The sequence below is a fragment of the Sylvia atricapilla genome, chromosome 14 (genome assembly GCF_009819655.1).
Source record: "Sylvia atricapilla isolate bSylAtr1 chromosome 14, bSylAtr1.pri, whole genome shotgun sequence".
Lineage (NCBI taxonomy): Eukaryota > Metazoa > Chordata > Aves > Passeriformes > Sylviidae > Sylvia > Sylvia atricapilla.
In genome coordinates this window covers 17,397,195-17,536,780 of record NC_089153.1, presented here as the reverse complement: position 1 = coordinate 17,536,780, position 139,586 = coordinate 17,397,195, and the positions used below count along the sequence as shown (strand labels likewise).

Here is a 139,586-nt window from a genome sequence, read left to right as displayed (position 1 = left end):
TCCCTGGGGCAGTTCTGGATCCCTGGAGCAGTTCAGTCCCAGGAGCAGTTCTAGATCCCTGGAGCAGTTCAGTCCCTGGGGCAGTTCCAGATCCCTGGAGCAGTTCCAGGTCCCAGGAGCAGTTCAGTTCCTGGAGCAGTTCCAGGCTCACCCTGCTGACCACAGCCCGCCCTTTCAGGCAGCAGGAATTCCCTGCAGATCCCGGTGGAAGTGTCCATCCTTCCATGAGGATGCTCAGGACACTTGGGCAGAGCGAGTTAAATTCAGCTGGTTGAGGAAAAACCTTCTCCTCCCCAGTGCTCCATGCCCTCTCTGTACACCAGTAACTGGTTTATACTGGGCTGCACTCTCTGGTGAAGGGGTTTTCTGCTGAACTCTCCAAACACGATCCCAGGACTGATGTCAATCAGGATTGGAGCTAATTAGCTCGGGGCAAACACTAGTTCCCTTGACAAAGGGATTTATTGTTACAACCGCCAGACTAAAGCTCTCTCCGGCGGTTCCTAATCTCAGACATTAATTAGAGGTGGCGGAAATTGAAACAGGACGTTTGAAGTTGATTTATTTTTATTACAGGTACAAACGAGTGTTGCATAAGAATATCAAGGCTGAACTCCTTGTCAGAGGTGTGCTCATGGAGATGCTGCAATCCAGGGCTTTTCCTTGCCTCGGAAATGCCAGAACCGATTGGGAGCACAGCATCACAGGGATTTTGGAGGGTGGCACTCCCAGCCCCGAGCAAATCCAGGATCCCAAGGGGGATGCAGAGCCAGGTGTTGGGTCTCCAGCGGAGCCCCTGCCGTGGCTGTCACCACGGGAAGGAAGTCGTGTCCCTTGTGGTCACAACTGTGTCTTGATTGACTCCCCGGTGCTGGGGGAAGCTTTGGTGTGGATCGAAGGAAGTCCCCAAGGCCCGGGTTACGTCAGGAGCTCCCGTGGCACTCACTGGGGCTGGGGCTGGCTTCCAGCACTCCCAGCAATTCCTTTGACTGGCAAATGCCAGGTTTATCTCAGGGAGTTCACCCGTGGAGATAAGCAGGAACAGCCAGTCAAAGTCTAGAGGAAAGTGGAGTGATGAATTTGTGCCTCAAATAGCTTATAGGAGCTGTTTCAGCTATTTAAGCTATAACATAAAATGGGTTTTGAGCCCAAGGAATCTTTGTGCTCTGCAGCTCAGAGTTGAAAGCAAGTTTCATTAATTTCCCAGCCAGAAAGAAGAGTGAGGATTGTGTCCCCAGAGCCCTTCAGAGCAGAGTTAGGAGGTGACAGTCCACACTCGCCGTGTGACAGCTGCAGGGCTCATTTCTTTACCGAGCAGGAAAAGATCCTCTGCTCCCAGAAATCTGCAGGTTTCTGGTTTTGTCCCTTCACATCCTGCCCACACTGAGAGCAGAAGCCAGCAGAGATCTCCTCTCCTGGCACACGATCAAATGAGCTCCCAGATGTGCAAAAAGCAGTGATTTTTACCTGAATTGTGTTTCCATAGCCCTGTATACAGGATCATCCAAAAAAAGGCATCATGTTCCCTTTTTTCTGGCAAAAAACCAACTCAAAGTACAAATCTATGAGCAGTTTAAATGTGAAACACATCCTTTACTCCTTTACTTGTTTGGTTTTTCTCCCTATTTCCTCGAGCAAATCACAACATTCCCATTCCTGCTCAGCCACAGGAATTGACTGGCATGAGTCAATGATTCCACTCGGGTGAAGGACACTTTTCCTCCGGGGCTGTTGAGGTGTTTGATCAGGGTGATGTCACAGCACAGGGAGGAGCAAAGGAGCACAATTCCCAAAAGGAGCAACTCCAGGCACATCCTCATCCTCCCTGGGCCAAGCAGGAACAGCCGAGCTCACTCCAGGCTGCTGCTTTCCTCATTCCCCTGGGAAAGTCCTTGCTGGAAGTTCCCTCATGCAAAGCTTTCTCCTCACTCCCAGTTATTCACAGTGCTGGTGTCACTGAGCTGCAGGAACAGGGATGTGCCCCTGGAGCAGTGACCGTGGAGATTGTCACAATTCCTGAGGTGTTGCCACCAAAATCTGCCCTGTCCCAGGCAGGAAACTGAGTTGGAAGAGGATTTGCCATTCCACAATCCCCCTCTTCTGCTGTGGGTCCTGGAAACCCTCCCCTGTCAGAGCCCCTGAGTTTTAAATTTAAATTTAATTTTAATTTTCAGGGGTTGGTAACAGCCTTGTCTCATTTGTTACAACGTGACTGCACCAAAGGGGCTCCAGGAGCGAATGTCACTGCACAGAGCAACCCCTGGAGTCATCCCAAAATTTTCTTTGAAGTTCAGGGATGCTTCAGTGGTTCACTGGTGAAAAGTTTTTGCTTTCCAAATAGGTCTTGTATGACCTCATTCCCTCACAGTCATGGGAGGTGTCAGAGCTCTTACTACATAAGTTAAAGTTTCTTTTCCCCACCTTGAGGAACTTGGAATTTTCTGACAGATAAAAAATGATGTAACAAGATGCCTGGATCCTGTCTGGGCATTGAATCTCCCTGTGAACTCCTGGATCCCTTATTCTGGAATCCCCACTGTCAATTTGGGTCCCCAGGCTTCAGCATTAAACAAATATTTATACATTCATAGTTAATAGCAAAACAGGAGATGTCATGACTTCCTTTTTCTGCCAGGTATTATATCCCTGAGTGCTTTAATTACAGAATCATGGAATATCCTGGGCTGGAAGGGACCCTCAAAGATCATCAGTCCAACTCCTGGACACCCCAACAACCCCCCTCTGTCCCTGAGAGCATTATCCAAACCCTCCTGGGGCTTAGAATGGCCTGCCTTGGCTTTGTCTGAAAACTCCTGTTCTAGGAGCTGTCAGACGAAGAAAATGCTGCCTGAATTTCAGTCAATGAAATGAATTTGCTGGGCTTTTCCCTTGACTTTCAGTTTACAGTGTTATTTCCCCACCCCCAGCAGTGGAACACGGCCCAAGCTCCGCTGATGGTGGAGTTCAGAGTTACAACATCCCCAGAAATGAGTGCAGAGCCAGGGAAGAGCCCAACCTGCAGCTGGCTCCTCCAGCTGGGTGCTGGCAGGTTTATCTCACTGGCAGGTTTATATCATTGTCAGGTTTATATCAGTGTCAGGTTTATCTCAATGTCAGGTTTATCTCAATGTCAGATTGAGCTCAGTGTCAGGTTTATCTCACTGTCAGGTTCATATCAATGTCAGGTTTATCTCAATGCCAGGTTTATCTCAATATCAGGTTTATATCAATGTCGGATTTATATCAATATCAGGTTTCTCTCAATATCAGATTTATATGAATGTCACGTTTATATCAATGTCAGATTGATCAAAGATTGATCTCAGTGTCAGGTTTATATCAAGGTCAGGTTTATATCAATATCAGGTTTCTCTCAATGTCAGATTTATATGAATGTCAGGTTTATATCAATGTCAGACTGATCTCAGTGCCAGGTTTCTGTCAGTGTGAGGTTTCTGAGGGGAGCAATGGGTTGATCCCAACTTTGGAGCAGCACTGAACCATCTCCCTGTGCATGCCCTGGGAAGAACCTCCTCTGTTCTTGTGCCAGAGAGGATTGAGAACTCTAATTCTGCAATAAATCCATCACAAATACCAATTCCTTTTTGGATCCCAGCCCCACATTCACCGAGCACCTACAAAGATTTGCAGAAGCATCTCCTGGATTTAAGCACCATTGACTCTACAGAGTCATTGACTGTAGAAAATGAGATTTGGTTCTTAAACCCCTTTGGAAATGTCACACCTCGCTTTGCCTTTCTTTAAAAATCCTTCTGCAAGACCCTTCTGGCTCTTCCTGTTCTTTTTATTCCTCTGGGGTTGTCTCCAAGCCCAGGAGTTTGTGCAGAGATCCCCAAAGCTCTGGGAGTCACTCACTGAGGTGCTGGGGCAGAGGGCAGCAGCCCCAAGAGGTGAAATCCCCTTTTCCCCTTCTCTCAGGGGGCACCAGCTCCTGCCCCACGTCTGCCCCCAGCCCACATCCTGCAGCTCTGAGCTGGAATTTGAGGAATTTCATCAGCCTGAGCTTGATGAGGTCAGGCCTCAGTGATGCTGCTGCCCACCTTCCTGCCCTCTCCACCCAAGGATGGGGACATTCCAGCAGCTCCTCCTGGCCCAGCCGCTCCAGTGCCACCAAAATCAAATCCATCACTGGCCTGTCCAGCTGTCTGCTTTTTGGTAGAAGTGGGATACATTTTCTCCTTGTGGCATTTTGTATTTTTCTCGAGGCTGGAGCTTGGTTCAGTGATTCCATGGAGTGGCTTAATGGGATGTTTTTCTTGAAAATTCATTGGTACACCAATATTGCACGGTATTTCCTGGCGAATTCCTTTAAATGACTGAAGTATAGATTAAGAATTATAGAATAATATATAGGATTACAGATAAGGAGTGGTGTTCTCTTCTCAGTGCTACTGCATTAAAAATCCTGGGAATAAAAGTTGATCTTTGGCATTAATCTGCTAATGGACATCAATGGAAAACCAGCCAAGTGCTGAAGGGAATTCCATAGAAAGGAATCATACAGATGATACACTTTTTATAATTATTAATTTTCTCTAACTTATATGGGGGTTTTTGTTTTGTTTTGTTTTGTTTTGTTTTCCTGGATTGGGCTGATTTATTTGTCGTTTCACAAAACAAAAAAGATGTTCCTTCCTTCCTAAGAAAGGAAACCTGTTGTCAAATGGGCCTTTTCTGCCAAAAAGGAGTTTTTGCTCGGTGTTAAAGTAAAGCCAAGCCAGGCTTTGCACGTTCTCTGTCACTGTCATATGGGAAGCAGCACAAGAAGATGGGGAGAAGCTGCTCCCCTCCAAATTTCCCCTTCAGAATCAATGAGCTCATAGTGGAAAACCAGGCTGTCATCAAAAGAGCTTTTCACAATCTCTGTGTTTTAAGATTTAAAAATTCCTCTGATGGATCACAGCAAACCATCCCAGCGTGGAAGTTCCACGCAGAGGTGTCTGTGCTCCAGGACTGCTTTTTGGGATTCTTGGCATCAGGTTTGGGCACTCCACGTGTCCTGGGACAAGAGCTGAGCCGAGGGAATTAGGAAGGCTTGATGCAAACACACACCGAAAATGTGCATTTGTTTGTGTTAATAATAATTATTAGGAGTTTATTTGTATTAATTAGGAAGTGTTCGTGTTTCAGAAGTGAGCAGGCGCTTGAAGACCTTTGTTGAGCTCTGCATTAGTCACTGTGACTAAAGAGAAGTGCATCCCTGGGAGCAGAGAAGGGATGAGGAGCTGAGAAGGAGCAGGAAATGTGCAAATCAATCCCCTCCTGCCCTCATTTGTACCTGTGCCCGAACCCAGCTCCCACATCTCCTGTCCCTGCTGGTTTGCTGCTGTGGGTTATCCCAAAAGGGGGTTTTGGAGACTGCAAATTGTCCTAAATGGGAGCAGCTTTGTGCCGAAGCTGGGCTCAGGCTGGGCTCCTCCTGCCCTGTGCCCGGGGCTGAATTTCCAGCGGGAGGAGAGAGCTCACTGCCCCTGAGCCTCCTCCTGCTCCTCTGGCCAAACGGGCTCCTGGGCTGGGGACAGGGACGTGAGCTGGGAAATGGTGCCCGGGCTCCTCTGGGCTGCCCTCACAGGCAATCGGGGCAGGAGGGGACAGCTCTGTCCCATGGAACGCTTTGGATCCCTTTGGAAGAGCCCTTTGGAGCCCCACCTGCTCCATCCCACCCTGACCCACATCTCAGGTGAGCGGCTGTGTGTCAGGAGTGGAGCCACAGCCCCCTCGGAGCCAGGCTCAGCCCTGGGGATGGGACAGGAGCAGTGACAGGTTTCCCTGCCCGGAGCCAGATTTGGGATTAGGGATGTGACAGGAGCAGTTTTCCCTGCCCGGAGCCAGGTTCAGCCCTATGGATGTGACAGGAGCAGTGTCCCTGTGCCCGGAGCCCGGGGATGTGACAAGAGCAGTTTTCCCTTTGCCCGGAGCCCGGGGATGTGACAGGAACAGTGTCCCTTTGCCCGGAGCCAGGTTGGTGTGACAGGAGCAGTGTCCCTTTGCCCGGAGCCCGGGGATGTGACAGGAGCAGTGTCCCTGTGCCCGGAGCCCGGGGATGTGACAGGAGCAGTGTCCCCTGTGCCCGGAGCCCGGGGATGTGACAGGAGCAGTGTCCCTGTGCCCGGAGCCAGGTTGATGTGACAGGAGCAGTTTTCCCTTTGCCCGGAGTCCTGGGATGTGACAGGAGCAGTGTCCCTGTGCCCGGAGCCTCTCCCCAGCCCCATCCCTGTGCCCGCAGCCCCACCCGGGGCCGGCCGTGCCCGGAGCTCCGGCACAGGGAATTCCCGTGTTTGAGGAGCAGGTTGGGCACTCCGGGCTGGGCACCGAGTCACCGGGGCCAGCCGGGAATGCAGAGCCCGGGGCTGTGTCCTGTGCCGTGGGAAGGAGTCCCAGCCCAGCTGCCGGAGGGGAGCAGGATCCCATTTGAGCCGAGTTTTTGTCTGTCCCCAACCTGGAGGGACAGCACACAGGGAATGGTCCCACTGCAGAGGACAGGGATTCGGGCAGGAATTGTTCCCTGGCAGGGTGGGGACACCCTGACCTTGCTGCCAAAGTGCCCAGAGCTGCTGTGGCTGCCCCTGGATCCCTGGCAGTGCCCTGGATCCCTGGCAGTGTCCCTGGATCCCTGGCAGTGCCCTGGATCCCTGGCAGTGCCCCAGACCAGGCTGGACACTGGGGTTTGGAGGTGTCCCTGCCATGGCTGGGGTGGAATGAGATGATTTTTAAGGTCCCTTCCAACCCAAACCGTTCTGGGATTCTATAACAAAGGAACAGGCACCAACCCTCCATCCTTGGGCTCTGGCACTGTAATTGCTGCACTGTGGGAATGCTGCTCCTGGGATCGAGTTAATTCTCCATTAATTTCTGAACGGGTCAGGCTGAGTTGCAGTGTATCTTGGTTTGCCTGGCAAATCATGAGAATTGTATTCAATTACTTCACAAACAATAAAAAAAAAGAAATCTTTCCTCATTTTCAAAGGCCATGTGGAACACGAGGCTTTTCTTGTGCCTGAGGTCTAAAAGGAACATCAAGTTCAGATTATATTTTAAAAACTGCAGCATAATAATGTGCAAATATCAGGTATCTCTAAGATAGAACTAATTGTTTATTTTTGGTTGACTTAAGTCTCAATTCGTAGAACAAACACGACTCGAAACCAGCAATTAAAAATTAATATTCCCTTTCCTTCTGATTGATGTGGGAGCTGGGATTAGAGGTCATGTAATTATCTCTCTCGTGCTTATCAGGTAGAAAGAGTTTTAGTTTATTGAACTTTCTCTTTCTGTCTTCATTCTGTGATTCCCATCAGCCACTTTTGGAAGTTTATTTGGTCTCTCTTCACCCTTCCTCTGTGATGAAGAGACCAAAGGAGAGGCAGAAAACCAGCGAGGGAAAGGGAATGACTCTGGCAAACCATTAAAGGTCGTTTTACAATCTCAAAATTTCATTTCCTCCTCGAAGTTTACCTGGGACTCCCAAATATATTTTTTTTTTCTCTCGTTGTAGCTGTGGCCCAATGTCAAATGGGAACTGGGGCCACGTGTTGCAATCCTGTGGTTATGTGGTGGCAGGGAGCGTTTATAAGGCTCCCCTGTCCCCTGCAGACTTTGGGAACAGACCTTGGCTTCCTTCACAGCCCAGAGCCAACCTCCAGCTGCAGCCAGAGGCTCCCCAGGGAACGGTGAGAGCTCCTTTCTTCTTTACTCAGCTGTCAGGTAAAACGGATAAAAACTGAACATTATTTCTTCAGGGCTGGATTGAAAAAGTTCTTGGGACGTTTTCCTCAGGGCACCGTTTATATCCTCATAAAGTTTAGCACACTCTGTACACGTGTAAATACTGCTGGAGCTGGAACCTGTGTCACCAGGCAAGGATAACACTTTTATTGGACCAGGATTGATGTTTCTGGGCTGGGAGTGCTGCCAAACTCCTTTTTTTTTTCTTGTTTTTATGGCTGTTGTGTTCCACTGGCCTGGCTCTGCCTGGCAATGGGACTGCCTCTGGGGAGCTGCAGAGGTTCCTCCCTGCCAGGAATCGTTTGGAGATTCTCAGTGAAGGAACTGGGGCTCAGTCCCAGGGCAGTGGGGACATGGAGGGGACACCAAGGGACACTGCCCCTGTGCCCCTGCCCTCAGGTGAGACCTCACCTGCACAGCCCTGGGCTCTCCAACATCTGCAGCAGCTGCAGCCGCTGGAGAGAGTCCAGAGGAGCCACGGAGAGAGAGGAGCTCCCAGAGAGCCTCAGGTCCCAGGGATGCAGGCTGGAGAGCTGGGGGTGCTCACCTGGAGAGGACAAGCTCCAGGGAGAGCTCAGAGCCCTGCCAGGGGCTGAAGGGGCTCCAGGAGAGCTGCAGAGGGACTGGGGACAAGGAATAGAGGGACAGGAGCCAGGGAATGGCTTCTCACTGCCAGAGGGCAGGGCTGGATGGGATTTTGGGCAGGAATTGTTCCCTGGGAGGGTGGGGATGGGATTCCCAGAGCATGTGGCTGCCCCTGGAGCCCTGGCAGTGCCCAAGGCCAGGCTGGACATTGGGGTTTGGAGCAGCCTGGGACAGCGGGAGGTGTCCCTGCCATGGCTGGGGCGGCACTGGATGGGCTTTAAGGTCTTTTCAACCCAAATTGTTCCATGATTCTGTGATTCCCTGAACATTTGGAGCTGGAATATTCTCATTTCTGAAGTGCTCGGGCACTCACTGGTGTTGTTCAGAAATTGAGTTTATTTCTGATTAATTTCCCAATAAAATACTGACATGAGGGAATGGGTGCTCTCATTTCATCAAAAATTTCATCTCTTCTCATCAAAAATCTGAATCATGAAGCTTCTCCCTCAAAGCAGGAGAAATTTTCTGATTTGGAGGTTTTAATTGTGATGAATGGAGGAGAAGACACAAGTCCCACTGCTGTCCCCCAGCCTGAGCTGCTGTTTTGGTGTTTTGATGCTCAGTTTCAGGTTTATGAAGTGTGGTGATGAATTTCATGTTCCTGTGACAGAAACCAGCAGCTTTCAGAAAGTTGCCAAATGAATCTTTCTGTTGGAAATTCCAGCTAATCCTGCCTGAAAACCAAGAGTGTGATGAAGCAGTGCACTGCTAATAGGAGATTACATATTTTAGAGCTTTATTTTTTTTTCCAACCGAAATGATTCTGTAATTTCTGTTCAATAATAACTGGCTTTTCCCTGAGCCTCGTGCTCCTCTCTGAGCACAGCAGGAGCTGCTGCCTCTCCTGGACATTCTCCAGAGAGAATTTAGAATTTAGGAGCTACTTTATTGTAGAATTTAGAAGCTACTTTATCGTAGCTCCTGGTCCCACGAAGAGCTGGGTAAAAATCCAAAGGGCTTTGGATGATTTGTGACCAGGATTTAGGTGCTCAGAACAGCAGGAGCTGCACACTGATTTGCACACTCTGCCCTCAAGGAATCAGGAGATTTCCTCCCCCTTTCATTACAAAAAGAGTGGATTGGGAGGAGAAAACAACTCAAACCACTTAATTTTGTGTTTTTTCACCTGCATTCAGCTTCCCACTGCAGTTAGAATAGATATCCACCATCTCAATCTTGAAGAGATCCTATATCTGTTAATTTGGTTTAAAGAGGTCTGGAAGTGCATCTAAATAACTGCTATAAAAGTTTTTATGCAAGTTATGACAATATTTGGCAAAGGTGTTGGGTGTTTTATGGAGAATTCTGCTGGTATTTGGAACAAATTCAGGACAAATATCCATTGATGTGTCAGACTCGCAGCAGCAATGATCTGCACTCCCTGCAGGCAGAGCTGTGGCTCTGGATCCAGGGGGAATTTTGCCTGAAATGGTTCCCAGACTCAGCCTGTGAGAGCTCAGGGGACACCAGAAGTAGGAGTGGAACTGGAGCAGTCAGGGAAGTGCTGGCACCAGCTCTGCACTGGGAATTGGCCCTGCTGTCCCTGGGTCAGGCACGATGGATGCAAAACCCAGAGAAACCCTTCAGCGGCTCCTTGGGTTTATCCACAACCTTTTGCCTGTTTAAATGGAGCTGCTGAGGAGCTGAGCCCAACTCAGCCTTTGGATGGATGGAACTCGATGCCATTGACCCTTTAGGTCATGGGGAATGATGGAATCACTGAGGCTGGAAAGAGCTTTGGGATCACTGAGCCCCAGCTGTGCCAGCCCCAGCTCTGGGTGCCACCTCCAGGAATTCCTGGGACACCTCCAGACCTCCCTGCTCCTTCCAGCCAGAGCCTTTCCCATGGAATTGGCCTCACTGGACCAAGCAGCGCTTTTCCTGCAGAGGGAATATTTAACAAGGCACCAGCCCAGACCCACTCACACAATTCCCTCTGAGGGATTCCTCCTCTCATCTGCCTTGGCACGAGAATCCCACGTGGATCAAAAGCACAGCTCCAGCTCCAGCACAAACCTGAGATTTCATTTTTATGGGTCCCAGAGTTCTCAGAACGGGAAAATGTTCCTCAGCTCTCTGGGACTGAATTTGTGTCCTTGTCACCCTGCCCAGCCCCAGCCTGACTTTGGAGCACACTCAGCCAGCCTCAGTGAAGTTTAATTATGTTTTTTTTTTTTTTTTTTTTTTTCCCCTACAGATGTCTCACCTCCTCTGTGCCTTACTCTCCTTGCTTTCCTTTGCTGCCCTCCTGGAAAGTGCCCAGTGGAAACTGCAGGAAAATGGTGAGGAAGTCTCTACTTAGTCACACCTGAAACTTTGGAATTATAACTGTGGCCACTAGCACAGAATTTGTTAACTCCAGGATCCTAGGCCAAGGATATATGTTTATTTGTTTGACAATAATTAATTGGAGTTAATGGGAAAATATTTAAAAGTCCTGAAATGTCTTCCAACAGCAGGTTGGCAATATTTGTATTAGCAAATTGTTTTATTTCCTATTCCTTCTCCTCGTGTTCAAACTCTCAGTCACACAGCCTGAATGTAAAAACTGTGACTTAGGGAACAGCCCTGAAAATAAAACAAGGGAAGAATTAATTGTGAAAAAGAAAGTCTGTTTCTGAGTATAACCTAGAAATAGTTTATCAGCTTCTCTGGTAAAGAACTCAAATGTAAATCCATTCCTAAAAATACAGGGTAGGTGATAAACAATTCTTTTGAATAATTTATCAGAAAATTGGGTTAATTCAGATTGTCCTCTCATTCTTTCCCCCATATCTTTACATTAAAAGGAATATTTATCCTGGGGCTTCCCTGGGAGGGATTTGATGCTGAAAACAGCAAATCTGTCAGTGAACATTGAGAGTAAACTTTGACTTTGAAGATTCCCTTTGCCTCTGTCCAGAGGGACTTTGGGAAACTTCCAAACTTCCCAGAGCTGAGTATTTTCTGCCAGTTTAGATTCCATATTTTGGAGGTTTCCCAGTGCTTCTCCTTCTTGGAGCCCCCTGGGATTCACCCGGAGCTCAGTGGGGATGGAGCTGAAGGCAAAGGCTCAGTCCAAACTCCCCCTGGTCCCTGTGTCACAACAGGACACGGAGTAAAGCTGTTTGACTGCAGTCAGGGGGCAGCAGAAATCAGAAGGTTTATTTACAGTTCATTCAGCCCTTTTATAACCTGCTGCACTAAAAGGCACATTGTTGGTCCATAGGGCTGACACCTCTGCCATTGGCTCAGTGACAGAGATAGCAAACAGCTCCTGTTGTCATGGAATATTGTTTACACAAGGCTGTTTGGGGAAAATAAAAACTGTTAAAAAGTTTTCCTGGGGAAGAGCTCAGCAATTCTCAGGCTCAGAAAACATCACTCCTGATTCTCCCCTTGCCATTCCCAGTGTTTGTCATCGAATCCCAGTGGGACGCCAAGGCCCCTGCCAGCACCGTGGAGCTGACCTGTGACACCTCTGAGGAGGCAGTTTACTGGGAAAAGGGCTTGGATTGGAAGAGGGAAGGGAAAACTGTGACTGCTGCAGTGAAGGAGAGCCCAGACGCCGGCAACTACAGCTGCTGGAGCCAGGAGAGCAAAGAACTGCTCAGCTCCAAACTCCTCCTCATCACCAGACTCGACTCCCAGGGGAAGATGATGAGGTGGATCCTGAAAAGCTTTAAAGGTACGGCCCTAAAATGTTTGGATTGGCTCTGGGAGCACCTGGGAAATGTCCTTGCAAAGGGATTCTCTCCAAAAGCTCTGCTGACAGTGGCAGGAAAATCACCTCTGCTGTGGCTCTGGGCAGTGCAGCTGATGAGCAGCACAGGAATTGGCTGCCACGGGATTTATTTGGGATTCTCTAGGATAGGGTGGAGGGATGGGAGGAATTGGTTGGGAAAAACAGAGACAGGACCCAGGGCAGGGCTGGAGCTGTGCCAGGGCAGGTTCAGGTTGGATTTTGGGGAAGGTTCTTCCCCCAGAGGGTGCTGGCACTGCCCAGGCTCCCCAGGGAATGGGCATGAGGCTGCCAGAGCTCCAGGAGAGCTGGGACAGCGCCCCAGGGATGCCCAGGGTGGGATTTGGGGGTCTGGGCAGTTGGACTCCATCATCCTTGTGGGTGTCTCCCAGCTCAGGAGACTCCAGAAATCTGAGATTTGGCAGAACCAGGGCCTGACCCAGGTTTGAAGTGCTCTCATTTGGGCCTCACTCATCTGAGTCTCATATTTGAGTCGCTCATGGCACTGCCAGGGAACCTGTGAACTCCTGAATTGTTTCTCTCTGCCTTGGCCATCTGGTCAAAGAAGAGTAAATAACTCCTCCTTTTCTTTCTTTCTCTGTCCAGAACCCAAGGATACGTTTCTGAAGTGTGAGGCAAAGAATTACTCTGGAGTTTTCACATGTTCCTGGATGACAGAAAATAATAGTCCCGATGTGAAGTTCACCCTCAGAAGCCTGAACGAGTAAGAGCTTTTGTACTTCCCTCCAGAGCCCCAGAGAGCAGCCCTTGGGGTTACTCTGGGTAGGATTTTAGGCTGTTAGGGACATGCAGATGGGGGGAGATCCCTTTTTTCCGAGTCTGAACATCCCCAAAATGTTTTGAGTCATTTCTGGGCCAAAGTTAACTTCATAAGGGCACGGAAGTGGCTCAGAAATGAATAAAGCCTTGCAAAAGGAAAGAGTCCAAGAGGACTGGAGTAGCCACTGGGTAACTTAAGCAATAGCAAAACAGTTTGTGGAGGGCAGAGGGGAAGTGGAGCCAGGGCAGAAAGAACCACAGCTCCCAGTGCAGAGGGGAGTGGGAGGCTGCCCCAGTGCAGAGACCTGACCCTGACCAGGCTGTGCTGAGGAACCCTGCAGGAACCTGCAGGGAAATGGGTGCTGGGAACCCTGGGGGGATTTCCTGCCTCCCACTGCTCCTGGGGGGGTTCTCCAGAGCGGGGAGTGCTCCAGCAAAGGTCACTCCAGCCTGCTGAAGGAGAAACAGCTGCCGAGGGGTTCAGGGGGCTGAGAGCAGGAACTGAGGTTTCTGCAGTGATTTGGGAGCTTTTGGTGTTTGTTTCCCAAGGGAGACTCCTCAGCCCTTGTCTCTTCAGCAGGGTTGGGGAGAGGGCAAAGGGGCTGAGGAGGAAAGTGGAGCTGCCATGGGATGGTGGAAAGGAGAGATCCTGGTTTAGGTTTAACTATTAATCCCCTCTGCTGAGGCTGGGATTTGACACCAACACATCCCCCAGGGAATGGGACAGCTCCCACTGACCCTTTGCTGCAGCAGACAAACCAAAACCTTTCCTCCCCAAAGACACGACCTTGGCTGCTCCGGCAGCACATTCCCAGGGCCAGGCAGCATTCCCAGCGCTCTCCCTGCTCTGTTGCAGCCCCCAGGGAGACGTGTCCTGCAGCAGCCCCGTGGCTCTCCCCAAGGGGGCCCTGACCACCTTCACAGCCCAGTGCCACAAGCAGAACTTCTGTCCCTTTGCTGAGGAGCACCAGCCCATTGACATGGTCCTGGAGGTCATCGATGAGGTGGAATATGAGAACTGCACCAGCAGCTTCTTCCTCAGGGACATCAGTGAGTAGCCCAGGGCTGGGGGTTGATGCTGAGCTTGGGTTTGCTGCTGCCGGTGGAGGAATCCCTGGGAATCCCTGCCCTGGGAATCCCTGCCCTGTGCCCTGTAAATGTCCACCAGGGCCCACTTACAGGAACAGGGGATGCCAGGCCAGGGGAGGAGGAGGAAGTGAAGCAGCAGCACTTTCCTGGCGTGTGACCTCCAGTGCCCTGACACCCACAGCTCCCTGAATGTCCCCAAAGGATGGACGTGGTCGGGAGGGAAGGAATAACCCAGCTGGGAACTGGCTCAGGCTGTGGATGTGTCCCTCCTCCCCCATTCCTGGATGGGCAGCTTCACAGAAAGGGACTCAGAGGGCTCTGAGATGTGGCCACAGGGCTCAGGAAAATGAGGCAGCATCCTGAAGAAGCAGAGGTTTTCCTAAATGCATTCATGGTCAGCAGATGATGGAGACATCCCTGTGTGTCCAGCAGAGCCCTCCAGGCCAAAAAAAAAGAGGATCTTATCCAAATTGAGTCTGGGAATGTGCTTAAATTTCCATAAAAACACCCGAGGCAGTTTTTACACCTCAAGTCTACTCCTCTCTTACCCCGAGGCTCCCAAAGCTCATTGCCATAAACCCACCACCAGTGACACCCCAAGATCTGCCAGGAAGGTGTCAATATGAATTAATTCTCTGTTCTCTCTTGCAGTAAAGCCTGACCCCCCCCAGTGCCAGTACATGGCCAGCAATGGAACAGTGACCTGGACATACCCCAGGACCTGGAGCACCCCAAACTCCTACTTCCCTTTGACTTTCAAGGTCAAAGTTAAAAGCACAAAGAGATACAGAAAGGTAGAAACACAACCTTTGAGACACTTTTTTTTTTTTTAATTTTTTTTCTTGAGGAGTATAAGGTCCATGGGCAGGAAGATCCCTGAGGCAGCTGAGGACAGAAAATCCTGTCCAGCATTGCATCCTTGTGTTTACTAATCCATGAGGAGGCTGTGCAGGGAAAATCATGTGGGAAAATCCCAATTTCCAAACCCAGAAGCCCTGGATCTGTGACACCAATTTCCTCGTGTGTTATTCACACCTAAGTAGCTCAGACTTGGGAGGTGAATTGGAAATAAGAGATCAGGGACTCACCTGGAAACATTTCTAGGGAGACTCTGCTCTTTCCCCCTCGATTCCCAGTTAATTCATGGAATTAATTAACTGTGAGAGGGTTAAATCCCCAAATTGCTCCCGGACATACAAGAGCCTGGCTTGGGAAAGAACTGGGACCCTGCCCCAGTGCTGCCCTTCCTCGGCAGACAGCTGGAATTTTCTCCCACTTTTCCCGGGGATTGAATCCAAGCCCCGGGGAATGTTTCCTGCTGGGGACGGGATCCAGCCCGGGCCAGCAGATGGGGCTCAGTCCCTGAGTTTGGGGAGGCAATCTGTGGGGCTGGGGATGCTCCTTGTGCCACCACCAGCCCCCGGGGGGAGTTCACCCATCCTGAGCAGGAGCAGCTCCTGCTTTTGAGGGTCCCCGAGCTGGGAGAAGGAGGAAAAAGAGAAAAAAAAACCCCAGATAAACAAAAAACTCCTTTATTTAATGAGAGTTTAGGTTTGAAGTTTGGGGTTTGGATGATTTATAACACCAAACTCAGTGGGTTTGGGTAATTTACCCCTCAGGGGGTTTGGATCTCTTTGGGACATCCCTTCAGTGGGTTTGGGTCCATTAGAGCACCAAACTCAGTGGGTTTGGGTCACTTTGGGACACTGCTCTCAGTGGGGCTGGGGTCATTTAGAACACCAAGTTCAGTGGGTTTTGGATCATTTACACCCTCAGTGGGTTTGGGTGAATTTGGGTCACTTTGGGACATCCTTCAGTGGGTTTGGGTCCATTAGAACACCAAACTCAGTGGGTTTGGGTCACTTTGGGACATCCTTCAGTGGGTTTGGGTCACTGGGAACACCAAACTCAGTGGGTTTGGGTCCTTCAGAACACCAAACTCAGTGGGTTTGGGTCCTTTATATCCTCAGTGAGTTTGAGTCACTTTGGGACATCCTTCAGTAGGTTTGGGTCCTTTAGAACACCACACTCAGTGGGTTTAGGTCACTTTGGGACATCCCTAAAGTGGGTTTGGGTCACTTTGGGACATCCTTCAGTGGGTTTGGGTCACTGGGAACACCAAACTCCGTGGGTTTAGGTCACTTTGGGACATCCTTCAGTGGGTTTGGGTCACTGGGAACACCAAACTCAGTGGGTTTGGGTCCTTTAGAACACCAAACTCAGTGGGTTTGGGTCGTTTACACCCTCAGTGAGTTTGGGTCCCTTTGGGACATCCCCTCAGTGGGTTTGGGTTCTTTAGAACACCAAACTCAGTGGGTTTGGGTCCTTTAGAACACCAAACTCAGTGAGTTTGAGTCCTTTAGAACACCAAAGCCAGCGTCCCTGCGCTCCCCAGCTGTCCCTGCTGAGCTCCAGCCCTCCCAGGCCCCAGCCCCGTGGGTGCAGTTGGAGCCTCTGGGGCCGGGTGACCCTCGCTGCTGCTCTGGTGGGTGCCGCCCCTGTCACAGGCTGAAGGAGCTGTCCCTGTCCCCAGGTGTATGACACTGAGGAGCAGTCCGTGCAGCTGCCAGCCCCGGGGCCAGCAGAGGTGTGGGTGCAGGCCAGGGACTGCTGCTACCTGTCCTCCTGGAGCGAGTGGTCCTCCCCCTGCAGGTAAGGACACACCTGGGGGGCTGCAGCTCCTCTGGGGACAGCCACGGGACCCCTGAATGGACAGGTACATTGAATTTCTGCTGTTCACAGATAACCGGGGAGGGGGGCAGAGCTCTCCTAGAGAAAGCAAGGAATGGATGAGCACATGGACAGAAGCACAACCGGAAGGAAAGTTCCCATTTGAGATCATTAAGAAGCCATAATTTTTATCTTGTTGTACCTGGTGAATGTGATCCTGATTTTGGCAGCTCCCAAAAACCATCATGTTACATTAACATGATTTCCAAAAGTTGCTGGCAGCTATTTTCATATGTCCTCCATATTATTATTATTATTATTATTATTATTATTATTATTATTATTATTAAGCCTTTATTTATTCCATATTTATTTATTTCATATGTATTTATTTGTTATTTATTTAGCTATGTAATATTTATTTATTTATGATCTATTTATGATTCTATTTATTTATTCCTGTATTTATTTATTGACTTGCAAGGCCAGTGGGTGGCAGTTGCTCTTCAAACCCCTGCACGGGATGACTTAATTTGGAAAGTCACTTCCTGAAAGGACTATTTGAATATTCCATTATTTAATAGTCCCTTCCTTTGTTTATTTAATATTTATTTGTATTTATTTCTGTGGCACTGGCACAGCAAGCCTTGGCTGCCTGAGAGGCTGGGTGTGGAGTGTCCATCCTCATCCTCCAGGCTGCTGGAGGGAAGGAGGAATTGCAGCTGCAGGGCCCTGGGGACGTTTGCTGCTGCCCTGGGCCAGCTCCCTGTGCCCACTGGGAGCACTGGGAGCACTGGGAGCACTGGTGTGAAGGCAGCTCTGAGCCTCCTCTCAGCCCTCAGGAACATGAACTGGGAGCACAAGGTTTTTGTGACCCCTTTCCTCATGGTTTTCCATGACCCAGCTGTGCCCAGGGCACCTCCTGCAGGGGAATTGGGGATTTCACGGCAATGAGATGAATTCTGAATTCCACAGGAAGCCCCCAAGGGCCCCAGGGAATTGGGAATGTTCATGATCTCATGAAATCCCAGTTTTTGGGAATGTTCACGATCTCATGAAATCAGATGTTTGGAATAGAGATTTTTATAGCCCACGAGTGTGTTGACAGAAGCTCAGGGAAAACTCCTGCTCTGAGCTGTGACAGAGGGAGGGCCCAGCTCCGAGAGGGAGCAGAAGCACGAGTTAAAACCTTGATGTTTTTCATGGAATCCTGGAATTGTTTGGCTTGGGAGGACCTTAAAGCTCATTTGTTCCACCCCTCCCACTGTCCCAGGGAGCTCAGGGCTCCATCCAACCCGGCCCTGGCCACTTCCAGGGACGGATCCTTTGTCCAAACACCGAGCCCTGACTGCCAGGACTCAAAATACTCTGAAATATCCTCGAGGATTCAGGCCTTAAACCTCTGACACAGAATCACTGACATTAAAATCCTTCATTCCATGCTTCCTTTTTCCCAGCCTTACAATGGGTGGGGATTTAAGATATTAAACATGGAAAATGTGTGAAGTATCTGATATTTCAGAAAACTGCTGATAATGTATTTACAAGTCCTGTTAGTATTTATTAATATTAAGTTGACACGTCTTATTTTGGCTCTAAAGGCAACTTATGTGCTGGTTTACAAAGAAGCTAAGAATAAACACACTCAAAACAAGAAAATTTGGTTTCTTTGTGATCTTTTAAGAACGGTTTGTGTCACTCTTGACTTTTGTACCAGAGGATCAGACACTATTTCCATCTCAATGTCTGCAGGGCAGATTAATTATTCCTAATTAATAACACCAAATTCCCAGCCTGTAAAACTGCCCAGGATGAGCCAGGCAAGGGCCCAGGGTGTGACAGCAGGATCTGCTGAGCCCTGGCTGCAGGAGAGCAGAACTCTGGGCTCCTTTGTGCTCTCCAGCTTTGAACTGAGCCCACCCAGCCCAGACCTCGAGGGCCCTGAGGTTCCTGCCTGGTTTGAACCTTGGCACCCCTGAAACCAGCCCCTGGAACCTCTCCTGAGCTCAGCCAGGAATATTCAGCCAAATTTGGTATTCTCACTAAGCCCAAACTGATCTTTGCCTTCAGAATGTGGCTTTCTGTGCCACGAAATGAGAGAGGCTCCTGCAGGGAATTGGGGCATCCAGGGGCTGAGTTTATTCAGGAAAATAACGAAGCTCAGCTCAGAACTACCCCTTTCCCTGCAGGAACCAGCTCATTGTCAGCTGGCTGCTCTCTCAAGGTTGGCTGTGCTCCCCAGTTTTCCATTTCCAGGACATTCCATGGATCCAAGTGCCTGGGAAGGGCTCCTCTGGGAGTTGTCAGGCTCCCACCTTGGTCTAGATTGGATAAAAAGCAAAAAAAATTCACTGTGGTGGCTCCACACACAGGAGATAACTTCCTGACACACTCCATCCATCCAAGAACATCAGAATTGATGTGTCAGTCACTCCTTGGGCTTCTCCCCCTCCATTCCTCTCCTTGTTACACCATAAATAATCCGGAATCCTCTGGGTAATTGGCAAATGCACAGACTCAGCTACACAATGTACAAAAATTATCTCCACCCCCCCCAAAAAAAAACACCCACCTCAACCTTTAGATTGCAAAATCCAAGCTTCTGACATAAAATTTTAGCTCCGATTTATTCCTGAGAGAGGAGAGGTGTTGTCTGTATAAAAACAAGATTTTTTTCTGACATAAAATTTCAGATCCAATTTATTCCCGAGAGAGGAGAGTGGCTGACTGTATAAATCCCAGATTTTTCTGGAGCTTTTCCCAAGCCCCACCGTTTCCTGGGAAGGGGCAGCTCCTGCAGCTTTCTATTCACGCCCATCACTCAACCCCTGGTTTTGGCTGCCACACCTCCCTAAAGCTGCTCTGAGCAGAGCCTGACTAATTCCCCCCGGGGCTTTCTGTGGGTGCTGCTCAGCTCAAGGAATGCTCGACAGCTAAAGACTCGGTGCCCCTAATGAGACATTAATTGGTCGCTGTGGGGATTTGCTGTTCTCCAAGAGCTGGGCGAGTGGGCACTTGCTGGGAGCAGAAAAGGGAGGAAGGCTGCTGCTGAATGAGGGGTTCTAGGTGAGAACACAGATTTCGGGTCTGAGTGGTTCATATCCACCCCTTCTCCCTCCCACCCCTCTTCTTCGTGAGTTGTGGCTTCTCTTGTAGAAAGGTTTTATTCCTAATAAAGGGAAAACCAGCGCACGTCCTCCAGCCTTGTTGTGAGCCATGAAAGAACCTCGAGACCCTTCTCGAAATGTCAGTTTGATTGCCTTTGGTGGGACAGGAGATGGCAGAGTCACTCCAAAGCCCTGGGAGCTGCATCTTCAGGCGGGTTCAGACCCGTCCTGGCCAAAGCCCGTTCCGTGGAGGCGTTAAGGCATCAGTGTTGTGTTTTTGTGAGGAATCCACTCGGAGCCATCAGTGACACCGAGGGAGGATCCCCAAGAGATCCTGCAGGACGCCCCAAGAGATCAGGAGGCACAAAGGAGAACAAGGATCAGCTCCGGGCTCGGCTCAGCGCCTTGGCTTTGGTTTTCATTTCTGAAACGACACACGAGACCTTCGGCAGGGGTGGCTCAAGGCTCCTTTGATGTCCCTCAGGGATGTCACCTTCCCCGGGCAAACAGCCCAGGTTTGGCAGCCCTCGGCTCCCAAACCTGCCTTGAGCAAGACTTCAAAGGTGCTGTGATTGCACCTGGGTGGACAACCGTGAGCCAGCCAAGCCTAATGGGCTGGGGACAAATCTGGCTGGGAGGGGACATCCCACCGTGACCCTCCTGGTGACAACATGAGGCTTTTACCTCCTGGTGACAAAGTGGTTTGGGTGTTTTTTGACCTGTTCCACGTGCTCTTGGTGGATGCCCCGCTTGGGAGGTTCTCCACGGACGGGTGGGAGCAGGTTCCTCCTCTGGAATGCAGCCAGGGAACATCCTCCCATGCACTTGACTAATGACCTGCTGCAGCAGCATTTTTGGCATCCCAGCGGTGCTCCAACCAGGGCTCCAGGACTAAAAGCAGTTTAAACTTTTGGAATAAATAATAATTGGGAAAATGTTCTTACTCTCAGAAAAACGCACACTAATGTTTTATCACATATAACATCGTGAAATTGCTTTTTTGTCTTCAAAAGATCAACTTGGAGGGATAAAAATTTGGAAAAAAACCCAAGATATAATGGCAAATGTAGAAAATTCTGGGAGTTCCACAATTAACTTACAGGTATTCATGGCTTTGCTGATGGGGCCAAAATTGCACTCACAACTCTTCAGAATAAACAATTTATTTACCATATTTACCCTAAATTTCAGATCGAGCTCAGCAATTAGGCCTTACTGACCCAGCTTTGGGAAGTTCCTGCACACATCCAAACATTTGTTTTCCAATGAGTATTTTTTCCACAGGAGCTCACATCACTCCACTGTGGTGTTTTACTGCCCACATTTGCTCCATCAAAGGTTAGTTTATGAGGCCAGAAACACCCCGAGGTCCCTGAAAATGCCCGGAACATTTGGCATTCCGCAGTGGGAATGCAGAAGCAGTTCCATTGGAATGGGCTCCGGAGGTGACCTGCTGCCCACGCCCTCGGTGGCCCCTTTAGGTCAGCCCCATTTCAGTATCTCCAGTGATCTCTGTGGGTGAACTGTCTCCATGGTTGACTCCTCTCGTTGTGAAATTTGTTTTGCTCCCGTCTAATTGGGATTTCTCTCCCTGCAATTTGCTCTGTCGCCTCTTCCTTTCACTCTGTGAGCCCCAGGAGGGCTCTGGCTCCATTTTCCTGTCACCAACGAGGTTTTTCCTCCTTCTCCAAATGGAGCCAACCCCTTCTCCCAAGTTTTCCTCCTGTTTCACCCCCCTCAACACTTGGTGCTCCCTCAGGGGCTCTGACCCAGCGTTTCAGTGCCTTTCCCTGCCAGGGAGGCCGGAATTGTCCCAGAACAGCAGCTCTGTGACACCTGGGGAATGATGGACTGAAATTCAAGGGCAGAGCTGGAAAATCGTCTCACATGAACAGAGCAGGGTGCAGAGAGAGGTTTGTGTTCCCTGAGAGGGATGGGATCCATGGGATGGGTGAGGTGGGATGGGATCCATGGGGTGGGGTGGATGGGATGGGATCCATGGGGTGGGGTGGGATGGGATCCATGGGGTGGGTAGGATGGGATGGATGCTGGGGCTGCATCCCACAGGACACTGGGCTGAGCCCTTTCCTCATTCCGGGCTCAGGAGCTGGCTGGATCTGTCAGGCTGCAGTTTTACAGGACATCCCTGAGAGCTGCGTGTGCTCAAAACTCTTGAGACCAGGAGGAACTTCCTGATGGTTTGGGGTTTTGCTCCTCTTGCCTAATTGCTCATAATTGTCCATCAGCCAGGGACGTGTCCTGAATACTCCCTGTGAGTTCCTGCATGTGCCCTGGCAGGCTTTGCTCCAGAAAATCTCCCCAGAGCACAAAGTCACCGACAGCCCCGAGCAGGGGGATCCAGAGGGATCCACCCTGCCTTTTGTCCTCTCAGCCTCACAGGAACACACGTCCAAATTCAGGAAAAAGAAAAAAGAAATTAGAACTAAACTACTGAAGGGCATTCAAAAAATAAAGTTCCGGCCCTCCGGCTCCAACCAGATCTTTGCCCATCCTGGAATTTGGATTTGATGGCATTTATGTTTTTCATCCTGTTAAATAAAGGAGAAATGAAACCTTTATTAATTATCTATATTCTTTTAAGACAAGATTATTCCTTACCCCTCTTGGGCTGGGTTAGAGGGGCCCAAGGCTCACCTGACCTATTGAGATCTTTTCTGCAGGAGCTTTCAGACCCTTGTTTTACTGGGACAAACACCTCTGACCCCAATCCTGCACTGCACCCTGCAGTGAGGGAAGGTGATCACTGAAACACTGGGAATTGTGGGAATCCTGTGGGAATTGTGGTGGTGTGCAGGGATTTTTTCCTGCTGGGATTTTTTTCACATTTAGATGGCAAATCACTGAGAAGAGAAAGCAATTCTGGGAAGGGTGGTTTGAACCCAAACTCTCACCTCCAAACCCCACATTAGTTTGGATTTATGAAAATGAAGCCTCAGCCCTGAGTGTCCCCAGGGCTCTGTCACAAAGGACAGAAATTCCTGCCTTTTGGTTAAGTCACCACCAAAGGCAGGATTTGTTGAAGGAATCCCTCCTGTTGTGCTGGGCACAGGGAAGAGGGAGCAGAGGAATCTCCTCCTGTGTCCATGGCTGGGCAGAGCTCAGGGAATCCTCTCCTGTCCTGGCCAGGCACTGCCCTGGGGTGTCTTTGTGCTTCTCCCCCAAATCATTGGTCCTGATCCCAAACTGGGGACACTGGACAGGAAAAGGGACGCTGGGGGATGCTCTGGGCTGGCTTTGGAGGGCTCTGAGCAGAACACAGATTTCCCAGAGCAGCTGAAGGGCTCAGCACAGCCCCAGCCAGAGCTGGGACCAGCCCCCAAACGCCCAAAAGAATAAGAACGGAGCTTTTATGGGATGGAGATTTTGGCAAACACCCAGGCAGGATTATTCCTGCCTGGGAACTGCGTTCAGCTGGAGTCCCCACGGCAGGAACAGAGCCCCAGGCCTGAGTCAGAGCCTGCTGCTGGGGCTGGAACAGTTAATTGGGCTTTGGGCTGAGGTTGGGTTTGGGCACGGACCATCCCTGCTCCATCAACACCCAGCTCAGGACACATCCTATTGACTCTGGGCAACACCGCCCCTAATTACCTGCAGAGGGATTTCATCACCGGCTCCTGGCTATAAACGGCTCCCGGAGCTCCATGGGGACACCGGGGACACGGCAGGGACCCGAGGGTGGCACTGGCACAGCCCAGGCTGGCGTTTGCCATGAAGGTCACCGTGGTGCTCCTGGCGCTGGCAGCTCTGTGCTTGGCCCGTGAGTATCTCCCCTCTGCCCCTGGGAGGGTCTCAGTGTTCTCTGCGCCGGGTGGGAGGGAGAAAATCGGATTTTTTCTGTTGAAAATCGGAATTTTCTGTTGAAAATCGGAATTTTCTGTTTAAAATCTTGTTATTTGTCACCATAATAAATGTGTGTCCCCAGCTGGGGCTGGGCTGGGTGGAAGCTGCTCCTTGCTGGGTGGAGCTCAGAGCTGTGTTCTGGGACTCAAAAGAACTGTGACGCCTCAGAACCACCCGGTTTTAGTGATTTATCTTTTAAATTTTGAGCTGAGAAGGGAGCTGGGAGCTGCTGAGTTTCTCCCCCTGCCAAACTGACCAAGCAGGGGACAGCTGATGGTGTTCAGGTCGCATTAAACAGCTGAGAATCACATCTTTTTAACCTTATAATCGTATTTTTCCAGGCTGCAGAAAGATTTGAGGGACAGGTTGTTCTAAAAAAAAATAAGGATCTGGGAGGAATTTCTTCAGCCTTTATTTGGCAATTTCATTTTTACTAAAAACTTGCAGTAAAAATATATTTTTAGGGAAAAAATAAGTGCATCTAAAATAACTGAAAGGCTCCACAGCTCTGCAGGTAGTGCAGAGGCTTAAAAGCATTATGAACATTAAAGAAGCAAAATAATGAAAATGTTAAATGCAAGATTATGAAACAAAAGGATCTTTTGAGTAGCTCTGGAGAGGTTGCTTTGAAATTTACCTCAACCCCAAAATTCTTATGAAAAAACAGCAGTTTAAATGAAATGTGATGGAAATAATTCATTCAGTGTTTCATTAACTGCAGGCAAATAAAGAAATATTCTTTCCATTCGAATTCCAGGAAATCTCTTCCTTGAACTTTCTGGTTTATCTTGTCTGCTTGAAAACTTCATGAATCAACACTTTCTGAGCCACACCTTTTCTGCATTCACAGTGTGCAGAGTGGCTCCTGAAAGGTTACCAGAGGAAAAAAAAATAAATAACACCTAAATGTTTGGGGAGAAGAGGAATAAATCCAACCCAATTCCAGAATAATGAAATCTCAGTCAAACTCTCTGGTGACAGAGATGGAAACTTGACCTGCAGCTTCATTTCTGCTCATTTTCTTTACACTAAACTGTATTTGGTGTGAGGATGTAAACAGGTTTAGGAAAGGAAGGTTTTGTGGAAAGTTTAACCTTAGAAGATCCAAAAAACGCACCAAATTTTTTCCAAAAGATGATTGTTAGAGTTCTGCTCCAGAACGCATTTGGGAAGTTTAACTTTTAAAGATCAAAAAATCCCAAATTTAATAATAATAATAATAATAAAACCAAAAAAAGTGCTAGAGCTCTGCTACAGAACAAATTCCTGCTCCTTCTGCACAGAAATCTGTCCCTGGGAGCCCCAGGGTGATGACTGTGGGACAGCAGAGGGACAAACACATTCCTAAGGAAAGTCAGAAATGTGTCAGCGGCGTGGAGCCGCGCCAAGGAGCTGATTACTTTGTGGGAGGTGTAATTAGCAGTGTTTGGAAGGAGCTCCCTGAAGCCCCACCTGAGCACTGGGCTCTGCTCGAGAGGAATGTGGTCAAAATAGGAGCCAGCCAGCTTAAAATCCATATTGAAACAAGGGGAACGCTTCCTAAAGCGGGATTAGGAGCCGAGTTGTGTTATCGTTGTTATTTAATATGGTGATTTAATCCTCATTATTGACAGAAAACACCCCAAGGAAAGGGATGTGGTTTGCTCACAGCCACACACAGCTCTGGATAAACTCAGGAATTAAATCATGCTCAACCCCCAGTTAATTCTGGGCATTAAACACAAAATAAGATGATGAACATGAAATATAATATTGACTCGTGGGTTGTCAGCGGGTTTGTGGTGAACAATGGCTCCGTTCCCTCCTCCAGCAAAGGCTCTTCCAGCAGGTGACACAAGTTTCCGAGGTAAATAATGCCCCAAAATCCACTTGTTCAATAGGTTCTGACACTTTGGGCCTCATTAAACACCACAAAGCCCCAAATGTCAGCATTGACATTTCAGGAGGTGAAAGGTTCGGTGTTGCTCAGTGAAGTGATCCTGGTTTGCACCTGAGTGCTCATTAACTGTGGCTTTTCATTTTCTTGTCTGTGATCCAGTTTCCACTGCAGATGCTGCCCCACGGGATGAGGTGAGTGATTTCTTTTGTCCTGGATAAAAGTATATAACATGAGGTAAAAAAAAAAAAATATGATATAATAACATGAGGTCAGAAAAGAAGCATGTTAAATTAAACGCTGCAAATTTATTGAAATATTCATGATTTCTGTTATGCCTCACTAGCTGTGCTGCTCCAAGGCATGCCCCAAAATTCAATATATTCATGATTTCTCTGATGCCTCAAAAGCAGCAATGCTCCAAAGCATGCCCCAAAATTCGATATATTCATGATTTCTCTGATGCCTCAAAAGCAGCAATGCTCCAAAGCATGGCCCAAAATTTGATATATTCATGATTTCTCTGATGCCTCAAAAGCAGCAATGCTCCAAAGCATGGCCCAAAATTTGATATATTCATGATTTCTCTGGTGCCTCACTAGCTGTGCTGCTCCAAAGCACAGCCCAAAATTCAGTATATTCATGATTTCTCTGGTGCCTCAGTAGCTGTGCTGCTCCAAAGCACGGCCCAAAATTTGATATATTCATGATTTCTGTGACACCTCAAAAGCTGTGCTGCTCCAAAGCACGGCCCAAAATTTGATATATCCGTGATTTCTGTGACACCTGGCTGGCTGTGCTGCTCCAGTGGCCCAAAATTCAATATATTCATGATTTCTGTGATGCCTCAAAAGCTGCGCTGCTCCAAAGCATGGCCCAAAATTCGATATATCCATGATTTCTGTGACGCCTGGCTGGCTGTGCTGCTCCAGTGGCCCAAAACTCGATGTGTCCACGATTTCTGTGGGTGGAGGATGTGAGACTGGAGGCTGCCCTCGTTGCAGGTGGACTGCAGTGAGTACAGGAGGCTGGAGAGGGGCCGGCCCATCTACTGCGAGAGGCTCTACCAGCCCTTCTGCGGCTCCGACGGCAAAACCTACAACAACAAATGCTCCTTCTGCAAGGCTGTGCTGTGAGTACTGAGCTGCCCTGAGGGAGCCAGCCCTGGGGTGGGCTGATTAGCTGGCATTTTAGCTGGGATTTCCAACTCCATAAAAATGCTGGGCTTTTTTTTTTTTTTTTTTTTTGTTTTTTTTGGGTTGTTGTTTCTCTGCTCCTTTGCTTTAGCTTTACACGATAATTGTTCCTCCCACGGATAACGTCCCACTGATCTAAAAAAATAAATGATGGTGGTATTGGGGTGAGAACTCCCTGTTCTGGCAGGAAGTGTAAAACAGGGAACTAAAAAAATGACCTGGATATTCAGGTCTGAAATTCCTATTCTGGCAGGAATTGTGAAGTTGGACACTAAAAAAAAATTACTATTCTTCCTATTCTGGCAGGAATTATAAAATAGGGAGCTAAAAATGACCCAAATGTTTCTGTGAGGAAATCGCAGCAGTCACTGCAAAGTTGAACACTAAAAAGTTATTCCTATTTGTGTGAGGAACTTGCTGCAGGGACTGTAAGATTTAGGCACTAAAAATGACCCTGATATTCGTGTGAGCAGTTTCCTATTCCAGCAGAAACGGGAATTTTGGGCAGGGAAGAGTCCAATGAACAACACAGGCCTGACAAAATCCCTGCACCCACCTCGGGCCACATAGAAATTCACAAGTGGTCCTGGCAATGATAAAACACATAATTTTGCAAGGAAAGCTGTTTGCAGATCAGTGCCCTCAGGGAAAGTTTATGGTGTTTCCTCCATTGGCAAAGGGTTTTAGAGGATTTTGGTGCACCAGGTTGATGCCTTGAGAGGCTGCCTAGGACAGAAACTGGACAGAGTTAAAGGAAAAGGAGGAATTTATGAAAAGGCCTTCGAAGGACACACCTTGGGCAGTGCAAGAGCCTGGCCAAGGCTGCACCCGAGATGGACCCTGAGTCAGGAGTTTTCACACTTTGATAAGTTTTGGTCCATTCACACATTGGGGTTCATTGTCCCATTCCAGCTCCGGGTGATGCAGTCCCATCCTCCCAGATTTCTCCCCTTAACTCGATGTGGTTTATAAGTTTTTGGGCCTGAAGCTGCAGTGGTGCCCTTGGTTGTGGGGCTGGAAAAGGATTGTTTTGTGTCACTGAGCTGTGGGGAGAACTGGCTCACACTTTCTATGGAGTTATGCACCAACGCAGTGCAGAACCGGGAAAATACGATATTTAAACCTTAAGGCATCGCTCCCAAGGTGAAGCTTTCCGTGTGCCATGTCCATTTTTCCCTGGCAGGAGGAGCAGAGGAGCGCTGCACATGAAGCAGGCGGGAGCGTGCTGAGAGAGCTCCGCTGGCGGCGCTGAGAACTGCCCGCGCCGTGCCCGGGATTCCCGGGATTCCCTGAGCGCCGTGCCCGGGATTCCCGGGATTCCCTGCTCACCGTGCCCGGGATTCCCTGAGCGCTGTTCTCTGGATTCCCTGAGCGCCGTGCCCGGGATTCCCTGAGCGCCGTGCCCGGGATTCCCTGAGCGCCGTGCCCGGGATTCCCTGAGCTCAGTGCCCGGGATTCCCTGAGCGCCGTGCCCGGGATTCCCTGAGCGCCGTGCCCGGGATTCCCTGAGCGCCGTTCCCCTGGAAAACCTGAGCGCCGTGCCCGGGATTCCCTGAGCGCTGTTCTCCGGGATTCCCTGAGCGCTGTTCTTCGGGATTCCCTGAGCGCTGTTCTCCGGGATTCCCTGAGCGCTGTTCTCCTGGATAACCTGAGCGCAGTGCCCGGGATTCCCTGAGCGCTGTTCTCGGGATAACCCTGAGCTCTGTTCTCCTGGATTCCCTGCTCACTATATCCCGGGATTCCCTCCGTCCTGCCGTGCCAGTCGCAGCCCGAGCAGAATTCCCGGCTCTGCTCCCTCTCCCTGCTCCAGAGCTGACACTTGTGTCCTCGCAGCAGAACTGTTCCTGGGGGTTTACACCAGCCCTTCGCTATTTGACTGCATTTAACACTCCGAAGTGAAATCCTCTGACAATGCCCAAAGTCTCTCCCCTTTGCTTATCAAATGTTTTCTTTCCTTTACCCAGAAACTTCAGCAGATTTTTTTTTTCTCCACAAAGGGTTCAGCTTTCCCTTTGATTCTCCCAGTTTTGTAGCTGAATTTTATATGCTTCTTTTTCACCCCTCTCTGTAGAATTCTGGTTCTTGTACCTTGTTCAGTGACTCAGTGTGCTTGTTCATTAAAATAAACCTTCACTCTTGTTTTGTCCGTGGTGAACTTCCTAGAGAATTTATTGCATCCATTACAAACAACTATTTCCCAAATTACAGAAAACTGTGGTGGAGCAGGGGCTGACTCCGGAGGTAAAAATCCAAAGCCTGGGATACAAAAGCTGTATAAAAAAATAACCCACAAACAGTCTGCTGGGTGATGAACCAGCCTTGTTACCCAGTCCCTTGGGGTTTGCATCAAACATGACTATAAAATGCTGAGGAAATTGTCATTTCTGCTGGGACCCACCCAAACAAAGTGATTAAAACATGACTTCAGTACAGATCTGTGTAACACTGCAAATACACGTGGGACGAAACAGGCAGGACTTCTGGGGCCAGGCTGAACATTCCCCAGGAAAAATCACTTATAAAGCTCCCAGAGAGCATCCAAAGGAGGGACACAGGGATGGGGAAGGGTCTGGAGGGGCCACGGAGGAGCAGCTGAGGGATTGTGCAGCTGGAGGAGACTGAGGGGACACTTTTCAGGGTCTGCAGCTCCAATCTCTGCTCCTGTGACAGGGACAGGACCCAGGGCAGGGCTGGGGCTGTGCCAGGGCAGGTTCAGGTTGGATTTTGGGGAAGGTTCTTCCCCCAGAGGGTGCTGGCACTGCCCAGGCTCCCCAGGGAATGGGCATGAGGCTGCCAGAGCTCCAGGAGAGCTGGGACAGCGCCCCAGGGATGCCCAGGGTGGGATTTTGGGGTCTGGGCAGGGCCAGGAGCTGCACTGGATGATGACGGAATCATGGAATGGTTTGGGTTGGCAGCACTTTAAACCTCATCCCACAGCCGAGGCTGTTCATGCACGGTGACCCCCGTGTGTCGCTGAGGCTCGGTACATCTGTGACTGGAACTGCGCGCTGCCAGAACACTTGTACTGAATCCCACCCCTCTCGCTGTGTGCTGAGCGATCCCAGCCTACGAACGGCTGCACCGGGAGCCCTCAGAGCCCTCAGAGTGCCCTCAGAGCCCCCAGTGCCCTCAGAGTGCCCACAGAGCCCCCAGTGCCCTCAGCGCTGCCCGCGGCCGGGCGGCGCCACACTCAAGATGGCGGCGGGGCGGGGCCGGAAGCGGAAGTGGCCGCTCGGGGCCGGAAGCGGAAGCGGCGGCGTTGGCGGAAGGGGCCGCGCAGGAAGCGGGGCCGGGGCTCCCCCGCGGCCGAACCGGGGCGAGGGCGGCGAGGGGAGCGAGGGCAGGTGAGGGCAGCGAGGGCCAGGGGAGGGCACTGAGGGGACGGGGATGCGGACGCGGCTGGCTCCGCCCCGGGAGGGGCGGCGGGGCGGCGACCCGGAGGCTGCCGTCCCCTGTCGGCCCCGCGGGCTCGGGCCGGCCCCGCTGTCACAGGCCCGTCCGTGAGCGAACTGCGGTGGTGGGGCTGTGGGGAAAGCTGCGTGTCCTTCGCTTCTCTCGGCACGAATCACCGCGTCCTCACCTTTCCCCCTCCGCTTCGGGAGCGCCTCTCTGCAGCCGGCGCTTGCCAGGCCGTCCCTGGCTGCTGGCGCTGCGTTTTTCCTCATTTTTCGTTTCTGCGGAGTCTCCCCGTGGTTTTTGAAGCATTTTAAGGCCCGTGGGGTATTTACTCATCAAGAATAGAGCCTGTCGAGCTGTTGTTTCATGCGGCGTTCGTTGTCGGGAATTAATTGAGGTGGGGGCCGCAAAGTCCCATTTGTTTATTGACTATATAAAGCTCTTCTTGCTGTGGAGATTCGTCTTTTATTTTAAACGGGGTCAGCTCGCTAATGTGGAACGAGGTGTTAAAACTGTGCTCATTAGCTCGGAATAACCCCAGGAGGAGCTTTTATTGTGCAGAAAGTGCAGACTCATAGAGACAAATCCTTCTTTCCCCCCTTTCATGACAGGGGCGGGTTGTGCTCCTTGGAATTGTGTCTTACAGGATTTTTCCTGCTTTGGTTGTTGATATTCTTGTTTCTCTTGCCTTTTGTTCCAGTCCTTTTGCTGTTCTCTTTCCTGCTGGACTCTGCCCAGCTCTCCCAGTCTGGAAGTTTTTAGGTTGTGTCACATCTTCTATTCAAGCTGAGTTATCCCAGGCGATTGGGAATCGATGTTTTTCTTGGAATTCAGTCTGTAAATAGTTAAATTCGTGCTTAATGAGATTGATAACACCAAACGGAGCCTTTCCAGCCTGCCCCATAAAGAACACCAAGTGCAGGGTCCTCACTGCTGGCTGGAGAATTCCCCCAGTGCCGAGGAGCAGGGATCCATTTCCTGCTGGTCACAGGCACAAGGTGGGGATTTATTGTTTGAATTTCCCCCTCTGAGGTCAAATCATGGCAACGTGCAGTTAGTAACTTAAAATGCACCCCAAATGTTTGACATCACGTGTTTTGCTGTGATGAGATCCCAGTGAAGCTGTGAATATTCCAACTTTGGGCATCACGGGGAGGCTGCAATGGAGGCCTTGCTGGAAGCTTTTCCAAAATCTCCCCTTTTTTTTATCAGTTTTCCCTCAGTCCACTGAATTTTGGCATCCAACCTGTTAAACTCGAGTTTCACTGAGCTGGTGCTACTTTGCCCTCCTCATTCTTGTTTTTGTCTTAAGATAGAATAAATCTTTGCCAGGTGCAGTTCTCTCAGCATCTGTGGAAGGTGGTTTTCTGTTAGCATTGAGTTCACCTTTATTTTAGCTGCCTCTTTGTGGCTTCTGCTGGTGACTGTGGGTGTTTTCACGGGAGGCACTGGAGGAATCCCAGTGCCCGTGTGTGCTGCAGTGAGGATGGACACTCAGGAAGGAGCAGAGGATCCTCACGCTGCTTTCAGACAGTGACTCCCAGTCTTCCTGGGCCTTTGATCTTTAACTCAGCAGCCTGAATATTTTCCTTGGTGTTCTCACCTCGGAGAGGTTTGAGGGCTTTTAATGCGGCTTTTTTGGGGAGTATTCACCAGGAGCCTGTTGGGTTTTTTTTCAAAAAAGAAAAATCGTTTTTCTGCTGGGCAGACTTTGGACTTTCATTTTGTGCTGGAAGGTTGCAGTTGGTGCTGAGCTGGTGATCTCTGCACAGCTCTCCTGTGCCTGTCCTGATCTCAGGGCAGGATCTCTGAAGGGTTTTTTTAATCCATAAAAAGATTTTTTTTTTGTTCTGCTTCAACCTGAGGTGATTTTTTCTTCCTCAGCTGAGAGGATCTGTCCGGTTTGTCTGCCCATCCTCAGGTTTTGTCTGAACCCCTCTGTCTAATCAAACCACAACTTGTTGTGGTTTTTTTTTGCAGCTGAGCTGCTGTTCCCTCCTCTGCTCTGTCCCTTTTGTGTTCCAGTGGCCTGGATTTGATAACCTGTGCCTGTTTCCTCCCTCAGGACTCGGTGCAGAGATGGGGCCCCGGCGGAAAACTGTGAAAGCCAGTGCAGTGAGCAGGGAAGGGGCAGAGTCTACCAAAGCTGAGGAGCCAAAAGATTACATGAACCAACTCTCTCATGAAGTGCTTTGCCACATCTTTAGGTGAGCAGCCTGGCAGAAATCAATTTAGTGCTTATTGGGTTAGAGTTCTTTGTTTTCTCTCCGACTTCACCTGTTTGTGGCACAGTAAGCGGTGGATAAAGAGGGGTGACAAATGTTTTTCTCAGCCTCCAAAATTTGGGAACTGAAAATCAATTTGTGTGAGTGTCGTGAATGTTAGAATAAAGAAGAAATAAATGAGTGATTTGATTCTGTTAGAAATGCTGATTTTAGAGCAGAAATACATTTTGGGTAGAGCACAGTTGAGGTGATTGCAGAAGGGATCTGGGGTGAGGATGTGACCTCTCCTACAGCAAAGTCCTTCTCCCAGATGTTTACTCAGTCCTCTTACCCAAAACAAATGCCTCACCCACAAGTTCTTGGAGAACAGCAGCTCTACAAAACATTTGGAAGTTGACCTTGCAGTGTGTGCTAGGAAACAAAAGTAACTTCATTAAACCTCTTGAGGCAGATGGCTTGGTCAGCAGGGTCTGGCTTGGTTTAAATTAACCTTAAGGAAGGAATTGCTCCCTGTGAGGGTGGGCAGGCTCTCTGCTGTGCCCAGAGAAGCTGTGGCTGCCCCTGGATCCCTGGAAGTGCCCAAGGCCAGGCTGATATTGGGGCTTGGAGCAGCCTGGGACAGTGGAAGGTGCCCATGGCAGAGGGTGGAAGAGGTGAGTTTTAAAGATCTCTCCCAACCCAAACCATTCAGTGATTCTATGATTAACTAGAGAACCAAATCATAACGCATTTAACGTTCTGTTTGCATGACTCTTCCATATGCAGTGTCAGAAACTGCTGAGTCACTGAGCTCAGCAAAACTCCACACTCTAATTAGAGCGCTGACGGTTCCGTGCGTGAACCACCGCGCTGCCGTGCTAGAAATGCCCCCAGTGCTGCAGCCAGGCTCTGCTTGGAGCCAGCTGCAGGCTGCAGCAGTGCAGGGGGCTGCAGCAGTGCAGGGGGGCTGCAGCAGTGCTGTCTGTGCTCTCCCAGGTACCTGCCCTTGCAGGACATCATGTGCATGGAGTGCCTGTCACGGAAGCTGAAGGAGGCGGTGACGCTGTACCTGCGCGTGGTCAAGGTGGTGGATCTGTGTGCGGGGCGTTGGTGGGAGTACATGCCCACAGGTGAGCCCCCTGTGCCCTCAGCCAACCTGGGATTGCATTGCTGGGCTCTTCCCTCTCCTCTGCCTGGCTGCCTTGAGGAATGGCTCGCCAAGGTTCTGCCTGGCGTCGATACGAATTCGCCGTGTTGCTGTGTTAGGTTCTAGGTTGGGCTTGATGGTCTCAAACGTCTTTTCCAGCCCAGTTCACTCTCTGGTTCTGTGGCTGGGAGTGCTCTGTAGGCACCTGTCAGTGCAGTCTGTGGTTGTCTGATTGTTGGAAGGGAGTTTGGCCAGGGGTTGTGCCATGAAGAGGCATGCAGGCAGCAAAAAATACAGTGGAGTTGAGAGAGCAACTCATCTGCCAGCACTTAACAATGTAAGGATGAGTTTTGATGTCACAGCTCGAGTCGCCTGCAGATCAGCAGATAAATTTGTCAGTCTCATCCTGTGAGGACCAGGATGTCTGCTGGGTATCAATTACACTGCTGGGATTTTGGTGGGGGATACAGCTAAAATGAGGGAATTCTGAAAATGAGAGGAGTTACAAATTGAGATTGGCTATGGCTGGTATTTAGACCCAACCTAAAATTGGTGTAAATACAAGTAACTTATCCAATTAAAATCTTTTTAATGTGCTGTCTTTCACTAGAATAAAATAGATCTTTGCTTTAAGAAACCATCCTGTTTCTGTGAGAAATGTGAGCTGTGGTGAATAGTGAACTGAAATAAGGGATCCAGCTGGAATTTTTTGAGCCATGGAGTTGATAAATGGAATTCCAGGAAAAATAGACCCACAAAGCTTCATGTGAGGAGGGAGAGAACACAGTGAACCCTGCAGCCATGCAGCTCCTCTGAAGGAAACCTGTAGCAAACCTACAAAACTCAAGGCAGAGGAGTATTTAGGTCATGATTGCTAGAATGTGGAAGGAAAAGAAAAACCTATTGCTTCACCACATGCATCTTTCAACATCCCAGAACTTGTACTGCCCACATAAAGGGAGAGAAGTGTGTTTGGCTTTCCCTTCACAGCTGAGTGTCTGCTGCCACACCAATACCAAATGTGTTGTTGTTGTCTTAGGTTTCACTGATTCCAGCTTCCTAACGCTGCTGAGGAAGATGCCAGACATTGAACAACTTTATGGTCTTCATCCCAGGTATCTGGAAAGGCGCCGGGTCCGTGGCCACGAAGCTTTCAGCATCCCTGGAGTTTTAGAGGCTTTGCAGGCCTGTCCAAATCTGCTGGTGAGTGGCTGGACTTGGGAGAGAACCTCCTTCAGCGCTGTTAAAAACTGTGATGAGCAGCACTTGGTGCTTCCAGGGCTGTGGTTTAGGCCTGGCTGCACAGGGAGGAGTTAATTGTGACCCTGATTGTTAATGACAGCTATTTTTAGTTGCACCACCGGGAATCTCAGGTGCTCTTTAAGCCCAGCAAGGAATTAAAGCTCTGATCCCTCTGCTTTTAAAAAAGAGAACCAGTCTTGCTGGAAATGAAAAGTTGAAATAACGTTGCATTCTGTAGTTTACATGGTTAAGAGGATGATGTTGTTGTTGTTGAACTGGTGTTAGAGCATTTGCTTTGCTTCCTTTTATCCAGGGTGTTGAGACCTCTCATTTAGAGCTGGTGGAAGCTATTTGGACATACATGCCCCAAGTCCACATTTTAGGGAAGTTTCGTAATCGTAATGGTGCTTTTCCAATTCCTCCTGAGAACAAGCTGAAAATTCCTATAGGAGCTAAAATTCAGACTTTGCACTTAGTAGGTGAGTGTGGTCGTGGTGAAGTAGTTGGCTTCAACACAGGTGGATTTAAAGGCTTTGAAACTCTGCAGATTTGTAATGCTTTTGGAGGAGAGGGAGTTTGGGCTGTGGCATCTTGGAGGTCTTAGTTGGATATTTGATAGCAGGTGCAGAGGGCGAGTTCTAAAGACTTCTTGACAAACCAAGGTGAAGAACTGGTGTTTCAAGTGTTCCCAGCTTTTCTCACGTGCCACAGAGCACAGAAAAGCTTCCTTTTGAAAGCCAGGAATTTGTCATGCAGTTGGGTTAGTTTAAAGCTCGTTTAAAATGTTTGTTTGTTTTGTTTATGTATTATTAGGGGTGAATGTCCCTGAGATTCCTTGTATCCCAATGCTGAGGCACCTTTATTTGAAGTGGGTGAGACTCACCAAACCACAGCCTTTTAAAGATTTCCTTTGTATCAGCTTACGTGCTTTTGTCATGAGGAACTGTGCTGGTAAGAGGGATTCTTCCTGTCTGAAGGGGATGGTAGAGCATGGAGGCAATCTGGTTCTGTTAAAGTCTTGGAGCTGCACATTCTGAGAGCAGCCCTTGTTTGATTTGTGGTGTTGGACAGAAATCTCTCTCCCTGTCCTGTCCCTTAACTTGGTGCTGTGTGGTTCTGTTGACTTCCTGCTCTGGAGGGATTTGTGTGGATGTGTTGTAGTTCTTCCATGGGGTAACTGAGGGAGAAGTGAACAATCTGCTCTGTCTTTTTGGCCTTGTTGTGTGCAGGACCCACCAACTCCCTGAAGTACGTTCCCCTGGTGACAGGCCTGGCTTCTGCCAGGAATCTGGAGCACTTGGAACTGGTCCGTGTTCCATTTCTTGGAGGACTTATCCAGCACGTGGTAGAAGACAGCTGGAGATCAGGTGGGAAGCTCCATATCCTTCATACCTAAAGAAAAATAAATTAATTAAAGCTTTAGCAAATTCTGGAGTTTTGTTTTTTTTTTTTTTGTCTGTAGCATATCCTTTTTGAGTGTTTGGAACTGTGGTCGTGGTGCTAAATATGCTCTGTGTTGGGTATCATTTTGATATTCCAACTGCAATTAACTCCTAATGAGCTGCATTTGTTGATGAGCAGAACCAGGATTGAAGGAGTTGGGTGCAGATATTTGGGGTTTTTTTTTGATTTGCTAAAAAAGGTCAAGACAAGGCTGGTGAAAATGTGAAGGCTGTGCTGTGAGGCTGGAGTGTAAGAAGGGTGTTCTTTATTTGCCAGGTGGTTTTAGGAATTTGCACACTATAGTTCTGGGAGCTTGCAAGAATGCACTTGAAGTGGATCTTGGCTACCTCATCATAACTGCTGCACGAAGGTACCTCCCTCCAGATCTCTCTTTGCCTCTCCTTTTTCAAATACGTGTCAGAAATGACATCCAGGGGACAGAACGACCATCAAAGTTTAAGGAAAACACGTACAGACTTTGCATAACAAGAGTGTTCTGTGATTAAAATCACTGCAAATACCCTCAGAGTCCTGCCAGATTCTCTGTTTTGTTAGAACAGAGCAGCTTCTTGAGTGTTTTCTGTGTTTTGGCCCGAATTTTGATGGGAGCAATTCTGGATTCCCTGCAGGTTGCACGAAGTGCGGATCCAGCCTTCCTTGACCAAAGATGGTGTTTTTTCTGCTTTGAAGATGGCTGAACTGGAATTCCCACAGTTTGAAACTCTTCACCTAGGCTACGTTGATGAGTTTTTGCTACAGTGTATGACACTTTTTATGTCCATAAAAAAGCCCCATCAGGATTACAGAAATTGCTGTGTTTTCAATCATGTTCTCAGCGATTAATAAGAATATTAATGTTGCATGTATTGGGGCTGATCTCATGCAGCCAGATCTGGTTTTCCTCACTCCTTGAAAGTGGGAAAGCTGAGCTTTATTAAAGGAATGATCTGATCAATAAGGAGTTAGAAAATCCTGCTATAAAAGGCAAATTTACTGCTGTGTCTGCTCCTCTCTTTTGTAGGTAAAATGACGAGTACGGACTTGGTGAGGTACGGCTTGGCTGATGTGGTTGAAAACCCAGGAATTATTACAGATATTGGTATGAAAGCTGTAAATGAAGTTTTTTCTTTCATCAAGTATCTGGTCATTTACAACTGCCCACATCTACATAACCCAAATAATTGGATCACAGGTATTGCACACCTTTGAAATTTCAGAGCTATTCTATGAATTTCTGTGCTAAACCAGAATTTCTCTGCTCTAGTACTGCTTGTTCTGTTGTTAGTAAGTACAGTAGATGATGCTTGCTTTGGGGCCATGGTGATGCTGGGAGCAGGATGGAGATCCACAGGATGCTGCTCTCAGATCTGAAAAGGGGGTTAATAAACAAGGGGTGAGGTGGGAATCCCTGAGGAAAGGCCTCTCTTGTGTTCCCAGACCACTCGAGGTGGACCCGCCTGGTTGACCTGACCCTGGTGAGATGCCACGCCATCAAGCTGGACTCTTTCAGTCAGTTCATCGAGTTACTGCCCAGTTTGGAGTTTATTTCTCTGGACCAGATGTTCAGAGAGCCTCCAAAGGTAAATTGCAGAGAATGGTTTTGGCTTTTTCTCATTGCCAGGATTTTTACTTGTGTCCATTTCGTTGGCAATCCAGTGTGCTCCAGCTGCTTTGCTTGCTTCTCCAAGTCGTCATTAATTGAAGAGATTGGTAATTAATTACTTGGGTTTGCAGTTGCTTTTAGTATGATATGCTGGGGAGAATGGTGCTGCTTCTGCACATGGGAGCAGTGGCAAGGAATGAACATGTGACCAGAAAATAAAATTCGTTGATTCTGTCAGAAGTAAAACTCACTGATTCTCTCAAGGTGTCTGCTGATATTTCACCATGCTGCTGCTTTTTATATTGTTTTTTATCCTCTTAGGCCCCTCTTTCCAATACAAAGGGGTTTTTATGATTTTTTGCTGGGTGAAATGGGGGTGGTGTTTCCTTTTTGAAGTGCTTTCGAAGGTTGGGAATTTTATTTCTTCACGTTGTCCCCTCCCACCCTGGAACACAACTCCTTGGCAAGCTGCTGGCAGGCAGTGAGAGTGTAAAACCTGCTTCCTTTGGTCATCAATGGCACCTGTAGGCTGCTGTGTGCTGGGGAGACTCTGATCTGATTGTGTTCATGTCATGATCCCACAGCAAATTAATAGATTACCACAATTAATAGATTACAGTGAAGCACTTTGAGGACTTTCCCTTTCATTAGGAGGTCAACAGTGTAAGTTCTGGGTTCCCAGCCTGAAGAGGGACCTCTGCAGTCAGGAAATCTGAGGGACAGTTTCCCTGTTAGAACTGTGCTATCCCAGACAACTCCAGCACCTTTTTTTGGTTTTCCTGTTGCCTTTAGGGAATGTGGAGATGACGAGTCCCCGTTTCCAAACCTGAATTTCTGCTCTTTGTCCCCAGGGTTGTGCTCGTGTGGGCCTAAGTGCAGGCACAGGAATTGGGGTCTCCTCTGCCCTGGTGAGCAACCAGAACTCCAACAATGACAATGACAACAACAACAACCACCAGAACAACAACAACAACAACAACCCCAACATCCACCACAACAACCACCAGCACCCCAACGAGCAGAACGAGGAGAACGAGCTGCCCCAGGAGGGCCCTGCTGAGGAGCAGCAGATTGGGGCTGAGGGTAACCCTGGGGGAGCTTTTTTGGGGGGATTTGCAGCTGGCAGTAATCCTGGAGGAGCTTTTTTGGGGGGATTTTACCTGCATTCCCACTCACACAGGCTCCTGGTGAAGACAGAACAACAAAATTTCAGTGTATATTCCTTTCAGCTCCTGGGGTGGAGCTTTAATCTTTTCTGAGTGAACCAAACCCCAAAAGTTAGGCTGAGCTTTGGCTACAGAGTTGTGGAACAAATCTCGGAGAGACTTTGTGCAACCCAGAGGCTCCCCAAGGGAACCAAGGCAGTTGTTACTCATTTCTTGTGAGTGTTTTGAGGGCCCTGTTGATTCTCTTGCCCACTCCTGACCTCCTGTTCCCCTTGGCAGCCCTGAATGAGATGGAGGAGGTGGCCCAGGAGGAAGGGCAGGCTGCAGGGCAGGGCCAGGACGAGCTGCCAGCTCCCAGCCAGGCTGTTCCCATGGAGGTGGATGAGGAGCAAGCAGGTAACTGGGTTTGGGAAGAAATCACCTCTTGGGATCTCCCTCAGGGATTCATTTCCCACTGTAAGTCTGGTTTGGGGTGTTTTGGTTCAGCTGGGTTGCCTAATTTTGGATAATGATGTTAGCACAGCTTGGTGCTGTGAAGGAATTTATTCTGTGTTCCAGCCCAGAGCTGTCTTTGCATATGCAGGGAAATACCTTGACCTTAAAGCCTGATTTTTGTGCTCAGTGTAATAAAAGTCAGAAGGCCTGAATGAACTTGTCCTTTTGCTCTGTTCATGGCCTTAGTTCTTTCTGCAGCACTTGGGTTGGTTTTGCTTTTTCTCAAGCCAGGACAACTTGTTCCAGTGTTCATTTAATTTGTATTAATGACACAAGGCAGCCTTGATTTCTTTGATTGCCACTTTTTGCTGGACAATAGAATTTTCTACTGAATATCCCAACAACATGAAGTGACATTGTGACATTGTCACATTCCATTGTGACCCTCCTCCCCTTCCAAACCAGAATGCTTTAATGCTGAAATGCAGTATTTTGCTCTTCTCCCATTTGGATTTTAATGAGGGACCCACAGAATGGATGCCTAAATTAATTCCTTACCAGTTTTTCAAGCAGGGCTAAAAGTTTTTCAGTCTTTCAATCCGTGCTTGGTTAATTTTTTACATAAAATATTGATATTCTCCTTCTCAGGACCAAGTGGAATTCAACCTGTTGTAAAAGCAACTCCTATTACCATCCATGATTCAGACAGTGAGGATGAGGAGGAAAACATGAGCACTTCCAGAGCCTGCATCTCCAACAGCATTGCACAGAGTTACTCAGATGGGGAGGAGAAGAGCAGGGATCCAGTGGAAACCAGAGAACCTTCAGGTGTGCCACATTCCTTCTTAAGTTTCACTCTTTCCCTGTGGTTCAGGCTCATTTCCAGCTTAGTTTGGAATGTAGAATGAAGGTGCAAGGACATGTTTTGAGCTCCTGTCACAGGTTTTGGACAAAAACACAAATAGTGGTGCTGCACTGATCAGCAGCTCCTCTTTGGGGTTCCCAAGTGGACAGAATTTATCAGGCCTGTGAGCCCACAGTTCTAGTTTCAGCAGGGAAAGAATCTGTGTTAGTAGAGAATTTTCATCAACTTTTGTGCTGCCAGTATTTGGGATTTGGGGCTTGGGGTGGTGTAAAGAGCTGAGAGGATTGAGACAGACATTCAGGAGGAATTCTTGTGTGGAAAGGGCGCTCAGGCCTTGGCAGTGCCCAGGGAGGTTTGGATCCCCATCCCTGGAGGTGACACGTAGAACTCTGGGCTGGGGACAAGGTGGGATGGGGCACAGCTTGGACTCCATGGGCTGGGAGGGCTTTTCCAACCTCAGTGATCCTGGGATTAAGTTCTGTTATGATTTGTGTGGGTTTTTATTCACCTATGAGCTCAGACTGCTGCTACTGCTGGCAGCACTGCCCAGACCCAGGAGGGGGAGCTGAGGATTGCTGCTGAAACCTGAACTTCAGTCCTGTCTCTCTTCCTGTTTGATTCCTCAGATGTATCCCTCCTATTTAAGATAACAGAAGCCTGTCTAGATTAGATATTAGAAAATAAATCCCTCCCTGCGAGGAGGCCCTGGATCCCTGGCAGTGCCCAAGGCCAGGCTGGAGCAGCCTGGGACAGTAGAAAGTGTCCCTGCCCATGGCTGGGGTGGCACTGGGTGAGGTTTAAGGTCTTTTCAACCCAAACTGTTCTGTGTTCTTTGATTGTTTTCAGTGTGTCTTTCCTGTGGTGGTGCCTGTGTGAGCAGTGAGCCGCTCTGGGACAATTTGGTGTTTTCGTGTAGCAAACCCTCCAGCGCATCACTCCAAAAAATAGCTGCAAGATGTTACAAAGATGCAGCAACAGCTACAATCACCAATAATTCCCATTCCCGGGGAGATTGTGGCTGGCCTCTGGGCTGCCCTGTGTAACACTCAGGTTTGTTTGGAGTTTCTCATCCTTGTCCCTCCCTTCTCTCCTGCAGTGAGCGGCAAAGGCAAAACTCCCCTGCGGAAGAGATGCAGCAGCAGCCACGGAGGCCAGGCCAAGCAGTTCCCCGTGGAGGAAAGCAGCTGTGAGAAGGGCTGCCAGGTGACCAGCGAGCAGATCAAAGCTGACATGAAAGCAGCCAGCGACATGCCCGAGAGGAGCAAGAGCAAAGATTCCTACGGCGGCTGCGGCAGCGCCCCGGGATCCGCGGCGACGCCCAGCTCCTGCAGCGCTGCTTCTCCCGGTGCTGACTGTGCCCAGGCAGCCCACTGTGCTGGCAGCAGCCCTGCAGCAGCAGAGGGGTGCAGGCAGTGTGGCTGCTCTCCCTGCAGCAGGGATGCATCCAGCCAGAGGGAGGCCGAGGAGAGCTCCGTGTGCTCCCGCTGCTCCTCGCGGCGCAGGACGAGCGGGGGGATGGATGGGGAGAGCCCCTCCACCAGTGCAGCCTGCAGGGACGGGCCAGACTTTGCACTGAGGACTCTGCCACACTGCCCTGGGGCTGCAGCACAGCCTCCTCCTGGGCAGGACAGGACTAGTGGGAGTGCCTGTGGGGCTGGCAGGCAGGAGCAGAGCACGCAGCCCCCGGGCTGGCAGCTGGACTGCAAGGAGGAGTATCCACGGAGACCCCTGACCAGGGCCAGGAGCAGGCTGTCCCACGTGCCTCTGGTGTCAGAGCCAGGTAGGATTTACACCCAGAGTAACTCCTGAGTACCTGCAGTGCTGCCATCACACAGCTCTGAGCAGCTGCAGCTCCCCCAGGGAGCTCTGATGTGCAGCTTTTCAACCTGAGTGCTTTGAAAGGGTCAGAGCTTGATGGAGCAGAGGTGCCATCACCAGGTAAAATCAGGATTTTCTGAAAGTGCCACTGACATTTTCTTGCCTGCAGCTCTTTCTGGTTTTGTTCTCTGTACATCCTAACCGGTATTTGCTTTACCCTTTTGAAAAGCAAATGCCATTTTTTGGTACCTCTGTGAGGGCTGTGATTCATTGAGACAGGAGCTGTCTCTCCACTGAAATGCTCCCTGCAAAGGCAGCAGCTGCACTTAGATCTCAACAAGAAGGCAAAGGTTATAACTGGTGCTTTATCAACCAATAAAGCCACAATTACAACTGAGCCAGGCTTTTGGACCTGGGTTCTGCTTCCAAGTGTTTTAGGCAGGGTGGTCAAACTTACTGAAAATTGTTCTTTTATTAAACACCCTCATGCTTCACTTTATTGTTTTGTTCATCTGACATAAAATAAAACCCCTGAAGGGCTGGAATGAAGGGAGAAAACAACAGATGTGAGAGGAGAACTTGCTGTTTCTTTCAAATACACTTGGTTTCCAAAATAATCATCTTGCACTGGCACAACCTCATATATCCAGGATTCTTTGCTGGGAATATCTGGCAGGTAAAATGAAACTGAAAGATGAAATGTGCTGCTTACACAACTGTGAGTGTTGGAGGTAGGGGAGATTGAGGACAAATTCCTGCCTCTGTTAACATGGAATGATTCAAACACTTCAAATCCTGGTGTTTTTCCAGTTTATTTAATGCTCCCAAGTGTTAACAAAACCTAAATCACCTCAGATGTTGTGCAGGTAGATGAAGCTCAGTTTTCAAGAAGAGATCTTGCTATTAAATTTAAAATGTCTGGTTTCTACCTTAGGACCAGTAATTAATTGGAGATCTTTGTGCACATGCCATATGTTTTAATAAAGCTTAGTTTTAGTAAAATAATTTCTCATTTTGAGCTGTTAATGACAGAAAATTAATTCTAGGGCATTTTTGTCCTCTTCCTGTTGGAAATAATGCTTGTGGTGATTTCTTTTCAAAGACTCATCTGTTAAATGAAGCAGGAATTTGAGGTCCCTGGTGGAGCTTGGGAGCATTAAAGGGTTTTATACCTGGACATCCTTTGCAATATTAGGAAAACCTTAGTGACAGTTACAAAGAACAGATTTTCCAGAAGTTGGAGATAATTTTCTACTATTTAAACATTAAAGCTATTTTGGGTCTTGTATTTGTCGAGGATGTTGTGTTTCCTGCAGAGATTCAAGTGTAACATAACCATGAATCTTTCTTTTTTTCCTGGCTCCACGTCTTTCTGTGGTGTAGCTTCAGCATTCCTGGGTTTTCACCTAATAAAGTTATTTATTAGGAATAATTTTGAGCACAAAACTGGGATTTGAGCAAGGAGAGATTTATTTTGAAGCCAGGCAGGTGTTTGGATTTCCCTGTGTGGGAAAAGTTGTCATGGGCTGTTCTCAGCTACCCCGATGTGGAGCAGAGGAAAGATTTTTTTTTCCCCCATGTTTTTATTTCCAGAAGTAGCAAAGCCAAAGCCAAGGCAAACCACCAAGAGGAAAAGGACAGCTGACAAATCCACCAGTACCAGTGACCCTGTGATTGAGGATGACCATGTTCAGGTAAGGGCTTTTCCTTCACTCCCTGCAGCTTTATCACCATAAACACCTGTTGGGAACTGAAGCTATATTGTATTAATTAATATCCTCCTGGATCTTGGAAAATTCAATTTGTTTTTCTCTCATTTTTACCCTTTCATACATTATTTTTTTTTCCCCCCTCAGGTACTGACTTTGAAATCCAAAAACCTCGTAGGAATCACATTGACCAACTGTGGAATAACAGATTTGGTGCTGAAAGACTGCCCCAAAATGATGTTCATCCATGGTATGTGCTTCATGTCAGGGCTGCCTCCTCCCTCTGGATTATTGGGAATTCCTGAAAGAATTCAAGTCAGGCCACTGCTCATTTTGTATTCATCAGCTGCCTTGCTGATGAATTAGAGCTCCTAATATTGCTGCTTCCCACTCTGAATGGCTCTTATAACAGCTTTAATAAAGATTAATATCTGAAAATCAACAGCTGAAATGATCTGACAATTAGGGAGATGAGATGTTTATTGAAGAGTGCTAATACAGTAATTAGAAGTTGATGAAATGAGTTTGAGTACCTTGTTTTTCTCTCATTTCTTCATTCTCCCCTAGGTTTTTTAGCTGACAGGATGATACTTTTGCCTCCTTGACATGATAAAAATCTGTTTTCAGTGCTGCCACTCGGGTTGCATTAGTTTCACATGTCAGGGTGTGACTGCTGCTGGATTGGGTCATTTATTGTTTTCTGCACCAGCTGAATGAAGACACTTTCTTCTGACATGAGATCTGTCTGCTTAGCAGAATTGTATTTCTGCTAAGTAGAAAGTAGAAAGGAATTATTTCTTTATTCCAGAATAAAGAATAAAGAACATAGGTTGATTTTGAAGGAAATTTTGATTACATGAGCAGTGTTGCTAGAAAGGAAACAATTTCATTTTCCATTGTGTGGCTTCTCAGTCCTTTGTGTTTGAGCTGATTTTGGAAGCTGTGGCAGCCCACAGACCATTTCAGTGAAAGGAAACAGAGGGAGAAGAAGGTTATTAGATGAAATTTGGCATGGCCTTTTAAAAGGCCACTTCTGGCAAGGTCACAGCTGAAAAGTTTGATGATAACGTGGAAAAAAAATGAAGAGCTGGGTTGTATCTGATATACTTATGTAATCTTTTGGTACTTTTATTGCTTGTTTGCCTCCTTTTGAACCTGCCAGCCTTGAAATTCTCTGACAGGAGCCTCCTGAAGTCTTTTATTTCCTTTTCCAGCTACAAGGTGCCGTGTGTTGAAACACTTGAAGGTGGAAAATGCCCCCGTTGTGAATCGCTTTGACTACGCCCAGTGCAAGAAGCTGAACATGGATCAGGTCCTGGATCAGATCCTCAGGATGCCCCCAGAGAGGAACAGGATCATTTACCTTCGTCCCATGCAGCAGGTACAGAGGCAGCCTGGATTCCCTGGGAATGCACCTGCAGGGGTTTGCAGTGGGGCAGGGAATGTTACAACAACACAGCTCTGAAATTCAGTGGTTTAAAGCCCAGCAAAGCTTTTATTGCAGAATTTGCCACTTGGGTTTTCAGATACTCTGATAGATAAAATGTTAAAGTTCCCTATCTCCAGTATTCATTGCATTAGAGGATCTTGTAAAATAGGATTGAATGAATTTCAAACTGAATACCTCAGGCTGTAAGAACCTGGGTGCTCCTTGCAGCTGTGTGTGAGCAGAGGGTGGAACAAGAATCTGAAATCCTTTATAGCCCTTTAACCCATCCTTTAATCCTTTTTCCTGTTGGACTGAGGAACAGCAGAGTTTGGGATACTCCATCCCCTCCTGATGCTGAAGTGTTGCAGGACCCTGGTGGCACTGGGAGCCACCCTCTGTGTAGGAGCTGGGAGCAGGGACATTTAGGGAGTTGTTTAAATCATCTGATGAGGATTTTTGAGGGCTTCACTTAAGATCTGGGAATGTTGGATTTAATCCCTCTGGTGCTGCTCCTCTCCTGCTTTCCTGTCTTGGTTTGCCAACAAGGGAAGGTTGATTGTGCATAAAATCCATAAAATCAGCTTTGCTTTGAAACCTTTGTATCTCTTAAAGGCCAGCTGTAAAAATATTAGATGGGAATAAAACCCCAAATCACTGATCCCCTCCTTGTAACAAAACTTCTGAGGAATGAATGAATTTAGACCATTCTGTAATTTTATGGAGTTTATTTCCACATAGTTGAGACATAATTGAGTCTTTCCCAACTCCATCTTTGGAGCTGGGAAAGACATCATAAATTAGACTTTTTCCATCCAGTTCCAGCCCTGAAGAGGATAAATTGGCAAAGCTGCCCTGGGGGAGTTTCACCCCCTCAGTCCTGCATTTATTTGTGTTAAAATCCTCTCATCTCTGCATTTCCTGGGGAATTTGGTCCATTTGTGTTTGCTCTTGACCCTGCAACCCCATCCCCGTGTCTGTGGCGCTCACAAACCTCTGTGGGCAGGTGGACACGCTGACTCTGGAGCAGAAGATCTTCAGTGGGCCCTACCCCTACCACATCTGCATCATCCACGAGTTCAGCAACCCGCCCAACGTGCGCAACAAGGTGCGGGTGCGCAGCTGGATGGACACCATAGCCAACATCAACCAGTGAGTACTGAGCCCCAGGGAGCCCTGGGCACAGCCAGGGAGCCCTGAGCCATCCCCAGGGAGCCCTGAGCCATCCCCAGGGAGCCCTGAGCCATCCCCAGGGAGCCCTGAGCCATCCCCAGGGGGCCCTGAGCCATCCCCAGGGAGCCCTGAGCCATCCCCAGGGAGCCCTGAGCCATCCCCAGGGAGCCCTGAGCCCATCCCCAGGGAGCCCTGAGCAAATCCCCAGGGAGCCCTGAGCAAATCCCCAGGGAGCCCTGAGCAAATCCCCAGGGAGCCCTGAGCCCATCCCCAGGGAGCCCTGAGCAAATCCCCAGGGAGCCCTGAGCAAATCCCCAGGGAGCCCTGAGCAAATCCCCAGGGAGCCCTGAGCAAATCCCCAGGGAGCCCTGAGCCATCCCCAGGGAGCCCTGAGCCATCCCCAGGGAGCCCTGAGCCATCCCCAGGGAGCCCTGAGCCATCCCCAGGGAGCCCTGAGCCATCCCCAGGGAGCCCTGAGCCATCCCCAGGGAGCCCTGAGCCATCCCCAGGGAGCCCTGAGCCATCCCCAGGGACTTCTGGGCACAGCCAGGGAGCCCTGAGCCATCCCCAGGGAGCCCTGAGCCATCCCCAGGGACTTCTGGGCACAGCCAGGGAGCCCTGAGCCATCCCCAGGGAGCCCTGAGCCATCCCCAGGGAGCCCTGAGCCATCCCCAGGGAGCCCTGAGCCATCCCCAGGGACTTCTGGGCACAGCCAGGGAGCCCTGAGCCATCCCCAGGGAGCCCTGAGCCATCCCCAGGGAGCCCTGAGCAAATCCCCAGGGAGCCCTGAGCCATCCCCAGGGAGCCCTGAGCCATCCCCAGGGAGCCCTGAGCCATCCCCAGGGAGCCCTGAGCCATCCCCAGGGAGCCCTGAGCCATCCCCAGGGAGCCCTGAGCAAATCCCCAGGGAGCCCTGAGCCATCCCCAGGGAGCCCTGAGCCCATCCCCAGGGAGCCCTGAGCCATCCCCAGGGAGCCCTGAGCACATCCCCAGGGAGCCCTGAGCCATCCCCAGGGAGTGAAATTTGGCTTTTTAAAGCCCAGCAAGGCTTTTATTGCAGAATCTACTACTTGGGTTTTAAGATGCTCTGATGGGGAGTTTTAATATTTGATCTATCCTCCAGTATTGGTTGCATTAGAGGATATTGTAAGCTAGGGATGCACTGAATTGATTTCAGGCTGAAGAAGTCAGACTGTAAGAACCTGGCTGTTCCTTGTAGCTGTGTGTGATCTGAAAACCCTGTTTGCCCTCCAGGGACTCTGCCAAGCTGTCCTGGAGCAGCTGCAGCTCCAGACTTGCTCTGTTCTGTCCCCCAAATTTAAAAAACAAATCCATTTTGTTACTACTGAAGGTTGAATTCTGGGTGGTGCAGTGTAAATGCAGTGTCAAGATGCATTTAATATAAATCAGACTGTAAACCTATATGGAAAATCCTATAAATTCTCCAGCAGTAACCATCACATTCATCCAGCAATAATGCAGTTATACATGGGAGCAGTTGGAATAGTTGGGAAATACCTTCAAAGCTGAAGACTTCTAAACAAGTTATTTTTGAAAGAGTGATTTGCTTCATGAAACGTGGAAGGTGATGCTCAATCAGTATCAGCTCCTGAAAATGTCCAGCAGCAGGGAATTGTGTCTCATCCAGCAGTTCTGAGCCCATCCCTGTGGGCTGTGGTTGCTCCCCAAAGTGAAGGGGTGGATGCTGAGTTGGTGGGAGGGTCTTGGGGCAGTTTTTCCATGGATTCAGGCTCATTAAAGGGAAGGTTGTGTATTAGGATTTCTCATTTGGTTTTTCTCCCTGCCATTTCGTGGCTGTGACCTCTCCCTCCTCCTCCCCAGAGAGCTGATTAAATACGAGTTCTTCCCTGAGGCCACCAGGACTGAAGAGGACCTGAAGAAATACCCCAAATACCCCTGGGGCAGGGACATTTACACCCTGGAAGGTGAGAGTTTGTGTGGAGCTCAGCCTCTTGCTTTTCCTCATCACCAGAGCTGTGGGGAAGGAATATTCCCTGTGAGGAAAGGGGGAAACTCAGCTCGGTGAGGAGCTGCTTTGTGATGATCAAGGGTTTAAAAAGTGCTGCAGGGGGTGGTGTTTTCCTCTCTGGCTGCTCACCCTGTCCCTCTCCCAGGCATTGTGGATGGTGCTCCTTACTCCATGATCACGGATTTCCCCTGGCTGAGGTCCCTGAGGACAGCAGAGCCCAACAGCTACGCCAGATACGACTTTGAGGATGATGAGAGGAGTGAGTAACCTGCTTGGTTTCTCTGCTTATTTGCCAGTGCATCCCTTTCTTTTTCAGTTTTCTGCTCCTCAGGCTGGTTTTGGTAGAGCTGTTGTTAGGGTAGGCTGGAGAGAAGTGAGAAAACTGACAGAAGTCTGCTGTAAAATTAAAAACTGGACCTGTGAACTCTGGAACAGAGTTAGAATTTATGGTAGACGTGGCTCTTTCTATTTAGGAGCTCGTCTGGTAAGATGTGATGGTAGGCAGTGCCTGGGGCTCAGTTAGAGCCTTGTTTGGTAGCAGAGAGAAATATGTTCTTCCATTACTTAATTAGAAACATCCTGGAATCCTCATTAGAGGTATTTTTAATTGATCCTAGTTTGGATATTCTTACCCAACTCCAGTTTAGGAATCTCAAGAAGATGAGGAAGATTTTGGTTTGGTTTTTTTTTTGCTATACCTTTTTCTGGTTTTATTTTTAATTTCTTCTTAAAATGTTGATTTAGACAGATGTAATTTAATTTTATTCTAGCTTGATGCTTGTAGTTCAATATGAAGGCTGAATTACCAAAAAAATTGGTAAGTATTTAAGAATCAGGATGTTAAAAGAATCATGGTGTTAAAGCCACGAAAACGAAGGAGAGCTGTGCTGCTTTATCCTTAATTGCTGTATATAAACTAATTAATTAATGGATAAGCTGGAATTATGTCAGAGAGGCCTCAGGGAGAGGATTTCTGCTGCTCTGGGGTTCATTTCACTCCCAGACATTTGGCCACGAGGTCTGGAGCTGTGGGAAGCTTTGAGGAAAGCAGGAGAAAAACCCTCCTTTAAACCAGCCGAGGGAGGCTTTTAGCCAAATCTGGATGCAAAACCAGCCTGGCTGGGGAATACCTGAGAGAAAACCATCCCCTTTTCCTTGCTGTGTCCCCCCAGCCACCATCTACGCCCCGAGGAGGAAGGGGCAGCTCTCAGCTGACATCTGCATGGAGACCATCGGCGAGGAGATCTCGGAGCTGCGGCAGGTCAGGAAAGGGGTGTTCCAGAGGGTCGTGGCCATCTTCATCCACTACTGTGATGTCAACGGGGAGCCCGTGGAGGATGATTACATCTGAGGGCTGTCCCCAGCCTGTCCTGCCCTCCCCCTGGCACTGCTGGCCAAGAAAAAGCAGGAATTTTTTTTTTTTTTCGTTTTGTTTTTCCCTCAAAAAATGCAAAGCATTTCCCACCAAGGCGCCCTCGGCTCTCCCTGTGGCCAGGAGGATGTAGTTAAATGTAAAATGGAAAGTACAAATTGTATACTAAGAGTTGTACATAGAGGAAACAAACAAACAAACAAAAAAAACCCCCTTCCTAATACTGAGATTTTATTTCATATGTTTATACGATTAATTTAAGTTCCATTTTAATGAAGGCCAATAATTAGGAACGAGGAAGAAGATTTGAACTTTTCAGCCCATACAATTCATAGCAGTATTTTTTTTTTTCCTTACAAACAACAATTCCATTTGCTGTGTTCAAAAGAGTCATCAGCGTCTCTTTTAATCTGTGCCTTTTTCTTGAGCATTTAAGAGTCCAGTCTGAGTAAACCTGTTGAGCACAATCCTGGTGTCTTGTGTGCATTTTTGGAAGGGTCAGAATATTCTCCAGCTGTTGCAAAGAAGGCCAGAAGCAAAGGAAAAAAAAAAAAAAGTACAGAATTTGGTGATCTGTGGTAGTTTCTACAGGTATTCAACCCATTTTTGGGGGGGAAAGGAACCCCCCGTGTTTAGCACCTTGGAAACAGAATGTTCTCAAGCATTTTGTACTGTTGGATTTCATGTTCACGGCGTGTTTGACTCTGTACTGTGGAAATCAAGTTGCTGATTGTTGGTTCCACCCTCTCCAGCATAAACCTGCCCATTCTGGCTGGCTGGAAGCTGCTGAGCTTTCCCTGCAGGCAGGAGAGGAGAGGAGAGGTGGAAATGCCTGGTGGCTCCGTGTGCCACAGCCAGGGAGCTCTGGGGCTGGGTTGTGCTCACTCCTCAATGCATATTTTTCCATCTGGTCAGTAAAAACTGCTGCTATTTGCCCCAAAACGTGTGTGTGTGTGTGTGTGTGTTGAAAGGTGCTCCCAGTGCTCACTGGTGTTTGGTGGGGATTTGCTGCCAGTGCAGGTGTAAAATGCACTTTTTTCCATGCCAGGGTGCCCAGGGCTGGCAGATCTTACAAGAATTCCCAGCTCTAGCCTGGTCTTTTGTCCATGCTTGTTTAAAATCGGTGTTACCAGCCTGGAAAATACCACTTCCCGAGGTAAAAGCTGTACAATTCAGACCATTTTATCTGATTTTGCTCATCATCCTGATGGTGATTCTCTGGATTTGGGGTAAATGTGGCTGCTGGGGATTTCTATGATGATTAGCTCTGTAAAATTGAGGTGAAGCTGCTCCATGTAGCAAAGCCAGTGTTGGTTTTCTCTGCCTCTCTGTGGGAATTCTTGGGATAATGTGAAATTGGAAATACAGTGGGCTAAGAGGAAGAGAATGGTGCCTAAAGGGAGCATTTCCTCAGCCCTGCTCTGTGCTGACTGGAGGTGGAGCACTAAGCACCAGAGAATGGGAATGTTCCTGAATTTGCCTCAATGCAGGATCACAGTCAATGGTTTATTATCACTCTTATATTTAATTAACCATAAATAATGTATTAAATAATATTCAGCCAAAACAATTGTGACCCTCTCTAGAAGTGTTTCAAGTCCTCTGAGTCATCGATTCTGTCAGATTTACCATTTTAGTCCAGAAAATGTTACTGAGTTTCTGAGGTATTGCACCACGTCTCCAGCTGGTATCTCCTCATTCCAGCCTTTTGCAGAAGTATTCACACAAATAAAATAAAGTGTTTGTTTATATTCAGTATCTCTGGAAGCTGAACCTTGCGGTAATTTTCACCTCTGAAATGTGACACCCATTTTATACCAAAGCCTGAATCCATCTCCTGCGGGCTGGTGGGGAGGGAGGAGCTGGGATCTGGTGGGGATTGAATTTTTTGGGGGTCTGAACTTCCTCCTCTCTCCATTTTGTGGCTTTTTCGGGCGCTTTTATCCAACCCCTGTGGCAAGGGAGGTTTCCCTGGCTCTGCCCAGTTCAGTTTTCCTTGGAGCATCCCAGATGTTTCTGTGCCAGGCTTCACCTCCCTTTCTGTGCCTGGTGTGTGACAGGAGGAGCAGCTGCTGTCCCTGCAGGTGAGGGGACAGACATCCTGCCCTTCCTCCTTGGGGACAATGATCCTGCCCTTCCCTCCTTCCTGGGGACAGAGATCCTGCCCTTCCCTCCTTGGGGACAGAGATCCTGCCCTTCCCTCCCTGGGGACAGAGATCCTGCCCTTCCCTCCTTGGGGACAGAGATCCTGCCCTTCCCTCCTTGGGGAAAATGATCTTGTCCTTCCCTCCTTGGGGACAGAGATCCTGCCCTTCCCTCCTTCCTGGGGACAGAGATCCTGCCCTTCCTCCTTGGGGACAATGATCCTGCCCTTCCCTCCTTCCTGCAGCACAGGGAATTCCAGCTGGGCCTCTCAGCTCTGCCCTGCTCCTGTGGGGACAAACTGGATCCATCCACAAACCAGGATATTTGCTTTTGGGTACCGAAGGCAGCCTGGCAAACATTTAACCTGCAGGGCAAAGGGATGATGGAGAAAAGTGTGATTGCATCACCTCTGTGCCCTCCTTCCCTCCTGGACGTGACTTTGGGAAAAACACGGAGCAGGAATTTCTTCCCTGGGTCGGCTCTGACTCAGCACCTCGGGGTGAGTGAGACCTGGGTTGGATTTCTGTCCCTCTGCAGGTGCAGAGGGGGCTCCTCTTACACCCCTGAGAGAAATGAGCACTGCCAGGTCCAGGGCAGCTGCAAAAGGCAGCTTGGGATTGCACTAATTGGGATTGCACTAATTAATTGGGAAGTGAGGCTGAGATGAGCTTTTCCCCCAGCTCCTCCTGGAAGAGGACGCAGAGATCCCGGCTGGAGAGGCTCAGGTGCCTGGGAAATGTCATCCAAACAGTACAGAGGGTGAACAGGGAAAGGCCAGAGTGTGTTTGGGCACAAAGCCTCTGGAGATTGCTCTTCCCTCTCATTTTGGAGGAAGGCAAAGTTGGGTTGTAAAAAGGAGAGGATTTTGGAAGTGTTTTCGTTTGAGGAGAAGCTGGAAGGAGGTGATGGAGACAGGGATGTTGGCCCTGCTCTCTCCAGGCTGTGAGGAGCAGCTGCAGCCTCCCCTGGCCCAGGATTTCCACTTTTGGTTCCCAGTGATGCAATTCCAAGTTCACCTCTTGTCAGGGTGTGACAGGGACACCTTGGCCCTGGGAGCTCCTCAGCAGTCACTGGGTGTTGACAGGAGATAAACTGGGGATTTATTCGGCAAGATTTATACAAAAACTGAAAGAACTAAAAGCTTTGGTGTATTTTTATTGAGTTTCTACTCTAAGAAAGCAATAGATTTCTTGCCTTTTGGCCTGGGAGTGCTCAGAGATGGCTCAGGAGCCCAAATGTGGGGAAAAATGGGATCCTAAACTGGGGAAGAGTTCCCAGCTGCCAGGTACAGAGTGGAAATGCTCCCCTTGGCTTCAGCACTGGCAGAGCTGGGTGGGAATGACTCAGGGGGTGTGGGCTGCCTGCTCCCAGCCCAGCACTTGGCTGGAGCTGCTCCTGCTTTTCTTCTGTGCTGGGAGTGAGCTGGACACGATCTGGGCCTCACTGGTGGGTTCTGGGCCCTGAGAAGTGCCTTAAACACCTTCTGACTGTCCCTCCTCTTGCAGAGCAGAGCGAATCCCACCCTGAGAGGCACGATTTGGGGCGGAGAGGAGCTTTAGGCTGAGGATCTCTGTTAGTAATCCCTGAACTGAGAGGGGTTTGGAAATGCAGAAATGGCTTTGATGTAGCTGAGACACTATTGCTGATCGTTCCCAGAGCAGGGGACAGGAGGAGCAGATGAGGTAAAATCAAAGCTGGGTTGAGTCAAAGGCAAGGTGAGCATCATTGACCTGTCAGCTCTGCCTCGTGGGCAGGTTTTCAGCGACACTTTCCCTGAAGTGTCCTTTGGTGGAACACACACCCCTGGAGGGGCAGAGTTCGCCTAAAACGTGTCTCTGGAGCAAGGGATCCACACTGCTCAACATCCAGGTGCCCCTTGGTTTTCATCTCTCACATGGAGCCCTGTGGATGGCTCCTGGGAATCCTCCAGGAAAGGGGCCAGGACCAGGTGGGGGCAAAGAAACCCCAGCTGGGGATGAAGGAAGCTGAACAGGGCAGAGTTTCTGTGAGCTGGGGACGGTCAGGAGCAGGGCAGGGACTGTCCCCTGTGCTGGCACTGCTCAGGGACCTTGAGGGGTGTCCTGGAGGGGCTGGAGCGTGTCCAGGGCAGGAACAGAGTTGAGGAAGGGGCTGGAGCCCCAGGAGGAGCTGAGAGAGCTGGAAAAGTGGCTCAGCCTGGAGAAAAGGAGGCTCAGGAGGGACCTTGTGGCTCTGCACAACTCCCTGGGCAGTTCCATGGCCTGAGCACCCTTTCCATGGGGAAATTCCTGCTGCTGTCCCCCCTGAGCCTCCCCTGAGGCTTTCCCTGCGGTCACAGTCACCCACCTGGCTGTCCCCTCCTGTCAGGGAGCGGTAGGAAAAGCAAAGAGGGGCAGATTCCCCTTCCCTGGGACAGCTCCTGGGAATGCTGTGGGGCAGCTGGGAGGTTAAACTGCTCCCACCTGGGAACTGAGTGCAAACAGCACCAGAAACGAGCCTGAGCTGGAGTTCACTGCCACATCCAGAGAGGAGTTTTTATTGTGAGGAACAGCCACTGCAGCACACGTCACTGAGCACAGGCAAGGGCTGGCCCCACCAGCCAAGATGGGCAAAAGCTGAACTGGGAGGCCACAGGAATTCCAGAGTGGGGCCTTTCCATGAGACACCTTCACTTCCAGGGCAGTTGTGCCACTGCTGATGGCATTGCTGGGATCACAGCAGCTCTGCTGGGATTACTGATGGATTGAGGAGCTGCCAGGTGGGTCCTTGCTGAGCCCAGGGAGGGACAGGAGGTGACACAGGACACGGACATCTCGTGTTTGGAATTTCATCCCGTTGGAAGGGGAGCCTTTTCCCAGGGAGAGCTGTTGGCCATTTTGGCTGGTGAGCCTCTGCTCCTGCTGACAGAGCCTTGGGGATGTTTCCCCTGGGGAAACCGGGAGTTTTCTTTGAAATTAAAAAGAGATCTTTTCCCAATGCACATAAAAATGAAGGAGAAAACAAGGCCTTAAGGACAAAGCAGAACCAAAGATCCCCTCCCTGTGGCTTCCCCGTGCTGCTGGTTCCATCTCAGGGCAGGAAATTTCACACCAACATTTTGCTGCCCTTCAATGGGGACAGAGAAAAGCTTTATTTTAGGGTTTCTTTTAAGAAATTTGACACTGGAGGTGAAACCAAACCAAGCTATTCTGCAGCCTCATGTGCTCAAATCCCAACAAAACCCCTGTGGGCAATTCACAGAGGGGGAGGATCAAGGACTGAGGCAGCCCTGGATGGATTTTTTCCAAACTTTCACCAATGGCTTTTTTGACTCACTATTCTGGTGTCAAGAGTAAAGTTGAATGATTTTTTTTTTTAAAATAAAACCTTCAAAAACCAGATCATTTCCAACCAGGTCCCAATGATGAACCAGGAGCACTTTCCACCACCAACATCAATAATTTCTGTCCTTCCAGCAATTTTCTACCTTGGTCTTCCAATTTGGGCTCTTTGTGCCCAGTGTCCTTCTGAATCCTAAAGGAAAAGGATGTGAAGCTTTGTCAGTGACTTTGCTGTGGAAGAAGAATTTGAAGAAGTCAGACACCGTGGCCAGGAAGCCACTTGTTCTTTTCATGCACAATATTTCTCCTACAGAGCAACGTTTTTGTTTGTTCCGAGCAGGATTTGTCTGTTTACAGTAAATACCTGTCACATAGCAACAGAAATATTACTAAATAATAATAATACATAGAATGTTAAGCTCCTTGGTCTAGAAGCTTTTAATGAAAAAAACCACATGTTCCTGATAAAAAATAATAAATAATGTCAGCTTTGCTTTGTACATTAAAAAGATCTGTACATGGCTACACAATATGACAAAGTACAACGTTCTTTTCTAGGCTCAGGGTGGCATCTCTTTTAGGGGTGGATCTTCACCTAAAAAGGGTCGAGGCTCGTGGTCTTGATCCTGCACGAAAATCTTTTTTCCCAAATGTAGGGATTTAGAGCCTCACCCACCCTTTCCATGCAAAGGGGGAAGCAGCCCACGAGGACTGTGGTGACATCGACATGCAGGGAGCAGCTGAGGACTGAGACCTTTGCAAAGGGTGAGACTGGAAAGTCTGGAAAAAAACTGCTTTTGCCTCAACTGGAAAGAGACCAGCAACGAATAGAAAAATAAAGGTGGCGAAGGTAAGTAGAAGTGTCTCTTCCAAAGGTAGCTAGAAAAGGGTTTGGATGGTTTGTTTTCCAAGGTGGCACTTAGTGATGCGTTACAGGCTGCCTCAGGGTGCCCGAAGTTTGCTCAGGGGAGGGCTGGGAACAGCTCTGGGCTCCAGGGTCCTGTCCCATCCCCTGGGAATGGCAGAGCAGGGCCGTGGCTCTGGGCTGGCCCCACTGCAGCTCCCTGCACGCCCTTGGGATCCTCCCGGGCCAGGAAAGCCAACCTGAGCGTTTCCAGGGCTCTGCAGGGTGGGTGGAACAGCAGCTGGGGCTGGGCTGGCCCAGGGGCTGCAGCCAACGTTTCCTCTTGTTTTCCTGGAGAAAACGTGGAGCTGCTCCTGCCCTGGCAGGGGCTGGGCTGCAGGCAGGAGGCAGCAGGGATGGAGCAGCTCAGTGCCACCCTGCTGGGCTTCAGCCACGCCTTGGGAGCCCCAGGACAGGGGCTGAGCTGGGCAGAGGGCAGCTGGAAAGGAAAGGAGCAGCAGGAGTCCCTGCGCGGGTTGGTTTGGAGCTGGTTGGTGTCCTGATGGCCAGGAATTCCTCACTCCTGGAGCAGGGCTCTGGTCCAGCTGTGCTCCAGCTGCTCCTGCAGGGCCAGGGCCAGCAGTCCTGACCCTCCCCATGCTCCCACCCAGCTCCCACTGCCGAACATTCCTGGGAATTCACTGCAGGAGGCACCACCGCAATGCAGAGGGATGGATTTTCCAGTCCTGCTGTCGGTGAATCCTTGGGATATCCTAAAAAGCCTCTCTGATCTTCCTCTCCTGGGCCCAGGACTAGAAACAGGACTCTTGGGATTCAGGGTCGGTGTGGATGGGAAGCTTCTCTGGTTCCTGGTGGTGCCCATTGTGTAAAACCGTGTACCTGGGAGGGGGAACACAAACCTTTGTCAGTGAAAGGCTCAGAAGCCAAACCTAAAACAAGACCTTGCAAAGCCCAAAGTATATTTAAGAGAGCGATTCTCCCACATATCCAGATCCCACAGTAAAACATCTGAATCCCTGCTTTGCCCTGTGACAGGGAAGGAAATCTCCAGTTTGGAGCAGTCAGAGCAATCCATGAAAACCAAACCCTGTTGGGTTGCAGGTGTCTGAGGTGAGTGCGCTGGGGCTGCTGGATGCTCCTGCAGGGATTGCCCAGGCTGGATGCTGACACTGAACGTGCAGATATTTCCCTCAAACATCCCTTGGAAGTTGAAATGAGGATCAGGAATTTTAACCAACGTGCTCCGGAGGAGTTAGTGACAGGCTGGACACCAGGAACGAGGAGAGACATTTGGGACCTCACACCGACCAGACTGCGACGAGAGACACGAAGTGACGACAGACCAAGGCAGACAGGGACAGTGTGGGACACAATCCCACATTCCCGGGAGGTCTCAGCGATGCCAAAGGCCCTGCCACAGGCGGGACACAGAGAGGAGAGCCCCGGCTCCATCCCGGGAGCGGCTGGACGATGGACAGACACATCCAAAGATCCAAACCTTCCTGGGCGTCCTGCCGCCGGCCCGGACTGGAGCAAGAGCAGCAAGAGCAGGCGGTGCCCACGGGTTAGAGGTTCATTAATTCTACAGAGGAGGCATTAAAGAGGTGTCCCGGGATGTCGTGTGGCACAAAGGGTCTGTCCTCTGGCACTGGGTTCAACACTTCCAGCTGTTTACCCTGTGAGGAAAGAGGACTGGTAGGACACGGGCAAGGAGCGCTCCTGGCCCGGGGAGTGACAGCTCGTGGCTTGCTCAGGGACATCATTTCCCATTTTGGGGAAAATCATCCCTAAAATATCCCCAGGAACCTGTTCAGGGCCTCCTCTGCTGCCAGGCTTTTGTGTTCCGTGGGATTTTTTTTTTCCATATCCTGCAGCTTTTCCCTTCAAATACAAGTTCAGAGGCAGTTGTAGGGCACGGATTTAGGGTTGGATAAAAGCTGGGATTTTCCAGCCCTGCTTTTGTTCTTTCCCTCCTGTGCCTTCACTGATCTCTCTTTGAAAACACCCTTCCTTTCTCAGCTGTTGGTACCTGTGGGGAGCAAATTTCAGAGAAAAGGCTCGTCTGCACCCCAAATGCAGCTGCAGGGACACAGCTGGCGTGCCTCAGCTCCCACCCCGTGGGTTTGCCAAGGATTGATCCTACAATAAAGGAGGATTTATCCTCCTGCAAGGAGGGAACAGCGCTGGAGGTGTCCCTGTGCGGGCTCAAGGCTTCAAGAGAAAGCAGCCAGGTAAGTGTGAAAAATGAACACGTCTTTGGGAGCTGCAATAGGTGTGCAGGGGAATAAAAAACCCACATTAAAAGGGTTAAATGCATTAAGTACATTATCTAGGGAAAATTAATTGCACTGTTTTCCCACCTCTGATGGGCTCCTCCACCAGAGAGAATCGTGGTGGAGGTGTCCCTGCCCTCTGCATCCTCCCAAAGTGGGGACACCTTTGAGGGAGCTTTTCCCACATCCCAACCACCCCCCAAAATAAATCCCGATAATGGGAGGGCACTGCCCCTCCAGGGACCTGCTGCAAACCCTCCCCGTGGCCTTGGAATCGTGCTGATTGGGGATTTGCTGATTTGGTTCCTGCCAGCCTCTGGAATTACACCTTGGATCAGCACAGGAGAGGAGCTGAGGGGTTTTACCCTCCCAAGGAGCTCCAAATTATTCTGGGAATTTGGCAAATCGCAGGGAGAAGGCTCCAATGCAGGGGATGGATGCAGGGGATGCAATGTTCCCACTCTGACTCCCTGCAGAGCTGTCCCCAACACCAACCTGGACAATTATTAGGAAAGCAAAGCCCCAGAATTTGGGGGCAGGTTTTGGTTTCCCCAGCTGGAATAAAAACCAGTGAGCATTTCCCAGAGCCCGAGGTGCTGCTCCAGGATCAGCCCTGACCTCTCAGGGACAGGAACTGAGACAGTTGGGATGACATTAATCATAAATAAAATGCTGGAGAGAGGGCAAACCAGCCTGGGTGAGGGATTTGTGTGACTGCACCTCCTGCATTTCCCATCCTCCCAAACCCTCCTGAGGTGTGCAGATGCCTCTGCTCTCTGTTCAATAACCTCTTCCCTCTTTACAGCTGAGTTTTTTATTAATTGCTGCTATTTTTGGAGGTGATTCTTGTCCTGCCCCTTCCCTGGGCTCTCAGAGGAGGTTCTGCAGCAGGGAGGGACCAGAGCTGCTAATTCTGGGCTCCCCAGGACTTCTGCCACTAAATCCACTCCCCCTCTGCTAAAAAAAAAAGGAAGAATATCAGGCAGAGAGGAGATTTTGCACAAAAATGGGGACGGGTGGGGGGATTTTTGGTGTATCTGATACTTTTCTCAGTATCTGATTTTGGAGGATCAGATATTTTTGGTGTATCTGGCACTGCCAGGTGAGCTGGGTTTGGGTTGATTGAAGAAAGCAGTGCCAAAAAATCAGAATAGAATAGAACAGAACAGAATAGAAAATAGAATAGAATAGAAACTTCACAACTACGAATTTCCCAGATGCCCTGTTTAAATAAACGAATAAAAAAACTATTTTATAAGTAATAGAAGTAAGTAGGTTTTATAAATAAATTAGTAGTAAACTAATCTAAAGTTCCAAGTTTTGTCTCTACACTTTATCTGTGAAAAAAAACCCCAAAACTTGTAGAGAGAAAAAAGTATCTTAAACATTTTATTCTATTTTTTACTAATTTTTCTCTCTTGTAATTATATTAATAACTCTATCTTTATATGTTTTAAAATGTAGACCTGCTTTACTTCTCTCCCAATCCTAGCTCACAACAATGACAAAATAATTCTAGTAAACGCTCAAACCACTACCCTAATTAAAAACCCCAAAAATTAACAAACAGAATCACTGCAGCAGGGTCCCTCAGGTCTCTCTGGGTGCTCAAATAACTCGGGAAGTTTAAACATGATTTACACAAAAAGCTCCTCAGCACTGATTTTTCTTCTGTATTCACAAATCCCTTTGTAATTTTTTGTATTACAGATGCAAAATAGCTCCTGGAAATCCCCTGAGAAGGCCAGAACAGGAGAGAAAAATCCAGGTATTAAATTCATTGCAATGTTTCTCTTCTGAGCTCTTCACTTTCTTTGCTTTTCTCATTCTCCAAATTTTTTTTTTTTTTTTATTTTTTTTTTTGTTTTGTTTTTTTGTGTGTGGAGCAAGTCTTCAACTCCTCAGGAGATTAAAAAAAAAAAAAAAAAAAAAGAAGAAGAAAAAAGCAGAAAAGAGCTGACTCCAATTGATGTTCAACTCCTTTTGCTGCTTTTATCACTGCAATATTGACAATCTGGGGAGTGAACATTCACTGCCTGCACCTTCAGTTTCTCCTTTTCCACTTGCTGAAGCCCAACTCCAAATGAAACACTTCAAAAAGCTTTTTGTCCTTCCTACAGGACCAGAAACTGTCCCCAGGAGCCAGCCATCCCACCTGGAATAAATGTCCAAGGAAAAGGCAAACAGGTTGTGATGAAATAACAAATCTTCTGTTATTTGCAGGAGAACCCAGGAAAGATTTGCCAGGACCAGAGGAAAACAAGGTGTATTTATATAAAAGGAGAGAAACTGGGAAGATCTGCATTTGGCTCGAGCAGAATTCCCCTTTTCAATAGTATTTTTATATAATTTTTTCTCCTAAACCATCTAAAATGCTGGAATGTAGAAGAGGCTTTGAGGTAAAAGTTGCCTGGAGCCTCATTTTCAATGGAACTGAGCTTCCAAACTGAATGAAGGGTTTCAGCTTTTCTGGGATTTGACAATCGTGTTGCTCCACAATTTTTCTTTCCCTGCATTTTCCTTTCTCTCCCAAAGCGATTTCCCTGTGGAATATTTGCAGGAATATTCTTCAGCCTCGATATTGTGTCCCTTCCTCACAGCTCTGCTGCTTCCAGGGGGAAAGAGCAGAAACTTCCAAGAGCAAGAACAAATAATGGATGTGACATGGGGGTTGTGGTGAACAATCACTTGGCAGAGGTTATTTTAATGAACACATCACTGGAATCAGCCTTGCACCATCTGCCTGGTTCCAGAATTATAAATTCCGAATTAGAAAACAACAGAATTCATACACCACTCTGAAAGGGAGGGGAAGACAGAGCAGCTTCAGCTGATTTTTTTTTTTTGTGATATTTCCCAGCCTGTGCAGGATCTGCTCTGCTCCATTCCTGTGTCAGGAATGGGTGGGAAATAATAATCTTCTTTTTAAATTTTTATTTCTGTGTTTTATGGCAGCCACAAAGCCCCAGGAGCCAACCCAGAGAAGTGCAGGATGGGTCTGGGTGGCACCATGAATTCCTCAAGGTTGGAAGCACCAGGAAAAATCCCACAGATGGAATTCAGTGGGAATAAAATCTGAGTGTGTTCTCCAGGACATCAGGAAGGTTCCCCTCTATGGTCTCCCAGGAAAGGTATTTCTGATGGTTTTGGGAAATTGAGAGATGCTGGGAAGTAGAGAACTGAGAAGAGTATGACACAAAATGCAAGAATCTCTGGAATTCCTTATTTTAATGTGCAATATTTTCCCACTTTCAAAGAGTGGGAAGGTTTTGAAAGAGCAAAATCCTCAGATCTGAACTACACCAAATTGTCAGAACAAACTGGGGACAAAACTCATTGTTCCACTTCCATCTTCTACTGAAAAAAACAAATTCACAGAGGCCAAATCAAACAGAATTTCACAAAACATTCGCTTTTCATGCAGCTGCCTCTGAAACCTCCACAAATGAGAGCAGAATTATCCCTCTCTCAGCATCCCCAGATGCAGAAAATGAAAAACTCTGTAACCTCTGGGCTGAATTTGTCCTGTTCCCCTCACTGCAGTCAAGTTCTGCACTCGACCATCAGCATCAAATCATTAGGGCAGGGTAAGAATAAATTGAATTATCCCATTAGAGCCCAATGGTGGGAAGCCAGCTCTTGGGAAAACGTTGGGATTGCTGAATTATTTACATGCCTCTGACAGCACTGTTGATTTTAGAGCCCTTTGTAGTCAAATCGAAGCACAAATCTCTCTCTGTCTCGTGACAAGTGTTTATTTTCCCACTCCTCAGCAGTTAAGGTGAATCTCTTAATTATCTTTAAATCAAATAATGCTGTTCCAACCTTGGGAGCTGAACTCAGCCCTCATTGTTCTTTGCTAAATATCAGGCAGAGGTTTTATAAAACACCTGTCTCCAGCTTTCAGTGCGTTTTGTGGGATTTCTACAGGAACACAGATTGGAAATTAGCAGTTCTCAGGTAAGCAAAGCCCTTGAAAAAGAGAAACATTAAAAAAAAAAAAAAAAAAGAAATTTTTTCATTGCCCCTGACAAATCTCAGGGAACAAAAGAAGCATCTCCCAATGTGTTTGTGTCTCTCTTTTTCCCCCCATTGCTCCATCATCCCTCTTTTCATTTTTTTTTTTTTTAATTTTTATTTTTTTCCTGGCAAACCAAGACCAAACCCCCTCCAGCCCTTTTATTTTGGTGTTTGCAGGAGCTGTGGATCTTTTTTTCAAGGAGGATGTTTAAAAGTGCAGGCAAATAAGAACCTGAAATAGGATCTTGAAATGAGATGTCCAAACCCTTCAGCCTCTTGTTTCCTCTTGGTTTTCTCCTGCTGAATTTAACCCAAATTTGGTTTCCCTGGGATGCAGGTCCTCATTTCCATCTTCCTTTTTTTTAAATCCTCTTTATTGCCAGGCTCTATTAATGAATTTCTCTGTAGTTCTTCCCAATCCCCATCACCACGACTGCTGCATTTGATATTTTTTTTTCCTATTTCCCACTCTCCCTGTTCTTTCAGCTGCTCCACCTGGATAGTGTTTATAATTGCCCCCTATTTTCCACTGCAGGATGTTTTGCTCAAACCTTTGGGTATTTTGAGCAGGAATTTCTGATGGAAATCAACAATTCAAATCAACAAATCAATTGTGATGGATCCACCAGGGTGGGGATGGCCCAGAGCTGCTGAGTTCTTCTCCTGCAGCTTTGGGATGTTTTAATGTGGCAGAAACCACATTTCCACAGAGATTTCCACAGCAGAAACAACGATCTGGGGCACCCGAGGATAGAAATGAAGCAAATTCCCAAATCCCCCAGGAGCTCCTTGTTTGCAGTGAGTCAAATGCATTTGCTAATTACAAACCAGGGTAAGCAAGTAAATAAATGAGAGAGGCCACTCGGGGGCACTGGGGAAGAGGAGCCCTTTCCCCTTTTTCTCCCATTAACTCCCTCTTTCCATTTCCCTCTCGTTAATGTGAAGCTTGGCACTCCATTAGAGGCTCTAATTAGCTCCAGATTTTTGGCCTCCAGTTCTGTTTTTTGCACCGTAATTAATGCAACAGTCATAAGAGCCCCCAAATCTGATAATGAGGAGAGCTTGGAAGTGCTCAGACACATCAGAAACACAGAGAGCCCATTAAGAGCTGCTCACAGCCACCCCCAGATGGGATGGCTCAGACTGGGCTGCTGCCTTTAAGTGCTTCAATTAATGAAACACAAGCAGGATCAATTAATAATAATATTCAAATGGCAGCAAACGATGGTTTTGGGTTTTTAAATGCAGGTCTCACCACTGGCGTCATTAAATCTTTTAACTGCTGAAGGGAAAAAAAAAACAGTGTTTGTTAAAGCTGTGGAGTGAAACAGTGGCAAAAGTGGGAGCTGCTCAGTGGAGTTTGTCAGGTTTCAGATGTGGCAGAGTGGGAGAATTCCAGAATTTCAGGTTGGAAAATCCCTCCTAACCCACAAAGTCCAAACTGTGCCCAATCCCCACCTTGTCCCCAGCTCAGAGCTCTGAGTGCCACCTCCAGGAATTCCTGGGACACCTCCAGGGATGAGGATCCAAACCTCCCCTCCAGTATTTCCCAACCCTCTCCCTCTGGGAATGGGTGGCTTTTCCCCACTGAAATATCCAGTGGGAAATGGAATTACAGCTCGTTGAAATCTGGCAAAAAACCCTCCCTCTCCTTCCCTCCTTTGTGTGTGAACAGCAGAGCTTTTTTTTAATTTAATTTTATTTTTTTTAGGTGTCAAAAGCAGATTTTCTCCCCAGCATCACGTGTTTGATAACAAAAGTCTGGCATGTGCACATTGTTCCTTTGGGTTCCTCTCTCAGGAGCAAATGGCACCAACTCCCTCAGAGCAGCTGAGTGTTCCTCCCACCCTGCAGGAGGGAAGAGTTCTGCTCCCCAGGGAATGGCTCAGCCAGCCCCTCCTGCCTTCTGCCCAGGAAAAACCCACAGTTCTGTGTCCTGGGAACTCCTGGACAGCCCCGAGGTGGTGTTGGGAAGCTGTGCTTACCTTAAAGTATCTTATTTAAGGGCTGAAAATTGTATTTTCTGGTAATGGGAGTAATGGTATAAAAATGAAATAACAATATGCCAGTTAAATAATAGTCGATTTAAAACCTGTTAAATTTAATAAGGAAAGAACCCATTTAAAATGAATAATAAATATCCTGGTGATGCCTTTAACATCTCAACCAGGACTTATTGTAGATTAAGCTTGGTAAATCTTATCAACTTTAATTGAAGTTTATTTGGCTGCCTTTCCTCAGGTCTGCTGGGAGAGCAAACACCAAGTTCCACTGTGCTGTGCTCAGGGTGAGTTTCTTCTCCCCTCTCCTTCTTTATCCAGATTTGCCAATTAATATTTCTGTGATGTGATTAAAGCAGCACATTCCTGCCTTTGGATTGTCTCCCTTGCAACCCACTGGGTGTGAATTTGGAAAGTTTCGTCGGTGATATTGTGAACAATATTAATGAATTGTCAGCTGTGCTCCCCACTCCTCATCTTTGGTGAGCCTTTTCTCGGGAGGAAATGTCACACCACAGATGGGGACATTGGCAGTGGGCGCTTCATTTGAATAAAACTCTCCAGATTCTCCCTGGATCAGTGCAGGCTGGGATTTCAGAGCCCCTGTGCTCCCTGCACTCAGCCACCAGCACAATTCATTCCCTGCCTCGCTTTGCTGGGCACTTTCTCCTGGTTTTCAGCTCGTTCAGAGATTCCCAGCCAAGGAGCACATATTGCCTGTGCCTGTGTTCCTTCCCCTGTTCCTCAGGAAGGATGATGCTCCCCTTGCTCATCCCCTTCCCTGCCAAGAGCTCTCTCCCAGCAGGGTCAGATCCTCCTCAGGAGCGGGGACAGGAGCTGCTGCTTCGTTTTGCTGCGATTCAGAGGCTGCTCAGTCCCCAAGTTCTGTCACTCTGTGCCCAAACCTCCCGTGCTGGTGCTGCTTTCCCACCTCAGCCCCTCCAGGAGCAGCTCCTGGGCATCTGCCCGTGAGGATCTGTGCAGGGGATGTGAGGCTCTGCTCCCTCTGGGATTTCAGGCACCTTCTGAACTCGTCTGGGAACAAAGACCTGAGGAAAACCTTTTTTTTTTGGGTTTTTTTTTTCCCTCTGAGCATCGTAAGGAGCAGAGCCTCAAATCTCCTGAAGGTGCCCAAAGGGAAAATGCCAAGCTCAACATTTGAATGTGCTGTGCCCAGGGTGATGAGAGGCAGAAGTCTGAATATAAGGCACAGCTTGTTTTGTAGGCTGGATGAGGGGAACCCAAAAAACAGGGGACCATGATAGAGCAGATATTTACTTATTCTCTGATGGGTTTGGTTTGTTTTGGTTTTTTTACTCAAAGTAAAGCCAGCTCTCAGCAACTCCTTTTGGGATCACTCCTCAGAGAAATTCCCTGCAGACTGAGACATGAAGAGTTGCAGTGATCAATGAATTGATTTTGAGCCCGGGAGGAGGTAACCAAGGCCATCAAAATACCTGTGTGTGTGTAAACCCTCGATTTCCATATCCCTGCTGTTAACACGAGGTTATTTCTGTCATTTTCTGCTTCCTTCTGCTCTTCCTGCACATCTGAGTGTCTTTCAGGGCCACCTGTGAGACTCTACCTTTATACATTGCCTTCAAATTTGCTGTCAGAGCAAACAAATCAGTTCAAACTCCTGAAGGTTGTGCCATCCCTTGGTTGCCCCTGGGCCTGGCTATTTTCTGCTCCAGAGGAGATGACACAGTCCATAAATCTCTGGTCTAGTCCCTGCTTTGGTAAATAAAATCTGCTCAGATTTATGTCTGTTCCTTCTCGAGGAAAAGCAAAGCAGTGATACATGTGGCAAATGGAACAGAAAATTGCTTTTCAGCCATCAGGTTTCCAATGTACCTGACTAAAGCCTGGGCTCTCCTACAGCAATAACTGGCCTCACAAAATAAATTCAATTTTGTACCACGGTTCTTTGTGTTGTGTTGAGGCAAGCCAAGATGTGCTTTGCCCAATAATTTAGCAAATGGCTTCAAAGTGACAGTAGGTTTAGGTTGGATTTTGGAATTCCAAATTCCTGGAATTCCTGGCTGGAGGGTGGGCAGACCCTGGCACAGGGTGTCCAGAGGAGCTGTGGCTGCCCCTGGGATCTCAAGGCCAGGTTGGATGAGGCTTGGAGCAGCCTGGGATGATGGGAGGTGGTTTGGGGTTGGAACTGGATGAGGTTTAATGTTCCTCTCACCCCAAACCAATCTGGGATTCTGTGATTCCAAGGAATGAAGATCACGCTGCTGCCACAGGGAGGGAGTGAAGGGAATCCTGTGTTTGTTTTGGCAGAGCTTTATCCGTGCTACTGAGCCTCCAGAAAGCCAGACTTGCCTCTGCCAGCTGCAGGAGCTCCCTGTGTCTGGGCAGGGGAATGGGGCTGTGCCAGGGGCTGAACCTAAACCCCGTTAAATAAACTTGGCTGGGGATTCTGAAAAACAACTCGTGAGCCCAGCATCCCCTTTGCTGAGCCAGTTGTGAATTGCTCCCTTTCATCCTCACCAGCTGTAATTCATGTTGCTTAATTAATCTTAATTAAGTGTTGCGGGCATCTCTGGAGCTCAGTTCTCTGTTTAATTACACTAACACACCATGTAATGGCCTCTGCTTGGTGGGACGTTTTGCACAAGAGTTTAATCCAGAAACTGAAGGAATTAATTAGTTCTTAGACTGTCTCCAGAGGGTTGGCCAAGTCACCTGTGGGTTTGTCACAGAATCTTGGACTCTGCAGCGACCAGAATCTATCCCTGATGTTGCACCCCCTGAGCCAGGACACACAGTTCCCCTTGCTGGGGCTCTCAGCTCCCTGTGGGATCTTCTGGAGCAGGAATCACACTGGTGGGAGACAGAGAGAGCTGGCATTTGTCAAGAGTTAACAGCTTGTTCTTGTTCCCAAAGCTTCACCTAGCCCTGTGCCATGGTCTGAGCCCCCAGAAGGGATCAGCTGCCCTTGGGATGGGAATTGCAGCAGGAATTGCAGCCCTGTTTGCCAGGGCATTCCCTTCCCCAACCCCTGCCTGGCACCTTGGCACATCCACGCTGATTTCTCTGCCAAAAAACAAGCTGGGATGGCAAAATAGGGAACATTGCAGGGAAACTCTTTGGAGCAAGGACAAAGAACTGTCCTGTGACCACGGAGCTCCTGAGGCTTCTGATGGTCCTGTTCTGCTTGACAGCTCCACTTGTGATGATTTTGGCCCCAGGATCTTCTCTCTGGCTGCGATTCCTTCAGGAATACAACTGCCCAAAGCACACCCTGGAGCTCCACAACCCCAGGGATGGGCTGCTGAGGATGAGCACGTCGTTCCCCTTCACCCAACCTCGCTGTAAAAAAGCACAAATCTTCCCAAAGACACACAGGTACGGCCTGACTGGTTTGCTCCCAACATTTCCATGAACTTTCAGCTTCTTCTTGGCCCAAGCAGCGAGCTCTGGAGGCATCAGGGGGTGGGGGGTTAGTAGAGCGCGGTGACTGCTGATGAGGACCAGGTTCCATCCATCCTTCAGGAGCCAGGTTTCATCCCAAGGGAGAGGATCCCAGGTGGGCCAGGCTCTCCCAGGCACGCTGCTGGCAGTCCAGTGCTTATGGCAGAACCATTCCAAGAGCTATGACCATGAGAGTGTTGATAGCTCTGGAAATGGCGCTGCCATCGGCACCATAGGCTCCGTCCCCTCCCTGCTCCTCCTCCTCGTGCTCCAGCGGCTCTGGATGGAAGGAACGAGGGTGGAGGAGCAGCTTCAGCTCAGAAATCCCTGAAACCTTAAGGAAAAGTCCTGGAGATGTTTTCTGGAGGAGCTTTTGGAGGTGTTGGTTCAGCTCCATGCTGCTGGAACGTGCCCTTGGAATACACACACGTGTGCCTCTCTCCTCTTCCACTTGGGGTTTAACTGGATAAAAGGCAAAGCCTCCCTGTCTCTCCTGATTCCCACCACGGCAGGTTTTCTCTCCTTCCCTCTGGATCCAAGCCAGGAACGCTGCAGAAAGCACGTGGAATTCGCAGGGCGCAGCAAACTGCCACTGATCCACTCGGCAATTAATCCTGGAGTCACGCTGCTAATGAGGCACTGATCATCCTCGTTCCTTTCCGGCTGGAAGCCTGGTCCAGGCTGGCTGTTTCCATGGGTTCTTTGACAGCAGTCCTCAAAACTGAAGGATCTGTGCTTTGGGAAATCGGGCAGCCCCCGGGTTTCTGCTGCTGAAACCTCTCTCCAAGACATCTCCTGTGCCAGTGCATAACTCCACCAGGGCTCATCCTTACCGCACCAAGGAGTTGTTAATGTGGGGAAAAAAAAGACAAAAAGCAGCTTTTTTCCTTCTCCTTCCAGGCAGCCTCCAAGGATGATTGTGGGGAAAGGTTTGAGTTACAAGTTGAAACCACTTTTTCTGGTGCCTGAGGTGTTTCAATCAGCTGTGTTCCTACCACAGGCACTGACAGCTTCTCTCTCAGCGCTTCTAAGCCTCAAAAAACACCCAAAAAAAGCACCCAGAATGATCTCCAATAACTTTTCTGCAGCCTCACCGGGGATCTCATCAATAACAACTGTGACAAAACCACTGGGGGACATAAGCAAGGACAAAGAGAGAAGCAGAAGAACAAGAAGCAGTTTTATCACCCCAGTTCTGCCTCTAAACCAGGGAAAATCGGCCCAGAGCATGGAAGTGGCTGCCCAGGGCAGCTTTTCCCAGTGCATTTTGGTTTTTTTTTTTTTTTTTTGTCCTTGCTCCTTATTGCTTTCTGAATCTGAGTTACTTTTTGCTGCTGTCCTGACCTTGAGGGAGGTATTTGTCACTTTGACCAGGGAAGTGTAAAATCCTACCAGACCAGATGGGAGGTGTTTTGTAACTGCTTTGCATAGATAGGCTGCAAAACTCGAGCTTTTCCTCTCTGTGCCCAGCAGAACGAGGGGAGAGAGGTGTTCTGTGTCCAAGGGTCGCAGGGTTTGGCAGCAGCTCAGCTTGGATTGTTCCAGGCAGAGGCAACAACCCCACAGGAGAGCACAGGGAGCAGCACACACAGCACCTCACAGCTGCAGCCTCTCTCCAGGGGAGGCATTTTTTGGGAAAATTGCAGCCAAGATGGATCATGATAAAGGGATGGACACAGGGATGTTTCCAGAGGGATGAGAACAGACAGAAACACTCACACGGGGACAATTCACAGACACCTGACACAAAGGACTGAAGGAATAACAGCCAGGTACAGCTGGAATTGAGACCTTTGAGTGAAGCTCAGTGAAGCCTTAGATCCCAAAATGGGGATAATCCTGAAGTGACCCAGGCCAAGGCTGGACAGGGCTTGGAATAACCTGGGATGGTGGAAGGTGCCCATGGCATCACCATGGCATCACCATGGCATCCCGTAACTTGGGATGAAAGAGCTGAACTGTGAAGGTCCCTTCCAACCCAAAGCATTCTGTGACTCTGTGTTTCCTGCAGCACTGGGAGGGATGTGCCAGATTTCCCTCAGGGGCTGGGAGCTCTGCAGAGCAGCTCCAGGGAGCAGATGGCAGCTGAGCACAGCTCTGCCTCCCTCTGTGCCCAGCCCCGTGTGCCCAGCCCCGTGTGCCCAGCCCTCCCAGAGAACCTGTGCAAACTTCCACAGGGAGGGAACAGAAACTGCCCTGAACTCTGCTGGCCTGAAGCAACTGCTGAAATCTGCTGCCTCCCTGGAACCTGGGTGCCTGATGAGGAATCAACAGCAGCACTGAAGGGAAAAGGGATTGGGAAGTGCCCGACTTCCACAAACCCCGAGGGATAATTGCAGCTTTAGGGGGAGCTGCTCAGTGTGCCCAGGATTTGGGGACTTGGGGATGCTTTGGAGTGTAACTGAAGGCAGAGATGCATCCCCTGTGTCCTGCCAGTCCTTGTGACTTGTTGTCCCACACAGGGAGGATGTCACTGTGTCACTGTGGCCACCAGGATTTGCTCAGCTCTGGGATGAGCCCTGCTCCTTTTCCCCTGCCCTCGTTCCAAAAACACTTTGAGGAGGAAGCCAATTCCACATTTATTGCACTTTTCTGCACCTCTGGAAGTGCCTTGAGCATCCCCATGGTGGCAGGAACTCAGCTGCAGCCTCTGGGGGAAAGGGAACCTTTGAGATGTCAGATTTAACTGACTTAAAGCAGGTCCAACCCGACCTTGGAAAACCGCAGGGATCCAGGTCCTCCCCACCCTCACAGGGAGGACTTTTTCCTAATATCCAAGCCCACTCTCTGTATCCTGCTTTTCTCTGTGTGCTGCCCGCTGAGGAGACCCTGCAGTGCTGTGCCTGGTCCTTGGAGTGACAACAACCATCCCAAAGGGGACAGTCCCTGTTTCCCACAGGATCCTGCAGCCAGGAGCCCACTGTCACACACCCCTGGGGCTGCTGCTCCACCCCACAAACTTTCAGCTATGAATAAAGGAGGGTTTAAAGTCGGTTGCAATAAACAGTGAACAGACAGAGCTGCAGTAATAAAAGAAAGGACTTACAGAGCATGGTCATGGCTAGACACGAGCTGGTCTGCTGCAGAAGAGCAGGAGGAGCTTGGAGACAGAGGAACAGCCACTTTTAGTGCAGGAAGGAGCAAAGACAGACACAGTGAGGGAGTTAAGGGGGGAAAAAGGAAAAAAACACAGCGCTGGTTAATCGGGAACAGCCCCACATCAAACACTGAGCAGTCAATGAGAGCCACATCCCCAAACCTCCCACGGAAAGGAGCCTGACTTTAGTGTTAGAACCATCTGAACCATCAGGGGCAGCCTTTTTTTTTCCATAAACCATCCAGGGAATCATTCTGCTTTTCAAGAAAATCCTATTCCTGTCTCTATATTTAGGCTTTTAAGCAGGAATTCTCTGCCTGTTTTCCAGAACCTCTGCAGTGTTGCTCTGGAGGGGATTTGGGAGCTGGACGTTGCCTTCCTCCTGCCCATTCCATGAGAACCAACCACCCCTTTGGTCTGACTGAGGATCCTCTCTGCAGGAAGCCACGTCTGGCTCTTAAACCAAAGTCCAGGGAGTTGTGACTTGGCCACTTAATTTGTCCCCATGATTCTAGCAGCCACGCTCACTGCTCAAAAATCTGATTTCTGGAGGCAAAGCAGAGCTGCTGGAGATCCCTGGCTGGTGATCCCGGGGTCTTCTGACAGCTCCGATGTGCTGGAAATGCTGGGAATGCCCAGCACCCTCTGGGGGAAGAACTTTTCCCAAAATCCAACCTAAATCTGCCCTGGCACAGCTCCAGCCCTTCCCTGGGTCCTGTCCCTGTCCCAGAGATCAGTGCCTGGTTTTCCTCCTTCCCACAGAGGCTGTGCCCAAGGATGGATTTCCAGGGATGCCTGGGCGCTGCAGGAGGTGCAGCCCAGGCTGGGGAGGTGGATGGGACTCTCCTGCTGGATAAAACATCCCCACTGCCAGCTCCAGCAATGCAGCTCTTTGAAGATCTGGCAGTGATAATTCCACAAAATTATCACTCCTAATTGCTTTCCTGCCCGTGGAGCAGTCGGTTTGTGCAGCTCTTGTCTCCAGCGCTGGATCCGGGTGTTATGAAGTGCTTCCCGTGCTAATAAATCCCGAGCACGGTGCTCTAAAAGCCTGTCAGCCCGGGGCATGAATCTCCCTGAACGCATTCGTGTGCCTTCCATAGATCAGCGCAAACTGGGGCTGCTCCTGGGCACTGACAGCTCAATCTGTGAGAAAGTTACTCATTGATAACTTTCATATGAGACACGACCAGTTCCTTGATTTTTCTTTTCATTTTGTACTGGAGTTGGCTCTGCTCTGGTTCGTGTAGCTCTGCAAAGGGACAAATCCATATCGATGCCTTCAGTTCTTAAATAAATCCCCACAATAAATTGCTGTGCATGGCACTTCAGTTGTTGTTTTATGTGTTTTTTTCAGAAGCGGCTTCACTTCAGTGATGGAAAAAGCAGTGCCAGGACTCAGAGCTCGGAAAACTCAGAGGTTAAAAGAATTTTTAAACTTCCTTTTGAGAGAGAAAAGGATTTCAGAGCACAGGAAAACTCTCCTGTGTGGATGTCACATCGTTTGGGCTGTGACATCAAATAAAGCAAAGTATAAAACAAATGCCCAGGGAGGTTTGGGGTGCCCATCCCTGGAGGTGTCCAAGGAATCCCTGGAGGTGACAGTCACAGCTCTGGGCTGGGGACAAGCTGGGCACGGGGCTGGGATTCAATCCTGGAGGCTTTTTCCAGCCTCAGCGATCCCTTGACAACACAAACACTTGAAGAGATAAAGCAAAAAGCTCTTTAGCGCCACGCGCTCTGCGGTCCCTGAAGGGCTTTGATGGCTCAGCGGAATGACACAAATTAACAGCCTCATTAACAACCCTTCGGGGAGAGCTCTGGAAGCCTGTCAGTGCCAGTGTCAGACACAAGCCACACTCCAGGGACGCCACCGGCCTGGAAACCGCTGCCAAGGGAGGCTGAATGCAGAAAGATGGGAATTGTGACTTCTCTTGAGGAGAAGCAGCAGCAGAGGGAGGCAGAAATTCCTCTGGATGGACCTCATCCCATTCCCAGCTCGGTCCTGCTCCAGCAAGGAAAATTAGACAGCCTAGCTTATCCCAAGGATTGCTGTGCAAAACTCATCTCAAACCGTGCCTGGGATGTGCCTGTGCCTTCTGGAAACCAAGTTAAGGGCAGCTCAGGGTAGAAGTCTCCCTGGGGAGTTCTCAAAGTACCTCCTAAATCTGGTTACCTGCTTTTTTAAAAATGCTCTTTTCTGGTCTCTCGTGGCCACAGAACAGAAAGATTAATGCAGGAGTGAGGACTGGAAATCATCAGCTCCTGCAGGAGCAGCCTTAATGGGCTGGATTGAGGAGGGATGGAATATCTGCAGGGCAGGATGTCTTACCCACATCCCCAGAGCAAAAGTGCAGCTTTACTGGGGGCAAACCCAAACCAAGGCTGGCTTTCCAGCAGGTCCCATTCAGGATGCGCTGAGCAGCAGATGGTGGCAAGGATCGCCTTTGCTCTGCCAAATAAATCAAACCAAACCCTCCAAATGTCAATTTTTTTCTTGTTTTGAAATGGAAAGCTGAAGGTGGAAAGATGCTCAGAGCTGCCCAAAGGCTGGGAGCGCGGGTGGGTGAGCACCACGGGCAATGGGGAGGATCCCAAAAATGGCAAATGGTTAGAAAACGATCAAATCACAACAGATGTGCTGAAAGCCTTGAGACTTTCCTGGAAACCAAATTTCTGGCCAAAATACCTTGGGAATAACAAGTTGTTTTTTTTTCCTACAGCCATTCCAAAAGCCTTAAAAGCAATTTTACTGCAGCAACAGGGAAGCTTTTCCACATTGTGGGTTTACAATGGGGTGGTGCACACAATGCTTCGATAAATTCTCCTCTAGCAATCAGCAAGGAAGAGAATTACTGAAAGGGAGGACAAAGAACTGAACCTAAAATTAAAAAGCACTCACACAATTAGCTGTGAGTTGCAGACAACTCCTGCCCTGAGGAAGAACAGAACATGACAATAATTGCTGAAGTTTCCATAGAATTTCTAACCCCAAAGCTGTGGAGCTCTTTGCACATGCTGATTTGCATTGTCTGAGAACGCTTTGCTGATAAACCAAATTAATCTCCGGAGAGGAGAGAAGCAGCCCAATACATTCAAAGGTCAGCTGAAACAGAAGGCAAGTAGGTGGAGAGCAAATTTCTACCCGTAACAAAATTTATTCAGGTACCAAAATTAGTTTTAAATGCTGTTTTGGATCTGTGGAATGAGTGGAGAGACTGGCAAAGGTCTGGGAGTTGGATTCTGCACATGCTGCAGGATGAGGGCTGTCTGGGGTTTATCTAAATGCTGTCCTTGGAGCTGCGCTCCGTTATTGAAGTGGGAAATTTCCCCCAGGTCTGGCTTTGCCTGCAGGGGCTGTCAGGAATTCCAGCTGCAGAGAATTCCAGTGGGCTCTGCTCTGCTCTGGGCCGTGGATCCCTGACCTCTGCTGGGAGATCCTGCCCCACCACAACACAGCTTCATTACTTCATTAATTAGCAATTGTATGGGGTTTGATAACTATCACTTTATAACGATCAATGGCATGATCTGTGCTTTGGGTGACTTCCTGACCCACAGCACAACCGGTGGACTGAAACGAGCCAAAGACACATTTCAGAGCTCAAGGTGCCCTGCAGACACAAAGTGATGCCCAACTTCTGATCCTGAACCTTTTCTTGGGCCAAATAACAAAAAGGGGTTTTGATTCACTGTCGTCTCTTTTTTCCAACATCCAGGAGGATTGAAAGAGAGCCTCTTTCAAAAAAATTGGAGGAAATTGAGGTTTTAAAACTCTAGTCCCCTCTCTCCTCTGTAGGAAATCAGATCAATACCTTGATTTCACTCAGCACAAGGACAAGAAGTTTGGCTCTTATCAGAAGCTCTCTGTGAGGTGTTTTTGGAGCTGGGACAAGGCTTCAGCAGTGTCCTGCCCTTTGGGGAGCAGGGTTTGGGGCAAAGAGGCTCCCCTGGCACAGGGTGGTGACTTGGCCTTTGTGGAACTCCCACATCCCTGAGCCTGAGGGTTCCTCTGCTCCTGGATCCTGCAGCAGATCCCAAATCTGCCCTGCACTCCCTGACAGCCCAAAGGTGTCTGAGGGACCTCTGATGGTCACAGGGAATGGCACTGAAAGGCTGGCACTGATGCCAGGCCTGAAAACCACGCCAGGGAAGTTGGAGCAGAAGTTTGGCTGTAAATATTGGCAAAGCTTCATGAAAAAAAAATTAAGAAAGCTCCTTCGGGAAATGACAAAACTCTTTTTTTAGTTGTTCTTGAGCCTAATCATCCCCCGTGTTTTTAAAGGATCCCTTTGCAGGTTGGCAGCTAATGAAATTTAGGTGGAAAACAAACTCTCTCTTGCCTATGTAACAATATTAGCATTTCCAGGCTGCAATCAGATCCCCTCAGCTTGGGCTGGGTCTGGAGCCACTTCTGCTGGCACAGGGATCCTGAGCTGAAACCTCTGCAGTGGAAAACACATCTCCAGCAACCTCTGGCTGCCCTGCCCCGGGCAAAACAAATGGAATATCACTGAACTCACCACTTTTAAATGCTCATCATTTGCTGTGCTTCTCAAGTTTTTGCTCAGGAATTAAAAAAAAAAATAGAATTTAGTGGGAATGTGATTTATCAGCACATTGGCAAGGGGAAAAAAAAAGATCTCCTCTCTTGGTGCCATAAATAAAAGAACTGCTGGAGAAGGGACAACACAGGCCCCAAAGCTCTGTGGGTGCCACCAGCACAAAAACTCCAAAATACCTCCAAAAATACCCAATGCAAATCCTGTGTGAAACAGGGGAATGGAGGGAAGGGCAGAGCACGACAAAATTATCCATTTGGGCTTAATGAGCTTGCAGTGAAGGAGACAGAACCTGTCAGGGCTCTGATTCATCTGGCAGGATCATTAAAACTCCCTGGCAGTCAGAGTTTTCACCCTTCCCAACCCCCAGCACTGAGTGTGTTTGTTCTGCCTTGGGAAGTTCTGGGGTCTCTTCATCTGCCCTCGTGCCCAGGGAAGGAGGAGGAAGAGGAGGAGGAAGAAGAAGAGGAGGAGGTATTTTACCTGTAAGCCCAGGTCTGTGGAGAGCTGCTGGGTGCACCAGGATGAGCCCTGAGGAACAACCTCTGCCTCTGCTGAGCTGAGCCCCAGCTGCAGCCCATGAAATGCCCCCTCCCAGGTGGGATGGGGTCACTGCTCCACCCCCAGGACCACCCTGAGCTGTGGGGGAATCCTGCCTGAGAGCCACACAGCCCAAACCACTCATAAAACATCTCGAAGCATTAAAACACACAGCCCAAACCATTCAAAAACCCATCAAAAACCATTCAAAAAACCACCAAAGACCATTCAAGAAACCATAAAAAAAAAACATTCGAAAAACCATCTCAAACCATTCAAAAAACCACGACAGACCATTCAAAAAACCACCACAAACCATTCAAGAAACCATCAAAAAAAAAAACCATTCAAAAAACCATCTTAAACCATTCAAAAAAATCACAAACCATTCAAAAAACCATCTCAAATCATTGAAAAAACCACCCCAGACCATTCAAAAAACCATCTCAAATCATTGAAAAAACCACCACAAGCCATTCAAAAAAAATCTCAAACCATTGAAAAAAAGATGCCATTAGCCATTCAAAAAAACACCACAGGCCATTCAAAGACCCCTCCCAAACCATTCCATGGTTCCAAGGATCCTGTGATCACTCATCCTTTTGCTCCACAGCAGCTCTGACCTCCTCCCTACGACCAGCAAGGATTTATTTTCATTCCAATGGATCTGTGGAGCTGTTAAACCTCCAAAAACAGGAGCCCTGATTTGGTGCACTCCTGCCCCAGTGGCAGCAGGGATCACTGGGGCTCACTGCAGTTCCAACCTCCCAAGGTGCTTGTTTCTGGTTTTTTTTCCCCCACTTTGTTTCTCTTGGCTCTTTCAAGAGAAAAAAAAATCAGGATGTGTTTTCTTTTGGAGGAATCCAATTGACATTTGGAGGAGACCTCTCAGGGCTGGAAAGTGAGTGGTAAATCAACCTCTCCCTAGAGTTTTCCCTGAAGAGACCAGTGCAGCTCTGAGCACTCCTGAGAGGAGATGGGAACACAGCAGAGTGACCTCCCTGACCCAGATGCTCCAGAGTTTGTCTGCTCTCATCTTTTCTCAAATATTATTTCACCCAAAGTCGTCTTCTTTGCCGTGGCAAAATTCCACAGCTTGTTTCACCCAGGAATTGCAGCAATGCTGCCCCTGGCTCCCCATCCATTTGTGCTGTACAGGAGTTCAATGATTCATGGAGGCACGAGTTTGTTGGTTTGTGTTGAATAAATATCTGCTCGTGACAGAAGAAATGCAAACAATCTGTTTCAAGGGGAACACAGCATTTTTTTTTCAGATGACTTTGGCTTTTTTCAGTCTGGCGTTGCACAGAACCCTGAACACCCAGAAATCCTCATCTATTTACAGCTCATTATTGTGCTGATTTTTGTCACGGCTGAGTTCAGCACAAGGTCTGTCCCTCCTGCCACTGCTCTCCCTGCCAGGGGACAAAGAGCACCTGGAAAATCCCACTGCCACAACTTCCCCGTTTGCAGAAACTTCTGGTCTCTTTTCTAAAGAAGATGGAGCAGGCAGCATCCAACAGGGCCAAGCTGTTCCCTTCAGAACAAAGGATGCCAAAATTCACACACAGCTTCTGCATTCTCCCAGCTCTCTCCCGGGCTCTGCCCTGGAGAAACTGCACACACTTGTTCCCTACAAACCCAGCCTGTCCCAGCACCCTCAGGATTGCTCCTACCCATCCCTTTCTCAGCATTTATTTATCCCTTTCTCAGCATTTAAGAGTGATTTCTAAGTATTTATACCTCCAAGACATCACGGAATGGATGCAATTCTGCACAGACTCCTCGTGCTGGTGGCTGCAGGCTTTGTGCAGCCCTGGGTGATGCCTTCAGTTTGAGCTTTCATAATTTCCAGGTTCTGCACTGCGTTAGTGCATGACTTTGAACTCCATAGAAAGTGTCAGCAAGTTCTCCTCACAGTTTAGTCAGAAAAAACAATCCTTTCCAGCCCCACAACCAAGGGCACAGCTGCAGCTTCAGGCCCCCCAAAAATTATAAACCACATCGAGTTAAGGGGAGAAATCTGGGAGGATGGGACTGCATCACCTGGAGCTGGAATTGGACAATGAACCCCAATGTGTGAACGGACCAAAACTTATCAAAGTGTGAAAACTCCTGACTCAGGGTCCATCCTGGGTGCAGCCTTGGCCAGGCTCTTGCACTGCCCAAGGTGTGTCCTTTGAAGGCCTTTTCATAAATTCTTCCTTTATAAAATTCCTTTAACTCTGTCCAGTTTCTGTTCTAGGCAGCCTCTCAAGGTATCAGAAGAATCAGCCCCATTGTCCCTCAGATGTCCCCCTGATGCCTCAAGTTTCAGCTTTCATATTTTCCACATTCTGCACTGCGTTGGTACATAACTCTGAACTCCATATAAAGTGTCAGCAAGTTCTCCTCACAGTTTAGTCAGAAAAAACAATTCTCTGAAGGCCTTTTAATAAATACCCGCTTTATAAAACTCCTTTAACACCATCTAACCTGTTCTAGGCAGCCTCCCAAGGCATCAGAAGAAACAGCCCCAATGATGAAGAACTCCCCAGATGACTCAGAGTCCATCTTGGCTGCAGCCATGACGTATTTGTACCACCCAAAGTGTATCCTCTGAAGGCCTTTTAATAAATACCCACTTTATTCAATAAATACTCCACACCCTCTAACCCTGTGGAGACCCTCGTGCCATTAAAGGAATTTCCAACTGCCCTTCCCTGGAGAAGTGAAGATTAAGGATACCTTAGATGTAAAAAGGCTTCTCCCAATGGATCCTTGCAACATGCAATGTTCTCCCTGGGTTTTGCAGGTCCATCACCCACCCCATGGCATCCCCTTTCCCTGTTCCCCCATTGGCATTGGGGTTTGGTGTCCTCTTCTCTCTTCCCCATGGTCACCTGCCCCCTGCCCTGCCCCTGGTTCCCCCCACAAACCTCAGACCCTCTATAACCGAGAAAAACCACACGTTCTCCCTCTTTGCCTCCAGATTCACCTTCACCCTATGGAATAAACTCCTGCTGGGAATTGCTCTGGGAGCCTTCTGCCCCTCTGCTGAGGCGGCCTGGTAATAACGTGTGTGGCTGTGTGAGATTTAACCGCTACCTGAACACTCCCCGAGCACTTTCTCTACAGAGAGCCCGACTATGAGTTAGAAATGCTGTGGCTGCACCCCAAAAAAGACACATTTCTGTATCACTCCTGCTCGGGGCAGCCCCTGAGGGCAGCACTCACCTCAGGACGTGCGTGGAGCCATTGATGGTGGTGGTGGAGCAGGGCACGCTCTGGCCCAGCACCGAGGGCCGGCGGTAGCGCTCGTCGCCGCAGCACAGGATGATAAGGAAGGCACGTCGGAAAGCCTTGTTGAGGAAGGCGTAGAGGAAAGGGTTCAGGCCCGAGTTGATGTAGCCCAGCCACAGGAAGGCCGTCCACAGCTTGCCGGGCACCGCGTAGTTGACGAAGGGATCCACGATGTTGGTGACGAAGAACGGGGCCCAGCAGAGGCAGAAGCAGCCCATGATGATGCACAGGGTCTTGGCGGCTTTGGTCTCCGTCCTCATGCGGTGGGTGCTGTGCTGGTCGGGGGGGTGCTGCCGGGGCTCCTGAGGGTGCTGCTGTGGATGCTGCCATGGCTCCTGTGGGTGCTCCTGTGGGTGCTGCTGAGGGTGCTGCTGAGGGCTCTGCCATGGCTCCTGAGGGTGCTGCCATGGCTCCTGCTGAGGGTGCTGCCATGGCTCCTGTGGGTGCTCCTGAGGGTGCTGTTGAGGGTGTTGCTGAGGGTGCTGCTGTGGGTGCTGCCATGGCTCCTGAGGGTGCTGCTGTGGGTGCTGAGGGTGCTGCTGAGGGCTCTGCCATGGCTCCTGTGGGTGTTGATGTGGGTGCTGTGGGTGCTCCTGTGGGTGCTCCTGAGGGTGCTGCTGAGGGTGCTGCCATGGCTCCTGCTGAGGTTGTTGCTGAGGGTGCTGTGGGCGCTGCTGAGGGTGCTGCCATGGCTCCTGCTGAGGCTGCTGCGGCGGCTCTTGGAGCTGCTGCTGTGGGTGCTCCTGTAGGTGCTGCTGTATCTCCCGTGTCTCCCGTGTCTCCCGTGGGCGCTCCCGTGTCTCCCGTGGGCGCTCCCGTGTCTCCCGTGTCTCCCGTGTCTCCCGTGGGTGCTGCTGCAGGGCCTGCCGGGGCTCCTGCGGGTTCCCTGCCCTCTGCAGCAGGCGGATCTGGCGGGCGTGCGCCCGCGCCGTCACGTAGATGCGGTGGTAGGCCAGCACCATCAGCAGGAAGGGGATGTAGAAGGCCACCACGGAGCAGGTGATGGCGTAGGGCTTGTTCACCATGAAGATGCAGTAGGTGGAGTTGGAGGCCTTGTTGAACTGCCTCTGCTGGATCTGAGGTGCGGAGGGGAGGAGGTGGGAATGGGACAATCAGAGAATGGCTCGGCTTGGAGGGACCTTAAAGACAACCTCGTGTCACCCTCTGTCATGGGTGAGGACACCTTCCAATAGAGCAGATTGCTCCAGGCCTTGTCCAGCCATCCTGGGACACTTGGATATGTCCACAACCTCCCTGGGCAGCCTGTGCCAGAGCCTCACCACCCTCACAGGGAAGGATTATTTCCTGATATCCCATCTCACCCTACTCTGGCACTGTGCAGCCATTCCCTTGTCCTGGCACTATGAATTCTACCAAGAATTTGAGAATAATCCTGCCTCTTATTTGAGACCTGCAAAGGCTGAGGAGACCAAGGACTCCTGAGGTGTTGTCTGGGCCAGCTGAGGCTTGGCCATTTTCCCAAGGACTCCTGACTGAATTTGGAGTGAATGTGGGTAAAATCCTCCCCCAGGTCACCACTGTCCCTGTGCCAGTCCTTCCAGGGCAGAGAAACTTCAACCCCCCCTTAAAGATCCCCTCCAGAAATTCCCCAGAATAAAGAGCAGCCCCTCTGCACCGAGAACGGAAAAACCTCTCCCTCTTTTTCCCTATCCCCTGAAATAGTTTTTTAAAAGAACATCCAGCACCCAACACATTGGATTTGTTTCCCTCCTTGGCTACTCACCAGATCAATGATGCCAATGCTATTCCAGCCTTGCATGATAGGGAGGAAAGAAATAAAGGTTGGGATCACCCAGCAGCCTCCCAGCATCACGGCGATGCGCAGTGGGGTCATCTTGTTCCTGTACACCAGGGGCTGGCAGCAGATGGCATAGTACCTGCAGGGAAAAAAGGCACAGAAACACTCACAGCAGCCTTCAAACCTTCTAAAAATTAAATTGTAAAGCCTTTTCTCCAGCTGTTTGTCCTGCCTTTCGAAATAGAGGGAGAACAGGAGTCTGTGGCCTGCTTACAATGAGTTCTCTCACACAGGAACTTGGAATATTTCTACTGGGCTCAAGGGAAAAAACAGAGGTTTTTGCTTTCCAGCCGGGGAGAAGGAGGCCCAGGTAAATGCTGTGGGTTGTCAGAAGTTGCAGGGCAAGGGAGAAATTCCATTTTCAGCCCTGCTCTCCCTCTGCACTGAGGATGTCCCCAGCCTCCAAGGAATATCCCTCCCTTGCAGGCAGCCTCAGCTGAATTTCCTACCTGCACTGGAGATTTATTTTGACAAAGCTGCGAAAGCCGTTACCACAAATTAACAAAGTCTCCCAAAGCTGTGAAAATGTCGGTAAAATGAAGTGAGTTTTCCCATTTCCCAGGAACCCACCTCTGTTCCAGCTGGGCTTTAACCTTCCCAAGGACAGGACAAAGGTGTCTTTGTACCATCGAGGGGATGTGCCCTGAACTCTCCTCCCTCCTCCAGATCCATTTAAAATACCCCAAGTAGAACTTGCTTTAGGTCCTTGCTCCTAAAAGAGTTATGACCTAAAAATATCTTCTCAAAGAGATGAGAAATCAAATTTTCTGTTGGTTTGACCCCTGTGCCACCTCCTGCAGGTGGATCTCTCCATCAGCAAGAGCTAGCAAACCTAAACCTGGAAATCTCTGGCTCTGAAATGATCATTTATTCCTGAGAAGACCAGGCCAGCAAAAATCCAATTGCAGACTTTCAATGGTCCTGACCTGACAATCAGCTTCAAGTTCCCAATAAAATATTTTTGGCTCTTTAGATTTTTGGATTTCAGCACATTCTGTAAAAAGTTTCATGAGGTCAGCAGAACCATGAATTAGAGGAATTAAATTAGCAAGCACACGTGTGTGTATTAAAAAGCTGCTCTTTGAGATCTGCATTTATTTCATCAAGATTTGGGTGGGAACCAAGAGCTTTGTCCTAAACAGGCACAAAAATATACGAATTTCCATTTTTTCCTCGGGCTTTTTGGGTTTTTTATTATTAAAGTCATGTGGAGTCAACTGAATTGCTTTATTTTGATAAAATCAGATGATATATTCCACACAGAGGCTTGAAATAATATCAAAGTGTCAAAAGAAAACATTTCTTAAAAGTCTCTTTGAAGCAAGATTCAAAATGTCACAGGGGAAAAACGCTGAAACAGGCATTCAAGTACTCCTGCAATTTGATAATTCCTCTGTTCTCCTCTGCTTTCTTGTGTGCATGAAAAAAAATCAGCCTGTTCCTCTGGAAAGGTGCACTTCCAAAGAAATGGGATTTGCCAGGAGCAAATCTTTTAGAGCTGTGGGTGAAATGTTCCTCTCCTGGAGCTCCAGCTCCCCTGGGGCTGATCCCTGTCCCAGGAAACGACCTTTGAATTCCAACGGGAATTTTTGGGGCGTTGATTGGGCCAGAGGGAACTTCCCTTGGCATCAGAGCTGCTCCTCTGACTCTCAACACAAGGGATTAATATTAAAAAATACATATATTTAAACTATTTCATCGTTTCTGATCTCAAAGTCACCCTCTGAAAGTGCTGGACTTCAAAGGCATCAAAGCCAAGGCACGAGAGACTCCAGCTCTCTGCAGAAAGGGTAAAAGCAACAATCCAATAAATAAAAGGATCCAAGCAGCCAAGACAGCAGCCAGCCTTGGACAAGTTGGCAAAGCAAACAGGAAGGGAAAACCACTGCACACTGCTAATTAACTACAGCAGGGAAACAATTCTTGCCAGCACTTTGAATGATCACATTTCTCTGCTCCTCTCCCTGCTGCAGCTGAAAGAATTACACTGAATTGTTCCTGCTATTAAAGGCCATTAGAGTAAAAATTATGCCTGTAAAAATGACACCTTAAGCTCTCGTGTTTCTTCCCTCCCAGTGATTCAGCAGCAATTTTCCTCCACTTTCCTGTCGAAAGATTTTATTTTATTTCATTTTTCCGCCTGGTGCTGCTACCAGAACTTCCCTCCTGTCGCTGTTTGGGGGTGACAAAGTGCCCTGAGCAGGGTGTGGGTGACAATTGTGCGACTCCTGCAGAGCCCAGCAGGGTTTCCATCCCAGGAACCAGGTGACAGACAGCTGGCAGTGCCACCAGAAGTCACAGCTTTTGCAGGAGCTGGTGGTTTGATGTATGTGGTGGCCTGAGCATTTAAGCAGCTATTTATTCACTGGGAGAAAAGTAATTATATCTGTGTGATTATCAATAGTTTTAGTCAGAGGCTGGGATAAAGACATGCTCTGTGTTTCTGCTTCATTTCAAGGCAGAGCTCTTTGCCTGGGCTCACAAGGAAAATCTGATCCGTGCCTCTGTGGCAGCGTGATGGATGAACACAAAATGCAATGCATACACATGATTAATACCCTGTCCAGGCCCAATTAAATATTAATTCTCTCTATTATCAGTCAACTTCCTTGGAAATGTTCACTTCCCTGTTAGCCGGGGCAGAGCAGCTGATGTGGAACCTCCTCTCCTCTGCAGTGACATTCTCCACTGAAGGGGAAACACAGGAATCCCTTCCCAGAGCTGCAGCTCTTCCAAAAAAGCAAAGGTTATTCTCATACTTCTCCTTTTCCTTATCAGACATTTGCCACAGGAATGAATCAAGTGCTCACAACATTTTACAGGTGGCTGAAAAGAAGAAATCCATCATTTTTCTGATGCCCTTGTGGCTCTCCTGGCCACTGCAGAAGCCACAGAATCACTGGGAAGGGACATTAAAGATCATTTAATTCCACCCCAGCCATGGCAGGGACATTTTCCACTGTCCCAGGTGGATCCAAGCCCTGTCCAACTCGGCCTTGGACACTTCCAGGGATCCAGCTGCTCTGGGCACCCTGTGCCAGGGCCAGCCCACCTCCCAGCCAGGAATTCCTGCCCAAATCCCAATCCCTCTGCCAACTGGAAGAGCCATTCCCTTGCCCTGGCAGTCTCTTCTCATCTCCCTCAGGCCCTGGAAGGTCCCAGTTCCACACCCAGGATCTGTGTGACAGCAGCACAATCCAGCTGTGGGCCACGGCAAGGAAATCAAGGAACTCTTTCTTTATCCAAACACCTCCTCAACCCCGTGGCTGTGGAAAAGCTGCTCTGGAGAGCTCAGCTCCAGCCTCAGGCTCTGTGATGCTCTGAGCACACCACTGCTCCTTCTCCTCACCCTCCTGGGCATCACAGAAACAGGATGACTGAGCTGCAGGAGAACATCCCTTGCCCTTGGAGAGGACTGGAGGCACCTCCCCTGGTCTGCAGTGCAGTTTGGAGCTGGGAGCCTGGAGGCATTACCCTGCTCAAGGAGCTCTTGAGCTGTCACAGCCAGACAAATCCACCCCCAGCCTTATTACCAGCCTGCCTCTGGGGGTGGCCCACGCTTCCACGCTTTTGGTGTCATGTGCATGTGGAAAATGATGTACAGAGCATCTGCTGGATCAGCACCGGGGCCAGGATGAGACACAGAACGCTCACACTGAGTAATATTTCACCCCTCCCCTACCTTAAATCATCTAGGGAAAAAAGAAGCCAGAAGATGGGAAAACTCATAAAAAAAAAAAAAAAAAAAAAAAAAAAAAAAAAAAAAAAAAAAAAGAAGATGGGAAAGCTGCTTTAAAAAAAAAAAAGGGGGACAAAAGATGGGGAAGCTGGAAAAAAATAGAAGACAAAAAATGGGAAAACTGGGAACAAAAGAAGACAAAAAATGGGAAAATTGGGAAAAAAAGAAGACAAAATATGGGAAAACTGGGGGAAAAAAAAGAAGACAAGAGGGTGAGAAAACGTAAAAAAAGAAGACAAAGGATGGGAAAACTGTGGCTCTCTCCTAAAGTTAGGTGCAAGAGCCAAGGCCTCTGTCAGGGGGAAGTCACTGCCCTTGTCCTTGTCCCTCAGAGAATCCAGACTGGGACTGAGTCTCCAGCTGAGCCCTGACCAAGTGATGAACCTAAGGAGCCACAATTTCGATTTATTTGTGCCTGTAGGAAATTAATCCAACACTATTGTTGCTGATATTTCAGTGAAAACAGGTTCTGGCCTCTGTATAACCAGATCTGAACATTTTTTTTGGAAAGAACTGCTCTTTCTATTTTCCTTTCTCCCACCAAACAAATAAGCTTTGGGCTCTCGTTGTGCCAAAGAAAACAAAGTTCTGCATCGTTGGTCCAGAAAAAGGAAATCTCCTCAAATGATTATATCTAACAAAATTAAATTCTTATTAGAAAAAAACCCAAAAACAACGGCCTGCTGGTGTTGAGATAATTACACAGAGAAAAATGCTAAAGAGAACGGTTAATTAGAGCTGGATAAATTTAGCAGGGAACACAAATAAATGTCTGTTGCCAAATGGAGATGAGAGAGGGCTCCTCACGGCCCCCCTGAGGCTGAGGTGTGCGGAGGGTTATTGGCAGCAAGGGTGGCAAAATCAACGGAATATTTCTGGTGGCTTTGCAGAGATTAATAGAGGACAGAGCATCCCTCAGCCTGCGCTGTGCCCATCTGCTCTGGGATTTTCCTTAATGCGCTCAGAGCCGCGTTCTGCAGACCCTGGGCTGGTTTTCTGGCTGGCGGGGACAAGTGCACAGTGGTGTCACCTCTGCCAGCCTCGGGGACAGCTGCAGCTGGCCCTGCTCTGCCACCGGAGCTGTCGGAGCTCCAGGGGACACAGGCTCTGGGGATTTACAGCCCTGAGCAGAGCCCCAGCTGGAATTTGGGGTGTTCCATCAGACTGTTGGCATTAATTACTGACAGCTACTCAAAGTTTGATCATTCTTCCCACCAACAATCTCCCCGTGGCTCTGGAGAGCCGGGGATGGTCCTGGGATGGTCCAGGCATGGTCCTGGGAAGGTCCAGGGATGTTCCAAGAATATTCCAGGGATGGTCCAGGGATGTTTTAGGGATGGTCTAGGAACATTTCAGGGATGTTCCAGGAATATTCCAGGGATGGTCCAGGGATGCTCCAGGAATATTCCAGGGATGTTAAAGGAATGGCCCAGGGTTATTCCAGGAATATTCCAGGGATGTTCCAGGGATGTTCCAGGGATGTTCCAGGGATGTTCCAGGGGCACCACTGGGCACAACAGCTTCCTCCCCCCTGCGCAAAGATCTCCTGCCCCCAGCCACGCCCTGGGCATCCTCTGGGCACCAGTCAGGGCTGTCTGTGGTGCCAGGGAAAGGGGATGGGCACGGAATGCCAGGCTGGAGCTCCGGGAGCAGGGCAGTGCCCACCCCGTGTCCCTCAGGGCCACGCTCCGTGCCCTGGCACAGGGACAGTGCTGCTGTCACAGCGTGTCACCACAGCGCTGGTTTACAGCATCACCTCTCCCGCGGGGCCGTGCTAATTCGCTGTCTGAACGGTCCATTAGCGGTAATTAATGTTTGCAAAGAGCACAAGGAGCATCTGTGCCTCTGCTCCGACCCCCTGCGCACATCTGCCGTGATCCAGCCCCGCCTGAGCGGGGGATTTGGGGCTGGGCTGGATGTAGGATCAGTTTGGGATCAAAGAACACGCTCAGGGCTGGGTTTTGAAATACCCCAGCAAACAGAGCACGCACAGGGACACAGCCCTGGGGCACCTTCCCGGGCTGGCACAGCCAGCAGGGCGCAGGGAGCAGCGAGAGGATGCTCCAGCTGCACCCAGCGGTGCCAGATGTGCATCCAAACCCAAACCCACAGACGTTTTAGAACGTGTTTGCATCTCTGTTGCTTTCCCCCACCCCCCTCCCAAAGACTCTGAGAAGTAAATTGCGTTGCAAATTGGACTGCAAATATTGGAGGAGAAAATTGCCTCTGCTGACAGGTTCCCTGTATCCAGAGGCTCCATCAGAGCTTCTGGGGCTGTTTATCTGCAGTGCAATTCTTTTTTATTGCAGCGGCACAAAGAATGGACACGCATGCATAAAACATGCAATAAATACATATTTCAAGGGTAAATCCCTCTAATATATTAGAATATCAAAGAGATGATGAGAAAGCATAAGGCAGTGGCAGCGAAGTTTGGATTTAGTGAGCCTTGAGATGCTTTTGCTACCTTGGAAAATCCCTTTTCCAACTGAGGCTGACAGGGGCTCTCTGCAGTGCTCTTCTCCCTGTGTCTGAGCAGGAAAATCAGTTTGTTACGTGGTGATCTCTCCAGAATTTCTGCAATGCCTTTGAGAATTCAAGCCACAGTGCTCATTCCCTTTTTTCCCAGAGGCAGCAGTGGGCACAGATACAAGACATTATCTGATAAAAGTCTTTTCAAGCAACACTTTGTGAATGTGTTGAAGGGAATGACTTTCCAAACAGAGGCTTTAAGATTAGATTAACCACTCAGTTTTCTTTAAAACTCACACCTGCATGCCCTGATATAAAACAGAAGGCAGGAAATAGATCACAGAAAAAAAAAATAACCAACAAAACCAACAACTGGAGGCAGCACACCGCTATAAATTCTGAATGAACACAAGAGCAAACAGCAAAAAAAAAAAAAAAAAATTGAATTAAGCCCTGGGAAGGAAGCAGCGCTGCCTCTGCAGCCCAGGGAGGGATCCATGCTGGGCTGAGTCATCCTTCCCTCCACAAAAACCTCTCATTCATCCACCTGCTCTGCCCTTTTGGGCTCATCCACCACCTTCTCCTCATCTCCTCTGGCCCCTGCACAATGTTCTCAGTCGGTTCTCACTGGGGAAAAAAACCAACCCCAAACCAACTAAAAAAACGTCAGGGAAATTCAAAGTTCTGCCAGGAACCTTTAACACCAAGGGCTGAGGTGGGGGGGTATCCCTAAAGCATCAAGTCCAAGGTTGCCCCAGGATCCTGGGGACAGCTGGGGACAGGCAGCAGGGGACATGGGGAGTCTCCAGGAGGGCAGGAGAAAGGGGGAACACACGAGATTCCTCATCCCCTGCTGCAGATCAGGGCCTGAAATCCCATTTTCCCTTCTCACCACGAGCCTCTCTATTTAATTAAGAGCCTGGAGAATCAAACTCCAACATCCCAGAGAGCAAGGTCATGTCCAGAGCACCGTGCCCAACATCTGCTTTCCTGGTAATTGGCTCCGAGTGGCAATTTGTCAATGGTTTGAAGATAATGAGCTTCCCATTTGTGTTCCAGCCATCTAAACTTGCAGATAAGGACAGGAGCTGGGGCTGTTGGATGTCAGCTTCTCTCAGGATACAAAACTGCCTGTGCTGGTGCCTTGTCTCCCACCCCAGAGCACTGCTGCCCATCAAGACAGAGGTTAAGCAACTTTTTCTTTGAAGTCTGGCTGCACTCAGACTCTCGAGATATTGAAATGCCACATATTTAAATATCAGCTGTCACAATGCCAAGAATAATTATGGTTATTTTGGCCTTGTTAGCAGAACTGAGTAAGAGTGTTTTTAAAGGCATTGAAATCTCCACACAGAACTCAAAAAAAAGAGCTCTACATATTATGAGAATAGCCAAAATGTTTTCTACTGAGTGTTTATCTTGTGGAAAACTCTTATGGAAGTTCTGCCATTTCCCCTGAAAATCAGCAGTCAAACAGAATGGCTCACCATAAATTATTGAGGCCTGGAGTTCTGCTTTTAGGTGGCAAGAAAATTTGAAAGTTTTTTAGGATCTCCCAGGAGATTTAGGCTGGAAAAGACCTTCAAGATCATCCTGTGCCTAATCCCCACCTTGTCCCCAGCCCAGAGCACTGAGTGTCACATCCAGGTGACACCTCCAGGGATGGGCACCCCAAACCTCCCTGGGCTCTTCCAAGGCCTGAGAACCCTTTCCATGAAGAAATTCCTGCTGCTGTCCCCCTTGAGGCTGTTCCCTCTCCTCCTGTCCCCTGGGAGAAGAGGAACAACCAGCATGATGTCCCTCTCTCTGTCCCACCTTCATTCGAGGTGTCTTTACTTCAGGGAAGGAGCAGAACCACCCCTGCCCAGTGCTGCCAACACTGAACAACCCAAGCCCTCACCACACATCTCATCCCATCCCAAATTCCTCTGCCCTCATCAGGATTCTCTCCAAAAATCAGCCCCCCTGGGAGAGATTTCTTGCTCTCTGCCATTCCAAGCAGGTCCATCTTTGCCCTCTGGCAGCTCAGGACAAGCAAGAGCACAGCAGAGATTTCCAGGTGCCCCTCCCCAGCTCCTACCTGTCCAGGGAGATGCAGCAGAGGTGCAGGATGGAGGCTGTGGTGAGCAGCACGTCCAGGGACGTCCTCACCAGGCAGAACATCTCCCCATAGATCCAATTGTCCTGCACCAGCTCCATGGCTCCAAAGGGCATCACCAGCACCGACACCAGCAGGTCAGCAAAGGCCAGGGAAACAATGAAATAGTTGGTCTTGATTTTCCTGCAAGGCAGATCACAGAATTAGGGTGGGTTCAGTGCAGCAGCCTCCACACCTGGACAGAGATTCCTGCTTGAATTTGGGTTTTACCTGCTCCATCACACTGAAAGCTCCTCTCTAACACACTCCTCACTCTCTATGGTCACCCCTGGCTTGCTCCTGGCTTTTAAAGCTAAATATCCCCCATTTTCCTGGCCTAAGGACATTTTTCTGCTCACCCAGAGGAGGTAAATGGATGCTCACAGACCTGTGGCTCAGCCTCACAGCTTCTACTGGAGACTCTGGGGTGCAGGAGGGGGGATTTTATTTTAACTTGTAAATGGAGAAAATCCTTCCAGAAAGCGCTGAGAATAATCGAGACCGAAGCTGTAATTTGAAACTTGAAGAGTACTTTTTAAATCACAACAATAAAATAGAATTAAATCCATTAAAAATCCCACGCAGCACATGAACAGAGGCTGTTCAATCTCTCTCTCTCTGCTCCTAAGGCTGGGCTGACAATTCCTAGGGTTAGCAGCAGCCTTGAGACAAGGATTGTGCTTGTGACCCCCCTGAAATCATGGGTAACATTTGCTGAGTTGTGCTGGTGCTGCACAATCCCAGCCACACCTCGGTTCTGTGTGCTGCTGCTGGGGAAATCCCAGATGGAAAAGGGGCAGGGGCCAAACTTTCTGCAGGGATTTGGCTGTGCCCTTCACTCATTTCTTTGGTTCCTCACACTGAGGATGAATGAGGAGATGAGGATGGCAATGATGGGGACAGTGCCCATGGCCACCTGGGTGGGTGTCCTGGGGTGACTTTATGATGTTTGTGTCCCCAGTTGTCTGGATATTGGGTTCTGTAGCTCTCAGACTGGTTCTGAGGGCGAAGGGGGGAGAAGAAACACGGGGTTTGTTTGCAGAAAATGCTCTGGGCTCCTCCACATTCTGCTCCTGGACTGTGTTTGTCTGCAGCAGGGACAGAGATCTCTGTGCTTTTAGTTAGTTTTAGCTGGCTGAGGCAGAGAAGCTCCTTGGATTGTTTTTCTCTTTTTCTTGGGAGTGTTTAAACCTGCTCTGGACTGAAAACCCAGAGGAGCAGCTGGAGCTCACACCTGGGGCTCACTGGGGCAGGACCTGAGCCTTGTCCAGCACTGGGGAGACTGATCAGAGCTACACCCCACAAGGACTTTCTCAACTTGCCATCTCTCTTCAGAACTACGAGAGAGGTTTTATTATTTGGTATTATTAATTTTTAATGCTTGTGGGCATTTTGTTTGTTAAATAAACAGCTTTTTCCACTTTTCTCCAAGGAGGTTTTTTCCTGGATGGGTTGTGGGAGGGGCCATTAGGGTTTGTTTTCCAGAGGGATCCCATTCAGAGGTTTCCTGTTGCGTTTATAGAGGGGTTTTTTGCCAGGGTGCGGATTAAATGCACCAGATGGTATTTCTTGCTCAGATGTTTATTAATTCTTATCTCTATTACCTTCTCACAAACCGTGAGTTCTACAGCACTTCTGGCTAACAAACTAAACATGGAGCCCCAGCTCTCTCTCTGTGAGGCCTTTTAAGGATGAATTGTCCAATTAAGAAATGACACCTAAATTATTTTGACTTTTAACCAATAACCAACCACCCCTGGCCTGCAATGGGGATTTTTCTGCCCAGTTACAGAATCCCACCCAGACCCATGGAGAAGAAGGTGAAAAAGAAGGACTCAGCCTCTGCCCTGAAACCTCCATCTTGCTTTATATATATATATATTACCATATTCTAAAACCTAAAATTTAGGTTTTCCCCCCTGTGATATCCCACACCTCTATCCAAACTCCACACCCACAATCCCAGGGCTGTCACTCCATTTTGGAGCCTTTTCCACGGCCTCAGGTCAGTTCAATGTTTGCTGGGGGGTCAGTGCCTGTGACACAGAAAGGCTGAAACTCTCAGCTGATGTTGTTGGACACTACAACAACACAGCCTTTGACTTGAGAAGGTTGAAAATGCCTTTTTTATTTTTGGGATCTGGGTTTTTTTAATACTATTCACAGACCAATTCGATTGGTGCAACAAAGACACATTGGTCAGACTAGAGGGACATCAAGAAGAAGCCCCTCCTCGGGAAAACAGCAAAACCACACCACAAAGTTACAAACCCACTTCTTTTGTTCACAGAAAACTTCCGGCGGCAAGGATTTCAACAAACCAGAAACATCTCAGGCACTAAACCACGGCTACGCTCAGCGCCCAGAGTCCCAAGAGCAGTTTCCTCCCCCCCAGAATTCGCCCTGAAGCAGGGCAGAGGCTCACCTGAGCTGCCTGTCCCGGCACACGGCCACCATGACCAGCAGGTTGCCCAGGATGGCCATGAGGATGACGGCGGAGATGAAGGAGAGCAGCAGGATCTTCTCGGCGATGCCAAAGCCCTCACTCGAACTGCCAGGGGACACGGGGACACCAAAGAGACAAAAAGGAACGTGAGAAATGGCTCTGTGCAGGGTTCTCCGAAAGCTCACGGGGTTTTGTGTGTCTGTGTGGAAACTCTGAGATAAGAACTGATTTAGAAATGCCACGGGATGGACAGACGTCGCTGGGAGAGAAACGGAGCTGGAAACGAGTTTCAAACCATGGCCTTGCCAACAGACCAGACATTTTGGAGAATTAGAACTGGGAAAGGTGTATTATAGCCAGGCACGTGGGGTAAAATAATCAATGCTTGGGCTTAGAAGTATTAACAGCATTGTGTGGCCAAAAGGCTGAAAAGCATTTATTAGGAATTGTAATTAGGGAAATAGGTTGGCACAAAAATGTTTCCATTCTCTTTTCACAAAATAAATCTTGTTATTTTGTGAAAAGAGAATGGAAATAAATCTTGCTATTTTGTGAAAAGAGAATGGAAATAAATCTTGTTATTTCCTATGTAGAAGTTTTTTGGTTTTTTTTGTTTTTTTCCTGTCCTTTTTTCCAATTTTTTTCCCCAGGGTTTTGGTATAGTAAAGTCACAAAGTGGGTTTTGGGTTGGAAGGGACATTAAAACTCATCTCATTCCACACCTTCCACTGTCCCAGGCTGCTCCAAGACCTGTCCAACCTGCCCTTGGACACTTCCTCTGCACAAAAACGTCTCCATTCTTTTTTCAAGCAAATAAAACTTGTCACTTCCCACGCAGAAGCATTTTGGTTTGATTCGGTTTCTTTTTTCCCCCATCATTTTCCCATTTTTTCTCTCTCACCCCAAAGTTTTAGTATCATAAAATCACAAAAGGGGTTGGAAGGGACATTAAATCTCATTCCACACCTCCCAGTGTCCCAGGCTGTTCCATCTGGCCTTGGACACTTCCCTGGATGGGGCAGCCGCAGCCGCTCTGGGAATTCCAGCCCAGCCTCTCCCCACACTCACAGGGAAGAAATTTTTTTTTTTTCCCACCTGTAACCTCAATTTGCCCCTTTTCAGTCTGAACCCATCACTCTTTGTCACTACAGTTCCTGATGTGATGTGACAAGGACTAATGAGTTCAAACTTTCCTCCAGACGAGCATTTTACATCTTGAATTTTGACATCTGCATAATGTTTTGCCCTTTTTCTGTCTTCCTTTCACTCTGTGCTACAAAACACAAAACAGTCTGGCTTTTCTTTTTTTCTTTTCTATTTTTTTTCCTTTTATTTTTCTTTTTTTACTCAGTACTTTTTCCAAAATTAGGGAAAGGAAATAATTTTTTTTCCAAGTGCCCAGTTTCCCCCTACTCTGAGACCGATAATTTTTTTTCAGTTAATGAAGAGGAAGCAAAGAAAAAAGAAGAATAACACAAAACCCCCACACAACGTCAACCATATTTTAAACCTGCATTTCTACAAATAACTTGCTGTTTCATAGAAACTCTTTTGGTTTTTCTTTGCCAGAGCTTGCAAAGCAGGAAGGTAACACCCAGCATGCAATAAATCCCTCATGAACCTGCTTTTATCCCAAACTTTGGAGTTATTTTTCCTCTAAAGCTATTTTTTAACGATAAATTGTTAAAGGTTTTTTTTTTTAATTTCCTCTAAAGTATTTTTTAATGATACATCCTGAAGAAACTGCAGCCTAAACCTTCACCTGCTCGTGTGACTTTACATCGGGGGTTTTTTCCTGTTCTCAAGTGTGGCTGGAGATAAACTGGCACTAAAAGCACCACTTGACACGAATTCAGCAGGGAAATTTCCTCTCAGCCTGCAGAGCTGGTGTTGGACACCCAGGATTAATGCCGGGAGATTGCTCAGGTAATTGAAAAATGGAACTGTTATTCTGTTTTACCTTTGACTGACTGCGGGGTCACTTTTGATTTACTGAACAGCATCCTGGGCTTTTCACACTTTATCTCACTGAGTTCTGATTCTGAGTTTCTCCTGATTTGGAGAAAAGCTAAAAAAAGAGAAAAGATTAGAAAGTGCTGGCACACAGAGATGTGGAGTTTTAAGCCATCCAAACCAGCTCTGGACATGCCAGAGGAGCACGGCCCTGAGCCACATCTCTCCAGACATTTCCTGGGGGAGATTTTCACCTTCAGATGCACATTTCCCACCCTGTGGGCTCACAGACAAACCTGTGTTGCAGAGCACCCCCACATTTCAGGAGGTGTTTCCATATTAGAGAAGAGTTTGGGCTTCACCCCTGAACTCTGAAGGAAGAAGAACCAGAAATGTCTGTGCTCATCTCACCATAACTGACCCAGTGCCAGGACAAAGGCACCTGCTGGATCCTTGAGCTGCTCCTCAGGAGATGTGGCTATTTTCTGTATTTTCCTTTGGGTCAGCAAAGCCAAAATTTGAATATTTAAGAGAGAGCACCGAGTCTCTGGGGCATTTTTGGGGTGTCTTAGCAGGTGTGAGGAACCCCCCTGCACCTTGCATGGCTTTTATCCTTCTTTTGGTATAGTTATTTTGTTTTGTTTTGTTATTTTCACTTCTAATTACACCTTTTTGCTCTTTCCAGATACCTCTGCTCGAGCTGTCTGGTTAATTTTTCTTAAGCCATTTTTGGGAGGCTGCTGGTAACCCTCAGAGCTTGATACACCCTAGAGAGGCAAAAAGCTCTCTGGCTTCACCCAGAATTTTATAATTTTATCCATCCCTGGACAGAAGTGGGAGGCTCTGAGCAGAGCCCAGCAGGGCAGGAAATCCCACTGGCACTTCTGTGAGAAGAACAATTTGCTCAAAAATCACTTTTTGGGGAGTGTTCCTCTCGTGCAGTTCTGCTCTGCTCCCCTGGGGAACACGAAAACAGGCAGATTCCTCACTGGAATTTCATCTGGGCTCTTCCTGCCTTTGGAACAATCCATCATCAAGCCTGAAACACGTGTTAATTATTCAGTCTCAGTAATTCCAAGTTGTTAATAATGGAAGAAGTGGATATTGCTGTAAATTAAAATCAATGGTTTGCATAACATCTTTGATCAAGTCGGAGTGCTCTGGCTCCCAGGCTTGCTCCCCTCGTTAATAAAGCAGAGATTGATGGGTTTGCTATTGTGAGGAAATGAGATTCAGGCAAAATGATTGCTGGTTAGCAGGAATATAGAAATCACTTAAGGAAAAAGGTGAAATACTGATGGGGAATGAATGCTTGAAACCCACATACGGACATATTTAAAAAGCTCTTCTGCGTAGTCATTAATGTGAAAGTAAAAAGGAGGGTAATTACATTTTCCCAGCTCGATTTTCCCTCTCCTATAAACACCCCAACTTTTCTAAACGAACTCAAGCTCTTTTGCATATTTTATGCTGCAGTTAAAGAGCACCGGGGGTCACATTCTCTGCTTCTCCTTCCACATCCCGGCAGCACAGAGGGGAAAATCCCTGTGAACAACCCTGTGCCGGGGGCACACAACTCCTGCAGCAGGGAGAGGAATAATTCCGTGTTTGGGGGGCAGAGGAGCGGGGCTGATAACGGGATGGGGCTGGAAGGGATAACTCTGCCTGCACAGGAGCCTGGAGCATCCCCAGGGAACATTCCCCAGCCAGGGATGGGCTGAAATTAAACTCCCAGGCAGTTAAAATCAGAGCAATAAGAGCCTAGAAAAGAGGTTTTTTTTTGATTTAACAGTGCCCTCGGGTGTGGGGAATACAGGGAAGGGCTTTTCCCTTTGCAGCTCCATAATTCATAAGCACAAAAAAGGTGTCATTGGCCTCTCCTCTTTGCTGCTTCCCTGATTAGGCAGAGAAAAATAATTCAGGATAAAAAAATCATCAGGTCTTAAGAACCTAAAAAATCACGATGAGCTGGTTTATGAGTAATAAACCTGATAATGTGCCTGAGTACAGGAATTTGGCAATAGGCAAGCGATGATCTGATCTCTGCCTTTCCAGCTGTTACCTCTGCTGAAATATTAATCGGGAATCAGCATTAATCCCGAAGTGTTTAATTTCCTTTAATGCCTTTAAATGCTGCACTGCTTCGCTTGAGCCCGTGCAGATGGCACGACAACTCCTAACAGATCCCCGTCAATTATGTCCTTCACTTCTGTTTTACAAACAGATTGAAATTAATTGAAGTATTGACAAGCCAGGAATAAACAGTAGCAAAATAACTCCATCATATGATTCGTTGAGTGGTTTTTTTGGGGTTTTTTTTTTTTTTGGTGGTTTTTGTTGTTGTTGTTGTTGTTGTTGTTTTGGTTTTTTTGTGGGTTTTTTTGTTTGGTTGGTTTTTTCGAGGTGAAAAAAATTCCAAATAAATTGTGGCGGGAAGGAAGGAAGGGAGAAGGATTTCTCCTTTTGTGAAACTCCTTTTTTGGGGTTTTTTTTATGACACAAACCTCCTGATAACATCCCCAACCTCGCACCTCCCGGAGGCTGAAAACTGCTCCGGGGAGCGACACGCTTTAAGCAGCTGATCACAGGGATTAAACCCCGTTGTGTCAAGATGAAGAGGAGAAGGCAGGCGACAGGACTGGGTCACAACTGGCCCTGTGTGCGCTGGAGCGGTCAATCCGCGCCCGGAGCGCCCCGGGCTTTGGGGACAGGGACCTGCCACACACGGGACAGCGCAGCTCTGCTCCCAGCCCACGACTGAACCCTGGGATAACCTGAGCTGGAGGGACCCTCAGCATCATCCAGTGCAGCTCCTGGCCCTGCCCAGAGCCCAAAATCCCACCCTGGGCATCCCTGGGGCGCTGTCCCAGCTCTCCCGGAGCTCTGGCAGCCTCATGCCCATTCCCTGGGGAGCCTGGGCAGTGCCAGCACCCTCTGGGGGAAGAACCTTCCCCAAAATCCAACCTGAAGCTGCCCTGGCACAGCCCCAGCCCTGCCTGGGTCCTGTCCCTGTCACAGGAGCAGAGATTGGAGCTGCAGACCCAAAAAGTCTCCTCCAGCTGCACAATCCCTCAGCTGCTCCTCCGTGGCCCCTCCAGACCCTTCCCTATCCCTGTGTCCCCCTTGGGAGGTTCTCCCATGCTTCAGAGATTTTTTTTTTTTTTTTAGAGACACTTTTTAAAAAGATAATTTAGAGGTTTTTGGTTTTTGGGGTTTTTGTCCCATTGTGGTGCTCAAACTGCTCGCAGGGCTGGAGGTGAGGTGCAGACCCAGGATCTGACACGGGCCATGAGGAGCTCCAGAGCTCCCTCTGCTCCCTGCACTCCCCTGAGCTGCAGCAGCAAAGAAACTTGTGCCCTCTGCTCAGAACAAATCGGATCTGGGGCTAAAAACTCCGCCGGGACAATGAGCTGCTCCGTGATGGTGTGAGACAGAGGATGAGGCAGGAGTTTGGGGGATGAGGGAGGTGATAAAGGCATCCCTGGGGAGCTCTGCTGACCCTGGGGCTCTCCTGGCAGGGGACGAAGTGGCCCCAACACCTCTGTGTGCTCCTGCTGCAGGGCAGGATGCAGCCCTGGCTCTGCTCTGCCCCAGGCAGCACATCAGGAGTTACATAATTCACACCCCCACACGAGCAGCTATCGCTGCGGGGCTGATGGATGTGAGCACAACCCTCAAAACCCATTAGACTGTCACCTAAAAGACAAGCTAAAATTAACTTATGAAATCAGCCCGAGATTAAGATCACGGATTCCACACGGAGCAAAAGCGGCTGCTGCAAATACTTTGTTTGGCATCCTCTAACAACTTCCACAGGAGAGCCGCTTGTGCCAGCCCAACCCCACCCTGCCACATCCCCCTGGGCTCTGCAGCACCTTGGGTTACTCTTTGCTCCTGAGAATGCATCTGCAAGTCTTCCAACCTTAATCCAGTGTCCCCTTCACCTGCTGAACCCTCCCCTTTTGTTTTCCCATCAACTCAACACTTTGGGATTGGCAGCACGGGAGGGTGTGGAGCTCAGAGAGTCCAGAGGAAGCAGCAGGATGCTCAGGGGGATGGAGCAGCTCTGCTGGGAGAAAAGGCTCTGAGCTGGGATTGTGTGCAGAGTATTGTCATGGAGTGACCAAACACTCCACAACAATGAACAAACCCTAATCTCTGACTTGGGCAGGGGTTTAGGTGCACTTCACAGCACGGCAGAGCTGCTGTAACAATCCTTTCTCCTCGGCAAAGGCTGAATAAAACCAAACATCAAAAACACACGTTTCACCAGCAACCTCTCGACCAGTTCCTCATCAGAATTGCTCCTCCAAAGCGACTCCACGGCCTCCACCAAACCCCAGAGCAGTTTCCTGATGGACAGAGGGTGAGGAAAGAGGCAGAACAGCAATCCTGACTTTTGGTGCCTTGCCCACAGTCACAATGGGATTATTTCCCCCCGTTTTCCAGGCAGCTCTTTGTCTCCTGTCACACACGTGGCTGAATGGAGCACCTCATTCCCAATCCTCTCAATAATTGTCATTGATTTCCCTTCCACGTTCTCCAAGTGCTGAAGGCAGAGGCCAGGCTGTACTTCTGCACCAGAATATTTGTGATTTGGCTGCTTTAGAAACCAAAGAAGAATTTTAGAAAGATTTTACCTCACAGAGACACCACCATTAAACACAGGTACTACTCCAGCTTTATCTCAGGAGTTTAGAAGGGATAAACTGGATGCCGAGCCATGACACAGAGTGGGAAAATAAAGGTTTAGGCTCAAACCAAACACACCCTGAGTGCCCAGATTTCTCACAGAACTGAGAAATGGAGAATTATTGCCTCCTGCAATAACTCAGGTGCAGAACTGTGGTGCACAGAGCCCAGAACTCTTCAGGAGCTGTGCTGCTGCTCCTGGGCTCAAAGCATTTAATGCCCTGTCTTATTACACCTTTTCCTGTAAAAAAAACCCAAAATAAGCCCTGCCCTGCACCCAGAGATTTGCTGCCTCTGGAGCAAAACCCCTCAGGCAGTTCTTAGTCATCCTCAGCGTTCTCAACCCTTTGTTCCCAGCTTTGCCCAAAGCTTGGGACTTGCACGATGTTCAAATCAGAAACCACAAAGGTCCTGCTCTGCTTTTTCAGACCACATCTGCAGTCAGGAAAATACTGTTAAATGAGAGACATTTAGCCAAGGCCTTTGGTATTAAAATATCCAGGCTGTGCCCTTTTCCCCCTGCCTGTTTACTCCTTGGACAGCAAAAGACAAATACAGCTATTGGCTGTCTAACTTCTGATATTTCCTGGAGAGTTTCCCAGTTTCAAGCCTCCAGAGGCACGAAAAAGTTCTTTGCAGTTACCTCTGCTAATGGAAGACTTGGCACAGACAGGATAAAACATTGATTTCTAGGATACTTTTTATTTGAGACCTTCCCCCCTGGCACCACCCTGAGCCACACACACACAAAAAACCCAAAAAAACCCCAAAAAACCCAAGAAACCCCCAAAAAACCAAAAACCAAAAAAACAAAAAACCAAAAAAACCAAAAAAAAAAAAAAAAAAAAAAGAAAAAAAAAAAAAAAAAAAAAAAACCCAAACAAAACCAAAAAAAAAAAAAAAAAAACCCAAAAAAACCCCCCAAAACAACAACAACAACAAAAAAACCAGCTCGTTTTGAGCTCCACTATAAAAATCAGAGTTTGGTAAATACAATTCCAGTGGTGGCATGCAGAAACCTTCCAGCCCCTGATGTTCAGCAGCTCGTTTTTATGGCCCTCGGTGGTGTGGAGGCTCCAGCCAGGTGTCCTCCCTCAGCAAGGGCACGGAACGTCCTTGGTTCCAGAGCAGAGCACCGAAATTCCTCCTTTTATTTAAACCTCCCCAGCTAAGTGCATGCTCTGAATACTCTCCAGCGAGCCCTCATCACATTTCTCACTTCAGATAAACAAGAGGGGAGGTCAAGGTGCCTTGAGGATGGGAAGTGCAGCCTCCCAGCTCCGATGGAAGCCAGATGCCACCCAGGAGCCAGGACCAGCACATGGCTCTGGGAGCGTTTGTTAATTGTGTTTAATTGTGGCTAAGAAAGGCAGGAGCCTCCAGCAGGAATGTGTTCCTCTGAGTCCTGGAACAGCCACCCCTGGGCAGGAGGGCATGAGGACACGGGGATAAAGGGGATTTTGCCAGCCTGGTGCTGAGGGTCAGCCCTGGAAAATCAAGGAAAAGGGTGTGGAAATCCCCTGGCGCTGCAGCTGCCCTGGAAAAAGCTGGCAATAAGATCCAGCTCATTTTTGCCAAGCCCTGGAGCCAGCTCTGCCCTGGGACATCCCAATTTTTAGGATGGTTTTCACATCCTTCCACAGCCTTTCCCAAATCTCCACTCGCTGTCCCTCTGTGCAGAGACGCCGAGGCTAAAAACGCGATGCAAGGCGACAAAAAGTTCATTTTTGTGGCCCAGCTTTTAGCCCAGGGGATTTTTTCCTGTGCACAAATTGCTCTAATAAAAGCAGCTGAAGCCTCCCAGAACTGATGGGCTGACCTCCCCGTGGGGCTGAGCACAAACACAAACAGGAGCTGCCCCTCTGCACTCTCAAATTTTATTTTCAGAGCCTGTGTGTCTCCCTTGCTCCACAGCTGCCATCAGAGAGCACCGCTATTCATTTGCAGAAGCTGGAGCCAGGCTTAAAAACTCCATTAATTAAGTGTTGGCGGAGGTGTTTGGAAAGATGTTCCCATAAATATAGTGCTTTAAAGTGTTTCCCTAGAAACTGAGAAAAGAGTTGAACAATATGAAAAATACCCAGGCTGATGACTCCCCCATGGAGGGAGCAATGCCTGGGCTGGAGGGAGCATTTAGGAAAGAGAACTATTTTCCCCCCAAGGAAAAAAAAAAGTGGGTTTTGTTGTTGGTTTTTTTTTTTTTTTTTTTTTTTTTTGGCTACTGGAAATCTTTGGTCGGTAGCTCAAAATGCAAAAATGAATGTTTTTTATCATTCCTTGCTCCTCTCCTGTGCCCTCCTGCTCTGCCCTGCTGTTGGCAGGTGGGGAATTCTGTGTGACCTCTGGGATGCAGGTTCAGAAATGTCCCTCAGGGGGTTTGAGAACTCCCAGTTTGTGGATTCCTCCTGAAATGTCCCTGCTGTGCACCTCAGCACCTCCAGGCATGGAGAGGATAAACCTGGCAAAAAACCCCACAGCCTCTTGCTCCTGACAACATTTCATGGGCTCACTGAGGTTGGAAAAGCCCTCCCAGAACTGAGTCCACCTTGTCCCCAGCCCAGAGCCACTCCAGCCCTTCCTGGGACACTCCAGGGATGGGGATCCAAACCTCCCCGGGCACTTCCCATTCCTGAGCGCCCTTTCCATGGAGAAATTCCTGCTGCTGTCCCCCCTGAGCCTCCCCTGGCCCAGCCTGAGGCCGTTCCCTCTGCTCCTGTCCCTGTTCCCTGGAGCACAGCCCGATCCCCGGCTGTCCCCTCCTGGCAGGGACTTGTGCAGAGACACAGGGTCCCCCCTGAGCTCCTTTTCTCCAGCTGAGCCCCTTTCCAGCTCCCTCAGGAATTCTCCAGCCCCTTCCCCAGCCTGGGGGATAAGGTGGAGAAGGCAGAATTTGGCAGAAAAAAATCTTCTCAATCAGTTCATTTCTCTCTGCAGAAAATGCAAGAGCAAATCCCTCTCCGGATGGATGCTGCTGATGTGACAGGATTAGAGCTGATCTTCCCTGGGAAAGGGAATGAGGAAGAGAGCTCCAGGCTGATTGTGGCCTCTTCAATGACATTTTATAGCCCGGTATTTCTCACTTAAACAGAAGTGTGATCAAAAGGACTCGAGATAAACAGTGATTTAATGACTCCAAGTGCAGAAGCCTGAGAGGTTTAGAGAAGAGCTTGTGTACACGAGAATAAACTCTGCTACTGCAACCTGCTGCAGCCTCCTAAGCTCTTTGCTTCCTGTGGATCCCCACTGCCAGGGCACTCAGAGCACACCAACTCTTCCCCAAACTCCCTCCTTTTCCCACCCTTGGGGTCATTTTGGGGCCTGTTTGGTTGCAGCCACTCAGCCCAGCTCCTGTCCCTCTCAGGAGTGGCTGTCCTGAGCAAGGGGGGATGAGGGCACAGCCCTACTCCTAGGACATCCCTGGAGCTCCAGGGACGGAGCTTTGGGTGCCTCTCTCTCCCTCTATGACATTTTTCTCCTGTTCTCTCCCAGGTTTGGATGGGGAGAGGGGATTGAGGATCTTTCCTGCCCGTGCACAGCACCAGGGGCCAAACCCAGCCCAGAGCCAGTCCCTTCATATTTTGGTTTTCTCTCTTCTTTTCTTCCTGTTAGAGCCAGGATTAACACTGGGGAATTGCAGTTTTGTGTCCAGACTTGGTGTGTATCAATTCTTATCTCTATTACAGCCTCACAGGTCCTGAGCTCTGACCAGCAAGAAATCAGAGGTAAAACGGATGCTTCTGACTCTGTCCAAGGTTATTTAAGCACTAATCACCCAATAACGAGGTTATATTATTTAGAGATATTATTATAAAGATATTTATTTATATACACCTATATTATTTATATTTTTGACCCAATAATAACCACCCAAGGCCACCAATGTGCATCTTTTTCACTCAATTAGAAAAAAACCACCAGAAACTACGAAGAAGAAGGACTTGGACAACACCCCAAATCCTCCATCTTACCCCACATATATTACTACATACCAAAACCTCAAATCTAAGCTTTTCACCCTGGGAGATGATGGAATTCTATCCAAACCCCACACCCACAATCCCAGGGCTGTCACTCCATTCTGGGAGCCTTTTCCAAGGTCTCAGGTCACTGCAGTGTTTGTTGGGGGGTCAGAGCCTGTGAGCACAGAAAGTCTGGAATTCTCAGCCTCAAACATCTCCAGCCCTTGTGATCCAGAGGGGAAAGGAGCCTCCTGAGGCAGGATTTGGGACTCATCCAACACACAATTCCCTGCCAAGGGCACGGCTGGAGGTCAGGGGCTGCTGTTCCCTGTGTCTCTGTGTCAAGGCTGTGAGTTAAAAACTGGGATCTTTCCTTTGCTTCCAAACAAAACACCACCAATCCCACCGAGCTGATTCCTTGTTCCCTCACCCTGCTGCTCCTTCCTCAAAGTCAGGATAAGATTAATGAGCCGCACACAGAACTGCTGGAGGGCTCTGCACTTTTCAAGCCAAAAAAAAAACCACCTTCAGCAAGGAAAGGAGAAAACCAAAGCTGATAAAGCCAAGTTGGGAAGCAATTAACATCAATCTAAAATTTAGCTGGTTTAGGGGTTCGGCTCTGAAATAAAAAGCAATTAGTGCTGTGGCAAACTGAAATAATTCATTGTTTTTCCTTAGTTGACTTAGCAAAAGGAGTCTGCCTTCACCAGCAGCTACAATTAAAAGGGTTCTGTAAAAGGTTTTTTCCTTCAAAAAGATTTTTTTTTTCCACCTGTTTATCCAGAGTGTAACAACCTGCCCCCCCACACCTGAGGAAGCAAGAACCCTTTATGGAGTTCAATATCCCAAAATCTGCCCGGAGCACAACTGTGGGATCGATATTTCACAGTGTAGGAAACCCCACTGTGAAAAGCCACTGTTCACAAAGGAGACACAGGAGCCCTGCAACTTTATTTGAATAAAAGGAGAGAGCCCAATACCCTGAGGGGTTTCTTAAAATTCCTTTTATCCTCAACTCCCCGCTGCCTTCATCAGAAATTCCATTTCTCCTAAGCTCACTCTTCCTTTCCCCATTGGTTCTGCGACAGACTTTGTGCTGACCCTTTTATCTATTACCCTAAAGATCAGGAGCCAAACTTGTCTGGGTTTTCTAAGAACCTCCCCCTTTTCAAAAGCCATTTCAAACCTTTCATTAACACCCCTGCCCTCACCCATGGAATTATTGGTGAAGACACCAGCACACATCTTTCCCTATCCAGCATTAAGGAGATTTTCCAAGGGAAATATTGTCCAGCACAGGAAAATCAGCTGCCAGCTTGGAACAAAGCTCAGATTCTCAATTAAATGCCATTTCCCAGCTTGGTGCAGTGGGTTAACAGGAAAGAAAGGGGAAGAAAGGTGGGGGGAAATAAAGCAGGGGGGAAAAGGATGGGAAAAAAAGTAGGCTCAAGGAAAAAAGGAGAGGAAAAAGCTGGGGGAAAGGGCAGGGGAAAAAAGGTGGGAAAAGTGGGAAAAATAAGGTGGAGAAAAGGGGGTGAAGGGAAAACAGGCAGGAAAAAAAGGGGGAGAGGAAAAAGGGAGGAAAAGGGTGTGAAAAAATGGCAGGAAAAATTAGGCAGGAAAAAGGGGGTGGGAAAGTGAAAAAAGGGAGGGGAGAAAAGGCAGAAAAAAACCAGGTGGTGGGAAAAAGGCAGGAAAAAAAGGAGGCCAGGGAAAAAAGGGCAGGGAAAAAAGGGTAGGAAAACGACAGGGAAAAAAAAGATGTGAGGGAAAGGGAGGAGAAGGGGCAGAGGGAAAAACGGCAGGAAGAAAAAGGGCAGGAAGAAAAGGCAGGGCAAAAAAATACCATGCAGAACTGGTGTAGATAAGAGTCACTCTAAAATATATAAGAGAGTGAGATTTAGCTCCCAGGACATGTCATAGCAGCAGAAACTCTCCTTTCCTGGGAATGTTCTGCAGGGAGATGATGGGAGCCCTACCCAAAATCCAGGAAGGTTTTCACTGCCTTCAAAGGCAGGGCACAATTAGCCCAAGAGAGGCAGAGTCTGGCCTCTCAGAATTGCTGTAAGCAATTGGAGGTTCTCATTTCAAAGCCCTTGACAGGATCTCATTAACCTACTGCCTTCTAATGACTGTGCCCAATAACAATCGGCGGAGTTCAAAAAAATCCAATCAAATAGAAATAGGAGAAACTCGTGGGTCATTTAGTTTTTCTGCTCTGGAATTAGAGAAAATGAGCTCTGCCACCTCCCTGGAGCTGTGATGAATGCAAGTTCCAAGCTGAACTGTCCAAACTTTCCAGGAATGTCTCTCCGACGTCACGTCGCGACCTTTTCAAAATTCGTAACATTTTCGACTGAGAAGAAAACCTGGACTTGTGTAGGCCACATTTGACCCTTATCCCAACACCAGGGTGATGCCACGTCCTCAGAGGAGCTCCAGGAGCCCCCCAGGCCAGACCCTGCTGCACCAGCAGAGGCTTTGCTCTGCAGGCAAAGAGGAAATGTCACCCTGGAGATGCATTGTAGAGGATGCAAAGATGCAATGTCACTGCCCTGCCACGGCTCAGGGGCCGCAGGAGCCCAGCCCTTCCTCCTACCTCACATCCACATCAAGTTCTTCCATCACAGGCGATAGGCAGCTGGGAGTTCAACGTCCATAGAAGAGACTTCATCCTGCAGTGGAGACAGAAATACAGGGATGAGCTCCAGGATTCCCCAAAAATGCGAATTTACCCCAGTGAAGACACCCACTGGAGGGTCCAAACCAGGTGCTCTTGGCTTTTTTGGCCATGTGGGCACCCCCCAGCTCATGTTCAGCTGCTTTAGACCAGCACTTCCAGCTCTTTTTCCATCAGGCATCTTTCCAGCTCTTCTTCCCCCAGCCTGTCTCTGTGCCCATTCCAAACTACCTGCACGGCTCACCCAGGAACTTCCCAACTTTCAAAGCCACCAAGAGGAGTTTGAATAGAGCCGAGCTGAAGCAAAGTTTGCAAAGCCCAGGTGGGAAAACACAAGCGAGAAGGCTTTGGTAAATTAGTTTCTGTTTTTACACAAACCTAAAACATTGAGTTACCACTAAATTAAAGCAGGTTTCCTGTGACACTCTATTGTGCAGCCTTATGAATACTTCATGGCAGCGCTGTAATTACAAAGGACTAAATGCTTTTGCAGCTCGAGTTAAAATAACTGTACTTACTTCCAGCACGGCAAAGTGATGTAAATATTAATGGGCTTTTTAACTCCATCAAAATTCCATCCTGGCTTCCAAAGAAATGAATGCACCATCTTAATAACGCGCTTGTGCACTTGGCTGCTGCTAATCCAGTGGGGGAAAAAAAAATAGGCTCAGTTTCGGAGCACTCGAGGCTGTTGATTACCCCTTGTGTTGTCTCTAGGGAGGCAGAGATAAAGGCACCACTGGAGCTGTTAATGCCAACCCAGATGCAAATAACGCCACGGTGGGTTTTTTGGCTTCAAAAGAGAGCTGGAATCTGAGTGCCTCAGCCTTCCCAGACACTGATGTCGGGTTTGCAATGCAAATGAGCCCCCCATCTGCAGCCCCGGCTCCGTGTCTGCCGCCAGGTACGACTCAGACATCACTTTGCAAGGAAAATTTGCTGGAGTTCAAAAGGATATTTTTATCCAAGAAAAGGCACAACGTTTGGCTGGCTCCTGTTTGCAGCTTAAAGCTTCAGCTGGTGATTATTTTGGGCGCATTCTGGAAGCTGGGGGTTGAAAAGCTGCTGCTGGGTTTTGCAAAGGAAAGGGTGAGAGGTTTAGAGAGTCACCTCTGTGTCCCCAAGGCCTGACCCCCAACTTAAATTTGGAGGAAAAAGCCCCAAATCCACTCTCCCGTGCTCCTGCTCTGGAATTCTTCCCTAGGACAAAGTCCCTGGTGGGGTTTCACTCTATTGAGATATCAGCATAAAATTAATTCTGATTTCTCCTGCAAAACGGATTAAAAAGTTTCAGTGATTTTGTATGTAAACATTGCAGTTAGGGAGCACCTTTTTCCTTTATTCTTCTGGGAAAAAAATTGTAAATTTTTGTGTGCACTGAGGTCACACAATATCTGCACCATCTTGCTGTCATGGGGACATCTACAATGACTGAAACTTTCTATATAAGAGTAAAAAAAAAACCCAAAAAAACCCCAAAATAAAAACAAAAAAAACCCTAAAAACAATTTCTAAAATGGAAAAAAAAATCTTCACAAACAGACAAACCCCCCAAAGCAATCCAGGAACCAGCACGGAGAGGCTGCACTGGGGGGCTCAGGGATGAGCTCAGCTCCTTCCCTCTGGGCAGACTCTGCCCCTCCTCATCTCCACAGGGAAATGGGGAAACCACCGAGGACCAAAGGCTGGGTCTCTCCCGGTGATTTATGGCATTAACTCGGGTTTCACCTGTCACAGGTAGAAGGGTTTGGCTGGTGGCCCTCAGGTGTCTCCTGGCACCACAGACTCACCTGCTGTGCCCACTGGAGATGGAAATGCCCCCCCAGATACCAACACACCACACCATCTTCCCTACAAGCTCTGAGACACCCACACATGGCCCAGCCCCTTCATTCCCACCCCACTCAGCCCCCATCGGGTCCCACTTTGTGTCACCGCTCAGCTGGTGACAGCAGGAGCTGAGTCACGGGGAGAAGCTCCCAGCCCCGATTCCTGCAGCGCTGGCCTCTGGAGATGCTCCAGCACTTGTGCCACCCGAAATGTGCCACGTCCCAGGTGGACTCAGCCTTGTGCAAAAGCCATTTTCCCAGCAGAGAGACCCACAGCGTCCCTTTGCAGTGGGAGGGATGGGTCTGAGCCCTGAACCAAACCAGTGACGGGCTCCAGAGGCAGGGATTCCTCCGGGAAACCCTCCGGGGAGAGCAGCGACACACGAGCCCATGGCAGAGCATGGAGCACTGATGTCACAATGAACACTTTTCCCAGGCTCATTTCCCGAGGAGCAAAACGAGGAATTTCACACACCTTTCCCACTGTGGGCAATTTGATTTCCAACCAAAGGCTTTTCTTTTTTCCTCAAACACAACAAAATTCCTTTACCTGAGACTGAGACATTCTTGCTTAGGCGAGGCTGGGACCCTGCATTCATCACACACCTTCATTTTCTAATTAATCCTAATTAAATCCCTGTCGGCAGCTCCATTAGACACAAACCTCGTTCACATGAGCCTCAGACTGGACCCAGCTGTGCCTAAACTGCATCAGGAGTTTAGAGAGAGGAAAAGGTCCCCTCTGAACCTCAAGACTCAGTGGGAGGGTCCCCCTGACCCTTTTGGGTCTCTGGTCATTGTGTAAATCATTTATAAATCATTCTAGATCAATTTTAACTCTCTTTTCCTTGGTGTTTTACCTCCCTGTAGTAAGGAACAGAGTGAACCTTGCCAATGAACCTTCCTCAGTCACACTTTTAACAGGATCCTATTAAAACCCCTTCTGCCAATACCTTTGGAGGTGACTGTGAGGGATCAAAATGATCCGTTTGTGACACCAGAGAGCAGGGAAGGGGATGCAAAAATAAACTCAGCTCAGTTTCTGCGTGTCTCGTGCTCTCAGTGAAGAATTGGGCTTATCCCCGAGTGACTTTGTTCTTCTCTTTGTGAGCTGAAGGTAAAAAAAAATCCCCTTTACAATGATCCTTTGCCACTTTTCTGGAGCACAGAGGGGTGGGCAGTGATGAGGGCTGATTTCAGTGCAGATTTCTGGCAGAAACACGGGTTTTTTATGGGGTAACACAGAGCAAAAGGGTGTTTAGAGACTGTTTAACCTTCCCCTGGGAATTGCTGTCCTCCACACCTCAGGCAGGAGATGCTGGAAGTGCAGGGAGTCGTTTAGGTCCCATCCAGTGTGTGATTCCTGATTGAAACCAACAGAATCTCTCTAACAATCATAAATAAAGACCATCTAAATCCATGATTTCAAGAGGCTCCTCGCTTTCTGCAGTGAACATCTGCCAAATCAAAGCTGGGATTGAATAAGAAAAAGAGCTGTCCCTCGATTCCCTACACACTTCACATTTGGGGTGGGGATTTTCCATCATTATCAGAGAGAAAGCAGTTTGTTAGCAGAGGTTAACTGGCCCACATCTCCCCTGCCCACATTAAACTGATATTTTTGAAGTGAGAGTCGCCTCGATGCAAAGACAATTTCTCCCTCATCCCTGCAGAGAAGTCCAAAACCCTCCAAGTGCTGGAAGGAAATATCCTGCCCGTGACAACGTTTGAGGCACAGGAAATATCGAAGCGATTCATCTTGTTCACTCCAAGATAAAATGGTTTTATTTCCACCCCTTTGTGCCCAGGGCACTGTCCCCTCTTGCCTTCCCTGTCACTGCTCTCTTTTCTCCCCACGAAGGACAGAGCTGATGAGAAATCCCTCAGCTGACACAGAGACAGATTGTTGGGCTGATTTTCACCCAGCACCACTCCAGCAGGTTAAAACAGAGCAGGTTGCTCAAACAGAGGGATTAAAAGAGAGACGTGACACAGCCCAAAAATTAAAATGGAAACAGCTTGAAATAGAGAACACAAGAAGAAATATCTTTATCTTTTCAAAGCTCTTTATCTTTTAAAAGCTCTGAGTTTAGGGGCTCGTGGTCCCCTGGGTGGCACTGGGGTGACAGTGGCAGCCACACCTTGTAGCAAACAGCCTTTCTTGGTGCCAGCCTGGCCCTGGCAGCTCCCTCGGTGCCTCCTCAGCCTCACAGAGGTTATTCTGCCATGTTCAAGTTTAAATTCCAGCCCTGATACCAAACCAGCCCCAGCAGAGTCCAGGGGAAGGGCACAGGGAGGTGACTGTGCCGACCTGGATCCAGCAGTCACAGCAGTGACGTCCCCTGGGTGGCTCAGGGGTGACTTTGCTCCGCAGCAGAGACATCTGCAGCAGAATTGGCCTTTTCCAGGCTCTGTCAGTAAAACCTGCACATCCTCTGGGGTTATTTGTCCTGGCAGGGGCACGATGAGCTCTCACAGCTCTCTGCTCTCACCTTCAGCAATTCCTGGCAGTTTGGGCATCCAGAGAAAGCCTCCAGCTGCACTCCCAAAGCTCAGCCCAGAGAAACATCCCATGGGAGAGCCTGGCTCTCACAGAGCACCAAAACCACACTGAGACATTAATTAACAATAATTAACAGTGGCCAGCTGAGGGCACAGGGATGGGTGAGTCCTTCCTCACCCCCGGGTGTGATCTGTGCAGGGCTCTGGGCTCCCTTTTGGCTCACACTTCACCAAACCTCCTCAGAACTCCCTTTTTATTTCCTAGAAACACCTCCCCTCTTTTCTCCTCCTCACACCAGCACTGGGCTGTGGAAGCTGCTGCCCCAGGAAATCCCCAGCTGCGCTTTCTGTGTCAGATAAATTGTTTTATTTAACAATATTTAAATATATATATAGTTATTTAATAATAAATTAAATATTTTCAATTAATCTATTAAATAAAGGACAGTTTTGTCCAAAAAGGCAGCGTTTGGCTGGCTCCTGTTTGCAGCTTAAACCTTCAGCTGGTGACTCTTTGGGCACATTCTGGAAGCTGGGGGTTGAAAAGCTGCTGCTGGGTTTTGCAAAGGAAAGGGTGAGAGGTTTAGAGAGTCACCTCTGTGTCCCCAAGGCCTGACCTCCAACTTGAATTTGGAGGAAAAAAAAACCCCAAATCCACTCTCCCGTGCTCCTGCTCTGGAATTCTTCCCTAAGACAAAATCCCTGGTGGGGTTTCACTCCATGAGATATCAGCATAAAATGAATTCTGATTTCTCCTGACAAACCCACTCGTTTTTCCCCCAATTCCTCCATCTCCTGCCCCGTTTCCTGCCCAGGCTGGTGTGTGCTGGACTCGTCCCGCTGCCCATCTGGAGCTCAGGCACAAGCACAGCTTTGTTGTGGCAGGATCCAATGCCTCTGCTTCAGTTTTTATTGCTGCCATAAGCTGGGGCTGCAGGCTGTGGAAAGCAAGCAGGAAATCAGCTCCTGCTTTGAAGATTTGGTCCCTAAAACAGCACAAAGAAGGGACAAAACCCTCCCCACCCGTGTCAAACACAAACCTGTGCTTGAGCAGCAGAACTTTCCTTTCCTCCTCCTGCTGCAGGAGAGAGAAGAACTCCTTGGCACCCACTGGGATGGTGAGCTCTTTCTGAGGAGATTGAATTACTGGGGAGAAGCTCTTTGGAGCTTTTGTTGAAGATTTCAGGGAGCTCAGAGAGCCCCGTGTTCCCTCAATAGCCGGGATAAAGGTGGCACAGGGATCCCGGGGCAGCTCCAGGCACTGAAGGCACCTCTGCTTCCCAAACTCATCCCAGTTTATCCCAGACTGCTGCCATTCAGGGCTGTTAGAAATATTGGGGGATTCATTCGTGGTTTTTTTTAGATAGATATCCTGTATAAAATATATGCTGCATTAAATACCTCTTTGAAATAAAAGTGTGGTGCAACTACAAGTCCAGGAATAGGGGATCCATTCACCTGCAAAATGAAGAAGGGTGTCCCCACCAGGAGATGGGATTCCCAAGTGATCATCACCTGGTTGGGATTTTATTTATATCAGACCCGGGCATGTGAATGCCAAATTCCCAAAAATCTGATCAGGAGCCCCAACACTGCCCAGAAAACCATTCCCCAGAGCAGCAGAGGGGAAAGAAAGGAAATAGGAATTGGAGCACCCACAGAGTGGACAATGGGATGAGGAAACTTTTACCTTGAGCAATAAAAGCTGTATCAAACTGGACTGTGGGCAGGAGAGGTGACCAGGGAGGACAGGGCATCTGAGGGTCACCCAGTATCGATCCCAGGGTCTGTGCTGAACCATTGATTCTGGCTTTTTTTTTCCCATAAAATACTATTTCGCAACATTTGATCAATGAATTAGCATTTTTTAATGAAATTGGACACGTTGTTTATAACCAGGCCGAGTGCACCAAGCTCTCTAATTAGACCCGTGGCTAATGAGTGTTTGATTAACCCCACTGCTAAATAAATGATATCCACTGTCCTCTGGGGCTGTTGGCAGGGCTCAGAGCAGCCCCTGGCGCCAGCCCTGCGCCTTAACCAGGTGTAAAAACATCACACAGCAATTCCTGCATGGAAAAGGTGCTTAAACACTGCCAGGGGCTTCTTACCTTTACTATTGCCCCCGCTGCCCGGGCAGGGGCTGGGTGCCCAGCCCTGGGGGTGACACTCACAGCTCTGGGCTGGGCATCAGGCACAGCTTGGGCTGGAAAAACCCTTTTTCTGACCCACGGATGGGGCTCCTGAGAGGTGTTTTAAAAGATTTCATCCCGTTTTCAGTCTCGTGAGAAGGGTGAGACAGTGCAAATGTTTTAATTCCCTCCACCACAATCAGCAGCCAAACCATTTCCTAATTACAATCCATGAGAAGCGTTTTTTGGCCTATCAGCTTTGGCCACACAATGCTGCTGATGCCTTAAAGTCAATTTTCTATTAAAATACCCCACGTGGGTCTTGCTACAACACACCTTTCCCAGTTCTATTTCTCCAAAATACCTGGTTTATTTGCAGGCTCACCATTTGAAACTCGTTTCCAGCTCCATTTCTCTCCCAGCAATGTCTGTCCTACCCCATACAGCACACAAGAGTTGCTTGTTTTTATATATATATATATATATTTTTTTAGCTCAAAACCTTTCTCTGCTTCAAATATTTCAAGGCCTAAAATTCAACTCTGTTTCAAACCTCTTTCTGTGTCAGCTCATGGCAAGGCTGTGCAAATCCTCTGCTTTTTCAGCTCCCACAAGGAGATTTTCAAACCCTGCCTCTGCTTCCCAGCACTTCCCAAAGCTCCCAGAGCCTCCCCACCCCAGCAGTGCCCCACTCCCTTCTGAAACATCCAAAAGAAACGTCTCCAAATCATCCTGAAAGCGTTTTGCACTTCTCCTCTTGCCCCTGAGAAGGAATTGCCACGTTTTATTCCCATGCACAAAGAATCTCTGATTTTTTTTTTAATTTTTTTTTTTTTTTTTTGCCACTTAACAGCCACCACAGGGAATATTCCAGCAAATAAACCCATGAGGAATCCCCTGGGAACAGCAGATTTTGAACTGAATATTGGGCATTAATTATTAATCGGTTCTGAGTTTACAGTGGCAGGGATTAGCAAGGAAAATCTGTTTTAATCCCTAAGATCATTCAACAGGACAAAGGAATCAGCAGCCTGTGACTTTTATATCTCTTGGAACTGAACAAAAACAGCTGCAGCATCAGCAACCAAAACCAAAAAAAAAATTAAAATTGCAATGAATGGCCAATAAATCAGCCCAGAAAAGAATCTGAATGTTGTCAAAGTTGGTGATTCTTATTTCTTCATCCAAAATTCATCTAAAAATCTCGGGTGTAAAGATCAGTGTTCAGTCATCTCCAGGGCTCTCAGGAGTGAGGGATTCCTTATCCTTCCGCTCACCTGGGCTCAGGGTGTGCTCCTCCTGTGCTAAGTTAGTTTGGAGGCTGCAGGGGTTTATGGTCTGGGAGACTGGAAAGGGCACAGGCAGCATCCCTGGAGCTCTTTATTTGGAAATTCTGTGGTTTTAAACAAGGAAAAAAAAAAAAAAAAAGTTTGGTCACCACCAGGCAAAGCAGCTTAAGAGAGAGCTGAAATTTCTGTGAAAATTATGATATAAAAATTGTCCTTTGTGGATTCATTTAGGGCAAGAGTCTGAGGCTGACCAAGAACTTCTGCTGGATGGAAATCCTGTTAATTCAAGGTGCTTTGGGGTATTTTTTCACTAAAATTCCTTTGCTTTCACCTGTTGAAGCTCCTCTCTGCCCTGGTCTCAGTAATTGTGCCAAACTGTGATCATGCCTCAGCTGGGCCTGAGCAGCTGCAGAGACTCCAAACTGTGCCACAGAAAACTTGCCAAACTTGCCAAATTTCCCAAATTTGCCAAATTTGCCATCAGAGAGCTGCAGAAGGGAATTCCCCCCTTGCCCAGCACACCTCTGGAATTCCCTCCTTGTCCCCAGGCTCACACCTGGCAGCACGAGGATGCAAATTGTGGGGCTTTTATTAAAAAAAAACCCTCCAAAAAGTGGTTTTAAAATGCTGATTTCCTGTTTGCTCTCCCTCTCTGGAGCCCAGGGACTCACAGGGGGTGGAGGAGTAGCTGCAGCCCACAGATGCAGTTTGAGGCTGCTTTTAAAAACTTCCACGTGGGTGTTTGCCAAAGGAGCTTTTTTTAAAAAATATTTTATTTTCTTCCCCTGCTCGTGAAACAACTGACTTTTTTATTCCTATTTACACAGCCCCTCGGAAAGCAAATGAAAAACTCGCCCCTGAGAAGTTGCAAAGTATTAAATTAGCCAAAAAGTAAATGTTAGTTTTTTGGGAAAACATGTTCCAGGTGTGGCTGCCAGACTCCTGCCAGCCAGAGCTGCAGCATTTCAGGGGATAAAACAGCCTGGATATGAAAAAAAAAAAAAAAAAAGGAATGTCACTGCTATGAAAATAAAACCAGATTTTGCTTTCAAGCAAAAGCTGCCTGTGAGATATTTCTTTCACCTGGATGTTTTTTTCCCAGGGCTGGCAAAGAAACTGGGGGGTTCTCAGTCCCCAAAATGACCTGGCAGCCTCCCAAAGCAGGGAGTCACTCCACAGCCACTCACAATGAATTATTTCTCACTCACAATGAATTATTTCTCATTTGGGATTTTTGGTGTTTTTTTTTTTTTTTTTTTTTTTTTTTTTTTTTTTTTTTTTTTTTTTTTGTTGTGTTTTTTTTTGTGGTTTTTTTTTTTTTTTTTTTTTTTGTTTTTTTTTTTGTTTTTGTTTTTTGTTTTGTTTTGTTTTTTGTTTTTTTTCTTTCTTTTTTTTTCTATTTTTCATTTCTGCTCTCCCTGATCCTTTAAGACCCCTCCATACACATTTAGCATCACACACTTTTCTTCTTGGAGTTCATTTTCCCCTGCAGTCCCCTGACTCCAGCACTGTTCAGTGGGCCCTAACCTGCCCTTTAAAGAAATTGCTCCTTTGAGGAATAAAACACCCACCTTAACTAGAGAGCTGCTTCTCCCACTGCATTCATTCCATTAATTAATTCTCTTCCCTTCACTCCAATTAACTCTAATTTCTAGCAGCACAGGAGCTCCAGCTCTCTGTGGCCAGACCCTCTCTGTAAATCCCTTAGGAATTAATGATAGCTCAGATTTTGGGACTAATTGTGGCACCAATTTATTGATTTTTGCCCCCAGAGGAGATGCTGCCTGCCTGGAAAAAAACCCCTCCACCATCCTCAGCTCCTCCAGACACAATACAATTCCAAAGAACCCTGCTCAAGGATAAATCATCATTAAAAGAAGGCTGCTGAGCACATGGTTTGCAGCAGAGGCTGGGAAGGGCCAGGACAAGGTCACACCGTTTGCAATTACTGTTAAATGTGGATTTATCAGGAGTGGATCCTCTGGAACAAACCTGCCTGCACACCTGAGCTCCTTCAAAATATCCCAATGGATGCACAAAAGCGGTTTTGGTAGGATTTGTTACAATTTAGGGCTCCTCAAGGGCACTGCATCAGGCACAGCAGCCTGCTGTGGGTGAGACTTTTCTCTGGGATCGAGGATGTGGATGGAGAATTCAGGAATTTCTTGGTCTGTGCATGAGTCCCGCTGGGATTTTGGACCTTGGCCTTCATCCATCCTACCCTTGGCCTTGGGAATGGCAGCGTTTGAACTGACCTCCCCAAACCAGCCTCATTTCTGCAATATCTGGTGCAGCCCTTCTCCACCTGCTCCTCTTCTTCCTTCTGCTTTTCCTCCACCTCCTCCTTCTCCTCCTCTTCCTCTTCCTTTTTCCTTCTCTTCCTCCTCCTCCTCCTCTTCCTCTTTGTTTTTCCTTCCCTTCCTCCTGCTCCTCTTCCTGATCCTCCTCTTTCTCCTCCTCCTCTTCCTTCTTCTTCTTTTCCTCCTTCTCCTTCCCCTCCTCCTTCTGCTCCTTCTCTTTCTTCTCTTCCTCCTCCTCTTCCTTCTTCTTCTTCTTTTCCTCCTCCTCCTCCTATTCTTCCTACTCCTCTTCATCCTTCTTCTTCCTCCACCTCTTCCTCCTCCTCCTCCTCCTCCTCTTCTTCCCTGGCTGAGCACAGCTCAGCTTTGGTCACCCCAATTCCCTGGAAACTGTTCCCTCAAGGAATTGATGGGCAGCGATCAGGAGCTCCCCCAGGCTGAATCTCACCAGAGCTCATCAGAAACTGGGGAGGAGAGGGAGAGGAGAGGAGGGAACAGCCTCAGAGGAGGAACTGACGTTGCAGTTTTTGCCTCTCTCAATTCTCCAGTAAATAAAGAATTAAGGAAGATTGCTGGAAATGTGTCCATTCAGGCAGCAGCTGAATTTCCTGCGAATTGCTTTGGGAGTGAGGGAGGAGGGGAAAGTGTGGAGACATCACAAAGAGCAGCGAGTGACTGGTGAGCACCCAAACCCTCACTCTGCACGTGTGCTGCTAATGATAGAAATGGAGATGTGCTCTCATAAAAACCCTTATTGAGCGAAGGAGCGTGAAAATAAAAAATAAATCCAGCTCTCAGGGAGATGGAGAGGGCAAAGTGATTTATCGTGGTATTTGTTCCGGAGGAAGGAGTGGCCCCAGGTTTTCCCTGCCCCAGTTCCCCCAGTGGCTCCCACTGCCCTGGGACTGGAGCCAGCTGAGCACAGGCTGAGGATCTTGTGTGAAAAGGATCAGCCCAAATCACAGAAACACGGGATGGTTTGGGCTGGAAGGGACCTCAAAACTCATCTGTTCCACCCCCAGCCATGGGCAGGGACACTTCCCACTGTCCCAGGCTGCTCCAGCCTCATCCAACCCAACCTTGGGCACCTCCAGGGATCCAGGGGCAGCCACAGCTCCTCTGTGCCAGGGCATCACCTTCCCAGGGAGGAATTTCCTCCCAAATATCCCACCCAAACCCACCCTCTGCCAGCTGAAGCCATTCCCCGTGTCCTGCACATTCCCTGCGCATTCCCTGCGCATTCCCTGCGCATTCCCTGTGCATTCCCTGCGCATTCCTTGCGCATTCCCTGCGCATTCCCTGCGCATTCCCTGCGCATTCCCTGAGCATTCCCTGTGCATTCCCTGCACATTCACTGTGCATTCCCTGTGCATTCCCTGCGCATTCCCTGCACTCCAGGCTCTGGCAAAAACTCCCTCCTCCATCATTCCTGGCTCCCTGCAGATGAACGCTGTGATGTGCCAGGCCTGGCCCTGTCCCTGCCCCTCACAGGGAGGGGGAAGCTGCTGGGAAACCAGGAGATCTTTGGATATTTATCCTGGATGCACTCGGGGACAGGGCAGGAGAAGCTGTGCTCTCGTCACAGCCAGCCAAGGCAACCAGCAAGAAGTGCCTGTGAACAGGGAAACAGGAAACCCTGAGCTGCCACAACCTCCTGCCCTCTTATCTGCACCTTTGGTTTATTATATTTAACCAGGCTTTTGATCTGAGGGAAGAACATCCGAGGGGGAAAACGGCACCAAAAACAATCTCTTTTGTCAGCACCAACTTGGCAGATCCAATAAAACCTCGGAGCAGCATCAAGAACCCGAGAACTGCTTCAAGTCAGCAGATCCAGCAAACAGCTTTGCTTTGGGATCTTGGCTTTCCCTCAGAAAATCACATCACACCGAAGTCAGGCTTTTCCAGCGGGAAGTTTCCATTTGTCACTTAAAAACCAACTCACTACCCTGAAAATCTGTCACGCAGTTGCTGCAGATCTGTGTCTCTTTTCAGGCTGTAAAGGAGATTCTGAGGCCACGGAGAGAAGACTCAGATGGAGGAGAAAGTTTGGAAGAGACCCCGAGGAGCTGTTTGAGCAGACCCAGCGATATTTTCACCTGCTGTGGATGACATTTGGAGATGGAAATTCCACGTTCTGGTTTTGCAGTCTCCCAGGGGAATCCCATGCAGGGATTTTTTTCCAGGCTCTCTCCTCAATCTTCCTCACTGCCTTTTATTGCTGTGATTTCTTTTCCTACCCTGGACAGATTGTGTTTATTCCTCTTGCTGCAGCTGCACAGCAGCCCCCCAAACAGCCCTGGCTGTGCTGTCACTGGCACAGAGCTCCCCTGATCTGCTCACTCCTGAGCCCTCCCGTGGCTTTCCTCAAGTGCAGACCCAAGAGGAGCCCTGGGAGGAAGGATTCCTTCCCTGCTATCCGCATCCCAGCCCTCTGGATGAGCTCTTTGCCAGCCTCAGCTCAGGGTTTTGGTGACTCCTTGTTCTCTGTGTGGGACTTTTCCATGCAGTGCCTCATCACAGAATCACAGAATTGGGGTGGAAGGGGCCTAAAGCCCATCCAGTGTCACTTGTGCCATGGGCAGGGACATTTTCCACTGTCCCAGGTTGATCCATCCCACCCAACCTGGCCTTGGGCATTCCAGGGATCCAGGGGCAGTGCTCTGCCCTGGGCACCCTGTGCCAGGGAACAATTTCTCCTCCAGGCTGAGCAATCCCAATTCTCTCAGCTTTTCCCAATCCTCTTGGCCTTTTCTCCGTGCAGTCAGTGATTCCTTGGCATACCTCCTCCTCATCCTCTCCGTGGGTTTCCTCGGGAAGATCCTTCCCCAGCACACACTCAGGGATGAAAGTGCCAGGAGGGAGGTGGGAATTTTGCACTGATCCACCTTCCTGGCTTCTCAGGTGGGATAAACTTGACCTCCCCCAAGGCTGAGAGGAGGCAGATCCTCCACACCCAGCTCCTGACACGGTTCATCTCTGCGCCTGGGGGCTGCAGACTTGTCCCCAGCAGCCCCAGGACACTGTGAGAGACCTCCTGCAGTTTTCCATGGGGTGAATTCCAGAGGATCCTCCCGCAGAGGCCACCCCACGGCCACTTCTCTCCTTTTCCTGCTGCTTTTAGTTGGGTTTTGTTAAGCCTTTGTCACCTAAAAAAATGTCTTCCTGGGTGCCAAGATTGGAGCTTTCAGCCTCTCCTGGGTTGCCTATTTTTGGATCCTTGATCTGAGCTCTCCTTGCTCGATTTTTTTTTTTTTTTCTGTGTGTGCGTTTGTTTTGAAGAAAAACCCAAAAGCTGGACCAATAAATGTCTGAGCACCCAGAGAGTCGTGAGGGATCAGATGTTTGCTAAAGAGGAGGGATGTGGGAAAGGAAGGAATTGCCTGGGGAACGCTGCAGAGCCAGAAGATCTCTCAGCTCAGGGGAGGGCAGGGAATTCTGGAGATGCAAAAAAACAAACACAGATGAGCTGGAGGAAAGAATTAATCCAAAGCAGAATTAATCTGCTGCCACCATGAACATTATTGCTCACACCAAACAGTGGGGTGTGCTCACAGAATTCCCTGCAGCAGGAATTCCTGGCTGCTGGAAACCCTCCCTCTGCTCCAGCAGGAAATCCCTCACATTTTACAGGTCTTTGTGCTCACATTGCCCTGACCCCAGCCCAGGTCTCACACAGGTCAACGACCCAAATTTCTCCTCCCTTTCAGCCTTTTTGTGCTCCGTGTTATTCCAGGGAGCAGGGAAGTCCTGAGCTGAATGGGCAGAAGGAAATCCCTTCTTCCTGCACTCCTCAATCCCCTGGTTATGTTTTAATCAGCCCCGAGCAGGTTCTGCTTGCAGAATTTTATTAAAAGCAAACACAAGAGCAGCAGGGCTGCTTGTTTTCCTCCCTGAGCTGGAATAGGAGGGAATCTGATCAATAAAACAACTCAGCCAAGCAGAGCCCCTGCAAAAACTCATAAAAAGCATCTTGGCAATTCGTTGGTTTTTTTTTTTTTTTTTTTTTTTTTTTTTTTTTTTTTTTTTTTTTTTTTTTATCAGCTCCATGATTTTTTTTTTCCTGCTGCCCAAAGGAGGCTCCTAAACCCAGAGCAGTGAGGAGATGCTCTGCCCTTCCCTGCTGCCCTGGGGAGTTCTGCCTGGGAGAGGTTTGGAAGCTGCAGAGGTGAATTCCCTGTGTCTGTGAGGATGCAGCACGGCTGGGAGCCAGAGCCAGGGATGGGGAGAGGATGAAGGCAAAGAGGAGGAGGAAAAGGGATTTTCTTCATTTTCCATATCAGCCTGGGCTCTTGGGTGCCTGTGCCCCGGGAGCTGTTTGCTGCAGGACACCCCACACCCCAGCAGAGTGCTAGGAAGGAGTTTGAGCTTCACCCCTGAACTTTTAAGCAAAAAGAACCGGAAACTTTTGTGCTTTTCTCCCCATAAGTGGCCCAGTGCCAGGACAAAGGCACCTGTTGGATCCTGGAGCTCTTCCTCAAGACCTGCAGCTGTTTGCTGTATTTTTATTGGGCAGCAAAGCCAAAAACTCCTCCTGGATCGTGGAATAGTTAAGAGAGAGCCCTGAGGGCATTTTTGGGGTGTCTTGGCAGGTGTGGGGAACCCCCCTGCACCTCGCACAGCTTTTATTTTGCTGCGTAAAATTTGTTATTTTCTCTTTAATTAAAACCCTTTTGCTCTTTCCAAACACCTCCGATCAACCGATTTTTATAATTTAATCTCGGTAATTTTTATAATTAAGCCGTTTCAGCCCTCAGGGTGTGATGCACCTTTTGTGGGGCTGGAAACACTCTGGCCTCACACAGAAACTCAGCAGCTGTTTTACTGGCCAATTGCAGTCCCTGCCCTCTGCCTTCTCTCGGTGCTTCCTCTCCCCTCAGTTTTGGGGATGATGTTTCCTGGAGGGTTCAGGCTGAATCTGCCTTCTCCTGTTTGGACTCCACCATCTGAAGCCAGCTCCTGAGCACAAAATTCTGGTGGTTCTTAATGTTCTTGGGAGAAGCTTTCCCTTCATCCTTAACCCCCCTGCTCATTATTATTATTATTTCACAGATTCCTTCAGCTTCCCTTATCAGACACCTCCATGTTCTAATTCCTAATTTATATTCATTGCTGCAAGTTTCCCTTATTTTTTCTGGGGACGGTGTTGACTGGGTTTGGGTTCCTATTTTATTTCTTTTTTATTTTTTTTTCCCTTCTCTGCTGAGTGATAAAAATTTGGCAGTTTTTCCTGTTAGGGAAAACATGTTTTTGTAACAATCCCGTGGAGGGCCCGTGAAGAAGGAGCAGGTTCCACGGCTTTGGCTCATCTAAAATCAGCTGCAGCCCTGAATTCTGTCAGGCAGAGCTCTGGGAGGGGCTTTCACGGTGGCACCTTTGACTCCAGGGATGTTAAAGCAGCCATAAAGAGCTGGAGCTCCACAAAAAAATCCTCCTCAAACTTTCCTGGTCCGTGTGGAACCAGCCTGGCTCTCACCAGTTCACTACCAGGGTCCAACCAAACGCGTTCTGGTTCAGCTGAGGAGCCCCAAAAGAGCCAGGACACCTCAGAACAACTTCAGCATGGAAGAGCTCATCTGCTGCTTCCAGAGCTTCAGCACATTGAGTCCTCTCAGGAAGGATGGGAGAGGTTTAATCGTGACCTTGCTGACCTTGAAGCAGCCCTGGTGCACCACAGCTTTGGGGATTCAAGAGATTCAAGATTCAATTCAGGAGATTCAAGGTTCAAATGAACCCTCCTGCAGCTGGGGAAGGGGCTGTGAATTGAGTTGGGTGACACTGAGGTGACACTGTGAGGTGACACTGAGGTGACACTGTGAGGCTCAGCACTGCAGCCTCGGGCAGCACAGAGCCTGAACCACGGGGAAGATAAAACTTCAGGCATCACTGGCCTGAAGTGACGGGGAGAGAGGCGGTGGGAGCCTGGCTGGGGTCCCACAGAGCCGATTGTCAGAGGTGCTGAGTCCCTGCAAAGCTCCCCAAAGGATTTCAGACCCAAGTGTGGGGGTGAGAACCTCTGGAGATGCTGCAGGAGGTGGGGAGGAGAGTCACTGAAGGCAGAGCTCGGGGCAGTTCACAGCCAGAACCCAGAGGAATGATGTCCCAGCTCAGTTTGGTGCCAACAGCCCCAGCTCCAGCCCCTGCTGCATCACCCAGCCCAACAAAACCCGTCTGTGAGCAGCCAAACCTCCTGGCTGCCACAGGACACACCAAATATTCCCCCAAAGAGGGGCACAAAGTGGCTTTTCACCCTCCTGTCCCCGTGGCAGGCTGGGGACAGGACCCTGTGACTCCCTAGACAGGGTCACTGCACCCCCAGCCATTCCCCCTAATTGCCTCCCTAATCACATCTAATTGTTCAAGTTCTGCAGTGTTCTTGCAGAGTAATTTGCTTTTCCCCCCACCGTGTGCCCCCTCCCTGCAGCCCCTCATTAGATTATGGGCTCTCATCAGAATAAATCTAATGGAATTACACAAGGAGAGCAGATTCCAGCCAGCTGCTTTGCAAATCCCGGGTTTGGGATGGTGTGAGCTGAGGGCTCAGCCCTCTCCCACCTCCTGGCCCCACAGAGCCAGTGGAACACACCCTCTGAGGCAAAGGCAACGTCTCCCTGATAAATAACCACAAAATAAAGGTAGTCCCACAAATAAAATTAAAAAAAAAAATGCACCAAGGAGAGCAGGGAATTCCAGGGAACAGAAAGGGGTTAAATGCAAAAGCCATGAGGATTTCCCCCCTTTCCCACAACGAGGTTGTTCACACTCTGCTGCCCAGGAATCAACCAGGTTCACAAAGAGACATTGGCACCATTTCATTGGGTGTACTGGTATTTTTATAAATGATTTTTTTGAGAGAGACTAGCTAAGGAATGAGGCACAGGAAAGAAACCATCAGGACAGGGGACAGTTTCTGACTTGACACTCATCAGGGTCTTTTTGTGCAAATGGATATCGGTGTTAATATCCTAAGTGGATATTAATTAGTGGTGTTCCCATGAGAGGTTTTCTTTACGCCCCAGAGCTTGGCACTGTCACCCCACAGATTTTAGTCACAGGGCTCTCAGGATTTACACCAGCGTTCACAGAATTCCAAAATCATTTCAGTTGGAAAAGGTCTCCCAGCCCTGAGTCCAACCTGTGCCCAATCCCCACCTTGTCCCCAGCCCAGAGCCCTGAATGTCACATCCAGAAATGGGCACTCCAAACCTCCCTGAGCACTTCCAAGGTCAAAGCATTTCCTTTTCCATGCAGAAATTCCTGCTGCTGTCCCCCCTGAGCCCCTCCTGGCCCAGCCTGAGCCCTTGTGGATCCCCAAGCAGCTGAAGCCAGAGGGGCTCCTCAATTAATCACTCAGATTATCCCCGTTTGTGCCTCTGAACAAACCCAGCGGGGACAACCCTGCCCTGCTGCCCCGCTCCTGCACACAGCAGCTGTTGGGAGTTTGGCACTGTGCTGCTCTTCCCCCCAAAAACACAGCACAGGGAGAGTTCCCAGGCTGTGCAGAGGGCCAGCTGCCTCCTCACACCTTCCTGGCACTTATTCCATGGGGGACACAGCAGCGGGCACAGCCAGCCTCACACAGGGCTTTGGGCTCCTCACCTTGTCCTCCCCAGGAGCGGTGTGGAAGGCAGCTCAGAGCTCCATGCCCAGCTGCATCTCCCCTGAATTCACCTGCAAACTCCTTCCACAAATCCCAGAGGTTTCTCCCCCCGAGGGCTCAGCCCTGTTTCTGGCAGGCACCTGTCCCCTGCTCTTTGTCCTGCCCCAAACTTCCTGCAATCCCTGGAAAAGGGGAGCAAACATGGACAACCAGAGGCACAGCAGCTGGCTGCAGAGGATGGAGAGGAGGAGGGGGAGAAGCAGAAGCGCTGCTGGCACTTGCTGGGGCACAGTTGGCACAGAGGAGCTGAATGTACCAATTTGGAGACTTCCTAGAAGGGCTTAACGAGCCCACAGGCTCAGGCAGAGAGATTTAAACCAGAGTTTACAAAGTTCCTGGGCAAACTCAACTCTTTCTGTCTGTCCCCGGGGCAGAGGCTGCTCGAGGAAATGAGACAAAGAGCCCTCGGTGTGGAAGGAGTTATTACTTGAGCAAACTCACAGCCTGACTCATGTTTGTTTTCCAACGGCGTTGTTGGACAGCTCTGACAGAGCCAAGGTCGGAGGGAAGAGGGAAGAGCTCCTCAGAGGAGAAGAAGCTGCTGCTGCCCCTTTGCTGTCCCCATCCCTGGTGGGGATGCTCCCATCCCTGGTCCCTGTCTCCTGGGCACACTTGTGGCTCTTCTTCCCCCAAGAAGTGGCACTGCACATCCCTGGGCACTTCCCTGGGGAATGACCTCAGCCAGGCCACCCATCGCCCTCGGCTACTCTGCCAAACCCCAAATCATCCCCTAAAAAGCTCCACTCTGCCTTGGCCAAGCGAGACCAGCCAGCTGCAGTAGCAGGGGACAGAGAAAAACCATCCTCCTTCGAGGAACACGGGGCAAGAGTCTCACTCACAGGAAAGCATTTTAGTTTTCAGAAGAAATGAAGTCACAATGACATCACACATTTCAAAGCTCCGGGCTGTCCGGGAGCCTAAAGCTGGCAAAGCAGGACTTGGCTCCTTCCTCGCTGCCCTCAAACAGCACGAACCTGCAGCTGGGTGAGGTTTTAATTACTCACCCTTCTATCAAGTTTGCGAGGGTGAAGTTTGGGAGCAAGGGGAGACGCCTCAGGGGCTCGCGGGAGTGACACTGTTCCTTCACTCCCAGGCACAGAGGTCTCTCTGTCCCCGGCTCGGACCCACAAACTCCACTCCCAGCCCCCGAATCAAAGCCCCCGGGCTGGAGCAGGCTCCTGTGAGCTTCTGTCCCTCTGGAGGAACCCGGAGCAAGCTGCAGCAGCAGTGAAATGCTTTAACCTCGGTGACACGAGGGACACAGAGCTCGGGGAGCTCCGCTGTGACAGGAGCCTTTGCACTCTGGACCCTGGCACAGCTCGGAGCTGCCCCAGTCCTGGAAAACACCTTCCTTCCCCAGGGAATCAGGGAATTGTGAAGGCTGGAAAACCCCTCGGAGGTCCCCGAGTCCAGCCGTTCCCAAGCGCCGCCAAGGCCACCACCGAGCCGCGTCCCCAAGTGTCACAACCTGCCCGTCCTTGGAGCCCCTGCAGGGACAGCCACTCGTGCTCCCTTCAGCAAAGGTTCCTGCTCGTGCAGAGCCCGCCGAGGCTCCCTGTCTGCCGGTGGATTCCCCTGTGCCAGCGGCTCCTGCCCTGTGCCCGGCTCCTGCCCTGTGCCCAGCTCCTGCCCTGTGCCCAGCTCCTGCCCTGTGCCCGGCTCCTGCCCTGTGCCCGGCTCCTGCCCTGTGCCAGAGGCTCCTGCCCTGTGCCAGAGGCTCCTATCCTGTGCCCGGCTCCTGCCCTGTGCCAGAGGCTCCTGCCCTGTGCCCGGCTCCTGCCCTGTGCCCAGCTCCTGCCCTGTGCCCGGCTCCTGTCCTGTGCCCGGCTCCTGTCCTGTGCCCGGCTCCTGTCCTGTGTCATGCTCCTGCCCTGTGCCCGGCTCCTGCCCTGTGCCAGAGGCTCCTGCCCTGTGCCCAGCTCCTGTCCTGTGCCAGGGGCTCCTGTCCTGTGTCATGCTCCTGCCCTGTGCCCAGCTCCTGCCCTGTGCCAGAGGCTCCTGCCCTGTGCCAGGGGCTCCTGTCCTGTGTCATGCTCCTGCCCTGTGCCCAGCTCCTGCCCTGTGCCAGAGGCTCCTGCCCTGTGCCAGAGGCTCCTGTCCTGTGCCCGGCTCCTGCCCTGTGCCCAGCTCCTGCCCTGTGCCCAGCTCCTGCCCTGTGCCAGAGGCTCCTGCCCTGTGCCAGAGGCTCCTGTCCTGTGTCATGCTCCTGCCCTGTGCCCAGCTCCTGCCCTGTGCCCAGCTCCTGCCCTGTGCCAGAGGCTCCTGCCCTGTGCCAGAGGCTCCTGCCCTGTGCCCGGCTCCTGCCCTGTGCCAGAGGCTCCTGCCCTGTGCCAGAGGCTCCTGTCCTGTGCCCGGCTCCTGTCCTGTGCCAGAGGCTCCTGTCCTGTGTCATGCTCCTGCCCTGTGCCCAGCTCCTGTCCTGTGCCCAGCTCCTGTCCTGTGCCCAGCTCCTGCCCTGTGCCAGCCTCATTCCCGCCGCTCCCGCGGGTCAGCGCTGCCCAGCCCAGCGGAACCGGCGGTGGCTGCTCGCTGTCACCTTTCCCTGTGCCACCACACGGGCACCGAGCTTCCCTCCGCTCCCTCCCAGCGCTCCGGGGCTCTGCCCGGGGGACAGCGGGCACGGGACACGGGGAAATACAGAGCACGGCACACGGGGGACAGCGGGCACCACACCCGGAGGACAGCGGGAACCGCACCGGGGAGACAGCGGGCACGGGACACGGGGACAGCGGGCACGGGACACGGGGACAGCGGGCACAGCACACGGGGCACAGGATACGGGGGACAGCAGGGACTCCACCCTGAGCGACACCCGGCACCGCACCCGCATCCTCAGCCGCATCCCCCCGGCGCTGCCGAGCGGCGTTCAGCTCCCCCCGGAGCCACTCCACCACCATCCCCCCGGACCCCCCGGACCCTCGGCCGCTCCCTCCGCCGCCTCCCGCTCACCATGGCCGGGGCAGAGCCCCGCGGCTCCCGGCGCTGCTCCTCCGCCTCTGCCGCTCATCCCGGCGGGGCGGCACTGCCGCGGCCGCTGCCCGGCTGCGGGATGTGTTGCTGTTCCCCAGCCCAGGTGCGGGATGTGTTGCTGTTCCCCAGCCCAGGTGAGGGATGCGGGGCTGTCCCCAGCCCAGCTGCGGGATGATGCTCTGTCCTCCCGCCCAGATGAGGGATGCGGCTGTTCCCCAGCTCAGGTGCGGGATGTGTTGCTGTTCCCCAGCCCAGGTGGAAGATGTGAGGCTGTTCCCAGCCCAGGTGGAAGATGTGAGGCTGTTCCCCAGCCCAGGTGCGGGATGTGGAGCCGTTCTCCGCCCGTGGCTCCGCGGGCAGCGCCCGCCCCCGGCCCGCCCCGCTCTCCTGCGGGGGATGCCCGGCCCCGTCCCCGCCCCGCCCGGGGAAAGCCGGGGCCGTTCCCCTCGGGAGAACAACCCCGTGTGTCCCAGGGCTCCACACCCCCTTTATCCCGGGGAATTCTCGCTGATGCTTCTCCCTCGCTTTCGGAGCGACTCCAGGGATCGCTGGTTTGGTTTGGTCGCTTGTGTGCAGAGGAGGGAAAGGAGCAAAGCAATCTTACTAAAACTTGCTCGATAGGAACCGAGTTTTTTGGGTTTTTTTAAGATCTGAAGGGTTTTGGCAAAGATCTTTCAATGGCTTTCTCAAAACAAACAGAAAGATTGGCGGTATTTCCAAGCACACTGCAAAGGCTTTTCCAGCTGCAGCATCAGCTCCTCTGACATTGTTGGAGCTCTGGCAGCTGGAATCTGGCCCAGACACCCTTAACAAAGCTCAGTCTTGGCAGAGCAGGACACCACAACCAGCTCATCAGCTGAACGTCTAAAATACCCTCTGAAATATCAGGCTGAGCATAAACCCAGGACCTGAGCAGCTCCATCTCCAGCGGTGCTTCACCTTCACCTCCCTTCTGGAGCTGCAGTTCGGGGTTTGGGGGTTTCAAGCTTTGGACAGTCACTGAGCTCTTCAGGCTGGGATGTCTCAGAGCAGAACTGCGCTGGATCCACAGGGAGATCCAGAGCACGCTCAGCTTCAGAGGAATGATTTAGTTTGGAGCATTTCAGCATTAATCCCGGCTGAGGTCCTTGTCCCTGGAAAAGGGACATCCCCGATTGTGTGTGAATGCAGGAGTGCCCACAGAACTGCAACATCTGCTGCTTGCTGACAAAATACATCCAAAAAGTAAATGTATATTCAACACATTAGCAGCTTGTTTGATAGGATTCATTTTTTTTTTTAAGACCTGAGGGGGTTTTGGTGAAAATTTTTTTCAGTGGATTTCTCCAAAATTTGGTGGCGTTCTGAGGCAGTGCAGGAAAACACCACCCAGGCTGCCAGGCCTCGTGTGTGCTGCATGTGTTTGTCCATCACTATAGAAACTGAAAGACAGAGAGAGAATAACATGAACAAAAAGTAAAACACATCCAATCCCTGAAGAAACACCTTGCCACAGTCTGGATTTCCTCAGACTCCGAGGAGCAAAACCAACGTGAATGAAGCTGGGCTGGGTGGAGCTGTTACAGAGCTCCTGAAACAATTTTGTTTTTCCTCTCCATGGTACTAACGTGAGCTTTCTGGCATTTATTATTGGTATTTACTAGTAGTAGACACTGGTGGTAGCTGCTCACTAGTGCAGCCTCTGGTTTAATGCTGGATTTACACATAACTAGATATGGCTTGATGTCTCTTCATGGAGCAAACAGTTGAAGTTTTTCCTGGCGAGAGCTGAGTGCTCAGAGCAGCTCCTCACCCGCCTGTTCCCAGCCAGGATCTCCAGCAGCAGCTCCTAAAGGGAAAAAATGGCACCAAGAGGGAAAAATCCGAGTGTGGAGCGCTTGGCCAAACCCATCCTGAGTTTGTAGGAGAGGGAGAACTGAGCTGAAACGGGTTTCTGTGCTCTCCTTTCAGCGGGTTGGGGGCCAGCAGTGCTCTGGGGAGGGTTAAAGCTGCTCTGGGGAAGGGATTTGGTGCCTGGAGAAGAGCCCAAACCCCTTCCATCGCTGGCTGTTCTGAACCTGAGCCACGCTGACCCCCAACGCTGTGGTCATATTCCATCCCACCTCCCCTTAACGCAGCTTCCCCTCCAGCATCGGCAAAAGTTTATTCCACCCGAATGAGAAGCCTTAAAAAACCCCATGGAATTAATCTTTTAAACATTAAAATTTGGGGAGGATTAGAGAGCGGGATAAAGCACTGGGATTTTTTTGGTTTGGGTTTTTTTTTCTTTTTCTGTTTTCCCTCCCCTCCTCCTTTTCTTCCTGCTCTAACAACGATGAATCCCAAGATGTGATTTGAGTGATTCATCGGGGCTGAATCACAGCCACTCTGCAGAGGAATTCGCTGCCTGTGCTGCTGCAGGTGCAGCTCCAGCCCTGCTCTGATCCCGCTGCCCCTCGGAGGGGAACAGAGAGGGACAAACCCAGCCCCGGGAGCAGCTCTGGGTGTTCTCCCTCTGCCCACGTGCGAGGCATTTTATCAAAAACAAGGGAGCCTGAAAACAGCGAATTCCTGAGGGTTTTACCCACTGCTGGATCACGCAGCCTCCCACTCCCCCGGGGAGAGAACTTTCCTTCTGTGCCATCTGAAATTCAAGCTTTCCCCCTCTCTCTCTCTCTCTCTGAGATTATCCCACCAATCCTGGGATGCAGCAGCAAAGCTGGAAAGTCGGGATGCAGCAGCTGAATTCCTGGGATTTCCCGGTGGTTGGGATTTTCTGAGGGCCATCAGAGGAAAATCCTGGACTGCAGCTGATTTACAGCACGGGCTGGGTCTCCGCTTGTCCTTACACAGAATTTGGTCTCTCTGCTGTCACCACCTCCTCTCCTCACGTTATTCCCACCCCGAGCTCTGCATTGCCAGGAACCCACACTCCCAGACAGGGAAAAGTGCTCAGCCAAGGCAAGGTGAGGAGCAGCTGAAAAGTGGAATGATCAGAAGCAAGAGGCTGAGCCCAGTGATTCCTGAGCTGACAGGTTTGTAAAATATTTCAGGTTATTCTAAATAACCCAACTGTGCCCTCTGTGGCAGGAGCTCTCCCTGTTCGCAGAGATCTCCACTCCCCACATTATTTACAGCACTATCTGCACACAAAACTCTAAAACCCAGTTTGGTTTAAGGCAGGTCTGACTTTCGGCTTTAAAGCAGAACATTTGGGGTGGTTTTTACCCGTGTAACCATCACTGTTCACGGCACAGACGCTGTTAGCTCAGCTGTCATTGCAGGGGCACAGAATTATCTCAGAGGCATTGAAAAGCCCCTCTCAGAGTGACTCTTGGGGGTATTTGTTATCTCAAGACCAAAGGTGGGATCAAAGCAAGGGGCAAACGCGTCAGCATCATGTGGACAGTCAGAGCTGGAGGTAAATTCCACTTTGACAAGCCCTGGGCTGGAAATTGCTGAACAATCCCTCAGAAATTTCAAGATGAGGCTCCTGGGAGAGCTTCTGTGAATCCTGGGCCATCCCAATCTCTTCTCTTCTGGCCACAGAAGTGTGCCAGAACTTTCCATCGTAGTCTTTTGACTGGGTTTTGTTTTGGTTGTTTGCCTTGGTTTGGGGTTTTTTTTTTTTTTTTTTTTTTTTTTTTTTTTTTTTTTTTTTTTTTTTTTTTTTGTGGATTTTTTTCCCCTAAAATCCTACTTTTAAGGAAAAAAATCCACTTGGTTCTCTGCTCCAGCAAGGAAGTTTTAGAAGGAAAAGAGCAGCCTGAGGAGCAGAAATCCACCTCCTGCCATCCCCCGGTGCTGAGGGGTGGTTGGGGGTTTGTCCTGCCCTGCGGGAGACACACGGGGGACACCAGGGACAAGATTCCAGGGAAAAATTCCTGGGAAAAGAGGGAAAACTGAGTAGGGGGGGGGAGCTGGGGACAGCGGGGTCACCTCTGCCTTTGGGACTTCCCTTCTTCTCCGAGGTGACAGAGCCCAGGGATGGATTATCAGGATGTGGAACTCAGGGATGAATTCCCGGGATGCGGAATTCAGGGATGAATCCCCGGGATGTGGATCCCCCCAGGGCTGCCTCATTCCCATGCAGATGCTGCCGTGTGTAATTCCATGGGAATGCAATTCCCTGTGAATAGGAAGAGCTGTGAAGAAGAGAGCGGAGTGAATCATTCATCACGGATTATTGATAGGATTAATTTTACCTCTTTCTTTCTCCTCTCAGGATGCCCACGAGCTCCTCCCCCCACCCCGAATTTATTTTCCCACTCTTTTATGGAATATTTCTGGAGACAAAGTCCATTAAAGCCCAGTCATTTTTCTCCTCTTTGCTGAGCTGGGTGAGATGTTTGCTGCCGCTTTAACCCTTGCAAACTCTCCCTGGAAGCGAGAGTCCCTCTGGCACATCCAGCCAGGACATCCCCAGCTCTGAGCGCTGCCATTCGTGTGTCACACTGGGTGTGACAGAAATCTTGTCGCAGTGTGGCTTTCCCGGGGTCACCCAGCAGCACCTGGATGCTTTTGGGGTGATTTTCCCCCCAGAAAGGCCCAGGGTTGTTCCTTGGGGATGGCAGCACATGGTGCCGGGCCCAGGCTGCAGTTTCCATGGCAGCACGGATCCCGGTGGTGAGCAGCCACCAAAGGAAACCTGCCGAGAGGCTTCTCCCTGCCCTCTGTCCCTTTGGGGACCCTTCACCCTCTGCTCCCTGCTGTGCCTTTGTCCTCTGAGTCCTTCCTGGGGCTGCTGGAGCTCTCTGAGCATCCCCGCGGTGTTTGGGGCTTTCCAATCCCCCCAAATCCTTCACCTGCTTGGTGAGGCAGCATCATTTCTGATTGTTCATTCCCTGTCAAACACCTTTGAATGCAAGAGGGAAAAGGAGAATTCTTTATTCAGGGCTGTTCAAAGGGATGAGAAGAACCTGCAGGTGGTTTGCAAACCTTCCTGCCACCCTCCAGAGGTAAAACCAACCCGTGCCCAGGGCAGGGAGTCCCCGAATGGTTTCCTCCCATTCCTTTCATGTTTCCAGGATGACATCCAGGGATCTGCAGGACAGGAGTTAAACCAGAGCTGCTCATCCCGACCACGGGTTTAGGCCAGGCTTTGATAAGATGGACACAGGGCTTTTCCCTCCTCTGCCTGGGACTCAGGATCTGCACAACCATCCCCGGGGCCAATGAATGCAGAAAATTCAGTCTTTGCCCTTCCAGGGAACAAGCACCAGCAGTTCCCCATCCAAATTTAACTCACCTCTTGTGCCACCTTTAACCTTCAGCCATTTTCACAGCTCCTTTCTACAGCTTCCACCCAGCTTTGGGCAAAAAAAGCCTCGAAAGGCAAGTCATTCTGCAGCTTCCCACAGCCACAGCGGGGATTTTAAGCTGATATTTGAAGCTGAAAGGGCACAGAAGGATGGGCAGGGAGGGCTGAGCGAGAGGAAATCACCTTTCACCAGCAGCAGCTGCTGGGATCCCTCTCTGAGGCCACACACAGTTCTTTGCGCCGCTGCAGCTTCTAGAATGACAAAAAAAAAGGAGGAAAAAAATTAACAAAATAGGGGGAAAGAATTGGTTACTTGTGGTCCAGCCACAGCCCGAGGCATCCCCAGGGTGGGGACGTGTGGCACAACAGTGCCAGCCTGTGGCAGGTGACACTCGGGTCACCAACAGCTCTGCCTTGGGGGATTGATCATTTGGGGGTAAAGCAGAAGTGCCCCATCCCTGTGTGACCCTGTCCCCACAGGGTGTCCTGAGCAGAGCAGGGGGGGCAGGGGACACCTCACTGCCACCTGTCCCATTTACAGCTCAAAGATCCAATTAAATTCCCTTTTCCTTTTAACAAACTAACTCGATGTGGCACGGAAAACACAGATTTCATGGGTAAGGATGGTCTGAAATAGCAGCAACTTTGAGATGTCAGCATTCAGCGCTTTTATTTCTGCTTTGCCTCGGTGAACTTTGGGATGTGTTATCCACCGCCTGCCTGGGAGCCTCAGCTGCTGCCTGGCGCGGCAGGTATTTTACAATGCATGGAATCTTTATATAGAAACCAGAATTGAACCTGCAGAAACACTCCCCAGCCAGCGAAGAAAGGAAACAAAAGAGACATTTTCTCCTTGTCGCGCTCTTTTTTTTTCAGCCTTTAGGCTTTAAAAAGCACCTTTTCTGTAGCTCTTTTTCTATAGCTACGTGGGTTATGTGCTTTTTTTTTTCTTTTTTGTTTTAAAGATTCAATAGAGATCTCCATGAACTGTTGTGGTTCCCAGGAGTTCAGATACTTACCTGGAAACCCTAAAACTGTGAAAGTTTCCTCTGCTGGCTCCTCTGTCACCGGGACGTCTCCAGTGATGCCTTCACTGTCCCTAACCTTGACTTTCATCCCAGGAAATCCATCACCTGCAGCTCGCTGCTCTCTGCCTCCAGCTCGGTTTTGTCTGCTGGGGGAAGCGCACACGGGGAGATCAGCACAGGCTGGCAGCACATTAATCGCTTTGGAGCACTTAGAGAGCTGCAGAAGCCACTTCTTGGCCATTCCAGGGGCTGTTTTTTCCAGGAACGGGAGCTGGGAGTGAGGAGGAGAACCCTCTGCGCAGCAATCAGTGTCTCCAACGCTTTTCCAGAGGGGAAGCAATCAGCGCCAGCCACAACCTTTACTCCTTCAACTTCCCCAGAGGGAACATTGGAAAGCATCAAAAAGGATTTCGACCTGCCCAACTGCTGCTGAGCCGTAATTAACAGCCGCACAGTCAGCTCCTGACAAAGCCCCGGCAGCAAATCCTCTCTTTTCATCCCGCTGCTGCAGTATTTATAGAGCCCCAGGCGGGCAGGGGGCACGGGGAGGAGGAGAGCAGGCGAGCTGCTTACCAGGAGGGAGAACATTTGCTTTCAGCTTTCCTCAACCCCCGGGGAAGCTCCAGGAGGGAGCCTGGGGTGCAGCCTTTGGCTCTGGGGCACAGTGGCAGCTCCTGCGGTGGCCTCCAGCCGGGACGTTGGCAAACAGGGTTTGGATCCTCAGCAGGAGCCCTTCCAGCAGCAGGAATCGCATCTTCCTGCTCTCCTCCAGGAGACCCAAGTGATGGAGGCCAGGCTGACCTTGGGCGGTGTCATTTGTCCCTCCGAGGTGACATTCACAGCCCTGGGGCCCTTCAAGGAAAGGGATAAAACCCCAGCGATTCTCCTGGGGTGCCTTGGCAGAGTTTGGGGCACAGGAGGAGCTCCCAGGGAGCGTTCACTCCTGGAGCTGGTGGGATGGGAGAGCTGGGCAAGGGCTGCCAGCAGGACCCCGGGCTGCTGGGGAGCACAGGGAGGGAGGTTCTCACCCCTGGGGGTCTCTGTGCCATCCGTGTCCCACCGCAGGATCTCTGCTCTGGATTGCCCCAGGCTGTGCCAAGGAATTGCCAGCGCTGGGGTTATTTCCTGCTGGGCTTTTATCACCCCAATGAGGCCGTAAATGCCTCTAAAGTCTAACTAAAAACCAGTTAAATTTTCTCCATAAACAGTCTTGTAAAGAAAATGATGGGAACGCTGTTCAGAAGGGGAAGGGTGCTCAGGTGACAGGAGATTTTTACTGCCTCGGCCCCGAAGTGCCCCATTCCTCTGTGGTCTTTGGCTGATGAAACTCCCCGGGGAGTTTCCTCGTGCTGGGATGGCCTGAGAGGATCCTTGGAAAGAGCTCCTGGGAGCTGCATCCCACCCACCCCTGGAGCACCAATATCCATCCCTCCCTGCAAGGAGATCTTTGGTCTCTTCAGCACAGCCTCGTCCCAAGGACAGCGAGCAACCAGGCACACAATTTAAAATCATTTCAAAATCCATTTAAAGTCATCTTTTCAGCACAGAAAAAGGCATTTTCCTGAGCACAGCCACAGGATTCCTTTCCCACACACTTTATTTACAGCAGCGTCCTGTCCCTGGGCTTCCAAACCTCAGTTCCCAACAGCAGGATTTCTTTAGGGGGTGGGAATGGGATGAGTTTGGGGTCCGTGTCCATGGCAGAGCTGGGATGGGATAAATTTGGGGTCCCTGCAATGGCAGGGGTGGGATGGGATGAGTTTGGGGTCTCTGGAATGGGATGGGATGAGTTTGGGGTCCCTGGGGTGGGATGGGATGAATTTTGGGTCCCTGCAATGGCAGGGGTGGGATGGGATGAGTTTGGCGTCCCTGGGATGGGATGGGATAAATTTGGGGTCCCTGTCCATGGCAGAGGTGGGATGGGATGAGTTTGGGGTCCCTGGGGTGGGATGGGGTGAGTTTGGGGTCCCTGCAATGGCAGGGGTGGGATGGGATGAGTTTGGGGTCCCTGGGGTGGGATGGGATAAATTTGGGGTCCCTGTCCATGGCAGAGGTGGGATGGGATGAGTTTGGGGTCCCCGGGGTGGGATGGGATGAGTTTTGGGGTCCCTGGGGTGGGATGGGGTGAGTTTGGGGTCCCCGGGGTGGGATGGGATGAATTTTGGGTCCCTTCCCGAATTCCCGGCCCCGCTCGCGGCTCACCGGCGCTCCCCAGCGGCCACACGGGGCAGGTGCAGCTCCGCAGCCCGCCCGTCCTCGGGATGGATCCCAGCTCAAAACTCCCCAAAACCCCTCCTAAATCCCCTCCCCAAACCCCTCCCAGCCCCTCTGCCCCCTCCCAGCCGCTGTCACGGCACAAACACCGACCCTTCTCCGCAGCCCATCCCCGCTGGAAGCCTCTCCTGGCACACGCAGCGCTACAAGGACACCTGGAAGTTCCCGTCCTCGGGCTCCGGGACAGCAGCCTGCTTGTCCCGGCTTTGTCCCCGCTGCCAGCGCTCGGCGAACTGCACGGCATCGTGGATGCAGTGGAAGGCCAGCTGGCCCCCGGGGCCGCCCGCTTGGCCAGCCCAGCCTCCATCCCGCAGCCGCTGGCGGATGGACGGGTTGCAGTTGGCCAGGAGCACCTGGACCCCGACCTCTTTATAGTCGTGGTGTGTCTCCTTGAGCACAGCGAGCCCCGCGGTGTCTATGAACTGCATGGCCCCGCAGTCCAGGATCAGCGTGTGCGTGTCTGTGTGGTGGGGACGGGCATCTTCTGCAGCCTTCTGTGCCCTGCTCCTGGCCTGCCTGAGGCAGCCCCTGCTGCTGCCCTGCTCCCTGTTTGTCCTGGCAGCCAGCAGCACGGGATTGAGCCCGGTTTTCTGGTACAGCGCCGCCTTGAAATAATCCTTGTTGGCGTAGTAGAGGGAGCACTCGAAGCGGAAGATCTTGACGTGGGCGATGGCGCCGAGCTGTTTGTAGGCGGCCTGGTCCTCGTAGACCTCCCTGTGGCTGACCTTGCCCAGCAGCGTGGCCCGTGGTCTCTGCGTGCGGAACACGACGCAGAGCAGGGCCAAGCAGACGCCCGCCAGCAGCCCGAGCTCCGTGGTGACCAAGGTGGAGCACAGCATGGTGGCCCACCACACCACCGTGTCCAGCTTGCTGAGCCGCCACATCCTGGGCGTGTCACGGAACTTCCTGAGGCCGCCCCGCAGGTTGACGATGGTCACCACCCCCAGGATGGAGGTCTGGAGAGAATAGAAGAGCGGGGAGATCCACAGCAGCACCAGCAGCAGCACCAGCGAGGTGACCAGCCCCGACACCTGGGTCTGGCTGCCCGTGGACTCCTTCAGCAGGGTCTTGGTGAGGGCAGCAGAGCTGGCGAAGCAGTAGAAGAAGGAAGGGATGAGGTTGCACAGGCCGATGGCCACCATCTCCTGGTTGGCGCTGACGGCGTAGCCGTGCTTCTTGCCGAAGATTTCCGCCAGGGACACGGTCGTGGCGAAGCCGATGACAGCGATGGGCACGGCGTCCAGGGCCAGGCTGGGGAACAGGCTGAAGTCTGGCACCGTGGGCTTCCTGAAGCCCGTGGGGATGTGCCCGCACACGGCCACCTCGAAGCGCTGCTGGAAGTCGAAGTAGTGGGAGATGACGGTGGCCACGATGACCACCAGCAGCTCGATGGGGAATGGGGCCTTCATCCTCTCCTTGTAGCGCTCGTTGAGCTCCTTGACGGGCACTATGATGGCCAAAGCCACCAGGCTGGTCAGCAGGTCGCAGATGTTGGTGTTGTGGATGTGCCTGAAAAGGTCCACCCAGGTGAGGACGAAGGAGCCCACGCCCTCGTGACGAGGGATGTTCAGGCCCAGCAGATATTTCATCTGCGAGGTGATGATGGTGAGGCTGGAGCCAGTCACGAAGCCGCCCAGGAGAGGCTCTGACAGGTAGACAGCCACGAAGCCCATCTGTAAAACCCCCATCAGGATCTGAAAAGCAAACCAGGCACGGCTTTAGCAGGGGTGAGAAGGGCTGTTTATGTCACTTTGCTGCCACTTCAGCAGCTCCCTCTGTGGATGTGCTGAACATTCCTGAATATGTCTTCAGGGGTTAATCTGGGGGATAGAAAACTAGAGATAGTTTAACGCTTGAACAGCGTTAAACACTGTTAAACACTACTTTTAACACTTCCCTGTGGCTGGGGATGCCACACAAAAAAGCCTACGAGGTCCCTGCAGCTCTGCAGCTCCCCTACCTCCTCCCAGGCAGCCCCATCAGAGCAGCTCTGGGCATCACCCAGCTCAGTTTTAGTTGTCTCAGCCGAAAAGCCTGGACTTGCTCAGTGACAGCTCGGCCCAGGCAGTGGGGACAGTGAGGGTGGTCCTTGTCAGCCCCTGACCTGCTCTGAGCTGCAGGACTCAGGTGGTGGGAAGGTGGTTCACAGATCCTTCTCTTCTCTTGGTGCCTCTGATCCTGAGGATGTTTCAGTCACATCCAAGGACCTGCCCATCCCATGGAGGGCACAACCCCCATTCAGCTGTGTTCACACTCCTAAAACCACTCACAAAGACTCAATCTGCGCTCACAAACACTCAAGAGTGAAAGGCTCTAGAAATGTTTCTTGGGACTCTGAAGCCTGAACCAAGAGTCAGAGATCAGGAACTCGGAGAAAACTCCCAGGAGGAAACAGCACAAGAGTGAACATTCGTACCTGGTAAAGCCCAACCAGAAAGCTCAAGGACAAGGCCACGGTGATGGCGTAGCAGCTCCTGTCACAGGCCTCTGTCCCGTTCCAGGGGGAGCTGGAGTTGTCCCCGAGGGCAGTGCTGCTGTCCCCATAGCCTGCCAGCTGCAGGTGACGTGTCACCGACTGCCCCACCATGAGGCACAGCACCCCGAAGGAGCCCACGCTGACGTGGCGCGACGTGGCCGCGGCCGCGTAGATGATGTTGCAGAAGAAGTTGGTGTAGATGCCGTAGATGGGGTCCTGGTTGGCCAGCAGGGAGTAGGAGATGGACTGGGGGATGGCCACAATGCCCACCAGGAGCCCTGAGACCACGTCCCCCAGGAGCTGTGTCCTGGGGCTGTACTGGGGCAGCCACTCCAGCACCGGGAGCAGGCGGCGCAGGGACAGGGGGCTGCTCCTGCAGGCAGCTCTGGCTTTCTCCAGGATGAACTCCCTGCTGCTGCAGCCTGTGGGCTCCTGTTCCTCCAAGCTGATAAAAGTCTGAGGAGTCTCCTGCGGCCTGAGGGTGTCTTTGCTGGGTGCTGGCTCCTGGCTGGACATGTCCTCCATGGCCCCAGGGGAGCTAAGGCAGGAGAGCAGGCAGGCGTGAGGGTTCTGCTGGGAGCATCCTTGGGGAGAGAGCTCCTGGGAGCTGCATCCCACCCTCCCCTGGAGCACCTGCAGCACAAACACCCATCCCTCCCTGCAAGGTCAGTTTTGTCCCCCCTGGCAAAGCAGACAGGAGCATGAGGGGCTTTGCTCAGCTCCAGGGCTCGTGGCATGGACAGATGGATGGATGGAAAGATAGATTTGATAAATATATTAGATAGATAGATCAGATAATTGATAGATGATAGATTAGATAGATAGATAAGATGGACAGATAGATGATAGATTAGACAGATGGACAGATAGATGATAGATTAGATAGATGATAGATAGATAAGAGATAGATTAGATAGATAAAATAGATCAGATAGTTGATAGATGACAGAAAAAATAGATAGATTTGATAGATCAGATGGATAGATTTGATAGATAGATTTGATAGATTAGATAGATAGACAGATGATAGATAGATGATAGATAAGAGATTAGATAGATAATAGATCTGATAATTGATAGATGATATAGAGATAGGTAAGATAGATTAGATAGATAAGATAGATCTGAAAATTGATAGATGACAGAAAAAATAGATAGATAGATAGATAGATAGATAGATAGATAGATAGATAGATGGATGGATAGAGGGAAACAACCTCAGACAAATCAAACAAAAGCGTTTTCCCAAGGTTGATCCATTTGTTGTCACTTATGGACCAAATTTACCCCAACCCCCAAACCAGGGGCAGAGCTACAGAGCCTCCCGTGCTCCTTCCCCATCGCTCTCATTTTGAAACAGGAGCTTCACTGAATTTCACTGAAATTTCACTGGATTTCTTTGAAATTAAAACTCCTTCAAGAACTCTGACTGCAGTCAAGAGTTAGGCAAAAACTTATTTTGGAAATATTAAGATATTCCAAGGGATACTTGAGCAATCAAGATGTGGCAAGGGAGATAATGTGCAAAATTAATTTTTCCTTCAGCATGACATAATTTTAAATTGCATTAGTGGCTTGATTCAACCAGGGGCTCCCATCTGCAGAATGAGACCATCCTGCTTTTTCAGGCTGTTAAAGTAACAGAGACACCTTCCAGAGCCACTCCAAGCTTTTAGTCAAAATGCAGCTGCAACAAAAAAACGCTTTTTGTGACAACTGAACAACAGAGAGAGAGAAAAAAACCCTCCTGAGGGGAGACCCGGGGTGGCTGTGGTTTGGAAGTGAACTGGGATGAGGAGAAATCCCATTCCCGTGCCCAAATCTTACCTCTGGCTGTGAATTGGGTGTTTCCTCACCATCTGGAGCTTCCCCCCTGAGGACAGAGCTGTCTCCACCTCTCTGCACCCCTCGGGCAGAGGAAAACCTGGCCCATGTGCCACTTCCCTTGGGATCTGAGCTCCTGAGCCAAGCCTTGTCTCTTTTATCTCTGTCCAGCTGCTGGAAAAGGTGCAGCCAACAAACCAGAGCCGTGTTTGGACAACAAACACCATCCTGAGAGAGTATTTTGGCTGACAACTTGTCCTGGACACCAGGAATGATCGAAGGGGCTTAGAGAAGTGCTGCTGGCAGATAAGAGGATTGCCTGGATCTGGAGAAGTGTTTGCTAAACAAGGGGAATGATGGAAAGAAACTCCCTGCTCTGAACTGAGCGAGCTCAGGTCCTGCTGGGCTTCAATGCTCAGGTTTTCATCTATTCTGGACAAGATTTAGGGCCAAAAACCAAGAAGTAAAGCTCGTTCCAGAGTGACTTCCCTTTCCTGGTGGCTTTTCCTGGCAGAGGCTCTGTAAAGCAGAGAGAAAAGCTGTGGTGACACAGGTTATTTCAGCGGGGAACTTCGGATGTGTCCAAACTGCACAACCCACGTTTTGCAGAGCCTTTTACAGAAAGGGTTTTGCTGTGCAGAAACACAACTGGAGAAAGAGCAGGGCTGTGTTCTTTGGTAGGCAAAGGTGAGCGATTCCACCTGCAGCCAGAAAAAAAAAAAAAGAAAAAGGATTGTTCATCACCCTGAAGGGAAAGAGCAGCCTCATAAATACCAGCTGGAGCTGCTGTGCCCTTGTGAGCTGTGCCAACGACCTCCACCAGACCTCTCAGCACACACTCCCCACTCCCTGGGCTCTGCCTCCTTCTTCTCCACCTCTTTTCCACCCACCTGATCCAGATTTTGCTGGATGTGGCGTGCCCAGTGCAGCTGGATAAATTCCTGCCAGCCAAATGGCCTTTGCTTGGAGAGGGGGCTGAG

At 49.5% G+C, this 139,586-nt stretch overlaps 5 protein-coding genes across 7 annotated transcripts; 3 read left to right on the top strand and 2 right to left on the bottom strand.

Moving 5' to 3' along the window:
• The first annotated feature begins 10,588 nt into the window (after positions 1-10,588).
• IL12B (interleukin 12B) lies at positions 10,589-16,637 on the top strand. The gene is made up of 6 exons (XM_066328835.1): positions 10,589-10,673; positions 11,783-12,058; positions 12,719-12,836; positions 13,749-13,942; positions 14,633-14,775; positions 16,515-16,637. Exons 1-6 carry the CDS (start codon positions 10,589-10,591, stop codon positions 16,635-16,637), a joined length of 939 nt encoding a protein of 312 aa, XP_066184932.1.
• A 6,850-nt stretch (positions 16,638-23,487) lies between these two features.
• SPINK9 (serine peptidase inhibitor Kazal type 9) lies at positions 23,488-27,920 on the top strand. Its single transcript, XM_066328834.1, has 4 exons — positions 23,488-23,536; positions 25,658-25,689; positions 26,500-26,627; positions 27,875-27,920. The coding sequence occupies exons 1-4, from the start codon at positions 23,488-23,490 to the stop codon at positions 27,918-27,920; spliced, it is 255 nt and encodes an 84-aa protein (XP_066184931.1).
• A 2,021-nt stretch (positions 27,921-29,941) lies between these two features.
• On the top strand, positions 29,942-50,205 carry FBXO38 (F-box protein 38). 3 transcript variants are annotated; one of them, XM_066329410.1, is made up of 22 exons: positions 29,942-30,035; positions 32,153-32,294; positions 33,288-33,421; positions 34,478-34,641; positions 34,994-35,159; positions 35,494-35,631; positions 35,910-36,047; positions 36,400-36,493; positions 36,753-36,883; positions 37,145-37,315; positions 37,561-37,703; positions 38,578-38,809; positions 39,172-39,288; positions 39,976-40,155; positions 41,289-41,972; positions 43,604-43,704; positions 43,867-43,969; positions 44,934-45,100; positions 46,152-46,297; positions 48,161-48,264; positions 48,454-48,567; positions 49,481-50,205. In XM_066329410.1, the coding sequence occupies exons 2-22, from the start codon at positions 32,167-32,169 to the stop codon at positions 49,657-49,659; spliced, it is 3,534 nt and encodes a 1,177-aa protein (XP_066185507.1). In that variant the 5' UTR covers positions 29,942-30,035; positions 32,153-32,166; the 3' UTR covers positions 49,660-50,205. The 3 variants fall into 3 exon arrangements, with proteins under 3 accessions (XP_066185507.1, XP_066185508.1, XP_066185509.1); XM_066329411.1 differs by lacking the exon at positions 29,942-30,035 and adding an exon at positions 30,134-30,484; XM_066329412.1 differs by lacking the exons at positions 29,942-30,035; positions 32,153-32,294; positions 34,994-35,159 and having other exon boundaries at positions 33,286-33,421; positions 34,554-34,641.
• A 20,561-nt stretch (positions 50,206-70,766) lies between these two features.
• HTR4 (5-hydroxytryptamine receptor 4) lies at positions 70,767-125,692 on the bottom strand. Its single transcript, XM_066329568.1, has 7 exons — positions 125,469-125,692; positions 91,779-91,904; positions 89,297-89,497; positions 80,931-81,084; positions 80,050-80,262; positions 79,121-79,476; positions 70,767-70,827 (listed from the first exon to the last, which is right to left on the bottom strand). Exons 1-7 carry the CDS (start codon positions 125,690-125,692, stop codon positions 70,767-70,769), a joined length of 1,335 nt encoding a protein of 444 aa, XP_066185665.1.
• An 8,708-nt stretch (positions 125,693-134,400) lies between these two features.
• LOC136367770 (sulfate transporter-like) lies at positions 134,401-137,434 on the bottom strand. The gene is given in 3 exon segments (XM_066329567.1): positions 134,401-136,000; positions 136,723-137,377; positions 137,379-137,434. Coding segments are annotated over 3 exon segments (2,262 nt in total). The 3' UTR covers positions 134,401-134,449.
• Positions 137,435-139,586: the final 2,152 nt, after the last annotated feature.

Bases quoted from the DNA above. Each gene is read 5' to 3' on its own strand.
- IL12B (XM_066328835.1), top strand. From the start codon at position 10,589: ATGTCTCACCTCCTCTGTGCCTTACTCTCCTTGCTTTCCTTTGCTGCC. The intron at 13,943-14,632 runs GTGAGTAGCCCA...TCTCTCTTGCAG, and splicing joins CTTCTTCCTCAGGGACATCA to TAAAGCCTGACCCCCCCCAG. The intron at 14,776-16,514 runs GTAGAAACACAA...CCCTGTCCCCAG, and splicing joins GCACAAAGAGATACAGAAAG to GTGTATGACACTGAGGAGCA.
- SPINK9 (XM_066328834.1), top strand. From the start codon at position 23,488: ATGAAGGTCACCGTGGTGCTCCTGGCGCTGGCAGCTCTGTGCTTGGCC. The intron at 23,537-25,657 runs GTGAGTATCTCC...TCTGTGATCCAG, and splicing joins GGCAGCTCTGTGCTTGGCCC to TTTCCACTGCAGATGCTGCC. The intron at 26,628-27,874 runs GTGAGTACTGAG...TTTCCCTGGCAG, and splicing joins TCCTTCTGCAAGGCTGTGCT to GAGGAGCAGAGGAGCGCTGC.
- FBXO38 (XM_066329410.1), top strand. From the start codon at position 32,167: ATGGGGCCCCGGCGGAAAACTGTGAAAGCCAGTGCAGTGAGCAGGGAA. The intron at 34,642-34,993 runs GTGAGTGGCTGG...CCTTTTATCCAG, and splicing joins AGGCCTGTCCAAATCTGCTG to GGTGTTGAGACCTCTCATTT. The intron at 36,494-36,752 runs GTACCTCCCTCC...GATTCCCTGCAG, and splicing joins ATCATAACTGCTGCACGAAG to GTTGCACGAAGTGCGGATCC.
- HTR4 (XM_066329568.1), bottom strand. From the start codon at position 125,692: ATGGTGGTGGAGTGGCTCCGGGGGGAGCTGAACGCCGCTCGGCAGCGC. The intron at 91,905-125,468 runs GTGTGGTGCCCG...GTCCCCTGGCAG, and splicing joins CGGTTCCCGCTGTCCTCCGG to TTCGAGTGAGGGCTTTGGCA. The intron at 80,263-80,930 runs GTGAGTAGCCAA...TCCGCACCTCAG, and splicing joins GCATTGGCATCATTGATCTG to ATCCAGCAGAGGCAGTTCAA.